The 144,179-nt window shown below is 41.3% G+C and overlaps 1 protein-coding gene across 1 annotated transcript; it reads left to right on the forward strand.

Annotated features, from left to right (window-relative positions):
• The first annotated feature begins 15,771 nt into the window (after positions 1-15,771).
• Positions 15,772-75,616, forward strand: UBL3 (ubiquitin like 3). Its single transcript, XM_055138392.1, has 5 exons — positions 15,772-15,912; positions 63,870-63,978; positions 67,901-67,987; positions 72,094-72,171; positions 72,678-75,616. Exons 1-5 carry the CDS (start codon positions 15,886-15,888, stop codon positions 72,728-72,730), a joined length of 354 nt encoding a protein of 117 aa, XP_054994367.1. The 5' UTR covers positions 15,772-15,885; the 3' UTR covers positions 72,731-75,616.
• The last annotated feature ends 68,563 nt before the right edge of the window (positions 75,617-144,179 follow it).

A 144,179-nucleotide genomic window follows, 5' to 3' on the forward strand; every position in this document is an offset into this window, starting at 1 on the left:
AGGAAGGAACGAAGCCATGATGGTTGGTCTCACTTGCAGTTTATTCCAATCTTCTCTCTATACACTCTCCCCGACCTATACACTTTGCGCCCTCTATACACTTTCCGCCTCTATCCACTTTCCCCCCTCACCTCCTCTCCGAACCCCCTTTTATTGATCATGGCCCTTCCAAAGGGCGCAATACATTGACGTCACTAAAGGCACCAAAAGATCTTACAGGAAGAATGTTGAGGCAACATAATTCTCTTGTATCTGCAGGCCGTTAATCTAGGCCCCCCGGAAAGAAGATACAAAACCAAAACGGAAGCCTTCTTTGGGCTGAAAGCACTCGGATTTACATCCCAAAGACCAGGCTGGGCTGCAGCCTGGAATCTACAAAGTCAAATCATGCCTGGCTAGCACCTTAGATCTGTGGGTCAAAGATCAGCTAGGTTTCTGTGACAAAAGGTTTCTGTGACAAAACTCCAGAAGGCAGCTGGAAAAGGGGAAATATTCCAACACTCCCCCTCCCCCCATCTCTTCCTCCTCTTCCTCCTTCTCCTCCTTCTTCTTTCCTCATTTTCCTTTTCATCTTTTGAATTTAGGAGTCACACTTAGTCAGTACTTGGTGGCTAGTCCTGGCAGGCTTGGGCAACCATGTGGTGACCAGGATCAAACCTGGGGCTCCTGCATGCCTAGCATGCACTTCAATCCTTTGAGCTCTCTGGTGATGGTTCCTTCTTTTCATACATGTCTCAAATGTCATCTTTTCTATGACCTTCTCTAACCATATGCCCTAGTGCTGGCCCTGCCTTCTGCCCTGCGCATTTTATTACCCTTATTTATTTTCTTTAAAGACTCATGTCTGCCTAAAATTATCCTGAATATTTATTTGTTTACTTTTTGGATTTATTAGTTGTCATCTCAACTAAAAACACAACCTGCCTGGGAGCTAAACCTTGTCTGTCCTGTTTGAGGACACCGCAGCAGCTGACAACAGGCAAAAATCAGATTATATACCTGCCCAGGCTACATCACTCCAGAAATACTCCAATATATTCTCCTTGGGCCATGGGAGGCTAAAGTATGATGGAGTTCTGTAGATGTTCATGTACTATTTCTGAGTGGACATTTAATATCAAAAGATGAGTAGTAGTTACCCAAATGATGCAGAGAGAAGGTACACAGGTCAGAGGAACTGATCACTCGATGGCAGAGATGCCCAAAATAATTTACTGAGGGGTTGGAGCAATAACACAGCAGGTAGGGCATTTGTCTTGCACGTGGCCGATCCGGGTTCAATTCCCAGCAACCCACATGGTCCCCAAGTACTGCCAGGAGTAATTCCTGAGTGCAGAGCCAGGAGTAATCCATGTGCACCTCCGGGTGTGACCCACAAAAGCAAAACAAGCAAACAAACAAAATAATTTATTGAATTCTTGTGCTTGCAAGTACAACCAAAGAATTAATGGGTGAATACCAAATAAAATATTAAGAAGGGGTTGGGAGAGAGAGAAAGAAAAACAGAGAGAGAGAGAGAGAGAGAGAGAGAGAGAGAGCAAACACCGAGGAAGGAAAAGAATGAAGGTAATTAGGGTAATATTTTAAAGCAGAGACCAAAAGTATAGTGACAAAAATGAAACAGTGACTCTTGAGTAAATCAAAGCTGAGTCCAAGCCCCAGTACCAGTGTTTCTGAGCTGTGTGATTGATCTCTAAAGGCACCGCTCACTCTACTATAAGGATGAATGTTTCCAGGTTAATTCACCTGGTACTAGGCACCTAGATTCTAAGATCAACTCAATGGTTCCCAGAAGGGAGCAGTGATAGTGTGGGTGAATTAGGTAAAGAGTGCCAATAGTGAAAGGTGAGCTAGATTTCTGTGTATTTTTAATGCAATATGCACAGATATTGATCTATAATAACAAACGCACATACAATTTATGTAAAGTTGTAATATTATGCTGCTTCCAAAAAATGGAATATCAAGGTTTTCAGTGAGGTATTTGAAACTATTGGAATGAAGGAAGTATCGAGATAAGAAGGGACATAAAGACGAGCCTTTGATATTTTTTTTAACTCTGCCAGAAGATTTTAGTGTGTAGCCAAGCTTAAAAAGCACTGCAGCAGGAAATAGGTGAGATATTAAACTTAGATGGGAACACTCCATATTTGTAGAGTTTATAAATTTCTTTTGCATACATTATCATTTGGGCCTCATCTCCACTTGATTCTAAGCATACACTTTACTGCTGAGCCTGATCTCTGGTCTCTGCATATATTATCTTACTAAATGTTTGCAATCGTTCTTGGAGTTAAGAAGTATGCCAAGGTATAGAAAGAGTGGCCAAAATCAATACTAGGAACCAGGTAGCATGCAGAAATGAGTGAAGAAGATGGAGTAAGAGTTAAGAGGGGTCGGAAAATTCAGGAATAGTGGGATAGTAGAATATTATGTAATTTTTCTCTTTGTTTTCTTTTGTTTGTTTATGATGCCAGAAATGGAAACCAGGGTTTCACACATGCAAAGTAGGTGCTCCACTGCTGAGCTGAGTTCCCAATCCTGTGTGTGGTTCTGTTAGAGAGAATGATAGTATTTCTAGAATATTTTAGCACTGTACTCAATGCTTTACAAACTCTATTTCACATGGCCTTCAGGACAACCCTATGAAGAAGATACTTTTACCAACCCTATTTTACAGCAGAGATGCTCACATTTCCCAGGTTAAATAAACTTCTCCACAATGCTATGAGTGGCAGAGTTGGAATCTAATAGCATGAGCCATGACTCCAGCCCCATCCAAGATGGAGGGAGTGGTCAGCTGCATCAAGGACTTGAGGTGGAGGTGGAAGATGACCAAACCTGAAATGTGCTTGTGGTATTTGGCCAGTAAACATCTTATGCTGCAAAGTCGAAGTGAAGGACTCAGAAATGCAAGAAGGATGCATGCTGCAATGAAGTGGAAAGGAGGCCCATGTGAAGAGTGTGAGTGTGTGTGTGTGTGTGTGTGTGTGTGTGTGTGTGTGTGTGTGTCCCATAGCTCCAGCAGGCACCTCACAGTATGCCTCAATTCCCATCGAGCTGAAATTGGAGGGACAACCTATGCTACCCCAGACTTGTAAAAAAATAGACATTAAGAGAGAGGCCAAACAACACAGGAGTTTGAGTTTGAGAAGAGCTCTGAGAAATGAGTCAGTGCCTGTTGCTGCTTTTTAAGATGGAAGAAATTTGAGCTCAGTGCCATGTGATGAGAAGTTTGCAATGGGCTCTTTCCCCACCCACTTATCAACAGGTACCTACTTCTCAAACTTTCTGATTTGAACTGCAACTTTTGTGGCCACCCAAAATGAGGCCAGGGAGAGGGAGAGCTGGAGATGGAAGAGAAAGAAATGTTGTTTGCAGAAACAAGGTTCTTGAGGTAGATGAGGTCCCTGAGCCACAACAGGGTCTTAGGATGGGTGGAGGTTTATCCTGCCCAGGACAATGATAAGGTGGGTGAAATGTGGGTGCTGCAGGATTAGGGACTGGGCAGGTTTCTAGGTTGGTTTCTTGAAGTAAGAGGCCCAGAGATCACAGTTTAAGGTTCAAATTCCTTATTGGATTTGCTGGACACTATTAGTCTCCAGACAGCCTATTCTTGGGTAGGGTCCCATTGGTCTCGATGAAAAAACATAGCCATTGTGGATAGAGTGGAATAGAACATGATCAAGTAAGTGGAAGCAGATGAAAATCTGGCTTTGTCATGTGACTACCATATCTGAAAGTGTTAATATAGCATAAAAATAGTGTGACAAATCCATATAACTATCTCTCAAAGGGCCTATCTCTGGATCCTATTTCACGATGACGATTATAATAGTAGTTTATTGTTAAAAGCTTTGCAATGCCTACAAAGTTCTGTTCTAAATGTGTATAAGTATGTGTGTGTGTTTGTGTGTGTGTGTACATATTTGGTTTTGTGCCACACCTCACAGAGCTAAGAAGCTAGTACTGGCTCAGTGACCATTGAAAATATAGTGCAGTGCCAAGGATGGATCCTGGGACTTCAGTATTCTGAGCATGCACTCCAGCCTGTCGAGCTATTTCCACAGCCCCCGAAGGTCTGCATTTTATATCATCACCTAAATATACTCCCTTTTCTACTTGCATGACTCCAATTTTTATTTTTAATGGATAAGAAAATTGAGTAATTCACCTATGTTTTTACATCCATAAATGGCACAGTTAGGCTCTCTAAATCCAGGACTCATATTCATTACCAATGTATTCTATGACCCTCCCTGCCTCCTACCCCCTTGCCCCTCCCCAACACACACACAACTTTCACTATAGTAACTTCATTTAAGGTTTTTTTTCTGGTTTCTTATTTTTAAGATGTTTATTCCCTATCCCCTTTCATGGGACTGTTGCTGAAGACACTGTCAAGCTTGCCATGATTGGGATCACACACGCACACCTGGTTGTGTGGTGCTCATGCAGATTCAGCTGCGGTATTCACTAGCAGTTGCACATCAGGTTCTGGCTCTGACCCAATCGGACCCAGCTCACCCAGTCTGTATTCCAATAGTTGCTGGCACATCTGCCACCAAAGGTTGAGGTCCTCATTGAGGCCCACATGTTATGGTGGTGGAACTTGTCTTAGGTCACGGTGGCACTCTCACACACACTCACCAGAACCTGTACTTCTTGGCCATGTCCCTAACAGATTTGTTCAGTTACAGTACTTCCTTGGGGTCTAAGATTGCATTGCTGGTGCATTGCTTGTGGCACCAAGGACTATAAGTAGGAGGGCTGCCAGGCTCCAAATGGTTGAGCTCCACAATTGTACTTGATCATTAGGACTCCAGGGATTTGAGTCGTGACCATCACTCGCAAGGCAGGTGTGTCAAACCACTGCACTGGTCCTGCAAGCTTGTTATAGGTTCATTTTTAGGTTTATTATTTGGATTGTGACTTGAGTCAAAAATTGTAATCATGGGGCCAGAGTAAGAGTAGTATGGGTAGGGCATTTGTCTTGCTCATGGTCAACCTGAGTTCGATCCCCAGCATTCCATGTGGTTTCCTGAGAACCACCTGAATTGTTCACCTCAGAAGTAACTCCTGAGTGCAGAGCCAAGAATAACCTCTGAGCATCACCAGGTGTTGCCCAAACCCCCACCTGCTTCCTCCCCACCACCAAAAAAAAAAACACAACGAAAACAAAACCAAGCAAGCAAACAAAAAAAGTTATTATGATTAGGGACCCAAGAGAAAATACAGAGATTAAGGGGCTTGCCTTGCATGAGGCTTGTCCTTGTTTAATCCCAAGCACCAGTAGGAGTGATCTTCAATTACAGAGCTGTCGGGGAGGGGGAATGGATCTCCAAGCACCACCAGGTGTGACTCAAAAGCCTAAAAATAAATGGCAATCTGCCCTGAAGGGTCCTAAAATGCTGAACTAGGTGGTCCAGCAGATCAGGACACTGGTTCTTGGATTGCCAATACCCCCTGAGACACACCAGGTCCCTCTGTGAATGAAGCATCATCAGCATTTGGGAGGAGGTACATGATAGTTGGATTATTCAGTTTAGGAACCATGGTGATGAAATTCAACCACATGGCCAGTTGCTTAAGAGGACTGACTCAAGCACAAGATCAGTGATGACAGAGGCTACTCTCTAGTACCAGCATCCTCCAATTGTGGGGCCCTCCCCACCAATATGATGCATTGGCAGCCTTCAAGAGCAAATGCAAGGCATTGGAGACATCTCTTCTTGATTAGTTAATCTCTCCTTTTCAATAGGAATGTAAGTGTGCATTGATAGACAATGTCACCATCTCTTCAGGAAATAGAAAGACATAAGCTGAACCATGTGGAACAACTATGGATCAACCAATCCAAAGGGGGTAACCCTTGTATCCAAAAAATGACTCTGATAGGGGTTAGAGAACTAGCAGAAGTGATAGAGCACCTGCCTAGCATATACAAATCCCTAAGTTCTATTCCTCTGGTGGTGCTGGCTGTGGTCCTTGATAAAAAATAGGGCAAAAAAACAAACAGAATTTATACTTCATTCTTGGTGTTAAGAAGAGTTCTCTTGATTACACTAATGGTGATATGGGGGAAATGTAATAATATATGATTTTAATTTTTATTAGTTTTGGCATTAAATTTTTTCCATTGACTATCCTACATAGGTGATAAATTTTTTTCCTTTTTTGTGGGGGGGGCGCAAATCCAGTGGTAGTCAGGGGTTATTCCTGGCTCTGCACTCAAGGATTACCCCTGGCATTGCTTGGGTTACCTTATGGTACCTTATGGTTGGCCACATGCAAGGCAAGGCCCAACCTACTATATTATCTCTCTGGTCCCTGGTGACACAATTTCTGTGACAGTGAAAAACAAAAAATACTGCTGAGTTTTATATTAACTAGGCAATACATTTTATACTTACTTGGATAATATGAATAACAGAAAATTATATAATAATTCAACAATTACATAATGCCACTAGGAATTGTTCTGTCTTTGTTACTTGGAACATACCGGAGGAAACTCATTCTCTCGGTTTATTTCAAAATACAGAGAAAATGTGGCTGCTTCTCAAGAAGTTTTTACTTCCTCATTTGTTGTAAAAGAAAGAAGAAGATGATATGATCTCAAAATTCCCTTCCAGCTGTATTGTTTGGTGATACAGTTGTGTGGGCACAGAGAGGTGAACTCAGGAAAGATACGTGGAGCATAAGCAAGAGAACAACACAAGTATTGCTTTGCTGGTGTCCTGTAAATTCTTACACTGCCCAACATACAAATTGTATGTTTGCCAACAACAGCTGAAAATGTGTCACCATTAAATATGTAATTCTTGTTTTTTTTTTCCCAAAAGTTAACTCCAGTCATTGCACAAAAATTGTTTTTCTTTCTCTTGGCTTATTTTCTAAGTCATGGGAGAGCAGTTCAGTTGAGCCTTGAATATCATCTCTGTGCTAATAAGACACATCTCTAGTCCTGAAAAGAACATTAAAATCTAATCCTTGACATTACAGAATCACAGGCTGGGAAGGGGATTTAAAAACTTCATCTCTTCCATGCACATTGAATAAAGTTTTTTGGATACTATTTAGTCATTCTCTTAAGCCCTATAGACACAAAGTCCGTGGTCCTTAGGAGTGTACTGATTGTTGGAGAAATGGTATAAATGATATAAAAGTAGATATATGTAACTGAAGAGATAAATAACAGAACTGAAGAGATGGTACCAAACTAAGGCTTTTGTCTAGAATGTAGCCAAGCCCTAGCTCTGCATATGATCCCCCTGTGCCTTGCCAGGAACAAGCCCTGAGCTCCAAGCCAAGAGGAAGCCCTGAGTACTGCTAGGTATGCCCACTTGCCCCAACACCAAAGACAAATTAAATTAAAAATATAAGAATAAAAAAACAACAAGCTGCCAACCTATAGCTAAATTGAATGTGGCCTACCCCACTCACAAGTGGTGGCCAAGGGGCTGTATTATGCCAGAAAATTATTTACAAATAAGAAAATATTTTCTGAATATTATTAGATTTATATTTGTTCTCAAATGACCTCTTAAAATCCAGGACCATGACAGTGATTAGAGCCTGATAACATACTCCAGGGGAGTGGGACTTAGAGAGTGGGTGATTGTGTCTGTCCCCCAGCTCTTGCAAGAGAGATAATGAATGCCTCCCATCCAGGGACCTCTCCTGAGTCCCTCATGACACCATGCTCACTGTTTCTGCAGGCTCCGGATCCTTCCTTCATAAATGTTTACTTACTTCTTACACTTAAGGAAAGCCTCCATCTGATAGAAGTTATCAAAATGCAAAATGAACAACTGTGGAGCAGAGTTTTTATTTTTAACCTAATAAGCTAGCATACACAGGCAGGCACAACACCAAAATGTCTAAATACAAGGGTTTTCCTCTCAGGCTGGAGTGTGTGTGTGTGTGTGTGTGTGTGTGTGTGTGTGTGTGTGTGTGTGTGTGTGTGTGTGTGTGTGTGTGCGTTACTGGAGCCGTGCTTCAAGAGCAAACAGTTGCTTTTACTTGGATTGTATCTTTACTACGAGAGAGACGACAAGATTATCCTAGAGAGGTCCAGAACTCAAGTGACCACAGAACCCTGAGACTGTGTCAAAGGAGGGTGTATATCATATAAATATGTGAATACACCTCTAGATGGGCTGAAGACTTGGGAGTAAGGGCAGTCGAATTGGTATTCTTATCCATGGGTCGCATTCTAAGCAAGTAAGGCCATTTGGAAAATAACTTGGCTGTCCAGTTCAAGAGCCCAGGGAACATTCAGAGACTTTGACTTGGTGGTAAATTATTTTGAACTCTTGTCTAAATTAGTCATTCAGAATGCAGCAAGATTAATAAACATACAGAACAATTGCAAGCAATCTATATGTCCTCCAAGTAGACAGTTATTGTGGAAGTTAGAGTACTTGACTGCAATGTAATGGTCTACAACTTTAAAAATAAAAATAAATTTTATTTGAATTTTTCATTTAGTATTGATATGAAGAATATCCGGGGCCCCTTGGAGGGGGTGGGTTGAGTTTCCCTCCCTGCCCCGAGCAGAGCCCCCCACAGCCGAGGACCTCCAGAACCCAGACACAGCCACGCTCAACGCCCCTCTCTACATGTTCGGACGAGCCTCCTCACGCATGAAGGAACCGGCAGAGGAACTCAGGTGTGCTGAGATCTCCTAGGGCTGAGATCTCCAAGCCTGCTCAGATCGAGACTGGGCCTCTTCTGCCCAGATCCCCCATTTTCCAGTAGGTAGGAAACTGCCCCCAGTGCCATGTAATCCCACCAGCAGCCATCATCCAGAGACTATAAGACCAAGCTCCCAGAAGCACAGCCCCAAAGACATCTTATAGCCTAATTCTCCCCTTCGGAGAACCTGTAAAGCTACCAAGAGTTTCCTGCTCTTACGGCAGAGCCTGGCAAGCTCCTCATGGCGTATTCATATGCCAAAACCAGTAACAATGATGGGTCTCATTCCCTGACCCTGAAAGAGTGTCCATGCGGCACCATTGGGAAGAACGAGTAGAGAGAGGCTTCTAAAATCTCAGGGCTAGGACGAATGGAGACATTACTGAGACTGCTCGAGAAAATTGACGATCAATGGTTTGATGATGATAATGATGATGATTGATATGAAGAAGGTATGTCACACCATAAATATGAAATCATGTATACAAAACACCTGGAAGAAAATCCACCTTAAAAATGATTATTGTTCTAATTCTCAACTCTCTGATACTGATGTTACTCTTCATTTTAAAAATAAGAGAGAAAACACACAGTCTTGACAATATATTGACATGCAACAGAATGAAAAAATGTCCCCTTTCGTTTGCTAAAACTCTGTGGCATGTGAAGGAGAAGGTATCAAACTAGCATCCAGAGAAACAGCCCTATTTTCTAATCTGCAAAATGAAGACCTGGTGTTCCTTGTCTCCAAGACCTTTTAAGGGTTTTTAAATTATGTGAGTTCAAAGATCCCATATGACAACTAATCCTAAGCTTACACACAAAAGGCACTATGGGAGTTCTGAGTGTTGTTTTTTTTTTATCTAAAAAACAAACATTTTTATGACACTCCCCAGTTTAAAATCTTTAGAGGCTCTCACTTGATTTCAGAGTTAGTCCAGCCTGTTTAGCCTGAACTGCAAATTCCTTGGTAATTGGCCTCCATTTCTCTCTTTCCCCAATCCCCATTACCCCCACCCATGCCCTTGCTCCCAGGTAGACATCTGAGCTTCAGCCACCACCTTTCCCTCGACCTCACCTGTGTCTAGGTTTGCCGTGTGTCTTCTCTTCCTGAACACCTTTCGTGTTCTCTTGCCAATCACCTGATTCAAATACTGATACCTTGAGACAGTGTTGACTTTATCTCCTAATGTACTTTTAGAGTACCTGGTGTTTTTTCCTAATGTGGTATTTATCAGGTCATCATAGGGTATTTTAATTTTTCCCTTACTTGTGAGTCTCTCCTGAGATTCTGAGCAGGAAAGGAAAGTCTTAAGATAAAGAGACTTGAACTGCTTCAGAGAAGTCACTGTTTTGGTTACTCAGTGAATGCAACAGGGTGGGAGAGTTGAGAGCAATAGGAGATGATTTATTCCTTAAATCATCCTTACCCATGGGTCCTTTTTATAAACCACACTATCTCTAAATTATCACTTTTCTCATAAGGGGAACTTGACTGGGAAAAAGGAAGGGAGCAGGATTTGGCCTTGATGGTGTTTTCTTTCTTTTCTTTTTCTTTTTTTTCAAATTATCCCTTTACATTTTACATAAACACTGAAATTTACAAAGTTGTTCATGATGATTTGTTACAGGTACTCAACATTCCAACACCAATTCCATCACCATTACACCTTCCCTCCACCATTGTCTTCAATTTTCCCAACCAACTATTATGCCTTGACCTCATAGCAGGCCCTTAATAATTGATTATATATTGCTTGTTTTCAATAATTTGCTAATAGAATGATAAAAAATGTTTCCTTAGAAGAAGATTAGTGAAGATTGTATCTCACCATGAAGTTATTAAGTCCTTGTTTAAGATATTACTACGATGTTGTTACAGGGTAAGCCTTCTATGTTTATATTTTGTTCATCGAGATTGGTTGCCTTCTACATTACTGGATGGTATTTCTTGACCATGGTGGCACAGGAGAATTGCTTGAGTGAGCTTTGAAAAATGCTTGTCTGGTCTAGCGCTGGAGAGTCTTATCTGGCTGATATGTGGGTAGGGCTCAAACACCTGCTTTTTGAAATGGCTCCTTTTTACTTTGGTGGGAATCAAGTTGAGAATGTCTGACTAGGCAAGCAGAGGATTAAAGAGGCTGGTTATATTTATAGAGTGAGTATTTAGGAGCTCCTCAGGAATAAAAATAGGTTAACTAGCATGTCCTATCTACTCCCTGAAGGGGTTGGACACAATTTACATCCCCAAATCCTTCAGAGCACCATTCTCAAATCTGTAAGTACACATACATTGATTCTGCTTCAGCAGGAGTAAAGAATAGAGGAGGAAAGTTCACTACAAACTAGTCAGAAATGTATTCCTAGTTCTGGGGGCTGAAGTGGTAGTACAGCAGGTAAAGCATTTGCTTTGCACGCAGTTGACCCAGGTTTGATCCCCAGCATCCCATATGGTCCCCCAAGCACCATCAGGAGTAATTACTGAGTACAGATCCAGGAGTAAGTCTTGAGTATCACTGGTGTGACCTCCCCTCCCCTCCCCATCCCCACATCCCAAAAAGAAGACAGAAAATCTGTATTTCTGGATTCAAAAGAGAGACTATAGATGATTTCAGTAAAGAGTCAGCACTTATTGAAATCCTTTCTATGTTAGGGTCTTCACATCAGTGTTAGGGAGTTTTACATGGATTCTTTCTTGAAAAAGAAGTATAGACATGGATTAGAGAGAGTGCAGGGATTGAGGTACTTGCATGAGGCTGACCTGGGTTCAAACTTAGACACCACATATGGTCCCCTGAGCTCCACCAAAAGTGGTCCCTGAACAAAGAACCAGGAATAAGCCTTGAGCACCAACATGTATGGACCAAGAACAATAATAACAAAAAAAAAATTCCTCACCCCCATGAGCACTTGCATTGGGAGATATTTTTTAGAGGCTATGGATGTCATAGCTATTTTGTTGTTGTTTGTTCTGGGGTCATACCTGGCAATGCTTGGGGCTTACTCCTGGGTCTGTTCTCAAGGATTACTCCTGATGGTGCTAAGGGGACTATATGCAACACAGGGGTCAAACTCAGGTTGACCATGTGCAAGGCAGGTGTCTTAACCCCTCTATACATTACTATTTGCTGTCAGATACCCCTACCATTGTAGGGAGCCAGAGCACATTGCGCATGCGTGGCGGCCATGACAGAATGACCTCATATGGGGTGATTGGCGAGAGCCAATAGATGAGTGCCACGTCAGAGGCGGGGCAACCAGGCTATATATAAGGACTGCCGTTACCCGGGTTGGGGTTCTCTCTCTTTTTGTCAGTTAACTGAATAAACGGCTGCAGAAGGATCCTCAACCCGTGTCGTCTCACTCTTTGCTGGCGAAGGGAAATCGCGACACGGGCGACGAACATACCATAATGACAAAAATCACCCATTCGAAAAGAGTGATCCCTTTGGTTCCTCATAAGCTGTTCTTATGGAACTCAGCACTCACAGATTCTTAGAGTGAACCTTAGAGATTTAGTCCAACCTTATCAGATAAAAAAAGGAGTCTCAGCCAGGCAAAGTGTCTTGGACAGAATTACACAGCTAATTCACAACTGGGTCAACTTTTGTGATTTCCTATGAAATTACTTTCCTAGCAGAGAAATGCTGCATCACTCACTTCCTTCAAATAAATTCTGGAGACAGATTCCCACCATCAAGCTGTTTCTCTTCCTCACTATGTCCAAAGGGCCCTTTTCTCTAACTTCCCATCAGACCTGTCTGAGTTGGAAGCAGAAAATAGAGTGTAGAAAAATTTTATCCATGTCTGATGGAGTACCCTATGTCTCATGTCTGTTAGGGAAATTATGAAGAGTTTTATCACAAATCATGTCTCAGCCCCTCTTAGAGGAATGACTAGAAACACCGTTTCAGATGACTTGAGCTTTTGAAGAGGTCATCTTTTGTCATGGTGGCAGGGGTATTGGGCAGCAATTGTGATGAGTCAGCCTGTCAGGGTCTGGAACTGGAGTGGGAATTACACCCCAGACTGTGCAACTATTGGAAATCAGTAGGAAGAGTAAGTTGATGCTTGTGCTAGTTCTACTGTCTTCTGGTTTTTGTCTTTCTACTTCTAGTAGCATTTAGACCCAGCAGAGCCTTGGTCAGGCCAGTCATTAGATAAAATTTGGGCTTAGAGACTAATTATGGAGTGTCTTCAAAATTGATTTCAAGATTCCTTATGAACTCAATCAAAGCCTTTTCAACAGTTCTCATGACCTAGAGAATTATGAAGAATGAGCAACTGAATACCAGAAGGCCAGAAAAGCCATGTAGTCAACTCAAGAAATATCTAGACAAAATGTAAAAGTTTTAATCAAAGTGAAAGTAAAGCGAAATTTATCAGTTACACAGGTGGGGGGGGCTAGGGTTGTGGGGGGGGCTAGGGTTGTGGGGGGGGCTAGGGATGTGGGGGACGGGGTGGAGCTATACTGTGATTCTTGGTGATGGAATATGTGCACTGGTGAAGGGATGGATGTTCGAGCATTGTATAACTGAGACTTAAACCTGAAAACTTTGTAACTTTCCACATGGTGACTCAATTAAAAAAAAAGTAAAAGTTTAATCACAATGAGACTTGGATTTCTATTTCTTTCAATTCTTTGTCTTCTTGGAGAATTTGGCCTAGTCTCCTCTCTGCTTACCACCCTAACTCATCACACAATGATGTAGTAGTTGGAAATTCCCCAACCAGGCTACTCAAGAGGCAGGTATTCTAAATGTCCTGTGAGTTTTCATTCTGATGAGACAAACCTGACTGCAGAGATTGCTGTGCTTGATGACAGGTTTCCCGACAATGAATTCCCTGAGGACAGTGCTCAGATTATTCATTTTTACACTCCCCATGCCGAGTAGAATGCCTGCCACATTTGTTTGCGGATGAATGAGAAGTAACATTTCACATCGAGTGATGCATTACTGTTTACAAAGTGATTTATTTCTCATGCATGAACTCATCCTCAGAGAGGGCCCCTATTTTACCCCTGGAGGGTGACAAGACTGTTTTACAGATGAGGTCATAGAGCTGTAGGTTGGAGAGGTAGCTCTGACACTTTATACAGCTGTCAAATTGAGACTGACCATCCTAAAATACTCAACTAAAGCAATGAGAGAGATATGGAGAGCAATTTGGATTTATGGGTTTGGCTTTTCGTTCATAAATCTGGGGCAGACATATTCTCCACTGAAGCTCTCATCTCAGTACAGATAGTTCCCAATTTATGATAGCGTGGCTTTTTTTGACTTTGTGTGAGTCAAAATTCAATAGAAACAGCAGTAGGCTAAGCAGTAGCAGTGAGCCATAGATCTCTGTTAGCATTTTTGACAAGCAATTTTGATGTATGGAGAGCTTATTAGGATATATTTCTGGGAAGTCCAGGAAGCTCTGCAATGTCATTATTTTATATCTGCTAATCAGTGCAGATGTGTAGGTTTCCAATTTAAATTTGAGTTTGATATGGAGGGACTAGTCTGATAGTATCATGACTCCTCGTCGAGTAGCTATTTCCTGATATAGATTTGGCATGACGCACAATGGTATCTCAGACAGCTTTTGGTCATTTCGATTAACTAGATTGTAGCTTTATGGCTCTGGGTCTTCCAGAAACACATGTTCAAACATTTCCCCTCTGCCGCCTCCGCCCCCTCCTTAATGAGATCCTTGTTCCTGTTGAACTTCTACGACCTTATTGGAAATCAATGATTGCTTCTGATCTTCCAAACGCGATGTTGAGGAGACCAAGCTGAAATCACTAAATAAAATGCTTTGAGAATTCAGGATGTGGAGCGCGTGCTGTCATGAAAATGAATGCTTCTGCTCGGAGGGAAATCATATTTTAACTCCGCGTGTCCAGTGTGCACGAGGGAATTTCTCTGTGCAGAACGCTTTTTCGCAAACGACTTCCCAGGATCACACTGCGCTCCGGGTAGCAGGTATCACCGTACTCCTAGGGCGCCTGCTGGGAGAAAGCAAGCTTCCTTCCCTAGCAACGGTTGCCGGGGGCAGGGGGGCGTGACTTCCGTGACGGACGGGCACGCGCCCAAGGCGGCCCGCCCCCGCCCCCGCGTGGACTACACTTCCCAACATGCTCCAGGGTGGTCTCCGCGGTGACGCACTGGGTGTCCGCGGAGGGGGAGGGCGGTGGCTCCGGGTGGTGGAGGTGGTGGGGGTGCGGGGGGTGCTGTTCTCCCGTGTCCCCGACTCGCGCTCGGGCAGTCGCCGCCGCCGCCGCCGCGCCGCCGCCATGTTGGCTTGAGGGGCGATGACAGGAGGCGGCTGCGGCCTGAGGGACTGAAAAGTGCCGGAGGACGAGGGGAGACGCCGCTCGGAGACGAAACCCGGAGGGGGAGGACCCCGGCTTCTTCCGGGGACCCCGCGAAGTCGGAGTCGCGGGGAGCCCGCGAGGCCGGGAAGAGGCGGAGGCGAGAGAGCAGCGCCGCGGAGCCCGAGACGATGCGCCCCGAGAGCCGCCGCCGCCGCCCGCTGGCGCCCGCGGCCTGAGCCCCCGACGGGCCGAGTGGCGGGGCCCGGGGGCGGGGGGCGTCTCCGCCGCGGCCTCTCGCTTCGCCGCCCGACTCGTTCCATGCCCTTGAGCGCGGGTCTCGCCGGCCCCCGGCGGTAGCCGAGTCGCCGCCACTCGGCGCTCACGCGTCCATGTGTCGCCACATAGTTATCTATGTACAGGCGCGGCGGGGCATTTTCTTCCTGCTTGCGGAGGACTTGACTCGGGAGCAAGCGTGAATCACTGGCGAAGGAGGAAGGCGGATTTAACCCCCTCCCACCCCACTCCATGTCCGTGTGTCACTCGGCTCGGTCCACCTGGCGCGGCCGGTCCTGGGGCTGCTGCTGCTGCTGCTGCTGACGACGACGGCGACGACGACGACGGGGGCTGCTGCTGCTGCCGCCGCCCCGGGACTTCCCTCCGGCCCCGGCCACACTCGCCGCGCGGGCATCGCTCCTCTCCGCCCCGGCCGGCGCCCCCGCTCCCGGACAACTTCTTTTGTGGAAAGGCACAGACGCAATCAAGATCGTTACGGTTGATTTCTGTGGCTTAAAGACTTCTCCTTTTTGGTTCCATCTTTTTTCATCTTTTTTCTTTTTTTTTTTTCTCCACGTAAACATTTGGGTGTAATATCAAACGACAAGATGTCCAGTAATGTCCCGGCGGATATGGTAAGTGACGGCTAAGTGTTGGCCTTCTGATTGCATTGTGGTTTCCAGTGGTATCTCATCAGAAAGGATGCGGCTTTTTGTTTTTATTATTATTATTATTATTATTATTATTATTTTGCGGCTGATGTGGCGGGGGTGGGGGTGGGGGTAAAGGCTTGCTGCGGCACCGTGGGAAAAGGCTCGGAGCTGGGCGGTTTGCAGAAGTTGGAGGTGTGGGTCCCTCCTTTTAGAAAGTGCGGCTTGAACTAGGGCTCTGCTGCTCTCTGCTCTGTGCTCTTGGGAGCGTTTGGAGACCGTGCAGAAAGCGGCGAGCACGCGAGCCTGCAGCCGAGAGAAATCTCTCCCTCGTTGAACACTTGTCCCTGAAAGCTCTGGGCAACGTGGGTGCCGGTGGGCAGAGCTGAGGACGGCGTCCGCGACAGGCACCGGGGGAGACCGGAAAGCGGGGACCTTGCTCGCCGGCACTGACATCATTCATGCAATTAGACACAAACTTGGTATTCACCAGACGAGGAACGTAGTCTACCCTGTCAGGGCTTCCAGAATTTGCTGCGAGCTTTTTCAGAAGTCTGGATGAACAAGTTATGGCCAAAGAAATCTTAAGATGAGATAGATAGACAGACAGACAGACCAGGACTTCCCCCCCCCCCCCAGCTGTTTAGCACTGTTACATCATTGGGTTTTTCAAAACTCATAAAACACATTTTTTGAGTCTTGATCCTTGCGTGTTGAGCCCTTGAGACAAAATGCAGACTTGTTTGTTGACGTTCCTATTTTTGTTTGTTAAAGATTGTGAATCTGTTAACAATCACAAACTTGCAGTGCTGGGTGGTGGGTTGGGTGAGTGAACAAGGACACTTTACAGTCCTAGAGATTGCAACTCACAGGGAGATGCATAATTGTATTTACGAAAAAATACCGAAGTTAAAATGTTGTCATGCTCACTTACCTTAGCATTTGAGTGTCTTTTGTAGTCGAGGGAGAAACAAAATTGAACTTTAATGATTACACTTTAAAATGTCATGTTTCTGTGAACGCAGACCTCAGGTAGAGACTTTTTAAAAATAAAATTTAAATGGCTCTGAATTTGGACCTTGGTTTAAAGAGGTTTGACTCCGGTTTGAGTTCTCATTGCATTTGCTATTTAAATGCCAAGGAACCCCTCAAGGTTTTCTCTCCTATAGTGCAGGTCCACCTTACATTCTCCTTCTTGCCTCAAAACTCCTACTTTGTCCTTTCAGTTTTCCTTCCTGATGTGCCCAGGAGAACGGTCTCCTGCTACTTATGGATGGCTAGACACATTTTCCTCTACACTGCTCTGAAAGGTGCCTGGAGAGATTCTTTGGGAGCTGGAAAATGCTATTTCCCTCCTTTGTGGGCTCATCACCTCCAGCAAAGATTTGCTCTCTAAAGCCTCCATTTTATCTCATCATGCACACTGCAAGATATGTTTACCCTACGTCTTGTTTATTCTGTCACAAAAGTTACAGTGAATGAGGTTTGTGTCGTTAAATAAACAGTGCTGCTACTTTCTTTAGGCCACATGGATAAAGAAAAACTGGAATGTGCTTAGTATTGGTAACATATAGAAATGATTTGGGGAATATTGTTTCCAAGCCAGAGAGAGAAGGCTTGGAAGCTAATGTTCAGATCAGAGAACTGGGAGCAGTTGCAAGGCTTTATTAACAGCCTCAATGATAAAATACAACTGTTTTTGCTGCAGACTGTACTTTAAGGCCTTGATGATTCTTGGTGCTTTGAGATCCTTGATTAAAGGTGATATGCAAGGGCAAAGCAGTATTATGTAATAAACATATAATGCCTGATGATGCTTTTTCAGAGTGTGTCAAAGGTACAGTTTAGATTAGATTATTCTGAGTATTTTTATGTCTCACTTTCTAACTGTTCAACTTGATGTAAATCATGAGGTGTTTTTTCCCCTTTGAGTAGAAAAAGCCTTAAACAACCTTCATTTGCTGTTACTTACATTGCATTCTTGTTTAAGAAGTGCCTTATTGATTAGCACTTAGAAATCCCAACTCTTTGAAATATAATGTAGTAAATATTAGTTAGAGGTTGTCGATAACTCCTTCATATATGTAAATTTTTTGTCAGTAATTGACCATTTACATTTTCATTTATGACTTAAAGTGGGAACAGTTTTACCACTCTTTAAATTTTGAAAAACCTCAATCTTCCACTACCTCTTTCTACAGGTCAGCTTTTCCCTTGCAGCCTAATGGTAAATTGGTCAGGATACATACAGTTTTGGAAGAAGTATGAATATATATTTTTGCTAGGTGGAGTGAAATTTTCAAGTTTCAAGATGTTGACAGTATGTGCTACTTAGAAGCACATGTTAAGTTTTTTCACATGCTTATGGTTTTTGTCAGTCATATAGGAAAATCCTGTTTGGAGATAAGGTAGGGCTTTGAAATTATAATTTCTGTCATATTTTTAATAGAGATAATTTACTTTTCAGCTACAGTAATTACTAAATCAATCAATGCTTTTGGTAATGTCTAGTAGTTGTGATTGTGATTCACTTTTTAAAGTAGGTATTTTTGCTTTTTGTTTTGCTTTGTGTAAATATAACTCACATTTTGTTTTTAAACATTTAATTTTTGTGCTTACCTGGAAGAGTATTTCTGATTCAGAATGAACAGGGAGTGGAACCTCTAGGGAACAAATTTATTTTATTCTTAAAGAAGCAATACTTTTCCAATTCAGGTTATGTAGACATGACTTGGAAATTTTAAAAACTGTACATACACAAAACAGTTGCTTTTTTTTTGCTAAGTAATTTGAGTTTAGATTATAATTTACTAGCAATCAAGTGCTCTCTTATTTGTGAAAAATGAAAATATCTGAAAAGACTGTCACCTTAACACATTGTATTTAAGTAAACTCATTGTTATTCTCTCAGCCATATCATATGTTAATGGGTAAGGATGCTCAGAAAATGTTTATTTCTGTTTGTATTAAGGCCTAAGGCTGAGCAGTTAAGGAGGTCATTTTATTTTCTGAATGGGGAAAGTCATCAAGAAGTAAATTATTATATTTATATAAGTATTACATGTAACATTTAGCTACTACTTCAAGTTTTGGAGTCAAGTTTTACATTATGATATCATAAAATTGAAAATTCAAGAAATCTTGGTAGTTTGAGAATAATATAGCAGTTTCGGTGTTTCAAATTAGATTATCAAGCAGTTAAAGAAATACCTTTTTTTTTTTAACTATTAATGTAGGAGTAACAGATATTACAGTTTTTAGTATTAGGATTGAATGAGATCATTTGAGTTTTTTCAGTGGTTGATAAATACTTTTATTGTAAGGTTCTATCTCTTCCATTTGTGGAAGAAATATGGAGCCCTCTGGTGGACAGGAAACTGCTGAAACGAATTTTCATTAAAAGTGAACTTTTATCATTTTTCTAAATTAAAATAAAGATCACAGATAATGTAGAGTGAAACTTACACAGGACATTTCAGTCAAGCACAAAGTCCATAGACAAGAAAAATTAATTTTGAAAGGGAAAAAAAAGCGTTTTGAGATCTAGTGCCCCCAGTTGTCTCATATAAAACTTCTTTTTCTTTCTCTTGCTAAGGCTGTTATTCAGGTCTCACATTGAGGTTTTATGAAGCTAAAGGGTAGGTTAGTACTATTTACATATATAAAGATGTGACTTAACAAACAGCTTGATAAATGCCATATTTTGGATGGAATGTTTCTCTAAATTATTTTACTGAAGTGTGTCTTCTGTTGTTTTGAGTTAGGTATTTTTATTAAGACAAGTGATAAATGATTCTTCCTCAGCTTTGAATACCCTTTCTTTCTCACTCTGAATTCTAAGTTAGAATCATGTCCCTCTTCTGTAAAAATAGGATTTTGTTCACTATAGCCCTAGCCTATAATGATCTTTCCTTCCTGTGACTCATTTTCTGTCAGTGTATTTGACATACTTATACAATGTCAAATATGAGTGTGCGTCATATTTATTATATCAAGCATAGTTTCTAAAAGAGATTAGACATAAAAAAGCTTAGGTGATTGTCTTGACTCAGGAAGCTTCATTCTGTTGCTTAGGGGAAGATTAAAATATTGTCACGTACTGTCCTTATGCTGTGTTAAGTAGGAAGTTTCTGATATCTGTTTTTATTACTGTCTTGAATATGAAAAATAAGGCTAGAATTTATGTTAAGTGAGTGGATTTGCTACTAGCTTTCATACTCCGGAACAGTGAATGTATTTTAGGAGATTCAATCTCTATGTTAGAGATTGAATTTGGGGGCTGCCACAGAATTGAGATGCCCTCCCACTGGCCCAGAAACCCTGCACTCATATATACTTCTTATAGTAAAACTCTTTAGGAGTTCCTCTCATTCTGGGGCAAAAATAATTGAAAGTAACCATAGAATTCATGTTAGCTGGAAACCCTGGGTAATAAGTGTTTTCTCGAATTGGTAACCTTTTCTGAATTCTGGAAGGCTGTATATGGAATGAACAATTTTAGATGGCTGTTCTGTTTATGTAAGTATAGTACACATGATTTAAATTATATTGGGGATATTGATTGAATATTGATTCAGTTTAATGATTATTAATCATCATTGGTCATTGATCATTGATGGTAATGTAGCGTAATTCCCTATACTACCAGTATAAATACCCTTAGAATCTATGATTGTATATAGGATTGTATATATCCTATATAGGATCAATAATTTACAAAATGAAATTAGATGACACAAGTCAGTTGAGATAAGGGAACAAAATTATTAGAACTTCTATTTGTGCATTCTTTATATTTTTTGGCCATGCCAGTGATTGAACTTGGGTTTTTATGCATGCTACCCATGTTCTCTACCACCTGAAGCTATCTCCCCAGTTCCCAAGCTCTGTTGGTATATTTGTGCCCCCAAAAGGAGGGAAGACCCGCATTTTTATAGTACTGTATAGGTTGATTCTGAGGGTCTTTTAGGTTTACATTCAGCTGGTGAGTGTATTTTTATGAGAAAAGCCGTGTCTGAAAGGTAGAGACACACAGCAGTACTAGATATGTCTGTTTTTTTTGCAGTTTGTCTGTTATAGCATTGTAGCAGTGTCGCCCTGTTGTTCATCGATTTGCTCAAGCGGGCACCAGTAACGTCTCATTGTGAGACTTGTTGTTACTGTTTTTGGCATATCGAATACACCACGGGTAGCTTACCAGGTTCTACCGTGTGGGTGGGATACTCTTGGTAGCTTGTTGGGCTCTCCTAGAAGGATGGAGGAATTGAACCAGGGTTGGCCGCGTGCAGGGCAAATGCCCTACCTGATGTGCTGGCGCTCCAGTCCTTGTCTGTTACAATGTAATAATATGATTATATTTTTAAAATACTTTGTAAGACTTTGTATAGAGATGGGGAGCTATGAAAAGAGTTGTAGAACTATAAGCTAAATGACACATTATTTTATGAAAATTAAGAATTCTAGATGCTAATCTTTTCTATGATGACAAGAAGCTCCCATATTTTGAGACAACAAATACAAGTTTTCTCTTAAGGACAAAATTAACCCTCTAAACAATAAATGGGAAAGTATCTACTTTTTTAGAAGAAACTAATGTTATGGGAAAAACACTCTGAAAACATGTTTAGGCCTATTTCTATTGAAAAATTTCCATATGGAGAATTTCACTGAACTTTATGTCTCTAATTTTAAAAAGCAACATTTTACTGAGTCTGAAAAATTTAATTCATTAGGAAACATTTAGTAACGTCTACATCAAATAACTTTTAATAAAAGGCTTTTTCTTTTTATATTTCATGATCGAATGAGAATGCTTTAGCAAACCAGTGAGTGACATCCTTTCCTACATGATGGATTTAAAATGCATCTTGTGTGCTAGGTTTTCAGTTATGACTGCACTTAAAGCCAAGATTAAAATGTAATGAACTTCACAGATTTAAAGCCAAGAATTTTAGCATCAAAAGGCATATTCAGTAATAGTGCTTTCATTGAATACGTGTATGCTAATTATATTTTGGGTGGTTATCAGATAAAAACTATTGCAAATAGTTGATAGTTATGACAATAGCAAGAATAATTCTTTAAATTAATTTCTCTTTTTAGCAGTTTTATAGTATTAAAATATATAACAAATACACATAAATTGCAGGTATGTGCACAGGTACTTTATGATTGGACTGTCAGTTAAAAATTTTACTGCTAGTAGAAAAAATTGGGCAGCCATTAGTCACTGGACAAGATAATTTCAGATTTCTGAGCCTTATTAGTTTAAATTCTTGCGTTTGAGATACATGGTTTTTTTCCTGTCATTTTTTTTTTCCCCTGGTGGTTAGTCCATAGCATACTCTTTAGGATTCTGACTAATTTGCTATGGGTATGGAAAGTAGGTTTCCAAATATTATTAGGACAGACAAATGGTGCCCAAATATTCTCTTTTATTCTGGTTGCTTAGAGCTCTGTTGACTTGAGGCACTTATTTTCTGCCACTTATTAGTATTATAGAGGGGCATGAAGATTCTGGATAATGAAGAGCTAGGTAGTATATTTAAAAGATTAAAAAGTTACATTTATGGTGGGAAGGGATGCTCGAGCTCTGTGGTCAAAGCACCTGCCTGAGTGGTCATAGGTGTGGTCCCTGGCACTGCCTGAGTGCACGGAATATGATCTGGGATAACCTGTGAACATTTTGTGAACACGTAGGTCAGCCTCACAGCCAAATGTGCAAAGACAGCAACCAAGCAGCCTGTGGGCCCTGTGGCAGGATGGCGAGCATGTGTGTGCATATGACAACTGCAGTGTGTGATTCCAGTGAGCTGGAGTGTAGACCCTGAGTACAGGCTTACAGTGACGCATGCAAACCTTGGGGAGTCTCACTGTCTAGTGTGAGCACCTTAGCTATGTATGTGCCCCTCCCCCACACACAGAGCAACAAAGGGAAGGGAAGAGGACTTTTTTTTTTCTTTTTGGGTCACACCCAGCGATGCTCAGGCATTACTCCTGGCTTTGCACTCAAGAATTACTCCTGGTGGTGCTCGGGGGGACCATATCAGAATCAAACCCGGGTCGGCTGCGTGCAAGGCAAATGCCCTACCCGCTGTGCTATCACTCCAGCCTCTTAAAACGAATTTAGAAGCTGTTTTGTGTGTGTGTGTGCTTGGTATTATTACCAGGCAGATATGTGGAATTTTACATGATTTACTTCATTCTTCTTGTGACCTGGGATAGTGAGTCTCTGGACAAAGAAACTGATACTGCCCACCAGGTACAGATCCCTGGGGTGCATCTGGAGTGAAACTGGAGCTGTTTATGGAGTTGCTGCAACAAGCACATACCTAAACAATCATTGGGTTCCCAGTAAGAGGGAGCCGGCTGTGCTGAAGGATTGTAATGAGAGGCTAGGGAAAGGGGGTCTAATCTAGTGAAGGGATCAGTATTGGGTGTTAACAGTTTCTGTTTAGGAAGCAGGAAAAATGAAGGGGCCTGGAGAAGTGAGCTATAGGAAAGATGTCCTTAAAAAAAAGGGACGAAGTCATTTTTTATGAAGTATGTGCCTTGGGAGAAGCTTTGTTAACTTACTGGTTCTATCTATATATTTAAAAGACATTTTAGAGTGAAACTCAAAACTGATTTTCATTTTCTCACATTGTAAATTCTGAAGAGCTTTGGAATGTGTTTGAGGTCCTGTATCACTGTCATCCCATTGCTTATCGATTTGCTTGAGCAGGCACCAGTAATGTCTCCATTGTGAGACTTGTTAGTATTTTTGGCATAGCGAATACGCCACGGGTAGCTTGCCAGGCTCTGCCGTGCAGGCAAGATACTCGGTAGCTTGCTGTGCTCTCGGAGAGGGGCGGAGGAATCGAACCCGGGTCTGCCGCGTGCAAGGCTATAACAGGCAAACGCCTACCTGCTGCGCTATCGCTCCAGCCCTGTAGTTGGTAAAAAGTAGAGCTGGGAGAGGAAGTTAGATCTGATGGCTATAGTGATAAACACACTGAGCCCTCCTACCCCCAAATACCTAAGCAGACATTACTAATCCCTCAGGCACATTTTCTGCAGATTTCTTTTGCACCTACTTAATCTAGTCACTGCTGATTGGTTTTAACGAGCTTGGTAAAGATAACACCTGTTCTATATATATTTGCAAAACACTGTGTAACCTCTGGGTTGCAATGATTTTAATGAAAGTGGATTGCCTTTTTTAAAAAAGAAATTTCTTTTTGGAGCTATATTTGGTGATGCTCAGGGCTTACTCTTGGTTCTGTGTTCAGGGACCACTCCTGGCAGGGCTTGGGGACCATATATATATATGTGTTTGACCAGGATCAACTCAGGTCAGCAATTTGCAAAGCAAGCACATTACCTGCTCTACTATCTCCTGGCTCCCAATGTATTTTAATTCTAACATTAAAAGGAGTTTTCTTTAAACTTGTTGGGTCTTTGAATCCTAAAAGTATTACATAATAGAATATTTTCCTCTAAACAATTTTCTGAATGTAAAGCTATTATTGTTTTATATATCTTAAATTTTGCCTTATGTATTTAGAGGACAAGTTATTGAGTGAAAATAAATTCATGATGTATCTTTTTGTTAGATTAATGCTTTTATTATCTTTATCGCTAGTAATATTTTGTGTTTTAACAGCTACATACTTTTTTGGATTGTGATGGTTTGCTTTGGCTTCTTTCCCATCCTTTTTTCCTAGACCTAACTTTTGTCCTCATACTTAAGATGACATATCTTACTGGGCTCACATTCCTGTTTCGTGCTCTGTGATCACTCCTGGTAGTCTTCAGGGAATGAGCAGTACAGGGGATTGAACCAGTTTGGCCACATGCAAGGCTGAAATAATTCTCCGTGTTATCTTTCTGGCCCTGAATCTTTTAAAGCATTAAATAGTTATTTTGTTCTTGCATTGAATTTGATCATCTGTGTTTTTCAATTAATGCACTTTCTGCTGTATTTAATAGGGTTTGAATTCACTGCTTTGCTTTTTTTTCTACTTGGATCTTAAATCCTTTATAACTTCTTCCTGTTTCTTTTTTCCTTTTTATTAATCAAACAATTTTTATTCCAGATTTTCTTTTTCAGTGTTAGTTTTAAATTCTTTTTATTATCTTTTTTGTTGAGGGCTCTAAAGATTATATTATACCCTTTGAATTATCTGAGTTATTTGAATCTGTCATGAGTTACTACCTTTGCCACTTGCAGGCAACTGAAAAGGTTGTATAATACTTTAGTCCTATTTACCTCTTTCTCTTTGACTTTTTTTGGTAGTGTTTGGACCACACCTAGTTTTGTTCAGAGACTACTTCCTGCTTGTTATGGGGCTGCCCTTAACATCCCTGCTTCTTTTATTTAAAACCCGAATACATCTTTGTTGTTGAGATGATAGTAATCACAGTTGTAGTAGAATTAATGTTATTAAAATAACTGTTTTTCATTTTAGTTTGCCTTCACATTTACCTTTTCTTCTGGAAGTCATTTGTTCCTGTTTTACTGCATTTGTCTTGAGTAATTTTTCTTTTTACCTAAGGAACTGTTATTATTTTACTTTCAGTGCAGTCTTCAAGAATTGAATGCTTTGTTTTTGTTTACCTGAAAATGTATTTATTTGACCTTTTTATAAAGGGATCTTTAACACTTTAGAGTTCTTTTAGAATCCTGGCTCCCATTGTTTCTGTGAGTCAGCTTTTGTTCTTACTGTTGCTCCTTTGAAGTGAATGTATTTTCTGTTAGTTGTTTTTTTTTTTTTAAGACTATTTTCTTTGTTTTTGCTCTTCAGCGATTTTACTTTTGTGTTTTTATGTGGTGGCTTTAATTGTAATTATTCTGCATGGAGGCTATGGAACTGGCATTTTAAATATTGTTTCTATCCACTTCTCTCCTGTCTTTCTGGGTCTGTAGTTACATAACTGTATGTTAAGTCATTTCAGAGTTTCTCTTCTCCCCCTAGCTCCCCTCCCCACCATATCAATTTGGAAATTCTTTACTGATCTACCTTCAGGCTCACTTATATCTTCTCTATACAGTATCAGGTATAACCTAATTGTTGCTTTGGTTTTTGTGTTTTCAGTTCTAAGATGTACATAGTCTGAAGTTGTCATGATGTTTTCATCTGTTTCCTTGAGTATATTAATTATGGTTCCAATGTCCTGGCTCATGACGTGGCTCACCCGTGGGCCTATTTTGTTGTCTGGTTTTGGGTTGTTTGATCTTTCCTTCTAAATGGCTTGTGATATTTTATTAACATTCTGGTGAAAACTTGGAGAATTTGAATGTTGTGATTTTTATCCAGAGAGACAATGTTCTCTGGCAGGCAGAAGAACATTGATCACATTAATTCACCAGTGAGTGATATGCCATGAGGCTGAATCAGGGCAATCAGGAAATCCAGATAACTACACTTCTAGCCCATAGTCCTTTTCTAAGTTCAAAGTTTGGAGTATTTACTTATCAAGCTGTTTTTTTCTAGACAGATTTGTGAGGCTGATGAAGATTCTGCCAATCTTTTTTAAAAACTTGATTATAGCATTATTTTTACCAGATTCAGTCCATTTCAGTCCATGTTGTTTATGATTCCATTTATTTTTGGAGGACAAAGGAAAATAGAGCAGAATATTAGTTTGGCTTTTTGAGATTTCTTTTTGTCTGAAACCTTACTTCCTACTGCCTTGGTTGAAGTGATTTACTACAATTTTGATCTTCTCTGACCAGTGAGAAGATAAAACTTTCTGCTTGGCCTTTCTACAGTGTCCTTCTAATTGGCAAATACCCACAAATTGGAAAATAGAAATTTCAGTGTTATTTCTGTTTCTATGGGCTCTTCACACCTAATGACTTTCTTTTTTAGTTGCTCTCTCAGTGCTTTCAAATAACTGTTGTTCTTATAAGTTTAATTTCACTTTTATAGTTTTCTGTGTGAAATTTGGTCTGATATTGTTGTTCCTTCATAGTTTCACCTAAATGTCCTTTCTTTTGTCTTTCTCCCTTCCACCCTTCACCCCCTCCTGTTTTGTGCTTTGGGAGAGCCAATCCTTTCTCCTAACAGTGGCTAAATATAACTAAAATTAATTTAGTTCTTAACTTTGTTACTTGCCATAGTACCATCAGCCTAGCAGTTGCTTAACGGAGAACATCTAGAAGTCATTGTGAATTCTTCTTTTCCCTGATCACCCAAATCTAATCTGTTTCAAAATATATCTGAATCGCATCTCCTTTTCAAAGTTTCTATTCTACTACCCTGTTGTAAGCACCATCTCTTCTGAACCACCGCATTAGTCTTAACTAATTGTACTTCCATTCACTTTTTGTGGTAATAGATTTTCAAAAAATAGCTTGAGTGGTCTTGATGAGATATAAATTGGATTATTTTCTCTTTGAAAAACAAAACTTAAGGGGCTAGAGTGATAGCACAGCGGGTAGGGTGTTTGCCTTGCACATGGCCACCCCGGGTTTGATTTCCAGCATCCCATATGAACCCCTGAGCATCGCTGGGTGTTACCCAAAGAGGAAAAAAAAAAAGACACTTCCGTAGCTTTCTGTTGAGGAATAAGTTTCCGTAGGATAAAATTACAAATCTTTACCTTCTGAGTTCTGCATGATCTGGCTCCTGCCTATCTCTGTAATGTTATCTCATTTAATTTACTCTTCAGTTAAACTGGGTTCCATTGAGTTTTGCAAACATGCCTCGAACTCTTTCCTGAAGCTAAGAAACACTTAGCAATGTCTTTCCTCTACCCTTTGACATAGGTACCATCTTCTTGACTCTTGTGTCCTTAGATCATTCTTTGGATCACATCCAACAGCTACTTCCCTCTCATCGTTTGTGTTTCAGGGGTTCCACTGTAGCTCTTGTCTCACTTTCATTTCATTTAGTTCCCCAGTAGGCCATATATTATTTGAGGATTGGAAAATACTGTTCATTTGCTCTTCTAGCCAGTATCTAGTATGCTTTGAATAGTATGGCATGTTCTTTGTAAATATGTATGGATTAAGGAAGCAAATGATTTTATAGACACTATACCAAGCTTATTACTTGTACCAGACTTGACCCTGAAAAATAAACAAACAGAACAAGCCTACAAAGAAGCTGTTTTATCGGTGAGGTGGGCGAGGGGTTTCCTGAAGCTTAGCCAGCCAGGGTGGACTTTCTTGTATTCCGAGAGTTTTTTTTACTCTCCTAATATTTTGGTCATCCTTCATCCTTCTTACATTATATCAATCTTGCACCTTATATCCTTTTTGGTTTGGTTTTGAGGCCACACCTCTTGGTGCTCAGACCATTCTAAACTGCTCTGGGGACAATGCAATCAGTGTTGGAAAACAAACCCAGGCTTCTGAGTTATTTTCATGATCCTGAACCATAAAGCTAATTAATTGTGATTATATTGATACTCTGATATTTCACTGTTAGTTTTGTGCCTTTGCTTAACATTTATTAATAGTCAAAATGTCAGAAATGAGATTAGCAATCTATAATGGAGTTGAGAAAGTGTTAACTGGACTTAAATATTTGAAGTTGTGAAATTGTGATGTGGTCATCAAATATTTTAAGCGATTTTTTTGAGCTACAGATTCTCATTATTATGACTATAAATATAGCACTGTAGCGCGGTAGCACTGTTGCCCCGTTGTTCATCAATTTGCTTGAGCGGACACCAGTAATGTCTCCATTGTGAGACTTGTCAATGTTTTTGGCATATCGAATATGCCATGGGTAGTTTGCCAGGCTCTGCCGTGCGGAAGGGATACTCTCGGTAGCTTGCCATGGCTCTCTGAGAGGGATGGAGGAATGAACCTAGGTCAGCCACATGCAAGGCAAATGCCCTATCTGCAGTGCTATCGTTCCGGTCCAGAGATAATTTTATATCAGTACTTATTAGGCTACATGTAATAATACTATCCTTTTTATCTCTGAATTTCAGTGTGTGGAGGATCACAACCTATGGTGCTGTGGGCTACTTCCAGCACAGTGCTTGGGACACCATAAGGAATTGGGTCTCAAACCCAGCACTTCTGCATGTTAGACTTGTGCTCTAGTGCTTTGAGTCATCATTCTGACTCCTGCTTCTTTGCTTTTATTTATTTATTTTTGGTTCGAGGCCAGACATAGTGGTGCTCAGACCATACTTTATTTTTTTTTTTTTAATTTTTATTAAATCACCATGTGGAAAGTTAAAAGTTCTCAGGTTTATACGTCAGTTATACAATATTCAAACACCCATCCCTTCACCAGTGCCCATATTCCACCACCAGAAACCCCAGTATACCCTCCGCCCCCACCCCCTACCCCCTACTGTATAACTAATGAATTTCACTTCATTTTTTCTTTACCTTGATTACATTCCATAATTCAACACAAAACTCACTATAGTTGACATAACTCTCTCTCTCTCTCTCTCTTTCTCTCTCTCTCTCTCTCTCTCTCTCTCTCTCTCTCTCTCTCTCTCTCTCTCTCTCTTTTTCTTTTTCCCCCTCATCCCCCTTCCTGCGCCTCATAGTATGGTGTACTCCACGCCGCGTCGGCCAGCGTGGGGCTTTTGCTTAGTTCACAGTCCAGAGGTGGCTGCTACATTAAAAACCTTCAATATTTCAACAAAAACTTACTGTTATTATTTGGAGTTTCCCCCCCAAGTCAGACCTGTTCAAATGGAACCGTTTCACACTGCTGACAATTATAAATGTTAAGTCACGCGGACGCAGCAGTGTCCGCGCGGTTTTGGATTTCTGTATAAAGTCCAGGGAAAATTCTGCCAGAAATTATATAGCTCAGCTCACAGTCCCAGTGCATTGCTGTAAGAAGTCTCTGAGTTCAAAGTCTTTAGGCGCAGAGGGTCCGATTCGCGCTCAGCGGCTCCGGATTTATCTGGGCCGAGGGCGTGCCGGTTACGCCCCCTACCCCTGAGTTCCTGGGAGCCCCAAAAGTAAAATCCGAATACCTGTGGGTTTGGAGTCACAGAAGATGGCGCCTGCCACATGGGTGCCGCCAGCCCCCCGCTTTCCGTGCAGGAAGACAGGGTGGGGAGGAAAAAAAAATCCACCCCCGGCAGCACAGAGTTGTAGCCCAGTTTGGTGTCCCAGTGCATTGCTATCGGATGCTGCGCTGGATGCCCGAATGTGTTACATCTTTGGAATCAAAGTCTTTAGGCGCAGAGGGTCCCTCAGACCATACTTTTATCTCTATGCTCAGGGCTCACTTCTGGTGGCATTTGGGTAACAACATGCAGTGCTTGGGATTGAACTGCGGTTGACCGCATATGACCCAAGCACCTTAACCTCTGCACTATCTCTCCAGCCCTCTTTGCATTTTTAAGTTCAATTATTTAAAGTGCATTTGTTGAGTACATCCCACAAGCTAGGAATTTTCTAGACTGGTATATAGTATACAGTAAAACTTGACAAATTCCTCCCCTGATGAAGGTTACATTTAAGTAGCAGAAAGACATTAGATAGAATGCATAAGTAAAATGTATATCACATTAGGTGTTGCTAAGTACTAGAAAGAAAATTAAGGCAGAAAGGGGGTGGGCAGGGAAAAGAGTATACCTGTATTATTCAACTTTAACTAGTATAAGCAGGGAAAAGATCTCTAAGGTGTTGACATTTATGCAAAGATTTGAATGAAGTAAAAGGGGAACAGACCATTCAGATACCCTAGGGAATCATATTCTAGGCAGAGGGAATATTGCCTCATGAGTTCTTGATTTCTTTTCAGTATTATTCACTGCTTTTACTGCCAGTCCTTCTTTTAAATTTTAATGTTTCCCAGCAGTGCCCTAGAACACCATATCCACACCTCGGGGTGCTTTGGGGTCCCTGTGGTGCCACAGATCAGACTTATATGTCCTTGTGCATTTCTGCACCTCTGACCTCTGAGCTATCTTCCTGGTCCTTGTATATTTTATTTTTTAATTGATTTTGTTTGTTTTGAGGGAACCTTGCCAACATTGCTAGGGGCTGCTTTTGGTGAAGCAAGAGAGATCATGGGATACTGGGTATTGAACTTGGGTCCCTTTCCTGCACTCCTCTGTGAGCTATCTCCCTGACCCTCAGTTTCCTTTTTTTAAGGAGAGGAGCCTTAAAAAACATAATACTATCAGGGCTGGAGCGATAGTATAGCGGGTAGGGCGTTTGCCTTGCACGCGGCCAACCTGGGTTTGAGTCCCAGCATCCCATATGGTCCCCTGAGCACCATCAGGAATAATTCCTGAGTGCAGAGCCAGGAGTAACCCCTGTGCATCAACGGGTGTGACCCAAAAAGCAAAAACAAAAAACAGAACAGAACAAAAAAAGCATACTACCATCAACCAGGTCTTCATTCTCCATTTATGTACTTACCTACTCTTTTGCCTTTGCACTTTCCACAGGTTTTATCTTTTGAAAATACAGATCTCGTCATCTGATTCTTTGATCTAATAATGGCTGTGTCTCTTGCAGGCCAATGTGATAGACCATTAGTTCATTCAACTCCTTGGGTGGTGGCATTAAGTTTCTCTCTCCATAGTTAGGCTGCAATTCAGTTGCATCTCCCACAGCTGCCCCCTTGTATGTACCTTAGGTTGGATTTATCATAAACCATCTGCTTCACCACTACTCTCCCTTTTTCTTTTCCCTTAGTGTTGGGCAGCACCTGGTGGTGCCCATAGCCTGCTCCAGCTGGTTTGATGCTCAGAGGCTTCTCCTGCGGTGTTGTTTGGGAGACCATGCAATGCTGAACACTCAGGCCTCCTGCATGCAAGAAATGCTCTCAGCCTATTGAGCCCCCCTACTCCTTATTATTAACATGCATGCTGCTCACTTTCTGCCTTAGCCATTGTTTTTTTGTAGCGAAGAACACTTCTCTGTGCTCTATTTGCATCTGAGACCTTTCACTACTTCCATCTTAGCTGTCATGTGCTTTGTCAGCTTATGTATAACAACATACTTGGTTGTATAGTTCTATACCAAAACTGACCATTAAGACAGAGCCAACCCATAGGGGAAAATTGACAGGGTGACCTTTTTCTTCAAGGTTTGTCAGCAGCATAAAGCACAAAGTCCAGAGGGTCAGAGCTATATTAAACCCCTTTTAGGTCTCAGCATCTGCGCCCATAGACTCCTGGACGTTGGTGAGTGTCAGCATTACTTGCTGTATTATCATGACAGCAATTGAACAAGGCAGGTTTACTGAAAAACTAGGTTGCGTTGGCATTTTGGCTTCTTGATCATTGGCCCACATCTATGGCTCTCATAAGTGTTATTACCTCTGCTCTTGCACTTGTAAGTTTTTATGTTTCCTACACTTTTTGTTCTTTGAGGATAGAGAGATACTTTACTTAGCTTCCTGTATCCCATTACTCTTAGCAAAGTGCTTATTACTCAGAGAAAATTCAACAAATGATTTGCCCAGCTTTGTTCAATATGGAACTTCCTGCAGTGATTCAAATATTCTTTATCTGTACTGTAGCTGCTAGTTAGCATGACGTTGAGCACTTGCATGATGATTAGCGTGATTGAGGAACATACATTTTTATTTAATTTAAATTAAATAGATATAAATAACTATTGGAGATTGTACAAGTATAGTTTGCATATTTACCTCAGGACAAAAACAATCTGAGATACATACACACACACACACACACACACACGAATGTGTATATCTACGTATGTTTGTATTTTAAATGGTCAGATTACTAATCTCTTAGTTTTCCTTTTTCTGTTTTCCCAGTGTTAGCATTTATTTTTGCTGCTGTTTTATAACGTATACTATCTGTAGCCTTTTCTTCAGCTTCGCAGATTTTAATATACATGACCTAGACATAATCAGGTTTATAGAATTCTCTTTAAAATCAGCATATCTTTAGTTGTCTTTGACCTTTTATTAATTCCTATAAAGAATGTGATATTATTGATCTAGAATGAAGAGGGCTAATATATTAATATATTTATATATTAATGTAGGTATACTACTTTTAAAAGAACATAAGATTATATTCATTCACCAAGAGAGAAGGAACAATCCCTATATACTTAGGGAGGGAATTTTAAAAAGTGAGCAAAGGAACAGAGTTAAAGGAAAATTAAAAAATTTGATTATCATTGAAAGCCTTTCAGAGAGAAACCCAAGGAGGAATGGTGGTGGGCAAGAGCAAATATTATAGAGAGGTGAAGAAGGTGAGGAGTAACAGTTGTTTTTTTTTTAATTTGGTGAAGGTTGTATGACTCTTAACTCTTCTTCTTTTTTTTTTTTTTTTAACTCATTGTGTGGCTGGAGCAATAGCACAGCGGGTAGGGCGTTTGCCTTGCATGCTGCTGACCCGGGTTCGATTCCTCCGTCCCTCTCAGAGAACCTGGCAAGCTACTGAGAGTATCTCGCCCGCACGGGAGAGCCTGGCAAGCTACCGTGGCGTATTTGATATGCCAAAAACAGTAACAAGTCTCACAATGGAGACATTACTGTTCCCTGCTCCAGCAAATCGATGAGCAACGGGATGACAATGACAGTGACAGTGTGAAATATTTTAGTGTGTTGTAACTACAGAATGTTTTTGTTAAAATTCTCAGTTTACTTATATATTGGCATTGGAGGGTTCAATATGTACAATTTTTTAAAAAAATCATTAACAATTTTTCAATTTCTGTGTCCACAGTTGCCTTTTCTTAACCCTTTCTGTTTGTCAAAATGTTTAGCTCTGTTACCATAGATAATCCAGACAAACGTTAATGGTACTTCTATTTTGCTATGAAATTGATTCTTTTTAATCTTGCATAAGTGAATGTCTCATTAGATAGTAGAATTTTGGTTCATTAATAACCATTCAGTTTATGCTTTGAAGCAGGGTTTACTGGAAACATTTTTTTCTATTAAGCCTTCCATACACAGAAAAGTCAGTGTTATCTAAAAATAGTACTTCTGGCAAGAGAAAGGTGCATGCCTTGCATGTATAAGATTAGTTTGAATCACGTGGTTCCTCGAGCGTTGCCAGGTGCAGCCCTAAAGACCCCTCAAGACCACAGGAGTTGCCTGGGTAATCCCCAGCTTTGCAGGGCCCTCACTTTGACCTGTGGGCCTGGTGGGCTGAGAATTGCCAGGAGCGACCCTTGGGAGATCCTCCTGCCCCCAATTCCCCATAGAAAATTAGGACAGCTTTCCTCACAGAGATGCTGTCCGACACCCAGCTGTCACAGGAAGCAAGCAAATAGCTTTTTCATTTCTCAGGGTATTCTCTACTTTACTACTTTGGGTCTTTGGACAGGCAGCCAGAAAAAACAAACAAGAGAAACTGGGAAAACATTTCCCCGAAGTATCTTTATTCGGAAGCAGTGTGGGTTCACTCTTAGGTTGCAGATAGTACAGAGTGCCGATGTAAGCTTCCTAGTATTTTTATTTTCAGTTTATGCCATCACATGATTCATTTCTAAAGTCTTATTTCTCAATTAGAGTGGCTCTATACATAGTGAAGTTCTTCCTGGAGTAGTTCCAGTGGCTGGTCCAGATCAACAGAAGACAGAATAGTCTATTGTGAAACTGTCAAAGCCTCAGGTCTGAAGAACGAATGTTATCATTACCTGGACAGGGCACCAGAGATTATCACATGGGAGATGTCTCCACCTAGGAACATCAGATACTGCAAAGGCACAAGAGCAGTAGTACCTACTTCTACATTATTCGAAAACAAGTTTTTCATTTTATGTCTGTATTCCTCATTCCCCTGATCCTGAAAGAGCCCCCAATATGCGATCGGGCTACACTAGCATGTGACGAATGGAGATGTTACTGGCATCCGCTTGAGCAAATCGATGAACAAAGGATGACATAATACAGTGATACAGTGATGTCTGTATGTGTTCATATAGTACTATTTTTAGCTAAAGAGTAGCTTTCCTAATTTTGTCACCTTGTTTTGTTACTGTGTAATATTAAACAAAGAAAGGTAAGCCTTACCACCAGTAAGGCTAGACCCAGGGGACACCCACCTTCACCACTGCCCCTAGCTCCACAGGGCATAACTCCTATACAATTTCTAATTAAAAGGAAAGCCAGTCATGTGGTATCAGTAGGTTAGTGATTGCCTCCTAGCAATCAGTAAAATGAAACTTACCTTCCATAGTAAAGCAAATGAATGGGGTTTACCCTTTCTATGATCTCTTAATAGACTTGTACAGTGTTTTCTAAAGGAAAATGTTTATCTGGCGTATCTTCTTATTTTGCCCTTTCTTCTCTGTATTGTTTATTTTATGTATTTGCATCTAAAAACTTTTTTTTGGGTTAGTGTATTCTAATTTTGTTATTAGAAAAGCAGTAACTATGTAAAAACACTTTCAAACATGTAATACCATTTATGAAGTTCTGTTATATAGATACAAATGTTGTTAATGATTATTTCTCTGTTCTCTAGACAAGGGTTTCCTAAACCTTTCCCATGAGGTACCCCTTTTTCTCCTGAGAAATGAAACCCAGGTGAATGCTTCTAGAAACATCTCAGATTCATCTGGTATTTGGTTTTGAATTATTTTTTTTGTAGTTGTCTTTTCAGAAATCTTTGTTGCAAAAATTTTTGCAACCCATATGTTTAAGAAGTAGACTTTAGATTTTGGATGTGTGTACCTTTCAAACATGTTTTGTGTGTTGATTCAACCGGAAATGATTCATCTTGAAATGTTATGATTTTAGGGGGTCTAAAGATCAAATTTAACAATTTATATTTAAGTAGGTTTATATTCACTTCTAAGAAAATCTTTAAGTCTTTGATTTTTTTTTTTATCCCCAAAGAGTAAAATCTACTTAAAATCCTATCTGTACAGTATTTTCTTTTTAAAATTCAGCCTTCTTTCTAGTTGGTAATGACTAATAGAGGGAGGCACCAGTGACTAGAAACACTTTTCTAATTTTGATTCAGTAATTTATTGAAATTGCTAAAATTCAGTTATTACTAAATTATTAAAAACCAAAAGCTCACACTTCAATTCAGTAGAATCAAAAGGAGGACTTTCAGTTTTTTTATATTTGCAAATTTAATGAAAGCTTAGTCTATTCTTTTAGAAGCACCCACTCTTTAATAAAGCCTTTTCTGCAATTAGTATTTTGATATATCCTGTATCTAGTTTTGTAAATGCATGATTTATAAGTATATATGTACATATGGTTATTAGAGGGTAACATTTATATATATCTATAGTACACTTTCTTCAAAAAGAATCTTAAACTTAAATTTTTATAGCTTATTCCCTAGTCTACTTGTAAGATCTAAAAAAAAATCACTAAATTATGATTTCAAACTCTCACATTGTTTTTACTGTCCAGAACTACACATATATGTAAAGGTTTTTAGCTTGGATCTGTTGTCTTTTTACGTTTATAAGCTGTTTTGTCTATTTTGATTATTATTATTTTTTTTGCTTTTTGGGTCACACCCAGAGATGCACAGGGGTTACTCCTGGCTCTGCACTCAGGAATCACCCCTGGCGGTGCTCAGGGGACCATATGGGATGCTGGGAATCGAACCCGGGTCGGCCGCGTGCAAGGCAAACGCCCTACCCGCTGTGCTATCACTCCAGCCCCTGTTTTGTCTATTTTGTATCTTCTAGCAGGCAACATATTATAGTGATTGTCTTTGTTAATCATACCAAAATAATAACATTATTCTTCTGTAGTTCTGCATGAGAGCAGATTTCTACATGTTCTCATGGAAGTCATTTAACAAAGGGCTATAAAAGACCCACTGTGATCAGGTGACAACTGCTCATAAAAAAATCCTTAATTTTATCTAAATTCTTTGAGAACCACTATTTGTTGATGATTCTGTTTTGGGAATTCTGTGCAATCAAATAATTTAGATTATGGATTTTTTTAAAACAGTAATACAATACCATAAACCAAAAGAAAGTTTACAGAAAGTTAGCCAGTATTTTTTGGTGACTTTGCATTAAAGAAGCATAAAGCCTGCCCACAAAGGTTTTCATTCACATACTGAACTATGCTATCTGTGGAATAGTATTCAATAGGTGTATATTCACAAATAAAGGATACACTATAGAAAATGGTAGCAGATTTAACCAAAGTAGTTATCAACAATGTTTTTTTGGAAAGAAATCTTAAGATACCAGGTAAAATTCATTATCTGCAAAACAATAATAGAGTTAGATCAACTAATAAACCTTTGCAAAATAGCTTTCTGAGCAATTTGGTTGCTCAAGAACAATGTTACTCTGAACTGACATAGTACAGCTGTGAACAGTAAGCACATAGTTTACTCCTAATAGTGTATAAGCTTTGCTTAGTCATCAGGAAGGCATCTTAGTTTCCTCTAAATTTAGTGCAATAACATTGCTCAAATTTTAGGTCTTCGTAATAAGGATCTTTGAAAAGATACTGTGTTAATAAGCCACTTTGTAACTTGTAGTTTTCAATATTACTATCACTATCATCCCGTTGATCCTTGGTTTGCTTGAGTGGGCCCAGTAACATCTCCATTCGTCCTAGCCCTGAGATTTTAGGAGTCTCTCTTTACTCCTCCTTCCCAATGGTACCGCATTAGAGGCTCTTTCAGGGTCAGGAGAATGAGACCCATCATTGTTACTGTATTTGGCATATGAATATGCCACAGGGAGCTTGCCAGGCTCTCCCGTGCGGGCAGGAATGGGACACTCTTAGTAGGTTGCCAGGTTCTCCGAGAGGGAGAACTAGGCTATAAGAACTAGGCTATAACTAGTTTGGTTTTATAGTCTCTGGATGTTGGCTGATGGTGGGATTACATGGCGCCAGGGGCAGTTTCTGGGTGTGACCACCTAGCTACTGGAAAATGAGGGATCTGGGCGGAGGAAGCCCAGTCCTGATGCAAGCTGGCTTGGACTCAGCCCTGGGTCCCACACACCTGGGTTCCTCAGCCGGTTTCTTCATATGTGAGGTTTGTCCGAATGTGTGGAAAGGGTCCTTGAGCATGGCTGTGGCTGGGTTCCGGAGGTCTTCGGCTGCTTGGGCTCTGCTTGGGGCAGGGAGTTTTCAATATATAAGTACAATTTGTGTTTGTGGGGTTTTTTTTTTGCGGGGGAAGGGGCACACCCAGCTGTGCTCAGAGCTTATTTCTGGCTTGGTGCTCAGGGGTCACTTCTGGGGGGCTCCGGGGACCATATGTAATAGTGTTGGGGATTGAACCTATATCAGCTACATACAGGTCAAGAGCTTTACCCACTGTACTGTCTCTCTGGCCCCTGTAATTACAATTTAGCTTAGTATGTTGAGTGCCCAGGTGGGCACTTTTGTAAAGGTTTGGCATGTATTTACTCAATAAAACTTATCCAGCAGTTTCATAGGTGAGTAAATAGAAAGGTATTTGTGCCTTATTGTACCAGTTACTGGTGGAATCAGAATTCAAACTTGCTCAGTTTCTAGAGCCTATTTATTGTTCACAATGTAATATCTCAGGAATTCTTTAATGATACACACAATTCATTTTGGAGTTTGATGCTACATCCAACAGTGCTCTGGGATTATTCCTGCCTCTCTGCTTGGGGTCACTCCCAGTGGTGCTCTTAACCATGTAGTGCGGGGGATTGAACCTGGACCTCCTACATGCAAAGATGTGTTCAGTGCGCTGATCTATCTCTCTAACTCTAAAATAGACTGTATTCTTGAATATTATGTACGTTAGAAATGAGAGTTAGTTGTATATGCCTGTGGTATGAGTAGTACAAAAAGACAGCTTTCGAATAACAAATGATAGCAAATAAGCCAAAATGATATGTTTACCATTTCTATTATGATCATAAACTAACATGTTGAGTTGAGCAATGTCCATAGTTCAAAGTTATTTATCTCAAGACATTGAGATAAATTGGGATTTCTTTTCATTTTAGTTTTGTTTTCAGTCTTTTGAGTGGAAAGAACAAAAGAAAAGGGAAAATAACAAGAAAAAATTGAATATACTGTTTTTAGTAGCCAATTCCATTTCAAATACAGGAATCATAAATGTAAAGTAAATTCTAGAACAATAAAAATCTGGGAGTGGTCCAAATCTAGAACCATTCTTTGTCACTTTAAAATGTCTAAGCACCTCTCAGTGAGATTCTGCTAATCTCTGGTGTCTCTTTTTCACAGTGTCATTAGAGAACTAAAAAAGATGTTAAAACACCATATTTTGTGGTACCATAAGTTGAGACATTGTTAGGATTTTCCAAACCCCATAAAATCATTTTGTTAAGATTATTTTCAGAAGGGTTATGGCAGAAGTTGGGGGGAAGGGAGTATTGCCCTTGAGTTTTTCGTTGTAATAATGGTCTTGGATTTTTTTAAATAAGCTTTTAACATTGTAAAAAAAAGTATCCTTTCTGGTGTAAAGAAAAACATATTTGAAAAGTACTTATAAAAGTAAATTTACATAATTTGCAGTGCTTTTGGAGTTTAGTTCATTATTATAAGTAAATAGTAATTATCCAGAATTGGTTACAGACAGTGTAACTGCTTTTAAAATTATGTTCTAATTCCATGAATAGATATGTTAGTTTTGGGTTTTTTTTTTTTTTTCAAACTACTAAAGTACTGTTAACAGCCTACTTGGTTTATTGGACTGGGCTGAATCTTGCGTTTACAAGGGACTTTTATTTATTTATTTTTAAACCTCTATAACCGTTCTTTTGTCCTGGACTTATGTTATGGAAATATACTGCCAGAAAGCAATTTCACTTGGCATTCTTATCCAAGTTACTTTTACTGCCTGGTTCTCCCCTTATGTTCCAAAGCTTTATAGTTTGACACAATTCTTTTGGATTATAGCATTGATCATCACCTAGGTGGTTTTGTAAACATTTTAAGCTTTATGAAAAGAAGCAAGTTTATATAGAATTGGAGAGTATAACAATGGTATAACCATACTAAAAATCATATAATGTGCCTACCATAGCTGCACTTCAGGATTACCAACTCATGGTCATTTCTTTTATCAGGAGTATATGTTCCACATACTCCTGAGTATGTGTGTGGAAGAATGGGGTGAGGGGATGCTTAAGAGTCACTCCTGCTGTCTGGGCTTCCTCCTACGGGTGCTGGACATTGAACCCACATCCCAGCCCTTGGAACTGTCTCCCTGAAACTTATCCTGGATTATTTTAAAGCAAATTGCAAATATCTTGCTACAAATAATAGTTGAGATGTATATATCATATATGTATATGAGATGAAAACTGATTTTTATTTGTTTTCCTTTATTGCTCTTTTCCTTCTCTTGGTTAGCTGTCTGGAGCTTGCAGACATGTCTGCAGCTTGGGGGAATCCAGTGAATTCCCTTGGGCACCCTACACTTGCTTGTCAGTGTGAGGGAATACCCAGTTCTCTTCAGCCAACACACAACTCAAAAGTCGAAGATCAGATACCCATTCAGTAGCAAACTATTTTTGAAAGGTTAAAAAGGTTTCCCAGCGTTTAGAAATCATTTTTAAATATAGAAGTATACTTAAGGTATACTGACCTTAATTTGGGAAATCATTAGGTTCCTGTCTTCCTTTTTTATTGGGAGGAAAGGAAGAAAATAAATAGCATTTTGTTTCTGGTCAAGTGACCTAAGCAGTTGTTCTCTTTTTCCTTTGCAGTAGCATAAATTAGTAGTTATTTTAATAATTGATGTTAAGTGTCTCTGGATTCCTGTGGTTTGAAGACTTTACAGATACTATTAACTTTCTCTTCCTGACTGGAGAGGATGTGTGTGATAGTATCCTTTTTCTCTTAGTCAGTCTAAATTTAGATTTTTTGACCATGAATTGTAAAACGAGCTAGAAATTAAGTGATTGTTTTCTTGTTTTTCAGTTTTTTCTTTGCCTTTTCTTCCTTCCCAACCTCCTTTTCTTGTGTTTCCTTTCCTTTTTTTTTTCTTCCTTAACTTCCTTTTCTCATTCCATGATACAGTTAAGGGTAAATAGTTAAAAATAAGCATTTGCAAGAAGCAGTTCAGGCAGGATGAAGTTACTGTCCTATAATATTTGTGCTAAATAAAGCAAACATTTAAAGCATTTTATGAATCAGATTTAATTTGGAAGCATTTCCTTATGTTTGGGTATCATTTACCCAGCAACGTGCTCTCCCATCCAAAAACTCCTGGCCCAGAGCTGGGTGGCTTGAGTAGGCTGGAGTTTGACCTGCCCTGTAAGCCCCAGCTTCCATATGGTGTACACACATGTATCTGTGAATTTGTAGTTTAGTACCACTTTTAACATACTTGATCTTCTGCTTACTGAAATCTTTTGTGTTTTGTTTTGGCATCTGTGATTACTTTCTGTTTTACAGGATGGCTTCCAGACTAACATTTAGAAAACTCAAAAACTTCTAGAAAACTCTGGCCTTTGCATTTAAACTTCTATTTATGGCCTTTTCCAGTTCTTGCTCCTCTCATTCCCATCACTATAAGTAGCTTTTACTGTCTTGCCTTGTACTATCCCTGCCTTCCTGGGTAGAACAGAGATGAAAGCAGTGAATTAAACACAAGAGCCAGTCTGGATAGCTTACAAATTTTTTTTAGAGTCAGGGTTTCTGCTGGCTCTACAGATCTTCCACAAAGGAGGCAGAATAGAAATGGAAGATTAGTTATTATAGAATAATTTTTTCAACGCTATCGTACTGAGCTATATGACCAGTCACCTTTTGTTGTATCGGCATCTGAAACGTAGAGGAAAGTGCTTGCCTATTCTAGAATGACGAAAGTAGAGTAGACGAATTCAAGTTACTGCACATGTGGGGGCTGGAGCTATAGCACAGCGGGTAGGGCGTTTGCGGGTAGGCCGACCCGGGTTCGAATCCCAGCATCCCATATGGTCCCCTGAGCACCGCCAGGAGTAATTCCTGAGTGTAGAACCAGGAGTAACCCCTGTGCATCGCCGGGTGTGACCCAAAAAGCAAAAAAAATATCAAATTACTGCACATGATTTTAAAGATACAATGGTTTAACATTATGTACTAGAGTTGTTAGTACAGTGCTTAGGGATTAAGAGGTAATAGCATAGTAGTGTTGTATAATTTTTGTCTTTTTTGGGGGGGTTGTTGCATGTCCCCAAGATAACTTGTATTCCACACCCTAAATCAAGATCAAATATAACACAATGGCAAATAACTCCATATTACCTACTATATGTCTTTACAGTAGTTTCTGCTCCTTAGAGTTTAGGCAAGACCTATTAATTAAAGGACAACAAAGGTTTCCAGTAGGAAAAATAATCACATCAATTTTCTTGACTAAATTAATCAATTTTACTCCTATATGATTTCCAGAGTTCAAAACTAAAGGCATACCTGCTCCTAATTTTAGTTATAATTCAAAGTATTATCTCAGCCTATTGCAAAAGATAAGTTCTCTTACTAGCCACAACTCACTTATGGTGAAAACTCTTACTATTTGATTGATTTCAGAAGAAAGCCCACCCAAAGTCTGTGATTCTATTCCATAATTTGATTTCTTCAGTTACTACAATATTTTTGGTTTTGGTTCTTTAGCAACACCTAGCAGTACGCAGGGGTTGACTCAGTTCTCTGTGGTCTCCTGGCACTGCACTGCGGGGGGAGCATGTGGTGCTGGGGCTTGAACCCAGGCCTCCTGCATGCAAAGTGTGTACTTCAGCCCGTTGCGCTCTCTGGCTCCAGTCACCACAATGGTTTAACCAGGGGAGGAAGTGCTCTAGTTCATTCAAAGTTGATATCTGATTGATTAGATGTTGGAGCATGCTAAGCTTCTCTGCATTAGAAATGTGTAGATGATTTTATCTTCCAGTGTATTGGGTTGGTCCCAAAAGATAAAATTAAGACAATTCTTCCAGTGACTGCTCTCAGCCTTTGCAAGAAAAAAACCAGTTGTTTGCCTAAATATGGGATTCATCTGGTAATACAGGGATAGAACCTTCAGTGTAATTCAGGAAGCGTAACTGTGAGAATTTCTGCAAACTACCACAGCCACTGCCTGAATTGTTTCTTTTGTGGTCAAGAAGGTAGTGCTAACTCAGGGACTACATGACTTTCCGAAGACTGAGAATAAAATGAGGATGTTTTTAGTTTTGTTGTGAGTTATACATATCACTGTATCACTGTAATCCCGTTGATCATAGATTTGCTTGAGCGGGTGCCAGTAACATCTCCTCTCGTCCTAGCCCTGAGATTTTAGCAGCCTCTCTTTACTCGTTCTTCCCAGCAGCGCCGCAATGGAGGCTCTTTAAGGTGAGGGGAATGAGACCCATCATTGTTATTGTAGTTGGCATATCGAATACACCATGGAGAGCTTGCCAGGCTCTGCCGTGCGGGCAGGATGCTCTTGGTACCTTGCCAGGTTCTCTAAGGGGGAGAACTAGGCTATAAGAGGTCATTTCCAGGAGCGTTGTTTTATAGTCTCTGGATCTTGGCCATTGATGGGATTACATGGCGCCGGGGGACAGTTTGTGGGAGTTATACATATAACTTAGCCTTTTTGCTCTCCCAAATTTATATGTCCTGAGAAATTTCTAACTTGATAAAGTTGTTCTTTGTTATTCTTGATCTGTGGCAGATTGGTAATTTATGACAGATACACAGTATGTTTTTATAAATCTTTAACATCCAATCTAGAGAGCCTTAGAAGTTGGAGGCAAATATAGTATAGGAGGTATCTTCCTCCATCCACTTCCCTCTTGCCTACTTCCTCAATAAAAATCACAGTGTAGGAAGCCCTCTCTCTGGGTGCTGTTCCAGAGCCTCATGTCCGTATTGCTTCTGACACAGAAGTGTAGCTGCAGTGAGGTCACTCTGGAATGATATTTCAGTTGCTGCTTTGTTTTTGCCAGGGGTAGACCAGCACCTGTGCCTTCGAAGTAGTAATATATTTTTAAAATATTTGCTCAGCATTTATGTAATAGAATAAGATAAATTTTTTTCATAATGTTTCTACATAGAAACAAACATCATATTAATCCATTTTTACTGGCTGAAGCATGTTTGATTCTTAAAAAATAGACAAAATATTTCCCAAGTTTTGGCAGTTTAATTCATGCTTTTTCCTTAAAGGGCATTTAAATGCTAGATGATAAAATTTATTAACCCCTATTCTGTTAAATTTTGGAGCTTGAGCTGCTTGCAGCCATATATATTAAGTATTTTCCAGTGTTGATCTTGGTATTTTATAGCTCTGAAATGTGAATAATGAGTCCCTGTGCTTTGATTGGACCTTGGTGAGAATAGAGGGTATGTATATCCTGTTCCTGGGACCTACTGAAGTACTTCAAAAGAGTAAATGTTCAGTTATCTTTTGACAGGTTCTTGAATTGCTTGTATGGGACCTGGCTCTTCTGTTCCCTGCTCTCCTCTCCTTAGCCTAAGGAATCCATTTTCATGCTCCAAAGACTACAGTAATTCCATAACATCACATTATGTCCTATGTGGTAGAGTGGAAAGGCAAAAGACAGTACTTTATTTGAGAAGGAACCCTCTCTCTCCCTCAATACTTTAAGTTAATTTGACTTACAGACAGTATGAATTCAAGTAAGGTATATTATATCGTTAAATTGAATTCAGATAATCTAAACCACATGTAGAAAACCAGCTTTTATATGAAACCTGCATGCATTTCTGTTGCGTAAACATTCATGTGGTCAGAGGCGCCGAGACAAGGAACACGGAAGAAATGTGTTTCATGGAAAGCCAAGGTTCTCTCTGACTCTTTGACAAAGGTAGAGAGCCCCATGATCTCCTTTAATTGATCATGGTACCTCTAAAGGGTGCAATACAGTGATGTCACCAAAGGCATCAAAAGAAGTTACAGGAAGAACATTGAGGCAATAGAATATGCATTATTTCCTTGCATCTGCAGGCCAGGAATTTTGGTCTCAGGAAAGAAGATACAAAACCAAAACATTTCTTGGGCAACAAGCATTTGGATTTACATCCCAAAGACAAGGTTAGGCTGCCACCTGAAATCTACACTTCAAATACAAACTGGGCCCACACTTGAAATCTATATCCCAAAGACTAGGCTGGGTCAGAGCCCTGAATCTACAAATGTCAAAGACCAGGCCTAGCTAGCACTTGAGATCTGCATGTCAAAGACCAACCAGGCTTCTGTGAAAAAAGGAAAACTGCCTCTTTCAATATACTGAAATTATTTTTTGAAGGCAGCTTGAAGAGGGAAAGTACAGTCTGTACTGTCTGTAGTACAGTCTACGGGGGCTCACCCTGGTAGCTCAGTCCATCTCCAACACATTTCCACTGAATGTATTAGTCATTAAATATTTAGAGATTATGTGCAAAGTATATTATAGATTATGTGGACAAGAGTGGAATTATTCTAGATTATTAGCTATTGATGAGCTACAAATCCAAATCTTAATTTTACTAGTAGCAGTATTTAAAATAGTGAACTATTTGTTTTTTCTTTAAACCTTCTTTTGGTCTCCATGACTCTTGTATTGTTGCTATCTTCAATAGTTATTTCCTTCACCCACTGTTTGCTTTGTGCATTTCCTCTCTTTTTTACTTTGGTTTATTTATTTGTGGTGTCAAGAATGGAACCCAGTGCCTCACACGTTTAAGGCAAATACTTTACCTGAGCCACAACCCTGCCCTCACTCTGTTCTTTTTCTTTATTTTTTCTTTTCTTTTCTCTTCTTTTTTTTTTCTTCTTTTTTTAGTGTAAGCCTCCGGACTCAGCAGGCATTTCATCTTGCTTTCTCATACTGTGGACAACAGTCAGAGTGAATTTATTTATTTATTTATTTTTTAAATTTCATTGTATTACCGTGAGATAGTTACAGGCTTTCATGTTTGGATTACAATCACACAAAGATCAAACACCTATCCCTCCACCAGTGTACATTCCCCACCACCAATATCCCCTGTATACCCCCGTTTTCCCACCCTCCCCCTGCCTCCATGGCAGACAATATTCCCCATACTCTCTTTCTACTTTTGAGCATTATGGCCTGCAGCACAGACACTGAGAGGTCATCATGTTTGGTCCATTATCTACTTTCGGCATGCTTCTCCCATCCCGACTTATTTTTCCAGCCATCATTTTCTCAGTGATCCCTTCTCTTATTCCATTTGCCTTCTCTCCTCCGCTCATGAAGCAGTCTTCCAGCTATGGGGCAATCCTCCTGGCCCTTGTATCTACTGTCCTTGAGTGTCAGCCTCATGTGATGTTAGTCTATATTCCACAAATGAGTGCAGTCCTTCTATGTCGGTCCCTCGCTTTCTGACTCATTTCACTTAATGTGATACTTTCCATGTCTATCCATTTGTAAGCAAATTTCATGACTTCATCTCTCCTAACAGCTGCATAGTATTTCATTGTGTAGATGTACAAAGTTTCTTTAACCAGTCATCTGTTTTAGGGCACTCGGGTTGTTTCCAGATTTTGTGAACAGTGCTGCAATGAATATATAGGTACAGATGTCATTTCTACTGTGCTTTTTTGCATCCTCAGGATATATTCTCAGAAGTGGTATTGCAGGGTCATATGGAAGCTTAATTTCTAGTTTTTGAAAGACTGTCCATATTGTTTTCCAGAAAGGCTGGACCAGTTGGCATTCCCACCAACAGTGAAAGAGTATCCCTTTTCCCCCACATCTACACCAGCACTGGTTTTTTTTGTTCTTTTGAATGTGTGCCAGTCAGTCAAAGTGAATTTAAATGTAATTTGAATCGTTTATTTCCCTGCTTAATATTGTTTTGCCCCTGTCTCTCCTTAACATTTTATAATAGTTTCACAAACTTCTTCCCAGGTTATATGAAATCCTGCCTCTCATTGCTTATTGGTCTCAATTGTATCACTCTTTTCACTTACTAGTCTTTATCCTCAAATGGCTTGCTTCTTTTGTTTCTCACCGTTTGTCTCATAGGTGCTTTTCCTACTACTGTCTTGAATGTTCTGCTCTCTACTGCTTTGTATTTGACTTCTGTTTTTTGTTCTCAGTGCAAGTAACATCTCAAGATCTTGGTAGAGTTGCTCAATAGAGTCTGGTTGTTTCCTTTATAGCATTTTCCCACATCTTATTTTTTGTTGTTTCTTGTACCTAGTATGCCCATAGTCACTGTCACTGTCATCCCGTTGCTCATCGATTTGTTCAAGTGGGCACCAGTAACATCTCTCATTGTGAGACTTACTGTTACTGTTTTTTGCATATCCAATACACCACGGGTAGCTTGCCAGACTCTGCCGTGCAGGCGCGATTCTCTCGGTAGCTTGCCAGGCTCTCTGAGAGGGGCAGAGGAATCAAACCCGGGTCGGCTGCGTGCAAGACGAACACCCTACCTGCTGTGCTATCGCTCCAGCATGTGGCTGGAGGTGTTCTCCTTGCACGCAGCCGACCCGGGTTTGATTCCCTGCATCCCATATGGTCCCCTGAGCACCGCCAGGAGTAATTCCTGAGTACATGCCCATAGTAGTGCTCAAAAAATTATTCTCCAAGTGTTTGATAAATGCTCTGAGTTCTTTTTTTATAGCAGCCATACATAGCCAGTGGTGCTCAGAGGAATGGGGTCTGAAGCTATTCCCTGCAGTGCTCAAACGCTACCAGGGCCATGCCAGTGATACGCAAGGGCAAGCACATTCCTGTACTGTTACTCTTGCCTCCCCATCATGGGTTCTTATATTATTATAATATTATTATATTATTATGAGAAAAATAATTATTTTTCTTTTTGGGTCATACCCAGCGATGCACAGGGCTTAGTCCTGGCTCTGCACTGAGGAATTACCCTTGCCGGTGCTCGGGGGACATATGGGATGCTGGGAATCGAACCTGGGTTGGCCGTGTGCAAGGCAAACGCCCTACCCACTGTGCTATTGCTCCAGCCCCTTCTCATGGTTTTTGAATGTACATGTATGTTTGGATGTGTTAAGTATACATAGAGCAAATAAGCAATCCATGGGGCCTTTTAATCAACTAAATAGAAAGTTAATTTGCTAGCTGTATATTAAATCTTTAACATTTAAGGCATTCCAAAAGATTTTGTTCGTCTAGAATAGATTATTAGTTAAAGCTGCCCACACAGTGACTTTTCCCCTTAGCTAACAAGTTTTCAAACGTGTGTCCTAAACATCTAATACCTTTTAGAAGTATTTCCTCTAAAAACTGCCAGTGCTTGTTAATGTGTTATATGCCTACATCAAACTATTTATAAAGTAGATCATTGATTATGTAATTCTGCATATACTGATTAAAAGGGCTATAGATAATTCTTGATAAAATTTGAAAAATATTTTGATAACATAAGTCATTCATATCATTCCAACTCAAAGTCCCCAGTGTAAATTTTTGTTTCATTTCTTTCTAATGTTATATGTAATTGTTAAAGTAAGTAGAATCAGTGTTAGTATCTCTTCAAAATTGTATTTTTTCCAGAACTGTCTGTTCTATTTCAGTGTCCTTATGGCTGTCTTTATGCCATACTCCATTATTTTGATTACTGTAGCTTTATTGTAGTAACTTTTGAAATCAGAAAGTGTAAGTCCTCCTGTCTTTATTTCTTTTTAATCAAAAACCTTTGTTTTGATGTTCTTTGATTTTCTGTATGAATTTTAAAATATATTTTTCTGTTTTTGAATAAAATACAATTGGGATTTTGATGGTGCTTGCATAGGATTTATAGAGTGCTTTTTCAACTTACTTGTCTTTAAGTTTGTGACATTTTTGTTCCTTTATTGAGTTTTTAATTTTTTCAGCAGTTTTTTTTATCATTTTAATTATCGAAGTATTTTCATCTATGTGGATGTTACTTTCTTACTTTTATTTATTGTGAATAGATTTTTTTGGTAATTTTTTAAGATAATTTATTGTTAGTGAGTAGGAATGAAATTAATTTTATGTGTTGACCAGAAACTGGATTTTAAAATAAACCCTTGTATGAACCAGGACAATGGTACTAGAATTAAGGAGCTTGACTCGCACATGACTGACTCCTGTTTGATCCCTGGTACTGTATATGATTCCCTGAGCTCTGCCAGGAATGATCCCAGAGCACAGAGCCCGGCAGATAGTCTTGAGCACCCCCTGGTGCTAACACCACCTGTGCCCCCCTCCAAAAAAAGAAAACCTCCACAAAAACAAATAAATCTTTGTTAAAACCCTGTTGACCAACCAGATTTTGTTTATTATTATTATTATTTTTTTTTGCTGAATCACTGTGAGATGCAGTTACAAAACTTTCATGTTTGAGTTTCAGTCATACAATGATCAAACACCCATTCCTCCACCAGTGCACATTTTCCATCACCAATGTCCCCAGTACCACTCCCCCACACTCCATCCCTCCCCCTGCCTCTATGGCAGATAATTATTTATTTTGGTATGGGACTGCACCCAGTGGGCTAAGGGGATACACTGGGTATTGTGCTCAGGGATTGCTCCTGTTAGTGCTCTGGGGACCACTCTATGCCAGGATCAAACAAAACATGCACTCAGTCCACTGAATTTTCTCTCTAGCCCTGAAACTGCATTTTAAAACCTTAAACCTTTGGATATTTCTTTAGTCATCCCTTTCTATCCCCCATCCCCCCAGGCTAATTTTAGAAAATTATGTTCTCAGTCCATTGATTCTGCCATTATATAAAATTATTTCATTATTTGGACTTTTTCTTTCAGTAGCTATGGTTGTCACAAACTTTGCCCTTTGAGGTTTGGACTTTTTTTTTATAACAGGCAAAAGTTATTTAATATAAGTCTATAATAAATGATAGTAAGCTGCTTAATAGTGTTCTAATCTTAACAAAAAGTCAAATGTGAATTATAAAATAACAAAGGCAGGTTTGTCTTTGTATATGTGTATAGGAGGTAAGCAGGTAGTGGAAAAATGTGTTTTAAACTATTTGAAAATACTTCCAGAATGTAAATTTTTATTTCCCCCACAGTGTGTATGTCCCCAAAATAACATTCCTCTGCATGTTGAAGGTTCTGTTTTCTGCTACAGACTCATAGTTTTTTATAGTCTTTGTATATGTATGGGAGGTAAAGAAAAGAAATATGATAGTGTATTGAGTGTTGTGGTAGTATTTTGAGTGTAGATACCATTACAACATGTTTATTTAAGCACATGTATCTTCACTTAGTCTTATTTTCAAAAGACTTGAATTATCCTTTGTTGTTGACTAGTTTAAAGCATAAAGTTATTCTATTGCCCGAGTTTTCTCTGAGTTGTTTTGGTTCAACAAGTTAAAACATTAAGGCCAGCAGTTCTCAGCCAAGGTAATCTTGTCCCCAGAGAAAAGTTACCATTTTCTGGGAATGTTTTACTGCCATGACTTGGGGGGTGAGGTGCCACTGGCTTCCAGTGAGAAGTGATTAAGGGTGTAATACACATCCAATAATTCACAAAACACCTCCTTTGTGACAATGGATTGCCTGGCCTAAAGTACCAAAGTGGTAAGGTGGAGAAATCTTAGTGTAAAAACCATGGGCTCAAGAGACAGAGCCTTTTCAGTCTTCCATCTTCAAGGTAATCGCAACTGGAAAATAAAGATAATAATACCTACTGTCATTGTTGAAGTATAGATTGTGGCACATGGTAAACAGACAGTAAATGGTGTAGTTCTTATTGTTATTACCACCAGCAGCAGTAGCAAACAAGTTAAAAATTACTACAGTGATAAAGTTTGATACTCAATTTACAGCGTCTGGTAGTTTGGGATCTTTGCTAAATTCTCTTGCTCAGGAAATGGTACAGGTCTATTTTGTGTCATAGCTGTGATACGGCATAGTAAGACCACATAGAAGTTTTTGCTTTTCACATATTTTCTAACTGTACATGCTAAAATTTTCTTACTGAGTTTTCAAATTATTGTAATAACATTGGTTTAATATTGAAAATTTTGTTAGAAAGATTACAAATAGTCTTTGGTGTAAGGGTTGTTGTAAAGGTAAAGGTTGGTGTAAGTAAACATCTAGATGGTAGCTGCTATTTTAGCCAGTCATTTCTTCACTAGTTGCTATGGCTTCTTAGAGACTGCATCAGTGATCATAGTGATCGTGGTATTTTCTTCTGCTATCTAATGGCCCCCTGATGACTTTATTGACGCACTTCAGGGAGAATGATCAGCTAATTCAGTATTTGTACTATCTTCATTAAAGAATTTAATAATGTCCTGCAAATACTCTGAAAAAAACTCACTAAATTATGAAAAGTAGAAGAAATACTGGCACAGAAGCAATAGAAGGCATTATGATTCTTGTCCTTGAGAAGTTTACAGGATAGTTGAGGGGATGTAACTTACTCACATGCTTAATTCTCAAAGGATTTATAGACCTAGATGAGTGGGAAACTGTGTATATAAGGTAGGAAATAATTGAGCAGGGTTAGAAGACAACAAATCAAGGACACCAGTTTATTTGAGTGAAGCCATTATTCTTTGCATATAAGTATGAAGCAAATAACAATTGAAGGTCTTAGCATTTACAATTGTTTGTATTTATTTTATTTGATTCTGCACTACTATGAAAGGTAAATTAACCATTATGTAAAGTGCCTCTCTAATGCACATAGGTAATATATCAATGTAAATAAAAGTATAGCTATGAAAATTTCAAACCATTTTAGGGAATGTCTGTGGGATTAAAGTGGTATTCCTCTCTAGTGCAGTGTGGTCCATAAACATAAATATAATTGGAGGCCTTAAAGAGGATTCGTCTTACTCTTCAAGTAACCACATCTTGTAGAGATGGCATACTTCTTTAAATCTTAATATTCTGTCTGTATTGTTCAAACATATTTTACTGATGACTAAGTCTTTTCCTTTTCTGTGAGAATTATGTCTCTTTTACAAGATCACAAAGCCTCTGGCACATACTTTCTTCTTTCGTTTGACCTGAAATAAACAAAGACAGGTCAATTTAGCATACTGGTACTAAATATGGAGAGTAATAAAAGAACATTAAGAATTATTTTTTATAAAGCCTGTTCAGTAATGCTTTCACAAGAAAACTCAAGCTGTGAACAATTTATAAATATATTTACTGTTTGTTCCATGACACAATGATAGAAATATCTGTAAAGAAAGGATACTTAGAAACCATGCTTCCTTCCTTCCTTCCTTCCTTCCTTCCTTCCTTCCTTCCTTCCTTCCTTCCTTCCTTCCTTCCTTCCTCCCTCCCTCCCCCCTCCCTTCCTCCTCCCTCCCTCCCTCCCCCTCACCCCCCCCACCCAGTGGTGTTCAAGAGCTACTCTTGGTGCTGTTCTTGAGGTGCTGGGGATTTAACAAAGCATGCACTCTAGCCATTTGAGCTTGCCCCCTGATTCCAAACTGTGATTTCTTTAAGTACTTACTGCCCTCAAATATGTATATATGAGCGTCTTATTTCTTTAATATGAAAGCTTTGGTGGGAATAATTGCCAAATTTAGAACAGTACTTAATGAAAAGCCCAGGGGAGTTGTAAGTAATGCTTCTCAGTAAAGTGTCTTCCTTGTTATGACCTGAATTTAGATCATCAGAAACCCTAAACTAAAGCATTCACTGGGACCCTGAGTGAGAGTACAGCAGCTAGGGCTCTTATCGTGCATGTGGCTGACCCAGGTTTGATCCCCAGCATACCATATGGTTCCCTAAGCCATTTGAATGCAGAGCCAGGAGTAACCCCTGAGTACTGCTGGGTTTGGTCCCCCACAAGCATTAATTTATCACCTAAAATAATTGAGATCTGAAAAAAGATACGAGATTTTTTTTTTCTTTTTGGGTCACACCCAGCGATGCAGGGGTTACTCCTGGCTTTGCACTCAGGAATTACTCCTGGCAGTGCTTGAGGGACCATATGGGATGCCGGGGATCTAACCCAGGTCGGCCGCGTGCAAGGCAAACACCCTACCCACTGTGCTATCGCTCCGGCCCCGATACGAGATATTTTAAAAAGATGCATATTCCACCTAACTCAATGTTTTTGGATTTAGGGGGAAAATACCATGAACTCGATCTGAATGCACAGCACAGTTACTTCATTTGTACATTACTAAAACACTTGAACCTAGAGCTCAAGTTTCCACATACAGTTGTTCACATTGTCTGCCCCAGATTGGGGGTAACATCTTTCATTATTTCTTAGGGAGGTTTACTTTTTTTTTTTTGCTGTGATTGACTGTAAAGGTAGTGGTTTGGGTCAAATTTTTATGACTGTCAAGTGTCTGAAGAGCATGATATGGGCTTGAGGCAGCTGCGAGGGCCTATCTCTGAGCTGTGCAGTCATTCAGTTTATCTATCCGTTCAGTGCAAGGGCCTAAGGATGCCATGTGTCTTGGGTCCTATAATGCCAGGAATATTTGGGCCCCCCTAACAGTGCTGGGGAGGGGGTGTCTCTAGTGCCACACCTAGAAATCTCCTGGGCTGCACCTGGCAATGCTTAGAGAGACCATATGGTTCTGGGAATAGAATCTGGCTGGGTTGGGGTGCTTGCATGTATTATCTCCTAGCCCATAAATTTTACTTAGTGTAAGTTTAGTCTTTCTCAGTTTTCCTAGAAATGGATAGTGAAGTCAACTGATAGTGAATTTAGCTAGATAAAACTGATAGTGTGAACTGATAATGAATTTAGCTAGATTCATATTCAATGAAATTTCAGTTCTTGGTGCTGGAGCAATAGTACAGTGGGTAGGGCGTTTATCATGCACACAGCCAACCCAGGTTTAGTCCCTAGCACCCTATATGGTCCCCTATGCTCAGTACTGCTGGGTTTGGAGGGGAGGGATGGAGAGAGGAGAGATAGAAAAGGCTAGGAAGGAGAGGGGAAGGGAGAGAAGGAGGCAGGGAACAGAGGGAAGGGGAGGCAGGGGGAGGGGAGAGCAAGAGGGAGGGAGAGGGATTCTTAAAAATTAAAATATAATTCGCATAGTATAAAATGTCGATACTTTAAAGTATCTAGTTCATTGTTTTTTTTTTTAAACTGGATTGTATTATTCATGGGTTGATAAGTGTTGTGACTAAGATTCACAACCAACTCTAGAAGAAGAGATTCCAAGTTCTCTAAATTTGTCTTCATTAGACTTTGTAGAGCAGGACTACTGTGAATAATGAGAATCAGTCACAACTAGGAGCAGATTTTCTGGATCATGTGATAACTCCTATACTGGACCTGCCACACTCCTCCAGAGCAGCTGCATCATTTTACGTTTCCACCGACAGTTTTTTAGGAGTCCAGTTTCACTACATCTTTGGCAACAGCTGTTACACTTTTCATAATAGCCATCTAGTAGCTTTAAAGTGGTATCTCACTGTGGTTTTGATTTTTAGTTTTCTGATGACTGCCTAAATGATGCAGAGCATCTCCTCATTTACTTCTACTTCTAAATATGTAATTAAGTTGATTTTGCTTGTGATTTTTAGGATAAGCACTTAATTTTGTTTATATTACTGTAAGATTTATAAAACTTTAAGGTTGGTAATTTTTATTCAGTTTATAATCTAAGTAATTGAACACCACTTGGATAAGAAATATATTTGGACAGATTTATAAGTGAAAACAAGTTAAGAAGATTTTTAAAACTAAGATTAAGTTTTTGATTTGTGACTTGTATAAAGCCAAATGCTAATTTTTCAGAAACTGAAGTAAACTTTTAAATAGTATTTTCTGTGCACACAAAACTATCCTTGGAAGAAAAGCTACCCTAAGAATTCTAAACAAGCAACCCATATCTAAATTTAGCCTTTATCACATAGCTTAATTTTTAATCATCTGTTATTTCTGTCAAATCTAATGTTTTCTTCCTTTGGAGTGGATTTTTTCTGTTTTAATTGATTGTCTATTATAAGATTTTTATATCAAAAATTATTTTTCTACCATGGTAGAAAAAAAAACTCTTTAAAATAGTTTACTTTAAAAAAAATGCCACTATTCCAAACAATTAAAAAAAATTTACCTTAGTATGGATTTTACATCTGACTGGAAACTTTCACTTTATAAAGACCTTCTGGTTTTAGTTTAATTTGCTCTTAGAGTACTCTTGGGTCAAATTTGTTTGCTTAGAAGAGGTGTGATTTCAATATCTGTGTGGTTCAGTAGCCAAAATATATAAATACCTTGTGTTCATTGATGGATAGATAAAATATAGTGTTTATGTGTGTATAGCTAATAGAAGTACACACACATACACACAGATACAATGGAATTTCAGTTAGCCAAAGAAGGCCGAAATGTTGATTATTTTTGACAAGATGAATGGAACTTGAGAGCGTCAAGTGAAGTGAGTCAGAGAAAGGAAGCTACTTTTGGTATCACATGTGTGGAGTGAAAAAAACTGATAGATATAAAGAACAGATTAGCGACTGCCAGAGATGAGGATTGGGGGTGGTGGGCAATATGGGAAAAGGGGATCAGAAGATAGATGATTTCCAGTGTTAAAATAAGTTTTAAAATCATTTTTAGTAGACCTCTAATTACTCTGAAATCAAGTTGCAAATGAAGAGGCATTGTCCCTAATTAGAGTGCTAATACAGTAGAATTTTCTATCCTTGTATCCATTGCTGTTCCACCCAGGAAGAAAAAAATTGGAGCTGTTAGGCTCACTTATCTTTTTGTCACAAGCAAGATTGCCTTTGACACACCCACTGCCACATAGTGCTGTTCTAAGCAGCCAGGAGCATTGATTGGGTTCTGTGGGGTCAGAGTCCACACCTCACCCTTTGTCCTTAAGTCAAAGATTCTCTTTCATGAGTAAACTCCCTCACTTGTTTGTCCACCTAGTTTGAATTACTGCTGAACTTTTTCTCCATTCTCTAGTTCACTCAGCTTTTTCCCAGGCTAGCTCTCGCCTTGCCATTAGCTGACTGACTTAGGGTCCTTCAGCCACTGCCAGGAGTGAGCTCTGAGTGAGAGAACTAGGAATAGTCAATGAGTACCAACAGGTGTGGCGTCAAATCCCAATTCCCCCCACCTCGACAGAAGAGTAAAAAATACTCTGATTTGGATACTTCAGGCCATTGGACCTTTAGTAGAATATTTAGTCCTGACTTTAATTTCCTAACCTGTATACATGGGTCTAATAGCAACTTTCCCCTGGCATTGCTGTGAAACTTAAATAAATGAGTTGGTAAATGTAAATCATATACTTGTTTATGTTTGTAACTATGGATAGTGTTACTATTTTTCTTTGCATTTTAGGTATATTTTAGTTATTTTTAGACAGGGATTTCCTGGAAAATACCATGCATATGTATGTGTAGCTTTTTTCTCTATAGAAGATGCAATCCAGGTTACAATGGGTTCACATAAAAGCATCAGGATATAAAGTTTTTAAACTAAAATTGGTTGAAATCCAAATTAGTATTTGTGAGATTGAAGCCAATTATACCAGAGCTGCTCATCTAAGAATTAAGGCCTCCGACACATAAAAGATTATATATATGTTCTTTGAGCAGCAGCATGTAATCTGCTCATAGTAATCTTTGCTGTTTATAGATATTCCATCTTTCACTGTTAGTTATTTACTTTTTTTCAAAGAAAAAAAAAGAGTTTTTTGTTCTTTGCTTTCACTGTTTCTTGGTAAAATTGTCCACATCTGGTGGTGCTAGGGTCCTACACGTATTGGTCAGGGGCTTGCTTTCAGCAGTATTTGGAGCATCCTTCGGTAGTGGGATTGAACCTGGACCCCACAGCACAGCATGCAAACTAACTCTCTTTCTCCCCTAGAATTTTTCCTTTTAGTAATAATTTGGACGTGTGTGTGTGTGTGTGTGTGTGTGTTTATTTCTTCATTTCTTTCTCCTCTTTGAAGCCTTCTGTTGCCAAAAATTTGCTTTCAATACTGTTTTGAATAGAGTTTTGAATAATGCTTTCATTACACTGTTGGATATGTGTTCTTTAACAACTCTAGTTTATGACGGGTAAGGTTTTTTTATTTTTAAGTGTATAGTAAGATGCAAAAGACTCTGCGTCGCTCTCTTCCAGGAGCTTGGTCTTGTAGTCTCTGGATATTGGTCGTTGGTGGGATTACACGGTGCCGGGGGAAGTTTGTGGTGTGGCTGCCAAGCTACTGGAAAATGGGGGATCTGGGTGGAGAAGGCCCATTCCCAAGCCACAGCCATGCTCAAGGCCACTCTCCACACGTTCGGATGAGCCTCATGCATGAAGGGACCGGCAGAGGAACCCAGGTGTGCGGGACCTGGGGCTGAGATCTCCAAGCCTGCTCAGATTGGGACAGGGCCTTCTCCACCCAGACCCCCCATTTTCCAGTAGCTTGGGAGCCAAACCCACAAACTGCCCCCCAGCGCCATGTAATTCTACCAACGGCCAACATCCAGAGACTATAAGACAAAGCTCCCGACATCTAATAGCCTTGTTCTCCCTCTTGGAGAACCTGACAAGCTACCAAGAGTCTATTGCCCCCACGGGAGAGCCTTGCAAGCTCCCATGGCGTATTCATATCTCAAATACAGTAAAAGATATATACATACCTCTTGGAGAGCCTGGAAAGCTACTGAGAGTATCCCGTCCGCATGGCCGAGCCTGACAAGCTCCCCATGGCATATTTGATATGCCAAAAACAGTGACAGTAGGTCTCATTCCCCTGACCCTGAAAGAGTCTCCAGTCATTGGGAAAGATGAGTAAGGAGAGGCTGCTAAAATCTCAGGGCTGAGTGTAATAGAGACATTACTGGTGCCCACTCGAGTAAATCGACCAACAACAGGATGACAGTGATACAGTCATATAGTAAGATGCACTTAATTCATGAATATGCTAACATTCTTGACTTAGTGTATACTGGCTACATGGTATAGACTTATGCTGTATTTTACCAAATTATGTTTATTATTATGCATGGATATTGTTGCATTTATCATATCTGCCTGCTACATTCCGTGCTTGTTACTAATAGCTCTGCTGCTGAGTAATTTGTGATACCAATCTTAAGTAAACTCATAAATTATTTATTAGGTCATTAAGCCTTAATCAATAATAATTAATAAAACCCAGTTGTATTGAAGTGTAAGAACTCAGGAGTGTGCCAGAGTCACTCATTTAGAAATGAGAACCTCGGGATTAGGAGCATGTGAGGTCATAACTATCTGGGACATCACTGAGTGACAGTATCACTAGTCACAGTTTGATGCAAATTGTCTGCAAGCTGAATAGGACTGTAAAGCACAGGCAGTGAGAAACAATCCTTTTTTCATAGACTGACCGAATGTCTTCTTCCTAAGTAGGAGAGCTTGCTATCACTTTTGAATGTGTTGACTGACAGACATATTGTAAAGATTTGTAAATGTCATCGTCATTTTTTTTTTCTCTTCAGGGCAACTTTCTCTTCTGTTGTTATAACTTGATATAGAGATTGTATCCCATGTTAGTTTAGCATGCAGTCCCAATTAGTTACATTGTATTCCACATAAAAATAATGAATCATGGGGCTGGAGTGATAGCACAGCTGGTAGGGCATTTGCTTTCCATGCTACCGACCCGGGTTCAATTCCCAGCATCTTATGTGGTCCCCCAAGCACCTCCAGGAGTAATTCCTGAGTGCAGAGCTTGGAGTAACCCCTTGCATTGCCGGGTATGACCCAAAAAAGAAAAAAAAAGAGTCTGTTTCACCTGTGTATGACAGTAAAAACAAAAAAACCTGGCTTTTTCCAGTATGGAGAAACTTATTTTCACTTGAACTCATATCCTCACTTTCTCTCCTCTCATAAGTTTCTTTCAATGTAAACAATTTTGTTTTACTAAAAAACAAAAATATGAACATACTCTTTTCTTTCTTTGTTTAAAAATTTGTTTGGGGACCACTTCAGCTGTGCTCATGGGTTTCTCCTGGCTTTGCACTCAGGGATCACTCTTGACAGGCTTGGGAGACCATATTGGATGCAGGGATCGAACCAGGGTCAGCCACGTGCAAGACAAGCACCCTACCTGTTATACTCTTTCTAGACAATTGTTTGTATATCCACTCTGGTTAACTTTAGGTGTCCTGTTTTATGTAAGGCCAATATTTTAGGAATATTGACCATTATCTGGTATATTACTTAATCACCTTTCAGTATATTTTTCAGGCATAGTGGTTGATGTTAACTGTATGAATTAATTAAAAATTGTTTTCTGGGCCAGAGTGCTCAACACTTGCCTTGCGTTCATTCAGCCTTGTTTCCAGCCCCAGCCACACACACATGCTTTCTCTTTCTCTCTCTCTCTCTCTCTCTCCCACACACACTTACAGTATCTTTTAGAAAAGAACCCAGAAGATAAATTGATATTGATATTTTAATAAAATTCATTTTCCCTTTTGATATAGAAGGATATAATTGGAAAACAAATCACAAAAGTACCACATCTCCAGAAATGTTCTGTAGTCACATTAAAAAACTGCTTGACATTAGTTAGCAGCTTCTAAAAGAAAGAAAAGTATTAAGAAATTTCAAAATAGATTTTTTTTTTAACTTTCAGGTTTATTGGATTGAAAAAGTTCATACAAAAACTGTATCTAGCTGCAGTGAATGATATAAGATGTCCTTACAGTTCATTGTAGAGATTGAGATCCTTTTCAGAGTACAAGAGGAGCACTGTGCATCATAATAGTGAGACAAACACAGATCAGAATGGCTCCAGGCAAGCATGGACACATGGTGTGTAACCCTACTCTGAGCTTGTGATGGAGTAGCAGTTCTGAGGGAGGAACAAGAAGTGTATGGCAGAGGAATGGTATGGACTTCAAACAAAGTGTTAGCATGGAATGAGAGGAATCAGGAACTCGCTTTGTCACATGTAATTGACACAGGATTTGTAATGAATATATCAATTTGGTTGAAGTAGAAATTGGGCAGGAAAATCATAATCATTATGATTGAGAATTATGATTAAGAATTCATTGAGAAATCTGTTTTAGGTTTGTTTTTTTGTTTTTTTGGGTTTTTTTGGTTTGTTTGTTTGTTTTTGCTTTTTGGGTCACACCCGATGATGTACAGGGGTCACTCCTAGCTCTGCACTCAGGAATTACCCCTGGCGGTGCTCAGGGGATCATATGGGATGCTGGGAATCTAACCCGGGTCAGCCGTGTGCAAGGCAAACGCCCTACCCACTGTGCTATCGCTCCAGCCCCTCACTGAGAAATCTGAATAGTGATCTGAAGAAGTTATTTAACTTCAGTGCCCAGTTACTATCTGCCGCTTGGTTGAGAGTACCTATTTCATCAGGTTATACCATACCATGCAAAAGTACTGTGTTGCACTTACAAATGGCCAGTGAATTTGAGCTGTATATAATACCCTGACTAATTTTTAGATTATTGAAAATGTTTGGCAGTGAACAGTGGACTTGGGGATTAGAAGGAAGTAGATAGAATGTCAAAGAATACAATAACTGAGTAAGGGAAAAAATCAGTATAGGATAGATTGCACGATGACCGAAGTTTAATTTCGTTCAGCTAACATAAATAAGTCGGGAGGGCTACCTGTTATTTAGAAGAAATAGATGAAGTTCAAACCTACTTATTCTATAAGGACATCAGGCTGTCCAGTTAGAAATGCTGGTAAAGAAACGGAAGGGATGCCCCTTGGACAGTAAGTTTGGTGATGTTCTAGATGACAGTTGAAGCTGGTGTGGATGAGATGTACAAATACAGAATGCTTGGGAAAGATTACTGAGGAAACCTTGGATAAGAGGAAGCAAACTAAGAGAGTATCAAAGGATCCGAGAAACAGGAACAGTGTTCCACTAAGTATGTTTCACCTAACACTTGATATATGCAGGAGCATCAATTCATATGGGTATGAAAATTGTAATACTTGAAGTGTTTAAGTTTTGTTCACTGTAAGAATTCTTTGCTTTTCATCAGGCCAATCTCAATATACCTTATTTGTGACTACATAATGTGTAGCACTATCGTTCCATTGTTTGTCGATTTGCTCGTGAGGGCACCAGTAATGTCTCCATTGTGAGACATGTTGTAACTGTTTCTGGCGTATCGAATACGCCTCGGGTAGCTTGTCAGGCTCTGCCGTGCAGGCAGGATACTCTCTATAGCTTGCCGGGCTCTCTGAGAGGGACAGAGGAATTGAACCTGGGTTGGCCGCATACAAGGCAAATGCCCTACCCGCTGTGCTGTCACTCCAGTCCACATAATATGTAATTTAGTAAATTCATAAACAAGAATTCAGGTGCATTTTCTTAAAGGTTAGAATCTTTGTATGGCTGCCTTATATAACCTTATCACAAATAAGACTGTGACTACAGAATGGAATTGGAATGATTCCCTGGTTTCTCCAATTCTGTTTTGAAATTTTTCCTACTCATTTTCTTTTTTAAAAATTAGTTTAGTTTTTATCATCCATAATTCTTAGGTTCTCAGGGCATTTATATATGCCATTTCCTCTTAAGTATATGTAATCCAAAGAGAGTCTGTGAGGTGGAGGGATAGTACAGTGGGTAGAGCATTTGCCTTGCACACGGCCAACCTGGGTTCAATCCCCATCACCCCATATGGTCCCCCCCAAGCACCACCAGCCAGAAGCTAACTCCTGAGCATTGCCAGGTGTAGCCCCCCCAAAAAAAACAAAGCAGAGAGTGTGGGGGTCAGGATGGGGGAGTCTGGGGCACTGATTATTCCAGGCCAAGGGAACAACCTGTATAAAGGTTTTGTGGCATGTAAGAACTTGGCAGTTGTAAGGAATTGGAAGCAGATACTTAGGGTTGAAGCTAAGTGCAGGTAAGATGGGTCGATGATAATGGAGCCTAATGATCAAAGCCCTGAAGCCATGAAGACCACAGGAAGGAATTTGCTGGTATTACCAGTTTTCCTGGAAAGCAGCCAGTAGTGTCTTGTTATTAGTGTAAATCTCAGTTTACTCACTCACCAACGTTTCTAAATTCATTCCCACAACTCTAGAATGGGGATTGTAGCAACTGCTACAGAGATGGGTCTATGGAGCAACAAAATATCATAAATATATTTAACCATACAATTAAATGGATTGCAAATGGCCAGCGGTTGTACTTCTTTCTTTACTGTAGCAAACCTTACTCTGGAATCTCAAACTCACAGGCTCTTCTTTCTCTTATCTTAAAATTTTATTTAGTAAATATTTCCTGAGAACCTATTGTATACCAGAAATGTTAACACTTCCTCAAGGATTCCGTATTTTTTTCATAATCCAGTCACCAAGCATAGTAGTGTCTGTTTCAAAAAATGTTTGAATGACTGAATGACTAAAAGAGCATTTGTAAAATATATGAGCATTTATAAAATATATATAATTACTTTTTTAATACTGTAAATGTTTGAATGATTTGTTTTAAAGCAGTTATGTGTAATAAAATGGATACTTTTTCTCCCCCATTACAGGGGTCATTTACATCCAGTTAACAAAAGTTTAAAGCATGCCATTTACACTAGAAAAGAAAATACTCCTGATCTGCCTACAAATTCATACACTAGTTTAAAATAAGACTGATAGGTTTAGATATGTTTTTTTCCTACATAAGTAGGTATTCAATATATTTTTCAAGCATCTTAAAAATACAGATAAAAAATTAAGTAGAGACATCTTAATACTATATGCTTTAAGTAATTTGAGTGCTTGTTTAAAAAACAGAACTCTTTAGAGATAATTGTAGACTCATATGCAGTTGTAAGAAGTATTACTGAAAATCCCAAACACCTTTCACCTAGTTTTCCCTAATGGTAGCAACTTACGTAACCACTGGATAATATCACAACAGGAAGTTAACACTGATAAAATCCCACACACTTCATCCAGAGCTCTCCAGTTTTATGTGTTTATGCGCACACAAGTGCTGTGTTCTCTGCAATTTTAATGCATAGAAGATGCATGAAACCACTTCCTCAGTAACATAGAGAATATTTCTGTGAGGTGTACCCTGTGTGTTTCCCTTTATAAATTTACCCCACTCCCTTCTAAATTCCTGACTGCCACTGATCTTTTCTCCATCTCATATTTCTGACATTACAAGAATGATATATAAGTGGAATCTTGTAACTTTTGAATATTAATGTTTTAAAAGCAATTTACAAATAAATTGATACAGATTTATATATAGATAGATATTTATATGTGGATAGATATATAGAGAGATATAAAGAGATACAGATTTCTATATCAATATAGGTACATAGATACGGGTTTCTATGTAGATAGAGATTTCTGTCTTTTGTCAATTTAGGAATATAAATCTAATATATTTCCAATTTTTTAAATTATTTTGCTGCAATAGGTTTACACAGAAGAGGAATTTGTGTTCTTTGTCTATTTATCTCCAAAGAAAATAAATAATCATGCAATTGGGATTAAAGTTATAACTATTCTTGTTTCTGCCATTAGCATAGTAAAGTTTTTAAATTGTAGTTTTCGATTTGCTTGTATAGACTTGAATAATATAAGATAAATTATAATTTATTGATTTTGTTCCCCTAAGAAGTTGATTATCAGTTAAGTATTATTTTGTTTAGTTATGAGTTCTGCATGCTTGCTACTTTCATAAGTTTATAAGTGAGAAATATGCATTCTTTAGTACTGAATGATAGCCTGTAAGTGTCTAATTCTGAACACTATTGAAAGAGTTAAATTTAAAAACAATGAATTTTTATTTTTCCTTTGTTCCTATAGAAACTATATTTGCCCACCACATACACTTATATTAAATAAGAGGAAATAAAACATACACTACCCATTTTTATAAAAACGTTACAGAATTTAAATCCATAACTTTCAGTAAGCCTTAAAATGGTAGTGGTAATTTAAACTTGTGAAATAAAATATCTGAGTTATATATTCAGTTTAAATTTTTCAAGATGGGCTGGATAGATAGTGCTGAGCTTAAAGCATTTGCCCGACTGCAGCCAACCTGGGCTCAGTCCCTGGTACCACATATATAGTCCCTCAAGCTCCACCAGGAGTGATCCCTGAGCACAGAGCCAGGCTTAAGCCCTGAGCACCATCAGAAACAAAACAAACAAATAAACGCTCCAAAGAACAAAATAAAAATTTAAATGTCAAGATTTTTATTTTTTAAAAAATCGTTTTGTTTTGTTTTTTTTCCAGATAAATTTACGCCTCATCTTGGTAAGCGGAAAAACAAAAGAATTCCTCTTTTCACCTAATGATTCAGCTTCGGACATTGCAAAGCATGTGTATGACAATTGGCCCATGGGTGAGTGGTGTTTTTCTCTCAAAAGTGAAAAGTGTTAATTCTTTATGCCTTGCCTGTTTTATAAGCATTTTGAAAATGTTAGAAATTAAAAAGCAAAGAGGGCCAGAGAGATGGTACAATGAATAAACATTTGCTTTCCTTGCACAAGACTGAAGTGGGTTCGATCCTGACACTACATATGGTGTCAGAACCCGGAGTAGCCCTGAGCACCAACAAGTACAGCCCCCAAACCAAAAATGCTGTTAAATAAACAAGTTACTGAAGATATCATACTTAAAGGAATCCCTATGTAAGCTTTCTTAGGTTTTGCTTTTGGGCTAACTGCCAGATGGTAAAGGAGCTTTTGAGTATGCAAATGCCCAAAAAAGGTTATTTTGCCTAATAACTATTCTCATCTAAATTGAAAAACTGCATTTTAAAATCACAAGAGCTAGAGCGGTAGTGCAGCAAGTATGGTGTTTACCTTGCATGTGGCTGACACAAGTTTGATCCCCTGAACCCTATATGTTCCCCTAAGCAAAACCAAGAGTGATCCCTAAGTGCAGAGCCAGGTGTAATACCCTGAGCATTTCCAAGTGTGGCCCCCAAACAAACAAACCAATTCTCCTGTAAAATAGAACTACAGAGTTAGAACAATAGTACAGCAAATAGGGCAGTTGCCGTCTGTACATCCCCAATCCATGTTCGATCCCTGGTACCTCATATTGTCCCCCAAGCATGCCAGAAGTGATGCCAGAGCACAGACCTAGGAGGAAGCCCTTAGCACTGCTAGGTGTGGCCCAAAAAACCAAAGGGAAAAATACTACAGAACAGCTTACATGCATACTTTCATATCTATAAATCTATGCCAAGATACAAAGTACAGGAAAGAAAAACTTAATGGGTTATACAGTTATAATAAATTCTCTTTTGCCTACCTTATTCATAACCTATTTAAAACTGAATTTGACACACAGTTTATTTCTAGTTTATATCAATGTTGGATTATTATAAGATCAAGAAGTTCTAGGGGCTAGAGAAATAGCACAGAAGGTAGGCATTTGCCTTGCATGCAGCCAACCCGAATTTGATTCCCAGCATCCCATATGGTCTCCTGAGCACCACCAGGAGTAATTCCTGAGTGCAAAGCCAGGAGTAACCCCTGTGCATCGCCGGGTGTGACCCAAAAAGCAAAAAAAAAAAAAAAAATTCTAAAATTGGATTTCTCTTTTTCTTCTTTTTTTTGGGCAGGGAGTGCCGCTCGAAAGGGGGAAGGGGATGTTAGGCATGGAGGTGCTCAGGGCTACCCCTAGTTCAGTACTCGGGTTGTTCCAGTGTTGTTTAGGTGGGTGTAGGGAGGGATAGAGGTCCATATAGTACTGGAGATCAAACCCAGGCTTTCTGCATGTGTAAAATGCTTTCCGCCCATTGAGCTGTTTCTCTAACCCTGTTCTTTTAATTTCAAGCCAGTGTCTGATAGATAAAATTGGGAAAGAAGGGCAATAAATACAGTAATCCTTCCTCTCTGCTTTTTTACTTCCTGTCTTGCTTCCCTAAAGTGAGCCTAATTTCAGTTCTTCCTTTGAACTTTTCTTAAGTCTGGATGATTTCACTTCATTTTACTAGCCAAAGCATTTTGAGTTTATAAGGGACAAGAGTTGTATCAGCAAAGAATACAGTGTCCACAAAAGGGATTCATAAACTGGTGTTTCTCAACGAGAAGTAATATATAGTAACCTTTTAGAGGGATAAAAAGTCTTGTGCATTTCCTATTGCTGATAAAAATTATTTTTGGTTTTATAAGTAGACATAAAAGCCAGTTAAAACTGTAAACTCAGACATTTATTATGAACCTAAAACATATCTATGAAGAATATGCAGTAAGGCTCTAAAACTAAGAGTCCAGATCAACGGCATTAATATGCCTGATGAGTTGTTGTTCTTACTGTGCTACTGCTTACCTTATGAATACAGCATTGTTGACTTTAGCACGCCTGTGCTTACAAGGATCTGGTGATCTACAGTCACCACAAAACCTCCATTTATACAGTGCATTTATACAGTGCATTTATACAGTGCACCAAATTTCATTCAGCTTTCACTTAGCAAGATTGAATTACTAAGGTATTATGCTCTTTCTAGTTAGCTTCTTAACAATTAAAGAACTATTGCTTGGGCCTAAGACAATCACAAGCCTAAATCCAAATGTGGCACTAAAATTCCAGTGCTAGCTCAGTAAGGTGATTATTTGAATAATTTAGATTAGTGTTTCCTAAAGTGGAAGGGAAGATGGAAGGCATCGCTCTCCCCAACTTCAAACTATACTACAAAGCTGTAGTAATTAAAATAGTGTGGTACCTAAAGAAGGACAGACTTTTAAGATCAATGAAATAGAATTGAAAACCGGAGACAGATCCTAAGGTATATGGACAGGTAATATTAGATAAAGGAGAAAAAAGTATGAAGTGGAGCAAGAAAAGCCTCTTCAGCAAGTGGTGCTGAGAAAACTGGTTGGCCTTACGCAAAAAAGAACAACTTAGGCTCATCATGCACAGAAATCAAATCAAAATGAATTAAAAACCTTGATATCCCGTCTCTGTAAGTTGCATTGAGGAAAACATAGGCAGAATTCTCCATGACACTGAAACTAGAGGCATCTTTGAGGAGTCAATATCATTGGCCAAGCAAAAAGAAGCAAAGATGAACAAATGGAACTACATTATATTGGGAAGCTTCTGCCCTTCAAAAGAAGCAATGAACAGAATAAAATACAAAGACATCCCATATATTGGGAGTAAATATTAACCTACCATTCATCTGATAAAGGGTTAATTAGATTTTTTATTAGTAGCAATCAATCTCTTAATCAGGAAATAAACTAGAATTGAGACATGATGCCGCCACACAGGCAGAGGGAGAGTGGGAGGGGGGTATTTGGGCGTTTGGTGGTGGATCAAATATGAAAATTTGTAACTGTATTTCACAGTGATTCAGTAAAAAATAAAAAAAAAATTGAGACATGATGAAGGAATTCTCAAATTTTCATCAAAGTCAGAATTTAAATTGTTAAATCTACCAGGTAGTAATAAAATGTAATCAGGCTTGAGCCCAGAGGGTATGGTGTTTGCTTTGGACGCATCTGAGCTGGTTTTGAATCCCAGTACCCTATATGGTCCTCCAAGCTCCACCAGGTGTGATCCCTGAGCACAGAGCCAGGAAGCCCAGAGCACTCTCAGGTGTGGACTCCAAAATTAAAACAAAAAGTAGTAATCACATGTTCTGTGAACACTAGAGCCCTAACACCAGTGCTCTGTGCTTTGCTCCTCTCACATAGGTTAACTGCTGAAATGAAGTGCTTGCTTGATCTCTCATTTCTCCATTTAGTTTTCTGATTTTCTTTTGTACTGACCTAACTTTGCTCTTATTTCTCAATTTTTTTTATGTGAATTCATATTTTGTCTCTGTGACATTTACCTGTTTGCTTCAAAAAGACAATGAAAGGGCTGGAGCAATAGCTAAGCAGGTAGGGCATTTGCCTTGCACGCAGCCAACCCGGGTTTGATTCCCAGCATCCCATACGGTCCCCCGAGCACCACCAGGAGTAACTCCTTTGTGCAGAGCCAGGAGTAACCCCTGTGCATCGCCAAGTGTGACCCAAAAAGAAGAAGAAAAAGACAGTGAAGTAATAAATCAACATTGTCCAAAAGTAAACAATGGTTTTGTTGTTGTGGTTATTCCACTCTTTTTGATTCTGTTTTCCAATTTATTGAGGTCTCCTTCTTTATATCAATATATTCTTTTAGTTCTAAAGTATCTTCCAGTGTATCTCTCTGATTTGGATCTGAATGTTTAGACCAATGCAAATACATTTAGACCAATACAGAAATACAATGATTTGTGTTTTGAAAGAAGCCTAACAAGTTCACTGATTGATTCTTTTCAGACTGGGAAGAAGAGCAAGTCAGCAGTCCTAGTATTCTGCGACTTATTTATCAAGGGCGATTTCTACATGGAAATGTCACATTAGGAGGTAATAAGTCACCATTGAACATTATTTATTTAAATCCCAGTTATGTGACTTTACTAAAGTTTTATTGTTTTAAACTCAGTATGAGTTCTGGTTTTGATTTTTAATGTCTTTACATTTTATATCCTGTTTAATTTTAGCACTGATGTAAGTTTATTGCCTTGTGAAATAAGCTCTTTCATTACTATAGATAGGAATTAGGAACTGTTCTTTCACAAGTGTTATTTTATTGTATTTCTGCATATTATCATTTAGGTATAATGTTTTAAAGTTAAAACTTTTTGGTAATTGATTTTTCAGTCACAATAATGAAAGAGTGTTTTTAGTTTGATAAAATAGCCAGTCATGCAAGAATAAAAGTAGATGATTAACATTAGAGTGACAGTAAAGTGTGGTAATAGCTGATTGTCCAAATCATATCCAAGTTCCACTGCCCACTAGCTATGATTGATTTGTACCCAGTGTTGTTTTATCATTTAAAATGGGGCAACAACAATGCATATCTCAAAGGTTAAAAGGTTAGGTTGGTTTATTCAAGGCACTTAGAACAATGCTTGGCACACAGTAAACACCTTAATTATTGGCTGTGATGGCTCCTTAAAGTGATTGAAGAAAAATGACTCAGTAGTGCCTCCTAATGGGGGGTAGTTTTCTACCATCAGCAATTTTATTTTGTTTTTATTGTTTTTCAAATATAGTCAAATAATAGGAAATTCATAGGCAAATTAACTTACTTTTAACACATCTTTTGTTTAGATGTCTGTTTTACTCTAAATCTGACAATAACGTCTTTCATTTGTTTTTTCATCAAAGGTATATTTTTATGTATTCATTCAGTGTTTATTTCTAATGTACCAGTTCTGTGCTTAATAATTGGAGTCACAGTATCAACCAAGATAGGATCTCTTTCTTCAGGGCATTTCATACATTATCTAAGAAAAATGTACAGTTCACCCTTCAAATACTGTGCAGTTGGCAGAGTTAAAGTGGTATCTTAATAGTGGTAGGATTGAATTCTCTGCATAGACATGTCCAGAGCCATGTCCTAACTGCCACAAAGTCCACTATCCCTTGCAGCAGTGCTACAAGGGCAGAGAGCAGCAAGAGTCAGTAGACCTGACCCTCAGAAAGTTTATTCTCACCTTACTAACACAGAACCAATCTGTAGAGAGTGCAGTTTAGAATTCTGTGGGGCTGGAGTGATAACACACATAGGGCATTTGCCTTGCTGACCCGGGTTCCATTCCCAGCTCCCATATGGCTCCCCTAGCACCACCAGGAGTAATTCCTGAGTGCAGAGCCAGGAGTAACCCCTGAGCATTGCTGAGTATGGCCCAAAAAGCAAAAAATAAATTAGTAAATAAAATAATTTTGTAAGCCACAAGAGATTATATTTCCAGTAAAATCTCAAGTATTACAGGCAGCATAGTAGCTTGTGGGATGGAACTCCAGGAAAGATTTAACCAGTTAGTGTCAAAGTCGGACATAAAGCTCTTGTACTTCACTGCAATGGACCAGTGTGGCTCTAGATAGTTTTATTTAGAAATGGTGATATTCTTGGAAAGTATCAAAGAGAATAAGTCATTGTTGGGATAGACCTTCACTGATGCTAAAATTATGAAACCGTCAGATCATTTTCATGTCTTTCTTAGAATAAAGCAAAGATACCCCAGAAGGGTTACAAGCTGTCATTTAAAATGTTTTTGAGTGTTCTATTCTCTTTTTTAGCCCCTTGTGTGGTTTACATGGACTATTTCAGAATTTTAATTTCGGAATGGACTATTAGCCCCTTGATTTTATTATGAAGGATAGGTCCATGTTTTAATCTTTCATCGTGATTTTTTTTTTTTGCCTCAGATAAGCTCTATGAAAGTATTGATCAGTAAATGTTGATGGGATGTAATCTGTTGACAAATGAACCTGGACGCTCCATTCCCCTTTGGGTATTGATCTATATGAGAAATTTTCTGCCAACCTAATATCTTTCTCTTATAGACTTTTAATATCTTTCTCTATGATTTCATTTTAAAGATCATGGAATTTATGTTAGAAATCAAACATTAATTCATTTCCACTCAGGTATAAATATTTCACCAGTTGTGTGTTTTTTTTTCCAGTTTTCTTGAGTAATTAGCAATTTGGGTTATTTTTGTCATTCCATGAAATCTTTTATTCTATAGAATTTGTCCATTATTTCAAAAGAAAAATAAATTATGCTTTTGTGATTTTAGACAAATAGCATAAGATTACCAGACATTTCAAGTAATTTTAGCTGGGTGTTTAATAAAGGATAGTAGCATTCACATATTTGGGGGCTTTTAAATCGCATTTATTTTCTTTTTAGTCATCCCCAGAATTCTTGAATGTAATAATAAAGGAGGCAGATACAAAGTGATAATGACTATCTTCAAATACTTGGCTAGTTTGGAGAAGGCGTACATTTGCTCTATATGACTTGGTATTCTGCAGAGCACTGTGAATTAGACTTACTACAAACAATGGAAAACCAAAAGCAGACAGTTATCTATCCAATATAAAAGGAATACTTAACAGGTGAAATTAGCAAATAGCAGAGGTGAGATTTTTACTCTGGTCTAGCTTACTAAGGTTAGGAAGATGGTATGAAGGTGATAAGCAGCTGGACATAGGTCCATGTTAATTCAGTTGAATGCAGTGAATTTTTAAATGCTACAAAGTCTTACTTGAAGTTAAATAATGCCTAAGAGATTATCCTAGGACATTAAATAATGCCCAGGAGATAATCAGTATGTCCTCTCTTTTCATCATTGTATATCTTTTTGAGCCCTTATGCTGCATTTGAACTTTAGAAGTTAAAAGAAGAGACTAAAAACAGTTGGCCAACTTTAGATATGATACTCACCTGGACATGAAATAATCAAATTCAAGATTTTAGGACTCTTTTCATCTGCATGTAAACCATAACCTATGGGACAAGATTTAAAACATGTCAGCCCTTTGCTTGTACTTGAGAAGTAGCCCTTTGAGTCTCTAGAAAGTTAAGAGTGTGGGATGTCATGACTGAAACATCAGCATCATGAAAATAACTCTGGAAGTCAGAATCTCAGCTGTTTCTAATTTTATGCACATAGTAAAAGGGGTTTACCATGAAATCTGATATTTGTGTTTGTTCCAGTAAAAATTCATGAATGTATAAACTTTATGAGCCTCTGGAGTATTTCAGAGGAAAGTTTTTCACTACTTATGAGTGAGAAAACCTTTAAATGATGTAACTGGAAAACAGTATTGCTAATAATGCCAAGAAAGGGTGTTGTTTTTTTTTTATAGCAGCATTTTATTTAAAAAAAATTATTTTCTAATTGAAGACTATATGGTTAAGAATAAGTGTTTTAAAATGTTTGTCATTCCTTTCTTTTGGCATTATAGATTATAGTTGTCTATTCAGTGAAGTAGATATATTAGGTGACTGACATTATTATTAGGTATATAAATAAATGTTTGTTAATCTAAACTTTACCCTGTAGCACTGTTGTCCCATTGTTCATCAGTTTGCTCGAGCAGGCACCAGTAACATCTCCATTGTGAGACTTGTTGTTACTGTTTTTGGCATATCGAATACACCATGGGGAGCTTGCCAGGCTGTGCTGTGTAGTGGGATACTCTTCGTAGCTTGCCAGGCTCTCCGAAAGAGACAGAGGAATCGAACCTGGGTTGGCCGCAGGCAAGCAAACGCCCTACCTGCTGTACTGTCGCTCCAGTCCAAACCTTTACCCTAATGTGGGATAATTATGCTTAAGATTTTCTTTTTTTTTTAATTCCTTCTTTCTTTTCTTCAAGAATATCTTTAATTTTAATCAGTTGTGTATGTTCCCTTGCCCCGTAAATAATATGGAAATGTGCAGACTAATGGCCCTAATGGGAAGGAATAAGTTCTCAGCTATATAAAAGTTGCTTCTGATCATATTAGCCTTTGTTTGAGATGTTGTAAGAGATGTTGTATCCAGTAGGAAGTTAAATCTATTGAGGAAGTCTCACGTTAGTAGTCATTTAAAAATCATTACGATTCTGGTTATAGTTATTTTAGTCCATCAGAATATTTGTTAATAAATTGCCTTTTACTTTTCACGCAGCATTAAAACTTCCTTTTGGTAAAACAACAGTGATGCATCTGGTGGCCAGAGAGACATTGCCAGAGCCAAACTCACAAGGTGAGCATCCACGAGAATGGTCACTTAAACCTCTCCACTCACAACCCCCGTTTGCCCCAGGAAATTTTCACACAGCTGTACAGACATATAAATTAGGCAGACAGATCAATCGTTATTGATAATAGCATCATAACTTTCCTTTTAAATGACCACACTTGGTTATGAAACCCCGTGTGGCTTGCAACTCAACAGTTTCAGAAGCTAGGCATCAGAGACGTTTCTCCCTCAGACTTCAAATGCAGCCATTCTGAAGTGACTCAGTTTTTCTTGGCCATTCCGGGAGAAAGGAAGTTTTCATGGATTATGAAAAGAGCTTATTAAATAACCAGGCAAACTTGAAATGGGCTAGAATTTTCCAAAGAAAATGTAGTCTCTCTTTTTTTTTTTTAATTTAAAAACATACGAACATTCAATTTTGAAAAGCCTATTGCTTATATACTTGGGTGCCCCCTTAATTTGAGCTTTAAAAATAAATAATAAATAAACACGGCTTCTCTTTCTTGTAGGTCAGAGAAATCGTGAAAAGACTGGCGAGAGTAACTGCTGTGTGATCCTGTAAGGCTGTCTGCTGAGTGTGGTGCAGTTGTAGTCTTTGTCTTTCATGCTGCTGAGACAGAAGGGACCCAACACTGCTTCAAAAACCCTTCGGAAGAGTCTGCTGGGAACTCATGGAATGGAACTACCGCATAAACACTGTCTTCATTTCTCATGAAAATAGAAAGAACCAAGAACATTTTTCACTAAGATTTTTCTGTTTCTAGTTTTTTCGTTGATGTTCAGCAATGTTAGAATATATTGGTTTGTGAATGCAGTCAATCTCCAGGGGAAAAGTTAACAAGTTGCCATTCATTGGAGAAATTTCGCTGCCACAAAAGTTTCCATCACCAGAACTAACAAATCAGATGTTCCAAATTACAGTTTTCACTAAAACGATTGGCATTATTTTCTTCATCAGCAGAATTTATTATTTAGTTTATGGCAACTAGGAATATTCATATACAGTCCACACTGGAAGACACTCAACAGTTAATGAAGTTAAGCTTGTGGGCCAGCTGAGATGGAAAATGGAAAAGTTACTAAAATGTTGGGTGAATTCTACCAAAGTCAGCCGTGGCAGCTGCACTGGCACAGAATAACTAAACTGAGTGTGACTATTTTCACTGCAACAAATGAAAAAAAACAAAATGTGCCTGTTGTTTAAAGCACTCAGTCGAGGGCTGATGAGATGAATTGTTTTTCCTTTAACTTGTGCACTCTTGAGTCAGACAGTAACTGAGTGCTTGTTCACACAGCACAAAAAGGGGCGAGTGTGTTTCCTAGCCTTAATGTGGGAGGGGGAAATTCCAATCACTCATAGACTTTCATCATTGTGCAAAGTAGTAGAAAACCTCATTTACTCCTTAGTTTTATGTATTGCAATATTAGCAAGCTGAAGTTTTCCATGATTATTGCTCATCTGTAATTGTGTCCAGTATCTTACTCATTAGAGAGTTCAGATGAATTCTTAAATTTAAAAAATTCTTCATAGTACTAATTTTGTTTCTCTGTGTAGTTTGCATTTGATATTAGTGCTTGCAATTGTATTAAAATTGAAAGGTAATTTTTAAGGCATACATGGATAAGGATGCCATGTTTTTGTTTTATACCAATAATTTAAAAATTGATATGCTAAAAAACAATTTGCACAGTACTAAAGCATGACTAGTTTCATCTAAATCTGTAAAAATATAAAAGATTTTATATTTTTTCACTGGGAAGAAATTCTTCCTGGATGAAATTACAAATATGTGTAGAATATATTTAATAAAAAACTTATAAAATACCGAAATATAGAACATAAATATAGATTGGCGTGTAGTATATAGAACAGTATTCCATATACATAACTTTAGCCTTTTTAAAAAAAGAAATTGCAGGCTGACATTAAGTTCTGTAACTTAGTAAGTGTCCACAGCCCTTACAAACATTAAATGTAAATTGTTTCAAATGGTCAGCTCTGTTTGAAAGTGAATCAGGTTATTTCATTTATGTTACTGCTTTGATGAACAGGCTTTATATGCAGTAGACCTACAGAAATATTGTTCATACTGATCAGAATTAAATTTGTATAGAGCAGAGTTTTAAAATGAATGTAAATAGCACTAAACAGTTTCTTTCTGTAACCTGTACTTGTAGATTCTTTCTGTAAAACTAAATTAAAAATTATAGTGCATTTCAGTGGTAATTTTAAAGGTCTTGATTAGGTCAATAATTGTTTAAGGTCTGTCTCATCCATGTTAAATTGTTTTCTGCTTTTATTTCTGAATCTTTTTAAATCCATGTAACTCTTTATGCTGTTGTTGGTTTGGAGCGTGTTCCCAGTGTGTCTCTGATATCTCATCTGGCTAATGTGTGCAAGTCACAACATTGGGTAGACTTGTGTAGTCTTTGTAATCACTAAAATGTCATACTCACAGGATGTTCAATATTTATATGCTTTGTTGGCTAGCTCAAATGTGAATTCCGTTACAATTTACTAAAGACAAAATTTAGTAGTTCCTCAATTGGGTAATTAAGCCATTCATGGCTCTCTTTTTTATAAAGCAAACTACTTTAATTCTTTGTAATACCTGTTTTCATTCTAACTACTCTTTCTGTTTTCTCAGAGTTAAAGACTATCAATTAACTATCAGTTAATTGTGATTGATGGTTAAGAATTTCCTTGATTGGTTTTCAGTATATTTTTCTGTGTTCCCAGATTATAAATTTCCCTTTCACAAAACCTCATTTTAGAGTTTTCAAAAAGGACAAACTGGTTGACTAATAAGATTGAATGATATCACACAATACCTAATACCACTGTTGTGCAAAATGAAAAATAGAATAAAGGTTAACAGTAAAATTATTTACTGAAAGCACCAAAAATTTAGATGCCTTAATAGTACATACATGAAAATACTATCCCTTTTAAAATAGTTCCCTGGACTGCCTGGAGGTCAGAATTTGGTTGCTTTTTTTCTAAGGCTACTACTGGAGATCCTCTGCCAAAATTAATAGCTCCCCAGTCCAAAGGTGAATGCCACATAGATCCAATAATGTAAATATAAATAATGTCCGAATGTAGGGCCTGTGACCCTGCTGAATATCCAACTCAGATATTTTAACGTAAATTGCCCTAGACCTTGTTAACTATTCTGGACAAAGCAGAAGCTGTCATCATTATTAATACCTTCAGCATGTCTCATTGATCTGAATTATTTGCTTTTTCCTGAAGATAAGTTGTATCTTATCATGAGAAATATAGTACCTAACATCATTCATACTAAATGAGGTTTTCTCTTAACCAACACTTGCCCTTAGTTTTATGTCATCTTGACCAATGTTCTAGTAATTTCTGTTAGCTGATTGTGGTAAACAATGTTTAATGTGAAAAGAAATTAAAACTTTCTTCATCTGTTGTAGAATATTTTCCTTCTTTCAGATAACCTCTATTGATTAATTTGGGGATGTTGTTTTTCTCCTTTTTTTTTTGTTTGTTTTACTAAAGTAAAATCTGCATCATTCAAGTCATTATTTTTCTGTAATTTTCTAAAATCAAAGAAAACTGGTCATCCAAAATCATGTGCCTTCATACCATCTTCATTGGTCGCTGCTGCAGGCGAATCTTCTGTTTTCTCCCATTGCCATTTTTCAGTGTAGTCACCTGGTGATGACTGGAGTGGAGAGGGCTTGAAAAAGGAGCAGCTAAGCTATGATTATGGTGGAAATGACACCCCAGACTGCTGCTATTATGTAGGCAGATTTGTCCTGGCATTGGCATGTGGGCCTTATAGACATGGCTGGCATAGGACTGGCTGGCTCATTACACCCCCACCCCCTGGACTGGACCGGGTGCTGTGGCCAGGGTGGCTTCAGAAGGACTCGTCATCGAAATCATGAAATGTCTAATCTTTAGTTAAGCTCAAACCAGTCCTAGATTCTAAAGACATTTCATTTATTCTTTTGTGGTTTTTAACAATGATGTCAAGTGTTTGCCTGTTAGTGCAAGTGTTTATGTTCTGCCTCTTTTTTCAAAATAACAACTTTCAAAAAGTGCAGTGTCAGTTCTTGGGAAAGGGGAATGTCAATTCGCTCCCATGATTCAATGAATAAAAGAAGAATTGGGTCAACAAACACGTAAATCCTAAAATGGCTCTGAAAGTGATTTAAGAGCTTCGGGCAAAGAACCTGGTTTCAGGGGACTGATAGCACAGCGGATAGAGTATTTGCCTTGCATGCAGCCAACCCAGGTTCGATTCCCAGCATCCATATGGTCCCCCAAGCACCTCCAGGAGTAATTCCTGAGGACAGAGCCAGGAGTAACCCCTGTGCATCACCAGGTGACCAAAAAGCAAAAAAGGAATCTGATTTCAAAGTATAATTATTACATATTTAAGCATGATCCAGTATCTGGTTTTTATTTTCTACAAATACTCCTTGAACCTTATTATGGAGTAAGAAATGGTGGAGGGTGTGGGGATGCAGCTTGACTCTGTAATACGTGAAAGAGTCTGGACAGATAGTGACTGGCCACACAGTGACAAGGTTCTAGTCAGGCTGCTTTTAATTGCTCGGACAGTCCCCATCATCATCAGATTGAGGAATTTGTTCAGTTCTGTTTTCCAGAGGTGGTTTTGCAAATATTCTGGATCCTGACTCCTTTGCCACATGGTTTTATCCATGGGATAGGGGTGAGATTTGGGGGGGGGGGTCAGTTAATTTAAGGGTTAATTGGGTCTTGTTAGTGTGCTAATTCTCACTTTCTCAGAAGCATTTAAAAATATAAGACTTGACACAGTACCATTTTGCTGGTGCTGTCATTCCTCAGACTTTAGAATACCTGGGTTTGGTTGTGAGGGCTGATTTCAAGGTGGGTGACTGAACAGATCACTTCATCTTTGCCTTTTAGGTTTGTTCATTCATAGAATAAGAAGAAAACTTGCCTGGGTGGTGGTGTGGGAGAGGGGGACTTAACTTACATAATATTTACGAGCACTGATTTGCTCCGTAGCTTTGTTCCACAGGTTCGGGTTCAGATAGGCATGCTGGCATGCCTCAGGACTTGCCTTTCAGGATTCTAGAACTCATACTCTTAAGTTTGCCCTCTGCTGCTTCAGGGGGCTCCATAAACACAAGCCAGGCAGAGACCCATACCCTCATTCTGCCTCTTGTCACACCCACGCTCAGTCCACCAAGGGCCCAGCCAGCTGCCCCAACATCCTCACATACCCCGCAGCCAGCCCCTGTCCTGATTCTTTCCACACACCTTTCCCCATCCCAAAGCCTCTGCTCTCCACAACCCAGGATCTAGTTGAGCCCTCATCTTGCATCAGCCTCTCCGAAAGTTCATTTTTGGGTCCAAATTCCCCAGAGCTGAAGGTGCTCTCAAGAAATACTGTTTTTGAAAGTTGCTATTGTTGACTGCATGACAGGCACTGTTCTGTGGCACAAATCTGGCTCTATTTACAGGAGATAAGAGCGGCCCAGGGAAGGCAATTTTTAAATATAGAATAAATATGGAAGGTTTAATTCCCCTGAAATTAGTAATGACTTCTTTTTTTCATCCATAATATAGGGCCAAAGAAATAATAAAGCAGGTAGGGCACTTGCCTTGCACTTGGCTGACCCAGGTTCTACCCAGGCACTTTATAGGATCCCTTGAGCACCACCAGGAGTGATCCCTAGTGTGAAGTCATCCACACAAGTGAGTCCTGAGCACCAGGTGTAGCCCAAATGCCATATAATAATAATAATATAATGTAGGTAATTGTTTTCTTTTAAAACACATTTGTACATTGGAGAATGTGCCATGACTACAGAGAAGTATGAGGAAAATAATCCCTTTATCCTAATTATAGGTGAGTTCTAGTTTTCTTTGTTAGTACATTACATTAGACTATATTTAGAGTTTCATGCTTAACATATGCATAACTCTGAATATTATTTATTTTACTTGGGGGCTATAGCCAGTGATGCTTGTGGCTTACTCCTAGTTCTGTGCTGAGGAACTGATCAATCCTAGTGGTGCCCAGGGAACCATATATGTGCCGAAGACCAAACTAGGGTTGGTTGTATGCAAGGCAAGCCCTCTAGGCACTGTAATCTCTCTGCCCTGGATATTAACTTTTTAAGCATTATTTTATAGACATAATTTTCACTTATGCATTTAATATCTGTTGTAGTACTGTAATATTGTCATTGATTTGCTCGAGCGGGCACCAGTAACATCTCCATTGTGAGACTTGTTGCTGTTTTTGGCCTATCGAATATGCCACGGGGAGCTTGCCAGGCTCCGCCGTGCGGGCAAGATACTCTCGGTAGCTTGCCGGGTTCTCTGAGAGGGACAGAGGAATCAAACCCTGGTTGGCCAGGTGCAAGGCAAACACCCTACCCGCTGTGCTATCGCTCCAGTACTTTAATATCCTTTAATATCTTTAATATGCTTTAATATGTATTAAATATCTATTAAAGGTTAAAATTACAATGTAATGATGGCATTAATCCTCCCCCAAAGTGGTTAAAATGATAGTAACAAGTGCTGGCAAGGATTTGAGGCAACTGAAGTGTTCATTCCTACTGAGAATTCCACATAACCCCCCAGACAACTGAATTCCAATTAGAACAACCTTTTACACAACTTACTTGGCATCTACCCATACTAAATTCCACTTCTGGATAAATATCCAACAAAAAAGGAAGGGTCTAAAGGTATGGACAAGAGTCTTTGTAGCTATTTGACAAATTAGGAGCAAACCAAATACTCATTCACAATAGATTTTTTTCTTTTTGGGTCACACCTGGCAATGCAAAGGGGTTAACTCCTGGCTCATGCACTCAGGAATTACGCCTGGCGGTGCTCAGGGGACCATATGGGATGCTGGGAATTGAATCCGGGTCTGCCGCGTGCAAGACAAATGCCGTGCCTGCTGTACTATCACTCCAGCCCCAATGCATAGATATTTTGTGTATTCATACAATGAGGAATTAAAATGTAGCATAAAATAGCAAACTACTGTACATGCATCAACAATATTGAGGAAAGAAGCTAGACTTAATGTATACTCCCTCTGAGCTCATTCAAACATAGTTCACAAATAGGTAAAACTAGCCTGTGATCTTAAGGCCAGTGTAATTGTCACCCAATGTCAGGGACACTTCAGCAGAACAACATGTGGGTCTTTTGGGTGATGAGAATGTTCTAGCTCTTGAAATGACAGGTGGCTGCATGGAAGGATACACAAAAAATGAACTCAGCACAAATCTGGTATATATTTTATGCAAGTATTTTTTAAGTTTTTTAAAATTTTACTCAAAAATTGTAATTCACAAAGTTATCTGATAGATGATTTTAGACACAAAATGTTTTAGCACCAATCCCACCACCAGTATCAACTTCCCTCCAGCCCCAAATCAGTGTTCCCAAGTTCCCTACCACTCCCCCAGCCTGCTACCTCGACAGACACTTTTTAAATTTTGACCATTACATGGCCCTGTACATCCAGGAAATTTTTCTGCCTTTCCTGCCTACCTGCGTTTTCCATTCTTTACCTAATGATCAACTGACTCTTAGGGTCAGAACAGTAATATAGCAGGGAAGGTACTTGCCTTGCACACAAGTTTGATCCCTAGCACCCATATGGTCCCCTGAGCACCACTAGGAGCAATCCTTGGTTTCAGAGCCAGGAGTGAGCCCTTAGCATTGCCAGGTGTGACAAATTCACCCTCAAAAAACAAACAAAAAAAAAACCAAAAAAATCCTAACCCAACAAAGACATAAACACAATCCCATATTTGGAGGTATATTATTATTTTTGTCACAAGCTCTGTGCTCTGTGATTTTTGAGCAAATCATTTAAACTCAAATCTCTTGTCTATTTAAAAGGCATAGAATGCTAATCCCACTTCTTTTATTAAAAGAATAAACAATAATCTTTTTGGGGAAATGATAATATGGGAAAAATTTTATCTTTGTATTTGTTCATATGCAATGAATTGGCAAATTGGCAAATTTACCTGAATTGGCAAAAAAGTAATGGGTTGACATGGCAAAGATGACAAAGACAAAATCTATAGCTCTGTGATCTGTATAAATATCAAGAGTCATTGTAGCAAATTACTTGGTGGCTTAAAAATATAACTGGGGGGAGGCACTGAAGACAGAGGATAGGGCACCTGCCTTGCACATGGTGCTGGGTTCAATCTCCAGCAACCCATGTAGTCTTTGGAGCCATGCCAAGAGTGACCCCTGAGCTCAGGGCCAGGAGTAAGCCCTGAACACCGCCAGCAAAAAAAAATGCAACTGGGAGCCAGAGAGATAGCACAGGATTACATAAAGCACTTGTCTTACATGCTGCCGACTGGGTCCCAGAGGACTGTCAGGTCACTACTGAACACGGAGCCAGGAATAGCCCCTGAGCACTCCTATGTGAGGGCCCAACTGCCACCTCCCCAAACCCAAAAGCAAAAACAATACAAATTCATTGTCTTACAACTCTTCTGGCCAAATACCGCTGGACTGAAATCTAGGTATTAGTATGATTGCATTTCTTTCTAGAGGATCTAAGAAAGGCTCATTTCATTCCTACAGTTCCCACTTCCTGGAGACTGCTTGCATTCCCTGGTTCATGGCCTCTTTCTCCATCTTCTAAGCCAGGAATGGCAGACTGAGTCCTTTTCATACTGATTCACTCCCATGCACTTCTCCTCCATGTGCTTATATTATGGTCACTCAGCTCAGATAGGATACTCAGAAACTTTTCCTGTTTCAAGGTCAGCTGAGTAGCCATCTTAATCCTGTTGCCATCTCAGAGGACCTACTTACAGTTTCCAGGGATAAGGACCATTTTGAGGAACCATTTTTCTGCCTGCGGTCATATTGCAATGATCATGTTGCAATTAATTCAAAACTTATGGTGATCTTATGACGAAAAAGCAAGGAAATTTTATTATTTAACATCGATGGGCCCCAGCTAGACAATTATCTGAAATTGCAGTTCAGAGCACTTTTTATAGGAAAAGTCCTGGAAACATAGCACACTTGTGAGACAAAGAAAAGAGCAAAAGAATGGAGCTTTTTGATATTGTGATACATTGAGGCAGAAAGGGCACAATTCAGGGCTTAGAAGGGGCCCTTATTGCTAGGAATCTTTGTGGTGGGTACATTCTGTTCTAAGTTCTATGTTGTCTTCTATCAACTGTTTCTGCGGCCCTTCATTCCTCTTGCCTATGTCAACAGTTGGGTCTGGCTCTTCAATTCTGAAACAAACGCTCAGCTTTAAGTATAAGCTATCCATTTTTTGCCCAGTTCCCTGAATGGGTCACTCAGGGGACTGGCATCTCAAAGCCCTGGTTACCTGTGCTTAGTTACCTAACTTTCACACTTCAGCAATAGTTACCTGTGCTTAGTTACCTAACTTTCCCACTTTTCAGCATCAAGAATAGACAAAACAAGAGGAGTACATGGAGAACAAAGAGGCAACATAACTCTTACATATCAGTAAGAATAAATTTAGCAGTCTTAATGTTTATGAAAATAAAAATAGGTCCTGACCTTCTTCCTGCTTCTCTGAAGACTGGTCACTGGAAAAAACTTGAATGAGAGGCATACCTACTTTCAACCCTGACTCCACCACCAACCAGCCAGTTAAAGTTAAGTAGAGCTGTCCAGCTTCCTCTCAATGAAAAATGAGGAAGATGAAGTCTGTTTCCCCAAGCTGCTGGGAACACGGAGTTTATAGCACACCCAGAATACTTAGCACTTGCCATATGCTCAGTAACTTCCCCAAATCTAGGCATCTTTTCACTAAGCACTTCCTCCCAGGAAAGCAAAGCAAGGTTTTTCTCAGTAGGTTTTCCCCCACATTCGTCAACCTCTATTTTATTCCACACACATATAGCCCAAAAACATCCCTTATGCCATATGTGTTATTCCCTCTCTTGAGCTTCCAGTTCTTTTTGTATTTGAATGAGAATGTAACTCATCTTCTTCCTTTACCTAGTTCAAAAACAAATGAAACTGACCTTTCAAATTGTTGGAAGGAAAGATCACACTTCGAACTTCTCCTGCCCACTCGTCTTCCTTTTCTTTAATCAAAACACAGATGTCGATATCTATCCACTGGAAAGAACTTTCTTCTCCAGCACCCTTTATCTAGGGGACACACAGAGAAATTGTTCCACTGAACGTTGTTGTCAGCCACCAGTTATAGGAAAGAGTTCTTCAAAGAAGTGTGTGGTGGACTATTCCACGCTGAAATTTGCTCACCTTATGTTCTTTTCCTCACCTTTCCCCAGCTTTTCTGAACTCTGTTGTAGAATAGAGTTTCTCAGAATAATATTTCAAGGTAAGGCTAGTACCAAGACACATGGCTTCCCACCATTTTTGAGGTGCTTTCCTGCTCATCTCTATGCCGAGGTGTCGGGGTCTGAGGATGCCCTGTGTATTCCACAAGCATCTCACTCTCCCTCCCAGGGCACTAGGCTGGGTTTCCCTGAGCATCATTCCCCTGCCTCAGCCTCACACTAGACCAGAAAACACTATAGATGTGAGCTTAGGTTGATGGTTCATTATATTTCCATTTGAGTTGGTTATAGAGTGCCCTGATGTTCCAGGTACGAAGACTGTTTGGGAAGAGATTAACACCGAAATCGGTGAAGTGGATCAATCATAGCGATTGATGTGTGGGTGTTGGGGAAAAAAAGGTGAGGAAATATCACTTGAAGATTGGGGAAAACAAAAGGATTAAACTTCTCTTAGGGTTCTTTCATTTGCAGGATGGGGTGAGGTTGGAAACATATCCCATGATACTAAGGGCTTACTTCTGGCTCTGGTCTCAGACGTCACTCTAGATGGGGCTCAGGGAATCGTAGGCAATGCCTGAGATCAAACCAAGTTGGCCGTGTGCAAGGCAAGTGCCCTCCTCACTGTACTATCTCTCTGTCCCCCAAAGATTTCTTTTTGGGGGGTGAATTTTGAACCGGGACACTAGCATCTTTGCTGCCTTTGAGCAAGAAAGGAAACCATCTCTTCTGTGGCTCAGCTCATGGTCCTTTCCCACTAGATCTGTGCCATCTGCCTTCCTATGGCTCCATATTCCTGCTACAGATCCTCCTCCATAGATGCCAGAGTCAAGTTTTTTTAAAATAAATTTCTATATTTCTTTACTACTCTATTTCTTATCTGAGTCTATGTCTTTTATACCATTCTATTTTTTTATTAACTCGCCATGAAATACACATGAAGGTGATTCACCGTGAAATAGCATGAATCACCATTCTATTTTTTTATTGCAGTTACAAAAATTGTTCATGAGCCATTCTATTTTTTATATTCTATTTTATTCTATTACTATTCTAAACAGCACATTCTACGGGTGCCATTTCTTCAGAGAACTCTCATTCACTACACAACTGATAATTCTCCAGAAATGTGAGACTCAGCTATGTGGGTGCCAGGAACCCCATCATACCACCTGAGGACCTTACACCAGGAATTTCAGCAAAATACCTGAAGATCTCACACCTTAATGGCTACTCACTTCACTCTTCCTTGTTTGCAGAGTTAGTGGTTTTTTTTTTTTTTAACTGGGCCAGACCCCATGCATGCAATCTGTTAGCTTTGCTGCAGAGTCTCACCCCAGCCTATTTCCTAAGTTTCTTAATTTTGTTTCCCCATTCCTATAAGCTTTAAACCCTAATAGTTCTGCATATGAGAATTGCCTTGGGTGCCTTAAATTCTCTGGCATTAATAAGAGAGCTGTGCTATTAGCATACGTGCAATCCTCATCTGTCATTGTTTTCCAAAGCATTATTGAGTGTCACCTCCTTTCTAAGTACTAGGTAAGTCACTAGGGATTCTGAGTCAAATGAAGTGATCCTTGATTGCAAAAGAAAGATTCATAATCTAGTGGAGAATTTATAAACTTGGGGCTAAAGAGATAATACAGTGGGTAGAGCTTTTTACCTTGCACACAATTGACCCAGGATCAATCCCCAGAAAGAATCCCATATAGTCTCCTAAGTACTACCAGGGATCATTCCTGAGTACAGAGCCAGGAGTAACCCCTGAGCATTGCTGGGTTTGGCTCTCCCTGCAAAGGTGAAAAAAACCTTTGTAAATGTTCAGCTCTAAGGAGTCTGGTGGATATGATGATGTATGCTGTGGGTTAGTATGAAATCACTGCAGGCAAGAACATTAATCCAGTTGGGAGGACCCATTCAGGTTGGAAGATGCGAACTGAAAGTAGACTATAGACCGAAACAATGACCACTCAATATCTCTATTGCAAACTACAACACCCAAAAGGAGAGAGAACAAAAGGGAATGCCCTGCCGCAGAGGCAGGGTGGGGTGGTAAGGGATGGGGTGGGGGTGGCGAGAGGGATACTGGGAACATTGGTGGAGGTGAATGGGCACTGGTGGAGGGATGGGTAAACGACCACTGTATGAGTGAAATGCAAACACAAAAGTTCATAAGTTTGTAACTGTACATCGCAGTGATTCTCTAATAATAATAAAAAAAGAACATTAATCCAGTTAGGGAATTCAGGACCGGCTTTCGAAAGATGATACCAAGTGGAATTCATCAAAACAAAGAGTAATTGTACCCCGTATACATAACATTATTCACAATACCCCGAAGGTGGAAACTGCTTACCAACCAGTGAATAGATAAGCAATATGTGACATACACATATGATGGGATTCAGTCTCAAAAGTAAAGGAACTCATAACACAGGTGAGAATGTGGAGGAACTTCTATGGTCTTATGTTTAGTGAAATAAGTGGACACAAAATACTGCTTGACATGCTTTGAATGGGCAAGTTAATAGAGACAGAAAGAGCTGAAGGTGATCAGGGACTGAAGGGAGTGGACATGGGGAGTAGGAGTTCCTGGGTGCAGAGTGTGAGTTGGTAATGAGATGAGTCTGGAGCTGGATGTTGTGATAACTCACAACTCTAGGCGCCTAGATGATACTCCTCAAACTGGAATGCTCCTCAAACATTACCCACAGGGGTCAGAGACAGAGATCAAAGGGATGAAACATGCTTGGCATGCAAGAGACCTGGATTTGATCCTGAACACCTCCTGGTCCCTCAGATACCCCTAGCAGGGATCCCTGAGAAAGGAAAAGCATAAAATGCTACGAGATAGCACAGGCTTAATAGTGCAGGCTAACTCGGACCAGCACCCAGCACCATGAGGTTCTTGAACACCACTGAGGTTCCCAACACCACCAGCATGGCCCAGGTCATTCCTGGCACTGCAGAGCCCGAACAACATGTCACCCTGGGCCCTGGCATTGAACCATTGATCTGGTTGACCAAAAATCACTGGCAGAGCTTTGGAATTCCTGAGCACCACTTGAGAACCACCCAATCCCAAGTGCATACATGAGACCCCCCATTCCTGATTCTTGTACCTCTGGAATTCTAGTGTTGATGAAGTTCCTCCTGCACAGGGCACTCGGGAAGGTTTGGAATCACAATTTTCCCCTAACATGTGGATCCTTGGCATGAAGCCCTGCTGGAAGGGTCTGGGGCAGGGGCAGAGGCTCCTGGTCTGGAGCATCCGTCCCTGGCCTGCAGGAAGTTCCCCCTTCATGACCCAGGTCTCTGCTCTCCCAGCCACTGGGTTTGCAGTGGGATCGAGGGAGTCTGGGAAGTGAAGGTGTCCCCCGACACCCCTCATCCACTGAGTTATCAGATACATGGTGTCCTTCCTGCTCTACCAACCACCCCTGGCTTCTACCTTCATAACTCAGAATGATATACACCTAACTTTTAATTTTATTTTGGAGAGTTTTGAAGCCACACCTGGGAGTGCTCAGGGCTTGTCCCTGATTCTGCTCAGGGATCACTCCTCGAGGGCCTCACATGTGGGGTTAGAGGATGAATCTCACTTGACTGGATGCATTCTTATTCCACTTGCTTTGAACTGTTGAAGCATTGGTCCTTTTTACTGGAAAATGCACACATATACACACACACACACACACACACACTACACACTACACACACTCACAGATCCATATCACTTAGGAGGCTATGCTAGCTTGTTCATTTTCTTTGGCATCTGCTTCTAGTAACTGCCACTTAATCTCCTCTCACTGCCCACTCTCCTTTGGACACCCCTGTCACCCCGGACACACCGCCTTGACACCTGTTTTCCAAAGGAAGCAGATTAGACAGTTCCTGAATGGTAGGGGATATTGGACATCATTATATTGATCCCGTAATTACATAAGATCTCTGCAGCTGATTTTTCTGAAAGCTTCTCGATCTTGATGAATTGCTTTGACCTACTTATCAGATGGGAGCCCAGCAATCTGTTCCTGGTTGCCTGGAAACTCTCAGCTGTTTTAGACCCATTCCCTGCAACGAGCCTTAGCCTACTTTTCTGTTTATTATCTACACAGCCGTTCGGCCTTTATATAACCCCTGTTGAGAATGTGGAAAAACATAGGTTTGACAATCAGACAGATGTGCTTCGGATCCCAGGCCTACCATAAGCTACTTAAATGATCGTGGGCATAGAATTAAATTTCTCTAGACACCAACTTTCCTGTGTGAACATAGAGATGAAAAACTTTGAGCGAATTTTGTCGTTGTTAAGCTTCGATGAGCTAATGCCTGAACAGAACCAAATGTGTGGCAAATGCTCAAAAGATGTGAACATGCTTTTCTTTCTGTCCTTTATTTTTCTTATCATTCTTTGGGCCTCCAAAGTGGTGTTCAGGGAGTCCTTTCTGCAGCCACTTCCAGTGATTCTCAACCAACCAGGTCAGTGTTTTGTTGGTAAGGCCCATGGAGTTGGTGCCAGGGTCCACCAAGTAACCTCTGAAGTGCTCAGTATAGAATCTAGATGCCAGGAATAGAATCCATGTCTGGTCCATGCCTAGCCCTAAAACTATCTCCTTGGCCCTCTTTATGTTTTATTTATTTATCTGTAACTGGCTGTGATCAATTAATTGTAAACACCAGTGCACTCGGACCAGCCTGGACTAGAGCGATAGCACAGCAGGTAGGGTGTTTTCCTTGCACATGGCCGACCCGGGTTCGATTCCTCCATCCCTCTCGAGAGCTCAGCAAGCTACTGAGAGTATCCCACCTGCATGGCAGAGCCTGACAAACTCCCCGTGGTGTATTTAATATGCCAAACACTGTAACAACAAGTCTCACAATGGAGATGTTACTGGTGCCCGCTTGAGCAAATTGAACAACGGGACAACAGTGCTACAGTGCTACATTTATTTATTGATTTACTTAGTTAGTTAGTTCTTGTGTCACACTTGGCAGTGCTCAGAGCTTACTCCTGCTTCTATGCTCAGGGATTACTCCTAGCAGGGGTCGGGGGACCATATGTGGTGCTGGGGATCAAACCCAGGTCAGCCACAGACAAGGCAAGGGCCCTATCCTCTGTACTATCTCTCTGAGCCCTTTTTACTTTTCTAATAAAAGAAGTAAAATCTCTGTGTGTGTTTTTTTCCAAAATTTCTGTGCCTATGGATGAACAGAGAGGAAAATTATACCCTGGGAACAAAGAAGTAAATATGCAAAGGGAGGTGGGATGTGGGGGTGTGAGCCATGGTTTCAAGGCACAGGGATCATGTGTAGCTGTAACTTGAAGACCCCGAGTCTTTGGCAAATGCAAACAGTGCATGAGTCTCATGTGCGAACATGTTCTCTGGTCTCACTTCCCCCAAACTGGCGTGGGTACCCCCACGTCCACTTCTCCGTTATGTAAGTGGTTGAGAATGAATAGTGTCCAGGCATGTCGACCAATGGAAGAGCCAGAAGAAGCATCACAGTGCGCCTTGTCCCCAGGGCCGGAAACAGATGCTGAAATGATGAAATATGTTTCTGCAAACATGTGTATGCAGCTCAGCCTGAGGCTCTTCATTGGGAAGCTCATTTCTTCTAACTAGAGCTCATGGTTTTATAGGCATGTTTTGTATGAAGTGGTCACAAATGACAACTTCAGTGACACTGCCCAAAAAGATCTTTGACTTATCAGAAGTCAGAGAAGACCCTGTTGATGCAATGCAAGGAACAGGACTTACATCTGTCATTGAAGAGCTTCCCCAGTTCTGTCAGTAGGAGACAGCAAAAGGGACAACTATTCAGTCAGTATTTATAGGAATAGGCAGAGATGCCTGCTTCTGGGTAGCAGTTTTATTTCATTTTATTTATTTTTTTGTGGTTGCTGTTCTTGGTTTTTGGGTCACCTGCTCAGGGGTTATTTATTCCCAGCTATGCATCCAGAAAAAACCCCAACAGTGCTTGGGGGCCATATGGGATGCTGGGAATTGAATCTGGGTCCAGCACATGCAAGGCAAACACCCTATCCATTATACTATCTCCCAAGCCCCAGAGTGGCCATTTTACCAGAGCTCTTTCTCACTATTATCAAACCCACTGTACCTGTTTCCTAGAGCTGTCCTAATAAAGCACCATTAGCTATGTCTCTTGAGCACAGAAATGCATAATAATAGTACTGGAGACTGTAAGTCTAAGATCAAGGTATTGGCAGGCATGTTTCTTTCTCAGGCTGTTCGGGAGAAGTTGCCCCATGCCTCCCTCTTAGTTCCTGGTGGCTTCTGAGTATCTCAAATGCTCCCATGATGAAACAGCACACCCTAATACCTACTTTCCTGTTTAATGGTGCCCCTACTGGGTCCAAACCTTCTTTTTTCCACCATATTGGACTAGGAGCCAGCATCTTGAGTGTGGCTTGGGCTTAGTTCATTGCATCTCTAATGGCTGCATCCAAATAAGCTCTCATTTTGAGTAACTAATAGGATAGTAGTAAAACATTTGGATTTGTGGGGAACACAGCTCAATCCATGACATCTATCCTCTGACAAACCTCTGCTGGATGCCAAAAGAGAAAAATGCCTTAAAACACAGCCAGAACCACTCACAATCCAGGGTGGCTTATGAGCTGGAGGATTCAGCTGCCAGAGGAGCAGGACAAAGGGATGAGGGGACTCGCCTTTGGGGAACAGGATAAATTCCACTGGAGTATTAGGGCGGGAACCTTAGCCTTTTAATTTCGCCCAATAGAGGTGAGAGAAATTCCAGTTTTCTGAGGTTTTGTTTGCCAGAACCCATTTTCAAAGTTACCTTTGGAATTGATTTTTTCATTAATATTTCATTTATTTTATTAAAGCCAAATTATTTACAAAGTCATTCATAATTGGGTTTTAGACATACTATGTCCCAGCACCAATCCCACCACCAGTGTCTTCTTCCTTCCTCCAGTGTTCCCTAGGCTACTCCCACTTACCCGTCATCTCCAAGCTGCCAACTTTTGATTGATTGATTGATTCATTGATTAATATTTTGGGTCACACCCGGCAATACATAGTGGTTACTCCTGGCTCTGCACTCAGGAATTACCCCTGGCGGTGCTCAGGGGACCATATGGGATGTTGGGAATCAAACCGAGGTTGGCCATGTGCAAGGCAAACACCCTACCCGCTGTGCTATTTCTCCAGCCCTCTAGGCTGCCAACTTGACAGACACCTTTTAAAGTTTGGTTGTTGAAGTTTTGGATCTCTTGTTTTCAGTGTTGTTGACTCTGTGATTTGTATATTTAGCTCTACCACTCCTTTACACTACAATGTTCTCATTAAGAATTCAGTGTAGGTACAAATAAAAATGCCTATTCTAAAAAAATTAAAGAAAAATGCTAATTGTTTTCATCTTTTTTAGAATAAATATTTGGTGAGCAAATACAACCGAGAGACAACAGAAAAATCACTTTGCCCTGGAATTTTCCTTAAAAAAAGAAACACTGCAGTTACTCAGGATGATTCAAAAATAGCTTCTAAGCTTCTTGAGAGAATTGGGCATTACTCTATGCCCACAGATTTGACGATCGGGAATGCAATAAATACTTTTCAAAGTCATTTTGAGATACTCTCTAACCTAATTTTAGAGTAAAAGCTTACAGCTGTTGCTGAGACCAATGTGTGAGTGAGCATAAGCAGTTGGATCTAGAACATTCCTAAAGTTTCAAATAATCAAGAGGACAAGAACTTTAAATTGTTCAAGAAACATATTAAATTAAGTCTGCTGTCAGTGTTCTAAGGTTCGTGAAACTTGTTCTTTAAATGTGGTTTAGTAAAGTTACCTTGTGTTTATTAAAGGCAGCATTAGATCTCACAAAATTAGGCAAAACAAGAAGATAACGTTTCAGTTGACTTGTGTCCCCCATCACCTGAATTCATGTTGAAGCCCTTGATGCTCAAAATGTGACTGCGTTTGGAGAGAGGGTCTTCAAAGGGGTGGTCACATCTGAAAATGAAGTTTGTGCTACCCAGTCTGGTTACGTCCTTATGAAGAGGAGGTAGCCACATGGTGAGCATGAGAAGCACGCAGCTGAGGAGAGGGCTACCTGGTTGGAAGGAGGAGCCTCTGAGACTCTGAGGCCAAGGAGAGGAGCCTCAGAAGCAGCCATCCTGCCCACACTTGACCAGAAAATAATAAATAATGAGCTTGAGATCATTATCTATCTTAACAATTTCCATGTTCTAAACTATTGCTCTTACTCTAAACTAATTCCAGCATTTGCTAGTAAGTCTTTTTTAAATTAGTTCTTTAGGCCTTGCTGATAATTTAAATAGTCTTTTCTTTAAACTTGTATAGGGTCTAGGAATGGTCACATCCACTCAGGTAAATGATAAGGGATAAGATTGGTTACCTCCACTCGGATAAATGATCAAGTGCCTGAAAATTGCAGAACTAACCATAATCTCTCATTTTTACAGAGCCATATGCCTTAATTTCCTGATTTCAAAAAAAAATCCATAGAACAATGCACTTTTCCCAAGTAGAATTTAGACTTAAACGGATTTCTGTTTTATTGTTAGTGCTTAATTGATTGAAATGTAAATTGAATATTGTGAATGATGCTTGGTGACTATTTGCATTTTATTGTAACTTTGTATGGTTTCAAATCACTTTGAATTAAAATCAGCCCTCAAAATAGACATAATTTTTTTAGGTATTGGGTGATATACCAGATGTGACAGCCTTTTCGACTTGTCATTACCCCTGGGTTAAAATAAGGGTTTTACAGCATTTTCTTCTATTTCCAAACAATTTCACTTTGATATGGTCATGCACCTTTATCAATTATTATTTGTACACTCTACCAAGTCAATTTAGCAGCAAATATCTTTTATTCTACAATAAAAGCAAACACAGTAATCTGAAAGGATTTGAGCTGATTAAAAATTCCAAAGCTTTTATTGAAAAATTTATTTGATTCAACAATATACAAAATGTCCTAATGCAAATTAAAAACTAAAGTACCTACTTACGAGGTACTTATTTATTTATGAGATTGTAGAGTACACAACTTTTACTAAATATGGTGATCATTCAGAGGTAATTCTTTCCAGCATTTATGACATCAATCATAGTCAAAACTGTGTTCTGAATACTGAAAGCTTTGTTTTCAGTTCTCATCAACATTCCTCAGTCCTCCCTCTAAGTTCTACCATGAGCCATGATAGATGCAGAATCTACCATAAAGTACAATTGAGAACCATCTTGGAGTAAGTGTTGGAGCAAGGAAATAGCATTAACATTAATAGCAGGAGTGTTTATTTCCCAAATACTCTTTATGGGGGGGAGGGCATTGGAGGTCAAACCTGGCAATGTTTGTGGGTTACTCCTGGCTCTACACTTAGGAATCACTCTTGCAAAGCTCAGGGAAACTTATGGGATGCTGCTTGCTGGGTTGGGATCATGCAAGACAAATACTCTACGTGCTATACCATCACTCCAGCCTATATTTTCCCAATTATAAAATAAACCATCTGCAATTAAAAATTTAGAATAATTTTAATAATTACAGTAATTACAATATGAAAAAATCTGCACCAGTGTTCTCAGACTAGGTTCTCTCTCCAAGTATTGTTGGAAGCAGGAGTGAGGAAGAGAATTCCCTCTCCACTTTATAGTCACCTAGGAACATGCCACAGAACACAGGCGCTTCTGTACCTGCAATGACTGTGGGACTGCACCTCACTCTTTGCAGTCCGCAACTTGGTTGTGAAGTCCCACCAGTTCCAATACAACACACAGCCACTTTGTTCAGCTCTTTTTCGTTTTTTACCCTTCTCCTTTTTCTTTAGTGTTTTCTTTTTCTAATTGAATAACCTTGAGATTACATAGTTAGAAAGTTGTTCATGATTGAGTTTCAGTCATACAATGTTCCAACACCCATCCTTCACCTGTGTACATTTCCCACCACCAATTTCCCCAGTTTCCCTCCTGCCAACCCCCCCACCCCAGCCTGCCTCTATGGTAGGCTCTCCTCCCCTCCCCTCCCCTCCCCCCCTCCCCTCCCCTCCGCCTCCCCTCCCCTCCCCTCCCCTCCCCTCCTCTCCTCTCCTCTTCTCTTCTCTTCTCTTCTCTTCTCTTCTCTTCTCTTCTCTTCTCTTCTCTTCTCTTCTCTTCTCTTCTCTTCTCTTCTCTTCTCTTCTCTTCTCTTCTCTTCTCTTCTCTTCTCTTCTCTTCTCTTCTCTTCTCTTCTCTTCTCTTCTCTTCTCTTCTCTTCTCTTCTCTTCTCTTCTCTTCTCTTCTCTTCTCTTCTCTTCTCCTCTCTCACTCTCATAATCACCCTCTCTCTTTCCTTCTGAGCATTATGGTTTGTTACTGAAAGGTTTTCATGTATAACCTTTTACCTTCTTTCAGTACTCAGTTCTTGTCCAGAGTGATTATTTCCAACTATCATTGTCATAGTGGTCCCTTCTCTATCCTAACTGCCCTCCCCACCCTCACCAGTTGTGGCAAGCACCCACATATGGGCCAGTCCTTCCAGATTTTCTTTGTAGTGCCCTTGGATATTAGTCTCATACTATGTATTTTTATATCCCAGAGATGAGTGCAATCAATCTATGTCTATCCTCCTCCTTTTTATTCATTTCACTCAACATGATATTATCTATGTCCATTCATTTATTTGCAAATTTCATAACTTCATTTTTCCTGGCAGCTGTGTAGTATTCCATTGTGTAGACGTACCATAGTTTCTTTATCCAATCATCTGTTCTCAGGCACTCATGTTGTTTCCAGATTCTTGCTATCATGAATAGTACTGCAGTGAACATAGAAATGCAGATGGCATTTCTGCTGTATATTTGGGCCCCAGGAATATATACCCAAAAGCGATATTCCTGGGTTGCGTGGAAGCTCAATTTCTAGTTTTTCAAGGAATGCCCATATTGTTTTCCCAAAGGCTGTATCAGTCAGCATTCTCACCAACAATGAATGCCAGCTCTTTTCTCCTCAAAAAGTTGGAGCTTCCTGCAAAATTTTTTGTGCACAAGCAGTTTCTGTTGGCTCTGGCCATGAGGAAGAGAAGCAGAGCAGAAAGGGCTCCTGTCAGCATGGCATGTGCTCAGTTCTGCTTTTCACTCATAGGCTGTTGGATCTTGGGGGCAAATACTAATCCTCCTTTATACCTAATGTTCTCAGTAGTGAAATAGCCTCAGGTTACTACAGTGACTAAAAGTCTAAGTTCCCCTCTCTGGGAAGGCCCATTCGCTTCTTCCTGGAGGAGTGACCACAGCCTATATCAGCCACACATCCCCATCAAGATCAGTGCATAAGGGATATGAATATCTTCACTGAATCTTGTCATTAACATGAAACATTATATAATGAATGAGGCTCCTTGGTGACTCATCAACCTTTTCTCTGACCACTGTGGGCAGCTGGCAAGGGTAGCCATGGCAGGACTAGAACAGAAACAACAGTGTAAGCATATAAAACTCTTTCTCTCTTTCTTTTTTTGGTTTATTTTGGGGCCACACCTGGCAGTACTCAGGGCTTACTCCTGGCTCTGAGTTTAGGAATTACTCCTGGCAGGGCACAGAGTACTGGGGATTGAGTCCAAGTCAGTCAAGTGCGAGGCAAATTCCCTACCCACTGTCCTATCTCTATGGTTCGATAAATATATTTAGATTTTAAAAATGAAGTATTAATTAATATGATTATTTTCATGAGTGACAATTATCAAATGACAAACCATGAAACCACAATAAACCAAATTACAACTTTAAAGATCACTGTAAATAATGATTTAACACTGCAAACATTAGACAAATCATAAATGTTTTACAAATAACAAGAAAAGCATTTGCCATTATTCTGTTTTATCATTCAAACATAAATTTATTCAATAAGCTCATTTAAAATAAAGTGTCTGCAAAAGTAAAAGTTATACAATGAAGATGATTAACTCATAAGTAATTAAAATTAAACAAGATTCTTTGATCATTATTTCAGAAATCAATCTTAAAATAAAAGAAGGCTGAGGCTGAGGATATGCTCAAAGGGCTGAAACATGCTTTGCACATTAAAGTTCCAGGTTCAACCCCTGGCACTTCATGGTCCCTGAGCACAGAGCCAGGAGAAGCATCCATATACCACCACTCACTCTCTCTCTCTCTTTTTCTTTCTCTTTCTCTTTCTCCCTCTCTCATATACTCACACACACACACACACACACACACACACACACACACACACCAAAGAATTTAAATAGGTGTCATTTTTCAGTGAATGCACTTTTGCTGGAAATTTTGCAGCTACTAAAAATGCTTCTTTTCACCTCACGCTAGTTAAAAACAAAGTGTGAGGAGACTGCCATAAGCTACTCTAAAAATATACTTAGACTTCATCCTTAAATAATTTTATCTCCTTCTTGACAACTTGGAAGAAGTTTTCCTCAATAATGTTTTGTATTTATGGGGGGAGGATGTGCTCAGAGATTAAAGGTTTTTATCGATGGCAGATTGTGGTTATGCTTCAAGAATGGCTTCTGAGTTTTTCTGCCATATCACATTCAGAGATTCTAGCAGTTTCCATATTAATCTCAAAGACACTCTGCTTCTATTCTTCTTAGTTTGAAAATATTTGAATTAATGTAGGAAATAGTCTTGCCATAGAAATTTTTCTCCTTTAATGTCTTCTAAAAGAAAGTAGCTTTTGTTCTATTTGATAATTAATGCAGCGTAGAATTCTCTGAGTATATCTTCCGACATTACATGATTCTGTTCCAGATTATTTAAATATTGCCCCAAGAATAGTTTCACCATCAAAAATAACTACAGTTCCATAGCCTAAATTAGACATACTATTCGTTTGTGAAGATGTTATTCTTGTGCATCATTTAAAGGCATTCCTTAAACACATGTTCCCTGCCAAGTATTCTACTAATCACTAAAGATAAACAGAAAATATGACAGATGTATTTTCCATGTCTCTGTGGAACTGAGGTCTAAAGTGCAATACAATAAGCAATTAAGCAAATAAAAAATTGTAAATACTGGTATAGTGACTCAGACCTGGTGCAGAAAATAATCAGGGGAGGTGCTTTTGAGATGGTGACAGTCACACTGACATGAATAATACCCAGAAAAAGGATAACCAACTAAAAAGTAAAGGAAAGCAGAAGACCCAGGCATAATGAAGAGGCCTGAAGCAAGAAAGCACTTCTTGTGTTCTGAGAAGATGGGGACAGCTTTGCCATGGGTGCAGAATGAGAGAGCTGATGATGAGCACGGATGAGGTGGTAAAGTTACAAGGAGCTGCTATGGGCAGAGCCTAATGGACCCATAGAAAAACATGGATAAGGTAATGGACTTTATCTTTAGGGTTTCCTTTATTATCCTTGAAGGGTTTTCGTTAGGGCTCTAACTCAATCTGCCTTTCAGAAAAATCATTGTAGGAGGAAAGAGAGCAAACAGTGAGACCAGTCAAAAGATGAATTGATTAACTAAGAGAAAAGCAACAATTGCTTTGACCAAATGATTTTGATGGAGATGAAAAAAGGAAATTATTTACATTATATGCAATACATCCAGTAGATCTTGCTATTGGTATAGAAGAGATGTAGAAAGAAAAGCAAAGATCTCTGCAAGAGACCCTGCTAAGCAGGAGCATCAGAGATTGAAGTTGCCTCTTCTTGAGCTCTGAAAGAAGATACAAGTTGGACTGAGAGGAGCATCTAGGATCCCATTTTCAGAGATTAAGTTTATAAGGCCAGGGAACCATGACAAAGGAAATTGTAATAAGTGTTCCTACTTAGAGAGCACAGATAGAGTCTGGATTGAGGACGAGGACCTGGGCTGGAGACAATCTACATCTAGGGGCAAGAGGAAGGAAAATGAATAAAAGACAAGTCAGTCAGGAGGAAATCAAGGATGCCGGACAGCATACAGGCTGACAGCCAATGTTTTGAGAAATTTCCAGGTGGTCGACAGAGCAACCTGAGACCCAAATAGTTCATTGCATTGGCAGCATGGAGCTAGAGTGCATCCTACCATTCACAATGCCCATTAGAGGTGGAAATGTATGGGCTGTGGCTGGGAGCTGGGTTGAGCTGCCGAGGAAGCCTTTGTGGGCAGTTTTTTCCCCCTATTTTCCAAGCAGAAGCGTCCGGGACAGAACTCCATACCACAGAGGAAGTCGACAATTATTTCTCCTGTTAACAACTCTCGACTTCATTTCCTAGAGAGAGTTCTTCAAGGGCTCAAGTTTCATTCTCCAGCTTTACCACCACCTTCCTCATAACTGATTGGGTGCAGGGAACCCCATGCTATGGCCTCTGTGATAAACATCTGCTAATTTTGTTGTTCCCTACTTCCCTATCTCTTCCTCCACAGACCTCACTAGCTCAATCAGGGTTTCTGTCATTTTCAACCCAGAGAAGCTGACTAATGCACACACTCCCTGTAAGACCAATATTTCTTGGCTTTTTCACTTGATCAGCCAGGATGCAGTACATGAAAACAGTCTGAGAAACATTGAAGGAGAGGAAATCAAGGAGACCTTGTATGGATGCAATTGCTCTCACCACATTTTGATTTTTCAAATTTTATTTTGTCAGACTAACCATATTATGGGAAATTGCCGATGGAAGAAAATTGATTTTTCAAAGCAGGGCAGTGCTTTAGGAAGCGATTACATGGTTTTTGTTAAAATTGTAAGGTAGCCTTATTTTGTACATGCCCTCTGTAATGGCCTGGAGGGGAAATGATGTCTAATAAATGAAAGAAAAGAAATTAATTCATTAAAGATAGGATCCTTCAACATGAAGATTTCAGGTCTTACAAAACTGAAGGGTAGAAATTGGATGTCAGGAACAGGAGGAAATAAGCAAAAATTTTAAAGTTTCATCATATTCAACTGATTCTCATATTACCTGTCAGTTAAAATTTTATTTTTGGAACATATATATTTTCACCTTGCAGAAAATCTTTAAAACTACAGACTGAGGGGCTGGAGCAATAGCACAGCAGGTAGGGCATTTGCCTTGCACACAGCCGACCCGGGTTCGATTCCCAGCATCCCACATGGTTTGGTTCCCCAAGCACCACCAGGAGTGATTTCTGAGTGCATGAGCCAGGAGTAACCCCTGTGCATCGCCAGGTGTGACCCAAAAACAAAAACAATAAAACTACAGGCTGAGTGACCAGAGACACAGTACAGGAGATAAGGCACTTGCCTTGCAAGCCAGATTCAATTCTAGTACCCCATATAGTCCCCCGAAGAAAATAAGGCTACCCCTCAAAAAAACACCAAAGATATTAACAAGCTGCAGAGATGCCTTTGGATCTTGGGCCAGACTGAGTCTCATCCGGGGCACCCTAGAAAGGGTAGGTGAGCACACCACCTGCCCAAATAAGGCCCAGAAGCCAAAAACTTCCACACTCCACAATCACTGCTATGCTCAAGGAATGACACCACTGCTCCAGATGAACCTGATCCATAAATTGATCTGTTGAAAAACTCAGGTATGCAGGGTTTGTGACCAAAATCTTCAGACTCTCACAAAGTCAGGGGTGGACTACTTGCCCCCATCTCCCTGCTCTTCCAGGATCCTGGCAGTTACACCCATGAACTGCCTCTGGTGCCATATAAGCTCATTAACTGGCCATGATGCAAAGACATAAATAAATCCTGAAGGAGATCAACAGGCTGCAGAGATGCTTCGATACCCAAAAATCTCCATCCAGTTAAAAAATTAACCCCAGCTATATCACTTGATTCAAAATTTTATAATTTCTGGATCTTGCAGCTATGAATCTCAAACTCTACAGCATGGATATACCAGGAGTAGCACACCACAATGGATGGGATGTAAAATAGAAGGCAACCAATCTTGATTAAGAAAATATTAGCACATAAGGCTTAACCTGTAACAACATGTAGTAATCTCTTATACAAAAGCTTAATGGCTCCAAGGTGAGATATAATAATCTTCACACACTTTCTTCTAAGGAAAGCTTTTCTGATCATTTTAGTGCATTATTCATAACAAGCAATATAAAATAAATTATTGATAGCTTGCTACTGGGGCAAGCTTGAGTGGTGGTTGGGAAAATTCGAAATAAAGGTGGTGAGAAGGTGTAATGGTGATGGGATTGGTTTTGGAATATTGAATGTAACAAATCATCATGAATAACTTTATAAAAATTAATAATTAAAATTTTTTTAAAATAGTAGGAATAATCTGTGTGGGCAGGGATGGGTGAAAAAGGAACTCTCATCCACCGCTGTTGGGAATGTTGCCTGGTACAACCCCTGTTGGAAACAGTATGAAGAGTTCTCAGTAAACTTAAAACTGAACTTCCATAGGACCCAGTAATTCCACTTTGGGGCATTTAACCCGGGTCATAAAATACTCTCTCTAAAGGACATACACACCATAACTTATTACTAAAATCAGAACAATAGTTAAGATATGGAATCAACCTAGGTGTCCAACAACACCTAGGTTGAATGGATTATGAAAACATGGTATATATACACAGTGGAACACTGCAGCTGCAAGGAATGATGAAATCATGCAATTTACTGCAATATGCTTGGAACTAGAATAAATCATGCTGAGTGAAGTAAGCCAGAAGAAGAAAGACAAACACAAGATTATCTCACTTATCTGTGGCATAGAGAATACTGGATGAGGAATTGTATTATAATAAAGGGGGGAGGGTGCCTAGATCACCCTTAACTCCAGTGTTTAGAGAAGGACAGAGAAAGAAAGAATTCAAATGGGAAGGCTGTAGATATTGAGAAGTAATGGGTGAACAGGCATCAGCACTTCAATTATATTGGCGATATGGGTGAAGGGTATCGCCGTGTACCCAAAACACAGACTCAAAAACACTGAAAACATGAGATCTAAGCTGCGACTACTGAAACTTTGTAATGTATTTTCCAGGTTGACAAGCGGGAATGGGGTGGGCAATAGGGTGGGGAGTGAATACAGGGGGAACTTGACATTGGTGGTAGGATTGGTGTTGAAATATCATAGCACCTTAGCACTGTCATTGTCACCCCATTGTTCATTGATTTGCTCGAGCGGGCACCAGTAACGTCTCCATCGTGAGACTTGTGGTTACTGTTTTTGGCATATCAAATACGCTATGGGTAGCTTGCCAGGCTCTGCCGTGAAGGCGGGATATTCTTGGTAGCTTGCCAGGCTCTCCAAGAGGGACGAAGGACTCGAACCCGAGACATCCACATGCAAGGCAAACGCCCTACCTGCTGTGCTACCACTCCATAGCCAAATATCAACGATCAATAACTTTGTAAATCAGAGTTCTTTAAGAAAAAGAAAAAAGGTAAAAGAGAGGTAAAGAACAAACAAAAAAGGTAAAAGAGGTCTATCTTTAAGGCATGTATTGGCATGGGGATAGCAAAGGCTGCAGTGTATCTCAGTATTCACTTAACCTTTTTTTTTTTTGCTTTTTGGGTCACACTCAGTGATGCACTGGGGTCACTCCTGGCTCTGCACTCAGGAATTACCCCTGGCGGTGCTCAGGGTACCATGTGGGATGCTGGGAATCGAACCTGGGTTGCCGTGTGCAAGGCAAACTCCCTACCTGCTGTGCTATCACTCCAGCCCCCTAGCCTTTTCTTAATATACCTTAATTTATTGATTGGCCACCACTCATTTCAAAGCCTACCCTGAGTAAGGAAGGTTACCCAAATACACTTGCGCCAATAAAATATAAGTGTCATGTCTGACTTCCATAAAATATCCCCAAAAGAAAGAGTATGTCCTTCCTCATACTTTATTCCTTTTTCTTCGCAGAAATCTGGTCATGAAGGTTGGAGCCTAAGGAGTCATCTGAACTGTTACAGATACCTCTATTCTTCAGCTCTGGAAAAATATCTGTTTCCAAGACATAAAAGTCATTTTTCCAAGAAAGTTTACGCTAGGCAGAACTTCTGGTCACAAGGGAGGCAGCACAGGCTCCATGACAGGCATCTGATGAGAGTTGTTCTTTTTTTTTTTTTTTGGTGTGGGTTTTATTTTTTGGGGATTTTGGTGCCAAAGATCAGACCCAGTGCTTCTTACATGCAAGCATGTTGCTCTAAGCCTGAGCCACATTAATTTCTCTTGAATGATGCTCAAAACCTCTTTCCAATCTGACAACCTCTTTGTTCTTTGCTTGGAGACTCCACACCAGGCTTCAGAACTGCACACAGCACACGGGTCTGCTCAAGGCTAATGGGGGTCTGCTATGTACAAGGCGCTACAGATAACACCTGCCTGGGCCAGCAGCCAGAGCTGGAGGAGTTGCTCATCACCAACAACTGGTCTGACCACCCCAGGAGGTCCTGAAGCAGACAGGTTGCTAAATACTGCACAAGCAACAGGGCTAGGGATTCCCCTGGGGGGGGACGTGGGGGTGGGGGGAGCTGGCATTTGTAATCAAGCAGCCTAATTAGCTTACCAGGAAGAAGCTGTAAGTCGGAAATCATTTTTCTACAATGAACAAATGGGACTCCCCCCACCTTGTCCTGTCCCCATCCTATCTCAGAACCACAAGGCGAAAGTCTAATGTTGAGAGTGACAAACCAACAAAATAGAAGACACTTCCCAGAACCACCCTTAGAGAATTTCAGCTGCTGAGATTTTGAGGTTTTCTGTTACCTGTATCTGAACCCAAAGAGTCATGGAAGCAAAGTCGCACTGAAAGCCCCTGAATTTATAACCCAGTTTCCAGGGAGAGAGTATGATGAAAGAGACGGTGTGTTAGGCGAGAGGAGTCGATGAGGCATGTTACGGAACTCAAACCTGCATCAGCCACTTTAGAGTGGCCACATCCACAAGAGACCCAAAGGAGCAGGCAGAGGGTCAGGGAGCCTTCGAATCATGTATCATGGGCTTGGAAAGAGGAGAGTGTTTCAGAAAGGAAGGAGTGAACCAAGTTGACACCATAGATGTGAGAGCCTGTGAGCTAAGTTCAGTTCAGGAGGATTTGAGGAGAGGCTAGCCTTTGTCCGCCCCCACCCACCCCCAAAATATTCCCATAGAGCAGCATTTCTCCATCTTTTTCTGATCACTGTCCCATCTCACCTTGTTTCCTTCCTGTACCCCTCCCCCATGCTACCAATTGGCTCCCTTGTACTCTGCTCCCCATTGAGGCAATTTTTGCCTGAGGCCCCCTGGTAATGCCTTAGGGGCCCACCAAAGGCCATATGGCCCCTAGTTGAGAAATGCTATTCTAGTAGACTTCAGAAGAGAACTATTGTGGTTATCAAGTCATGATCATGAAAAAACATTCTTAAAAATGCTCACAGATATTCTTTAGCCACCATCTTCCCTGAGATTGTCCTAGATGCATTACAATAGGACTTAGCCTTGCAATAAAAAAACAAAAAATTTACATATGGGGGAAACGTGAATATCACTTTCCCTCCTCAACTTGAGATTCTCCTGTCCAGCCTACTGCCTTCATTCACCCCTTCAACAGAGCCTCCTGCTCTGGCCTCTCCCTCGTCCTGACCCTAAGCTTCTCATTTTTTCAGTGGAGGGAGGAGTTGGGGCCACACCCTGCAATGCTCAGGGGTAATTCCTGGATCTACCTACACTCAGCAACTAATCCGAAGAGTGCTCGGGGGCCATATGGGATGCTGGGGATCAAACCCAGGTCAGCTGCATACAAGGCAAATTCCCTACATGCTGTACTATCACTCTGGCCCTTGATTCTTCTCTTTCACTGGTTGTAGGGTTATACCTGATGTGCTCCAGAGGCCATGTAATAGCAGGATATAAACCCAGGCCCTCCCACATGCTGGTTTTTCCTCTGCCACCTGAACCACAGTCCAACCCCTTCTCATCACTTTTTTTTAATTTAATTTAGTTTTTAATTTAATTATCATGAGTTGCAAAGTTGTTCTCAATTGGGTTTCAGTCATACAATGTTCCAACACACAGCCCTTCACCAGGGTGGATGTACATGTCCCACCACCCCACCCCCAGCCTGACTCTATGGAAGGCAATTATTCTCTATGTCTCTGTCTCTCTGTCTCTGTCTCTGTCTCTCTCTGCCCCCTCCCCCCCCAACCTTCTGGCATTATAGTTTTTAGTACAAGTATTGAAATGTTATCGTGTATATATTCCTTTACCTACTTTCAGCACTAAGTTCTTGTCTATAGAGTGATAATTCCCAACTATCATTGTCTTAGTGGCCTCTTCTCTGTCCTAACTCCCATCCCCATCCCTCCCATTTGTGACAAGCTTCCAAACATGTACTAGTCCTCCTGACCCTTGTTTCTACTCTGGACTGAATTCAAGAGGAACAACATAAGAATCTTAGGAGTCCCAGAAGGACATAAAGGCAGCCCCAATGAGAAAGTAACAGTCAAAGACATCATGGCTGAAAAGTTCCCAGAGCTGGAAAATGCAGACATCCCAATCCAAGAACCCCAAATGGTACCACCTAAAAGAGATCCTAATAAAAAGACTTTCATCGCTTTCTTATTAGCTTCACCTTCCTTCTCAGAATTCTTTCAGAAATTTCCATGCATTGTGTTCCAAGGCTTAAATGTCTTAATCAGATGTGCGCCTCATTCAAAACACTGATTTTTCCCACTAGCCTCACACACAAACTGTTACCCATGACTAAAAATACACAAAAATCTCACATAGACACCTCTCCTTTGTGCAGTCAGCCTTGGAGCAGTGAAGGAAAATCAAATGGCTTTTTTCAAACACTACGTTCTATCTACATCTATAAGAGCATCTGTATCTCTACGATTGTTTGGGCATCTCGGTTACAATAGTATTTATATTTTCAGTGGTGATGTCTAGTTATCGCATCACAATCAAAGTGTTCACCACCATCTTTAAAAGGTTTTTAAAATCATTATAGTTTAGGTTGTACATTTATAATAGTGCTGCTTTTAAGATTTGGGGATATACAGTCTTGCCACCTCATTCATCCCCTCCAAAGTGCCCAGAACCGTCCACCAATGCCCTTGTATTCCTTCCACCTCCTCATTCGTGCCCCTCACCCACCCCCAGTCTATTCTCAATTATTTTGCAAGGCTGTGCTCAGGGTCTGATATCAAGTGATATTACCTAGACCCTTATCTTATTCTCTATCCACCCAGTGAGTGAGATTATCTTGTCTTTGTCCTTCTCCCACTGGCTTATTTTATTTAACATGATACCTCCTGGTTCCAGCCAAGTTGCAGTGAATTGCATGATTTCATCTTTTCTTACAGCTACAGAATATCCCGTAGTGTATATTATACCAGAACTCTATATAAGACACAAATTTCTTCTGTGCTAGGAGACACAGTAACAGATAGCCAGTGCAGAAATCAGCGCCAGGAACAAATGCTGACATTAAACAACATGACCTTATTGCTAGTTCTTGGGTGTCCATCACTGACACTGGTGACAACTGTACCCCAGTCACACCCTATCAAAATCCAGGGTATCCTCCCTGGCAGGGCTATCCATGAGCCCAGTCCTCTTCTAGAACCATGACACAGAAATAGTTGTCTCTTTGCCACTAACGTTTGAGGTGATTTATTACATCCAATGGTCATATATTGAACTGTGGCCCCATTCAATACAGCTTAGAATTATTAAAGCCAGTAATAAAAGAAGGAACCAGGACACATATTGATACCATATGCCAAGAAGCAAAGTTATCAATTTTATTTTTTTGGTTTTGGGTAATAAATGATTTATCTGCAAATGGCTTAAATTAGGGTGTTGGCACACAATTTGTGTGTTTGGGTTTAATTTTTTTTAAGACTTGGACCCAGTCCAGAGAAATTCAGGTCAACAGTGTGTGGGTGGGTATCAGGGTTGGTTGGTTTGCTTCCCCCTTTGTCTTGTTCTCTGGGTTTGGGGTTTTGAGGTCACACCTAGTGGTGCTCGGGGGCAGCATTGTAATGAGGGTCACTTTCAGCAGTGCCCTGCGGGAAGATGTGCCAGGATTGACCAGGGGCTGTGTGCTAGGCAAGCACCATACCCCTGTGCTATCTCTCCAGCCCCTTAAACTCCACCTATTTTTTTATAATTAAAAAATTATATTCAGGATTAGCCAGCTGGACTGTTTAGATGATGCCAGTTTTGTTGGCAATATCCAAGGCATCAGAGTCAGGTGCCAGCCGAACATATGCCTTCTTCTCTCCATCAGGTATCATCAGGGTGTTGACCTTAGCCATGTCAATGTCACAGAGCTTCTTCACAGCCTGTTTCAGCTGGTGCTTGTTGGCCTTAACCTCCACAATGAACACAGTGCGTTGTTATCTTCTGTTTTCATGGCTGACTCAGAGGTCAGAGGGAGCTTGATGTAATAAAACACAATTGAGATTTACCTCTAGGCATGCATCCCAAAGGGGCTGGTCTGGCATCACGGAGGTGCTGGTGGAGTGAGGGACTTTTTCCACGGCCTGCCTCCTGCGTTGGTCCCGTCACCACTCAGGATGGACACTGGGAGTACTGAGTGGGCAGGCAGGTCCTGAGGGGCCCACAGCTCTGCTGCCTCAGTTCATTCTACAGGGAATGTTGAGGCTGGATCCACACTCCCTCAAGGTGGGACTCTATGGTGTCTGGAGAAGTTTCTACATTGGCTGACAGGCCAGCGCAGGCCACAGGCAGAAGCCTGCTGGGACAGAAGGCCCACTTCAGGTGGCAGGAAGCACCCCATTTCTCTAAGAGTCCAGGCTCATTCAGTAGAAAGCTCCAGATTTCAAGGCTGTGTGCCATTGAGGTTCCTTTCCTTAGCCCTCCAGTGGATCCCAAACATCACACCTCTGGGTCTGCTGGTCTCCCCAACCCACCAGCAAGTGGTGACTTCCCTGCTCTGACCCAGGCAGTGGTAGCTCAGCCTTCCTGGCCAGAGGGGTCTCCCGGCCTTTTGCCCATATGACACAAAGAGCCGCCAAGTGACCGGAGAAAACCAGCTCTACCTGTCCCCCAGGCCTCTTCCCCTGTCCCCAACCGCCCCCCCTTCCCACTCTGGTGACACCTGGCTGGCCTCAGGGGGCCCTGATCCTGGCAGATGTGAATACGGGAGCAGCCACACCCAGAGTAAAAGGTTGCACTGTCCCACCCACCACCCACCTTCTCTGAAAGGAGTGTGCTCTGCAGGAGGGTTTTAAATGGGCTGTCACATGTCTTCAGCATTCACAGGGAAGCCAGCCAAGCACCCTAACCAACATCCAGGCCCCTCATCTGTCCTAGAGTCTGGGACCCACACGTCCCAGCTTCCCTGAACGTCAGCTCTGCTCCTTCTATTTCTGAATCCTGGATAGGCCCCCTCACCTCTCTGGACACTTCTGGAGCATGGACACTAGGCGAGCACTTTATAGGATGTTGGCAAGAACCTGAAGAATGAGTGTGAGGAGAGAAAGCACTTGGCACTGCGCCCAGCAACTCACAAAAGCTTGGAAATATGGGGGGTGTGGACAGCATCGTGGGTGGGGCCACAGATCACAGGGGCAAGCTGACCAATTCCTCTTGCTCTCTTGTCCCCACCCTGCTTCAGAGAAAGTGGTGCTTGCTCCCCTCCACGGTCCTGGACTTCATCCCAGACCCTTCCTTACCGGAGACTTCAGGTTCAGGTTCCTTGGGAAATGCCAGTTTCCCCTCATCCTGCAGAAACCAGCACAGGAGAGTGGAACCTCTCTGGGTGTCAGTGAACAAGGCTCTGCTAATCTTTGGGACATGGGCTCAGAGCTCGCGCTCCCCCATGCCCACGACCTTCAAGGGTGGTGCCCCTCCAGGAAGGTGGGGAACAGCCTCTCTTCAGCATGGCATCCACACCACTGCCCTCAGCTGTGCTGGAGTCTGTCTCCAGAGGCCACTGCTCACGCAGCGTTGTCATGGAGTTACTGGATGCCTGGCCTGTCGGGAAGACACAGCAGTTTGCTCCCCCACCCAGACCCGGCTGCTCAGTTCCTGAGGGGCCCAGGGCGGGGGTGGGGCTAGGGGGCTGAACTGCCCTTCCACAGACTCTTAAACAGCAAATGGATTGAAAGTTACCAAAGAAATGGTGATGGTTTTTCATCATTATATTTACATACATGAACAAAGCAACCTCTGAGCACAGAACCAGGAATAATCCCTGAGTACTGAGTGTGACCCAAAATAAATTAAAAAAAAAAGACTTTATAAAATAATGACTTATGTTTTGATCACTTGGATAATTCTAGTTTTCTTTCTGTCCAATTCCGATCCCACCATCCCTCCACCAATGACCCCGGGTTCCCTCCCACCTTGATCGTCACATTTTTGAGATGAATGACTGTAGTTTGGAGCCTGTGATTTCAGTCATGTGGGCTCTAGTGCTTTTAGCTCTACAGAGGTACCTGCCCCAGCTCCCTGTGTCATCTCCAGATCTCTTTTTGCTTTCCTCTGCTTTTCTCATTCTTCTTCCCCATAATCTAAGACCAAGGGTTTTCTCACATTTCCTACTTTCCTTTCCTTATCTCATAATTCTACAGATCACAGATTAGTGAGAACATTCAGCCTTTGTCCTCCTTCAGACTTATTTCACATAACATCATATTTTCAAGTTCCACGAAGGTGCAGCGAATTGCATGACTTCATCATTCTTTGTGGTGGTTGCACAGTATTCTACTGTGTGTATATATATATATACACCACAACTTCATTATCTACTTTTCTTTGAATGAAGAAATAATTCCTATAAACTTTAAGTGTAGGGCCAGACAGAGTTGGCCTCGCATGAGACCAACTCCAGTTTGTTCCCTGGTCCCTTGAACAAAGCAACCTCTGAGCACAGAACCAGAAATAATCCCTGAGTACTGAGTGTGACCCAAAATAAATTTTAAAAAAGACTTTATAAAATAATGATTTGTATGTGTTGATTACTTGGATAATTCTAATTTTCTTTCTGATGTATTTACTCTTATATGTACCATGATTGGCCTGTTATCTAGGGTACTCAAAGCAGTGTTGAGGGAGCAGAGGCCACTCAGAGGCCGCTCTGTCCACTGTGTAGGGTTGGAGGGTCATGACGGTGCTGGTGGTGTGGAGCTGCTCAGGCCAACAGGGCTATGACCTGGGGTGCTTGGGGACCCTGGGGGTCTGGGGATTAAACTATGGGCCTCTCCCATGCCAGGCCTGCTCTCTGTCCCTGAGCTGTCTCTGTACAACAGCTGTCCTACTTCACAGTTGAGAGGACTGAGCACTGAATCCCCTTCTGAGTTTTGGCTGAGTCTCTTGGCCCATATGCTTCACGGGCCAGAAAGAATTCTGCGTATGGATCTCAGCCACAAAACAGGTGGGGAAGTGAAGAATAGCAGAAAATAATCACAAATAAGAGGTATGGCCAATAAAGTTCAGGTCACTGGGGTTCCCCATCCCTTTAGTCCCACTAATATATCCTTTATTTTCAATTTTCTTTTGTTAATGGTTTTTCATAATACCATATATTCTGTTTTCCTATACAGACTTTCAGAACCTCTCTCCTGTGAATATGATGAGTGTTTTTTTTAATAACTTTTCCTCCCTTCTCAACCCTGAATTCATTACGACAGGGTGGAAATAAGATTGAGTGTTTGAAATTGTAATTTCATATAACTTTAACTACAAAGTCAGAAGCAAGTACTGTCACTAAAGCATCATTTGGATATGCATTAGATGGCTTCTGTGTGTCTCTGCCAAAGGATCAGAGAAAGATGAGTGAGATATTCACCCCCAGATTCCTGTCTCTCCCCACAGCTTCACTCCCAACCTTGGTTCTCTAGCTCCAGTGAGCTGTTTTCAGAGTCAAAGGCTCTAGGACTTGGGCAACAAACAGAGGGAAAAGCATGAGAAATCTTGCTGCTGAGGCCATCTGAATGGCCATATGAAATACCAGACTGTGGTTATCAATTTACAAGGTGTGTCTACATCCAATCTTCATGCTGTGCGCTAATGTAGATTCTCAATAAAGCAAGGGGGTTGGGAAACTGGGCATAGGAAATACCAAGGCTATACAGAAGCCTGTTAAAGAGCTGGGAGCTGTGGTACCATGGACACTTCAGGCAGGGTCAGTAAGTACACACATAATTGGAACCACCTCTCAGTATACAGAAGTGTGAAAAGGACCAACGGCAAGAAATCTAATAAAATGGTTATTGTTGGGGCTAGAGAGATAGTATAGCAGGTGAGGCGCTTGCTTTGCATGCAGCTGACCTGGGTTTGATCTCAGCTTCCCATAAGGTCCCTCAAGCACCACCAGGAATGATCCCTGGACTGGCTGTGGCCCCCAAACCTAGCAACAACAAAAGGTCATTGTCATACTCAAAGGATAGCACAAAGACTTATTCTTGTATGTGGGAAGTCAGTCTCAAATAATACTGTCAGGGACTCTAAGCACCACGAGTGTGACACCCTAACAACCCTTGCCCCCTCTCTCTCTCTCTCTCTCTCTCTCTCTCTCTCTCTCACACACACACACACACACACACACACACACACACACATAGAGTCATTGTTGAGATGTTTAAGGATGATGAAAATGCTCTGGAATTAGATCATAGTAAAGTTTCACAAATCTATTGGTATATAGAAACAACATACTTTAAAGACATACTTTCAAGGTATTGGTTTTGTGGTATATGAATCATAGCTCAGTTTTAAAAAATGAATTGCCCACCCCCAGCAGGGGAATCAACCCTTATGGTCTGGAAGAAATTGGCTTCTGAATGCATCGTGATCATGGTAAGAAAGTCTTTGAGGAAGAATTAACTCATTAAGTCAAAAGAGGACCATGGCAAGGACATGAGAGAAGCCAGTGTTCTGGGGCTGGTGTGAAACAGCAAGCGCTAGGAAGGCAGGAGGGCGCATTGGAGGCTCGCCTTGGAGACGGCTGTCCTCAGCTCCCCCAGACACCTCTCCAAGCTAAGTGAGGGGCCTGACAATGGGGACAGAAATCACAGACGGGCGGGATGCAAGAGGAGATGAACTGTCTTGGGGAGACAGAATCATTGATTAGGAGGAGACAGGGTGGAAGGCATTAGTCTCAGACAGACAGACAACTTGTGTGGGAGCTGTCGTCTCTGACAGGACAGAGTCCAGTGCGCTGCTTCTCTCTTTCCCAGCAAAGCCTGCTCCGTGAGAGAAGCCAGTGTTCCCAAAGGGCAAGATAAGAACACAGCCCCCAGGGGCCCGCGGCCACAGTCCAGCAGAAAGAACATTTGCCTTGTACGTGGGAATTGGGTTTGATCCCCAGAATCCCATGTGGTCCCCAATTACGACCAGGAATAATGTCATAATGCCTGAGTGCGGAGCCAGGAGTAATCCCTGAACACCACCAGATGTGCCCTCCCCACTCCCCAAAAGAAAGAAACCCCAAAAGAACCCCCAAATTCAAAGTTAATTTAAAAAAGAAAACAGATCCCTAGAGAAAGTATCTCACCAGGCTTCTTTATCCACCTCTCTGATCATAAGGTTATTTTCATTGTTTTCAGAGTAGATGCAATTTTGGTGTTAAAAATGAATATTTAGTGCCAGAGCGTTAATATAGCAGGGAAGGCATTTGCCTTTCATGCACTTGATACCAGTTCCATGCCTGGCACTTCATAGGGTCCCCCAAGCCCTGCCAGGAGTGACACTTGAGCACAGAGTCATGAGTAAGTTCTGAGACCTGCTGTATGTGATAGAAAAACAAGAAAGCAATTAATATTCCATTTTTTATTAATCCTAAAACTTACATTTTTCTCAAACTTTTAAGCAATATATTCTAAAATTCAGATTTTTTTCTCAAACTTTCAAGCTTAATAGATACTTTACTTATCAATAAATTTTAATTCATTTAGTCATTGCTAAAAGGACTGAATATTCCACATTATGTTTATAATCATAGATATATTTAATTTCTGTCTAATAAAGAGGGCTTTTCCCAAATACTTGAATAATGTTTGCAAAATGATTAAGTCAACCCTTCCACATGGGGAAATTAGCTTCTCTTAAACAGGGGCTGCCGGGGCTGGAATGATAGCACAGCGGGTAGGGCATTTGCCTTGCACGTGGCTGACCTGGGTTCGAGTCCCAGCATCCCATAGGGTCCCCTGAGCACCGCCAGGAGTAATTCCTGAGTGCAGAACCAGGAATAACCCCTGTGCATTGCCAGGTGTGACCCAAAAAGCAGAAAAAAAACTCTGTAACAGGCAGCCCCCAGATGAGGCAGCTCAGGAGAGGAAGGGCAGAGGGAGGCAGTGACCCTCATATGCAGCAGGAAAGGTTGACGATGTGGCACAAATATGCCCACCAGAAAGTGCCAACTCTGGCCCATCATTAGGCCTGACCTCCAGCAGGAAGATGAGCACTGTGAGCTTCTTGTGTCTGGCCCCCATGTAAAGTCTGTGTCACCTCTCTCCCCCTCTGTTCAGACTCCACTCAACACCCAAGATAAGATCATCCCTTGGTACTTGACCCCCAGATCCCTGGGAATGGGCCTTCTTGTCTAAATGTTCCAGATGTCCAAATTGTTTCCATGCATGCATGCATCCCTGAAAGGAAGGAATTTGGAAGTTCCCTGGTGCTGGTCTTCAGCAATACTCACTAATTAATGAACCGCAAGTTAAGCCCAGGGCTGGGTCCCAGTGGTCCCAGGGAAAGCATATCAGTGTATCACATGGTGTTAGGCAGTGACTTGTTAGTCAAAGCTTCGACTCTGGAGAAGTCAGTTGTCATTCGTGAGATTTCATTCTCCAGAAATACTGGATTCACATCCACATATTGATCCCAAAGGCTCTGACACCAAAATTTAAATAACACCCAACACTTTATTAACAAATACAGTCAATGACTTCAGAGTATTGACTCTTACTCTTAATCAGTTCATTGCAGTGATTTATCAGGCTGAATTTCATCATAAAAATTTGTTGGCTAATTTTTTTAACTGAATCACTGTGAGATACGCAGTAACAAAGTTGTTCAAGATAGGTTTCCTTCATATAATGTTCCAACACCACCTGTCCCTTCACCTGTGTATGTTTCCCACCACCAGTGTCCCCAGTTTCCTGTCCTCTCCCTCCCACCTGCCTCTACGGCAGTCACTCTTCTCTCTATCCCTTCTTTCTCTCACTCCTTTCTCTTTCTCACTTTTGCTCTTTCTTTCACACTCTCTTGCTCTCTCTTTCTCTCTGTCTCTCTCTTACTCTATCCCACTCTTATTCTCTCACTCTCTCTCTCTCATTCTCTCTCCTTTTAGGGATTATGGGACTAAAATATTTTGACAACACTCTCAAGCCCCAAGCAGAGGCTCAGTGGCATGCACGTGTCAGGACAGTGCTCAGAATTTGGTGGATGAACAGACCCCTAGCTAGCTCAGTTTCAGAGACACTGTGTTTGATGCTGGTCACAAACACAACAGAGCTGGTGACAGCGATGCCTCATACTGCTGAGGACGGGTCAGAACACGGGAAACCCACGGAGCCAGGACATCTGCAGCCTTACCTAACAGACTGCAGGGATTATATGTGCCTTCCTGTTGATGAATGATTGCTCATTTAATATGTGTCAGCATTTGATTTGAATATAACTTTCATTAAAACACAATACAACTCAACAGAAACAATCTCATTTTTTTAAAAATGTGCAGAGATATGACTAGATCTCCCTCTGAAGAAAGCACACAGGTGGTTAAACAGGCACATGAAAGGTGTTCATGGTCTCTTATCATGAGGGAAATGCAAATCAAAGCAAGCTGTCAGCCCATAGCTGTGGGAATGACTAACTAGTGCAAGAAAGACAAGAAACAGTAAGTGTTGCCGAAGCTGTGGAGAAAGGAGAACAGATGTGCACCGTTGGTGGGATGTAAATGGATATAGCCATCATGGAGAAACAGTCTGGAAATTTCTCAAAATTCTAAGGCTAGAAATACTACTTAATATTATTAACCCTCTTCTGGGGGTACTAATTGAAAAATATTAAAATGCTAACTCAAATATATATATACATATATATGCACATATGTGTGCATGTGTGTGTGTGTGTGTATCCCCAGGTACACTGAAGCATTATTCACCATAGCCAAGAGCCCTGTGACAAATAAGTGGATAAAGAAGATGTGACAGATAAATAATAAATGAACAATGAAATATTACTCATTTATAAAAGAGAATAAATGCTTCCATTTGTAACAACGTGGATGAGTATAGAGGGTATCTTAGAAAAATAAGACAAACGGGGAAATAGAAATATGATGTGGTTTCACTCATGAAGATACAGAAGCAAAATTAATGAATAAGTGTAGCAAAACAGAACCACTCAGACTGTAAGAGCAAAATGGCAGTTACCAAAGAGAAAGGGAGAAGGGATGGGGTGGTCAGACAAAAAGGAGTCAGTGTGGGGTGGATGGAAACTGGGTCTTCAAAGGAAAACATCACGTCTATGATGGCAACTGCTGTATCCTGAAACTCAGATAATTCTGTCAATTCTGCCAACTGATGTTGCTGAAATTTAGAAGTGGGGAAAGTAATGGGGAAGCAGAGTCCTGAGGGGAGCAAACCGTCTTCCTGAGTCGTCTGGACATAGCCCAGAGTCTGTCCTCTGTGGGCATTTCTGAGCCGTGTGTGTGTGGCGGGGGGAGGGCAATTAAGAGGATTCTGAGTTCCAAAACCATGGCAGGAAAGTGCACAGGATTCTTTGCATTATCGTGAGGCCCCGGATGCATCTCTCTAAGGGCGCTATTTTCTGGCTTGCATTAGGCTCCTCTGTAAATAAAGCAGAGTTCTGTCGGATCTGAAATCTCTTTGAGGTTAAATTGCCTTCAAAGAATAGTCACTTGGGGCTCCAGAAAAACAGGAACTGGCTCCAAAACTCAGCTTCTGTTCTGTCTTCTACTCAGTAGTAAACAGCAAGGCTTCAGAGCCTATAAATTAAGCAGCACATCATAGGGCGTGGGGCAGTTTTACATACTTTCTCATTTATCCTTCAAAAAACACCTTGAACAAGAGTTGCAAGTGTCACCATTATGCTCTGAGAAATTGGAGAGCTGAACAAAAAGCTAAAGAAGTAACAGCTTGTGTGAAAAGCAGAAAGCCAAACCTCAAACTAAGTCTCCAATGCACAAGGTTTTGGTGTTTTGCTTGTTTGTTTGGTTTTTTTTTAGTTTTGGGTTCTTTTGTTTCTTTGGTTTTTGTTTGCTTGTTTGTTTTCTGGGCCACATCCCACAGTGTTCAGGGATCACTCCTGGCAGAGTTCCGGGGACCAACTGCAATGCTAGGGATCAAGCACCTTACCCACTATGCTATATCTTTGGCCCCTGATGCCCACTTCTAACCCAGAATTTGATTGCGCCTGATGCTAATGCATTTGTCAATGGCTCCCATAATCTCTGTCCCCTCCGTGAGAACTTGCTACCCTGACTAGTCCATCAGTCAGAAGAAAGCACAGCGAGCCAGAGAGCACTGGGACTGGATGACATTCCTGAAGGAAGACGAATCGGTTCCAAGTCGCAGGGAAGCGTTTGGATTCCAGCTCACTGAGCTCTTTATTCTCTGGCAGAACAGCTGGGAGGTCAGGGGGCTGCCGCTGCTGTGGACAGATGGTTAAGGCACAATAGCTCCGGTCCAGAGCCAGCATGGATGTCTTCTCCCTGCCAGCTTGCAGCTAGCACGTCAACCAATTAGTCACACTTAATTTGATTGTTATTCAGGGATCTGGCAAGAACTGCAGCCTACTTTATTCTGGATGAAATGTCAGACCAGAAGTCCGGAAGCCTGGAATCCTGACAGGGCTCATTTGATGGCTTCATCCTGGGTGCTCACAGCCCTGCTTCCCCTGGCAGCTCTGCTCTGGCCACAGGGAGACAGACATAGCAGCAGCAGCCACGCTGGCTCCCTGAGCTCAGGCTGCCACTGGTGCCCAAGGAGGAGGCCTGCCCACTGTCCACAGTATCGGGAAGGGCATCCTGTAATTCCATGGCACTTCAGGGCAACAGCTCAATGACAGTATAAATGTGATTGCTGATGAAACATGTCTTACTACTCACCCTGCATTGTCTTTTGCCACTGGGTGTGGGGTGAAGAGACCAGAGATGAATGAAAATTGGTGTCTGCTTGCTGTGGATGTACCACCTGGTGGGGTGGGTGTGGCAACAAGGCAGAAACCTTTCTGGGAGTTTTAAGGTGCAAGGATCTGAGAACAAAGAGATGTAGGCACAAGAAACAGGGGATACTGCTTCTGTCTGGGTGGGTGGCAGGGAGTGGCAGGGTTCTGGGAGAGGCTGTATGGTAGATCTAGTCCCTGAGGGGGAAAAATAAGCCTAGAATCCCCCTGGGGCTCTGAACCACGTTCCCAACCTGTGGGGGCAGAACTGTCTTTCTGACTGCTTTCTTTTCAATGACAAAAGCCTGAAAATGTGCTGCCCCAGCCTTGGAGTTGATGTTCTTGAGACTGAGGTGTCCTCAGTGGTGAAAGCCATGGCAGCGGCCAGTGCCGAGTCCCTCGGCTCTCACCGGAGACCAGGAGTTTCCCACGTGGTCTCACTTTTGATCAGAATCCCTGAGGTCTAAAGCTGTTTTGCTAACCCAGACACCGGCTGGGTATCAGGAGAGAGGGCTGGGCCATGAGCTCACACTTCCCCAAACCTCCCTTCACAGTGCCGGCTCCAGGTGGCCTGGCCAGCAGGCAGGAGGCAACCCCTCCTGCTTTGCTAAGAAGTCAGCCTTTGCCTGCAAGGGTGACCTGTGAGGCAGCAGAGCTGACTGCTCTGCTCACTGGGGCCCGGGAGTGGTTCCGAAGGCAGAAGACCCAGCACTGTAGGGGCCCTGAGCACTGCCAGGTGTAACTCCTGAGCATGGGAGTAGCCTAAACACACAAACAACCTGAAGTGGGGCCCGAGAGGTAGTACAGTGGATAGGGCACGTGCCTTGCAACTGGCCAATCCAGGTTTGATCCCTGGAACCCCATCTGCCCACAAGCACTGCCGGGAGTGATTCCTGAGCACAGAGCCAGAAGTAAGGCCTGAGTACTGTAGGGAGTGGCCCCAAAACTAAAAACCAACAATAAAGAAACCAAAACAAGAAAGAGAGAAATTGCTCACTGAAGATTCACGAATCACGAATCACGAAATCCTGTTAATTGTCGATTTCTCGAGCAGGCTCAGTAACCTCTCATTCATTCTTTCCCTGAGATCTTAGAAGTCTCTCTCAACTTGGCCCTCCCAACAATGTTGCACTGGAGGCTCTTTCAGGGGGGTCAGGGGAATGAGATCCAGCTTGTTACCGGATTTAGCATATGAATACACCATGGGAAGCTTGCAAGGCTGTCCCATGGGGGCAGGAAACTCTCAGAAGCTTGCCAGTTTCTCCCAGAGGGAGAAGCAGGCTACAAGATATCAAGCAGCCACAAAGCAGCTGCGTGCTTCTGGGAGCTCGCTTTTAAGTCTCTGGATGTTGGCCGTTGATGAGATTACACACACCTGAGTTCCTCTACCGGTACCTTCATGCGTGAGGCCTGTCCGAACGTGTGGAGAAGGGCCTCGAGTATGGCTGCAGCTAGGTTCCCGTGGTCTTCGGCCACCGGGAGCTCTGCTCAGGGTAGGGAGGGAAGCTGGAGCCCATCCCCTTCGAGGGACCCTGAGGAAGGCAGCCAGGCATGCGGGCAAGAGACTCTCTGCCACTGGAGATTCATTTATCAATAAACATCTGTCTTCATGCCTTTTCATTGGTTTGTTTTGGTTGGGGGCCACACCAGCAGTGCTCAGGGCTTACTCCTGGCTCTACACCTAGGGACCACTCCTACTGGGGCCCAAGGGATCAAACCCAGGTCAGCCGCATGCAAGGCAAGTGCTCTACCTGTTGTAACATCTCTTCAGCTAGATCACCTTTACCTCAAACCTCTGGACTAGAGATTTCTCTGGGGTGAGTGGGGTCAGGCTGAACTGGGCTTCTCTGGCACCAGAACTGGCTCTTGAGATCACCCTGAGGGGCACCCTAAGGTGCTCACCAGCTTCCCCCCTCAACTGAGAACCCTTTGCTGGAATCTCTGTGGTTCTCTGGCCCCATGGCACCAGGGAGCCAGGGGCACTCTGGACATACAGCTCTGGGTCAGAGCACAGCTGGAAATCCTGCAAGGACTCAGGCAGGTGCAGCCTCAGCACTTGGAGCTGTGTCTGCCTTGCCTGCTGCCTGTTCTGCGCCCCCCCCCCCCCCGCCACATTCCAGCTCCGGTCCCCCACCCCTGCAGTTCCCTGCGCATTTGGTTTGGAGATTCTGCATCTCAGCCAGAGCCAGGAGGTCTTTGGGTGCGCTCAAATGGCTTGAGAGTTCTGCTGGTGGTGACCAAGACAGCGGAGCCCTCACACTCCCCCAGGGGCCTGTGCATCTCATCCCCTTGGAGTCTACCAAGCCGGGATTAAGGAGTTGCTGTTGAATCAGGGGGAAATCCAACCTGCCAGTCTGGGCCAGACTGTGAGCCTATGTGAGACATTGGCTGTTCTCACCAATGGTTAAGATGTTTTCTCCACTGCTGGAAAATTAATCCTCTTCTGGACTTTTTCTCCCTGATGACTGAATTTGGGGAATTTTGCCAAGAATCAGAAAAGTTCCTGTGGAATTCTTCTAGAATTTCCAGGGTCTGTGAATCCTACAGCTGGCTTGAAGCCTACTTTAATTCCTTCTAATGCAAAAAAAGAAAAAAAGGAAAAAGAACGTATGGGAGCATCTGGCCTGGAAATGGATGAAATCTGTCTCTGGTGTAATTGGTTCGGAAAGGACTAGAAGATAAATTAAGGCTGCTGGGTATACGTAGAAGAAAGGGTGGCAGAAGGGGAGCCAGATGGATGAGCTCAGACAGAAAACACACACAAACAAAAGCTGCTGGGATACCGGAAGAGTATTTGCATCTGGGGTCCAGAACTGGGATGGATGGGGGGGTTCCCAAATCTATATGCCAGGGTCCAAAGTGAGGGGACCTCAGGACACTGCCTGTGTCTGAGAGCAGAAACCAAAGTCAACCTCCTCAGGTTTTTCTGGCCAGGCAGCCCAAATCAGCCCCACTTGAGACCACAAAACAGGAACAAATCTGAGGAAAGGCTGCAGTTCTGTTGGGTTTAGGCTCCAGCCCGATGCAAGAATTGGAGCAGAGTCCGAGGTTAAGGGAAGGGACTGCCCTCACCCTCCCCTCCCTTCGCTGTCTTACAAGGGGTTGCAGTGCTCACATAGTGCAAAGTACAGAGATGACACACTTTTTGAGGCTGCTGAGATCCCAACAGCCATGCCATGGGATCCCTCTCTACGAGGCAGCTAGTGCTGGAGATTAAACTTGACCACTGAGCCTCAAAGGTCTCAGGGGTGACTGCTAGATCACTAAGAATTTCCTGTGTGCCTGGTCACATTCCAAGGCATCTTGCTTATGCTTTGTTTGCCATCCCAGCAGTGGGTACCCGAACATCTTGTATCTGGTGGCTGTCACTGTGTGGTCAATGATAGTGAGGCTTATGTGGCTTATGTGTGGTGAGGAAGCACCAACTTGGTGCCACCATAATGCAGTGAGAAGGGAAGCCTGGGTCGACCACACAAGCACTCTTGCTGAACCACATCTCCCGCTTGCTTGCCAGGGGAGCTTGGGAGATGCTCTTGTCAAACAGGCCTGCTTCTCTCTCTACCTGACAGATTCTTGCCATCAGGAAATAAAGCATTTCCATTTGCTCACAAATACTTGCAAGCATATTCTCTGCATATCAGAAAGGCTGGGAGAGACAGGCGTGGCGAGAGAGGACACGGGGCCAGACGCGAGAAGCAGCAGGAGGATAAATGATGCTGCTGCCCTTTTCAAAGCTGCAGCGTCTGCTCTGCCCTGCCAGGCATGCCTGGACCCCTTCCGTGGCCCACGGTTCATGCTTCTTTGCACTTGTGTTACAACAGTTTTGCTTTCGGCATCTGCCGGCTTGCACAGTCTGTACCCCTTGCCGTCAGACTTCATGCTTCCCGAATGAGAAATAAAACTGCCGGTTCTCATCTCTTTGGGGGAAATGAGTCTTATTTCTCCCATAAATCATCGGCGGGCTGCAGCTGTAAACAGAACATTAGCAACTCGGGAAGCAAATTAACTCCGGGTTTTCTGGTGAGGCCCAAGGTTGCTGAGGGTGATGCAGTTGTTTTGACTTCAGACAGGCTAGCTTCAGCCTCTGGCTTGATCACACTGGTGCCTCTTGGTTTGCCTGGAACAGCTCCAGGTCATGGGGGTAACTTGCTAACCCTTGTACTTACAAGTGTCCAGGTTTGGCTAATAAATTATGAGGTCACTTTAATTAAAGTGCAAGTAAGATCAGCAGCAAATGTTTGTTCTATGAAGGAAATAAAACACTAAGGATCACATATATGAGTCCAATAACAAAAATTACTCAGAATAGGCAAATCTAGAGAGAGAGGAAGTAGATTCATGGTTGCCTGGGGCTGGGGGGGGGCACTTGGGAAGGACAGAGCATGACTATGAACAGGTTAAGCATCCTTTTGGGGTGGGCGTGAGGAAAACATTCTAAAATTGATCGTGACACTATTTGCAAGATTCTATGAACGTATTAAAAACTATTGACCCTGTATGCCTGAAATGAAAGATTTTCTCTATTAAATTAAAATTCTTCTATAATAAATAATAATTCTACTATATTAAAACAAAGTTTTTTAAAAATTAAACCACAGAAATAGCAGAAGGGGAAAAACTGGGAGCACTCAGCAGTCATGCCACGCCGAGGGCTGGGCTGTGCTTGCGCTTGTTGGCCTCTGGAGGGCGCCTGGAACACAATTCCTGCACGTTCACAAGGCCAGTTGGAGTCTCCGTGTTCATGTCCGTGTTCGCTGCTGAGCATCAAGCTTCGGGGGTCCCCATGGAGGGGTCGGCGTGGGAGAGGGCCAAGGCTGCCTTGCAGGCTGTGGCCAGGGCGGGAAGGGCGCAGAGGATTCTCATGGGAACTTCCTTGCCCTCAATCTTGTCCACTGCAGGTTGGTCCGTCTAGGTGGGGCAGAGGCAAGAGAGGAGTTGCAGGGTGAGGCTGAGGACTGTAGGAGGTGCTCCCGAGTTAATTCTGCATGTGCCACGGAGTCAGCTTGGGGTGAGACCCCAGCACGGAAGCCCCACGAAGCAAAGGGCAGCCACTGATAGGCAGACCGCCCACCCCCACCCCCCCAACCCCCATCCAGGTTTTTGGGAAGAGATTGTGGGATCTATAATGAACCAAATTCCTCCATCTACCCACACTGGGATCCTCATTCAAGGGATGGGAGTTGAACTCGAAACCTGTGGAAGAGCAACCGTTCACTTGTATTTTCTTTTTAGGAATGTTTATTGAGTTACAGTGATTTACAAAGTTGCTCATAATCGAGTTGTTTCAGGAGTACAATATTCCAGCACCAATACCACCACCAATGTCCCCTTCCATCACCAACATCCCCAGGTTTCCTCTCACCCACCCCACTCCCAACTTGCTCCCTTGACAGGCATATAATAAATGTATTTCATATTACTTGGACCAATAAAACTTAAAGGAACTGCAAATAGGATTAGGAGAAGATAAATCAGTAAAAGTCAATTCGTGATGGTTCATTGCTGTATGTTTTTAACCTTTCTTGATCTAGTAGAGGACAACCATATGCATCATTAATGAGAGCCATACTCAATGCCACATGATTGGAAGTTTCTCCTGCTCTTTTTGTAAACTTTGCTTTTTATGGGGTTACACCTGACTGTGCTCAGGGTTTACTCCTGACTCGGCACTCAGGAATTTCTCCTGGGGGTGCTCAGGGATCATTTGGGGTGCTGGGGATGGAACCTGGGTCAGCCATGTGTGGGGCAAATTCCCTTCCGCTATCTTATCACTTAGGCCCCTCCTGTTTTTTTAATGCTTCTTGAAAAACTGGTTTCAAGGTTCTTAACTCCGTGGAAAGGAAACTGGTTCCTTTCCATGGAGCTTTGTATAATTCTAAGAGCCAAAAGACTAAAGGATATAGTACAAAAAAACTCATAGAGATGAACAACTCACCCGAGAATACTCTATCCAGCTAGATTATCACTAATAATAATTTGAAGGAACTATACAGAGGCTACTTGTACATTTTATGTCGACAACCCCTAGAGCCTGGGTTGGCAGTAAACAGAGGTTTGGGGATGGAAGGGTGGATGGAAGGGGCCAGATGGACAACACAGCCAGACTTTAGATGAGCAGAAAAAAACTCTGGGGGGTACCAAAACTTACCAATAGAGGGCGCTACATGCCCAGGAGTACAATACTTGATCCACAGAGGGTGACCAGCTATTGCAAAACTCAGGCAAAGATGGGCTATTGAAAGATGAGAACTGCGGCAGGCACTGAACCTCAAATCCACACACTCTGGGCAGCCCAAAGTCATTCCCGTCCTCCTTCCCTGGGCATTTCCTCAATGTTACAAAAGGAAAACCATGGGTGGGTTGAGGGCAGGGTACATGTTGGTTTTGATCATTTTCTATCCCCAAGGACCCAGCACAGTGCCTGGCACAAACATCACACAAATGGAATGGTGGATAAGTGAAACTAGAGGATTTGGGTCCTAGGCTGGGTGCTCCTGGCCATGCCTGGGAAACTGGTTACACAGAAATCCCTATAAACCAGGCAGTGGGGTCTGTACTGGCTGGTTTTCCCATGGGATAGAGCTGAGCCCTGGTAAGACACCAGGAACCTACGTTAACTCCCCAAGGAGAATATTTGTGGGAGATATATCACTAATCCCTATTCATTCCCAACTAGCTGAAAACACAAAATATGAACAGAGCAAAGCTCTCAGACAAAGAACGGGTACCATGACACAGGTGTCAGGAAGCATCCCCACCACCCTGGAAATTAGAGGGGCTGAGCTGACACTCTTAGACTCAGCGGTGAACCCAAGAGTAAACAAAATAGGGCAGAATCTGTCTGCCGCTGGAATTTCAGTGTCTCATCACACTTCTTTTCCGTTCTTCCTTGCCTACACACCTTTTCTGCTTTAATGTGAGGCCTTGTGTCCCCTCTTGATAAGATCAAGGAAATATGCAGTGGGTGGTGAGAAATTGTTGGGATCATGCCACAAAATGGGTCCTTGGCTTCAGAGCTAGAGTCATAGCTGACACCCACACCACCCAGGCAACCGTATCTTATGATAGTGGTGGGACAGGGGGCGGGGGTGGAGGGCTGCTAAGGACAAATTTCCCCTGCACCCACAAAATTAGAAGCTGCTAAGGAATGCAAGTTCCCACGGGCTCATTCTCTGGAGAAGATGGTTTGTTGATGAATGAATTGATGAGAAGAAGGAACTGACAGTTGTCTTTTTTCTTGTGGGAGTAGAGTTCTGTTGAACAATATAGTTGTTGAAAGCACTCATGACTTCTTGTTTTAAATTCTACTGGGACAAGTATAAAATAACATAACATGAGACTGACACCCAAGGACAGTACATACAAGGGCCAGGAAGATTCTTCCATAGTTGGAAGCCTGTCTCATGAGCAGGGGGGAGATGGCAGCTGGAATAGAGAAGGGATCACTAAGAAAATGTGTTTGGAAGAATCGGTTGGGATGGGAGATGTGTGCTGAAAGTAGATAATGGACCAAACATGATGACCTCTCAGTATCTGTGTTGCAAGCCATAATGCCCCAAAGTAGAGAGAGAGTATGGGGAATATTGTCTGCCATGGAGGCAGGGGGTCTAGTCAGCTTGGCTAGACCAGGAGGATGTGCCACGACGGGGGGGGGGGGCGGGGCGGGTATACTGGGGATATTGGTGGTGGGGAATGTGCACTGGTGGAGGGATGGGTGTTTGATCATTGTGTGATTATAATTCAAACATGACAGCTTGTAACTATCTCAGGGTGATTCAATAAAAAATGAATTAAGACAATCCACAGAGAAGCGGCAGGCATTCTGGTGAGCAACGCGGCCCGGACAATGCTCCGGACCCGAATCGGGGCCAGCAACACCGGGGGGCCGGAAGGAGGAGGTGCCGCCAGCACACCTTCTCCGGATGGAACCCCGGCGACACTGGGCAGCAACTAACACGGCTCCAGGATTCGGGACTGGGACAGATCTAAAACTTTTCTAAAACCTGAAAACATACAATGTTTGAATGGAAAACTAATTATCAAATGCCTGCTTATTAGGGTTATCTTGTTTGGGGATATAACTCCCACAACAATAGTGAGTTTTGTGTTGAAATATGGAACGTAATCAAGGTGAAGAGAAAATAAAGTGAGGTTCATCAGTTATACAGTTGGGATGGGGGGCGGGGGGTATACCGGGGATTTTGGTGGTGGAATATGGGCACTGGTGAAGGGATGGTGTTTGAATACGGTATAACTGAGACATAAACCTGAGAACGCTGTAACTTTCCACATGGTGATAAAATTTTAAAAAACTAAAGATTTAACAAAAAAAAATAATGAATTAAAAATAAATAAAAATAATAAATTCTCCTGGGACAAAGTCCATGGACTCTTAGAATTTTAGAGCCAAAAGGGGCAAACGGAAAACTTCAAAGTCTCTCATACAAAGATAGAGAAATCCCAAGACTGGTGGCTAATAACAAACACACACACACACACACACACACACACACACACACACAGAGCTATGTCTCTCTTCCTCTCATTCTCACATATACACAATACCTCTCACCTATTCACGCACATTATCTCAGTTTTTCTGACACAAACACTCTCAAGCTCACATGATCTCACACACACTCTTTCACACACTCACCATCTTCTCTTTGATGCACAAACCCGTAGACATACAGAAAAGGGGGTAACATTGGAGGGAGAGTCCGCCTGTGCACCAGGCCAGCTTTACACAGGTTGCCATTTTGTGCCCAGCTGTCAGCTTGGGCAGGAGGATGTGCCACGACAGCCCCCAGCAGCCAATACCATCTGAGGCCCGAGATTGTCAAGGCCTGTGTCTCCCTCTCTCCGCCCCAACTCGGAAACCATTTTCACATAGAACTAGGAAAATCCAAACAAAACAGCTGGGATTATCCCTTTGCAGAACTTGCTTTGAAGAATTGTTGGTGAACATATGAGCAAAAAGAAACCTGAATCACTCAAACTCACAGTGACTCAGCAAGGAACGGTGGCCATGGGATTGTCCCAATGAGGCCCTGAGAGAAGGCTGGCGGCCTTGAAGGACTTTGTCGGTATTTCACAAAGTGGAGTTCCACCTCCAGGGGGCGCTGGCACAACTCGAGGGTAAACCCAATTGGCCTGGAGGCATTTTCTGTCTGTTTGCTTAAAGAAAATCCATTTCTAATACGAATGGCCAAAAGGCACATGAAAAAGTGCTCTGCATCACTAATCATCAGAGAGATGCAGATCAAAACAACCATGAGATACCACCTCACACCACAGAGACTAGCACACATCCAAAAGAACAAAAGCAACCGCTGTTGGAGAGGATGTGGGGAGAAAGGGACCCTTCTTCACTGCTGGTGGGAATGCCGACTGGTTCAGCCCTTCTGGAAAACAATTTGGACGACTCTCAAAAAATTAGATATTGAATTCCCATTTGACCCAGCAATACCACTGCTGGGAATATATCCCAGAGAGGCAAAAAAGTACAATCGAAACAACATCTGCACATGTATGTTCATCGCAGCACTGTTTACAATAGCCAGAATCTGGAAAAAACCCGAATGCCCCAGAACGGATGACTGGTTGAGGAAACTTTGGTACATCTATACAATGGAATACTATGCAGCTGTTAGAAAAAAGGAGGTCAAGAATTTTGTAGTTAAGTGGATGGGCATGGAAAGTTTCATGCTGAGTGAAATGAGTCAGAAAGAGAGAGACAGACATAGAAAGTTTGCACTCATCTATGGTATATAGAATAACAGAGTGGGAGACTAACACCCAAGAACTGTAGAAATAAGTACCAGGAGGTTGACTCCATGGCTTCGAGGCTGGCCTCACGTTCCGGGGAAAGGTCAACTCAGAGAAGCGATCACCAACTACATTGTAGTCGAAGGCCATGTGGGGGAAGGGAGTTGCGGGCTGAATGAGGGCTAGAGACTGAGCACAGCGGCCACTCAACACCTTTATTGCAAACCACAACAGCTAATTAGAGAGAGAAAACAGAAGGGAATGCCTTGCCACAGTGGCAGGGTGGGGTGGGGGGGAGATGGGATTGGGGAGGGTGGGAGGGACACTGGGTTTACGGGTGGTGGAGAATGGGCACTGGTGAAGGGATGGGTTCCCGAACTTTGTATGAGGGAAGTATAAGCACAAAAGTGTATAAATCTGTAACTGTACCCTCACGGTGATTCTCTAATTAAAAATAAATAAATTTAAAAAAAAAAAAAGAAAATCCATTTCTAGGATGGGATGGGAGATGCTGTAAATTTTTCTTTTTCCTGAAAAGCAAATTTTCCCCCTACGTTCCATATACATTTGGGAACCTCTAGAATCCCAGAGACGGGGACACAAAGTCACCAGTGGGTGGGTGTTGGGTGCTCCAGGATGGGAGGCTGGGAGGATGGGAGGGAGGCTGCCCTCAGAGTCAGGCTGGAAGGTGGGGCTCAGGTGCCTGAGCGGGGGACCTGCCCAAGCCCCCAGTGTAGGCTGACATGCCCTGGGGCTCTGGTCTCAGAGGGAGAAAGCTGGGGCGGGGGGAGGGGACTGCCGTTCTTGGTTACATTTCTCATTGTAAAAAGGTAACCCCTCAACTCTGGGTGAAGGGGGAGAGAGAGATTAGGAAATTGAGTGCTGAGACAAGGCACTACCTACCATTGATGACTGGCACCATGGCAATTTACTTTTGTTTTGTGGGTACACCCAAAAATTCTTAGGGTCTACTCCAAGCTTGGTGCTCAGGGGACTATGAGGAGCCAGAGTTCAGACCTGAACCTCCCATGTGCAAAGCCTCACTTGGCCCTTTGAGCCGTCTCTGCAGCCCCAACCAGAGCAAGGGGAAAGCCACGGAATACTCTCTTCCCATTCTCTGGAGGACTGGAGTCCAAAGCCCAGGTGTCTGCGGACTGCCATCCTGAGAGGCTCCAGGGAGAGTCCTGTCATCCCACCCTCAGTCCTGGCGGCTCCAGGCACCTCTGGGTTTGGTAGTGCAGCCCTGACCCCGTCTTTACACCCCTGTCATCTCTGCCCCTTACCCATTCTGTGCCTTCATTTCCCTTGGTGACTTTCTCCTGGTCACCTGCCACGAGATTTAAAAGCCACACTAAATTCAAGAAGATATTTATCTCAAGACCCTGGACTTGATCACTTCTACCAAGACCCATTTTCCAAATAAGATCACATGCCAGGGCCCTAGGGTGGGTTGTACTTAGGCTTGTCCATAGGGGTGCAGTTCAACACCCCCAAACAGCCACATATACACATATAGATGTACATCAGTGGCCCAGGGGTACACACGGTCTCAGCCAGCCCTCAGGACCATCAGGGAGCAAGCCACTTTCTTCAAGGACAGCCCCGACTGTCTCCCTTGCTCTGTCCAGTTCCCTCACTGGGTCTGAGGGAAGAGCCCAGCCAGCTAAATGCTCCTCCGCCTCAGAACCGTGTCCCTGAACACAAGGCACAAAAGCAGAGATCTCTGGGGAATTTTCCTTCTGCTACTATCTCTGCAACAATCTAGGAAAAAAATTCTAGTGGGGCAAAGAGAGAGTAAATACAGCAGTGAAGGTATTTGCCTTGCACACTGCCAACCTGGATTTGACCTCTGGCACCCCATTGGGACCCTAAGTACTACCAGGAGTGATTCCTTGAGTGTAAAGCCAGGAATAAATCCTGAGCATTATCAGGTGTGTCCCCGTCTCCCCCATAAAATAAAATAAAATATAAAATCAACAAAAAAAGAAAATCTAGAAGGACCAGAGAGATAGTAGAGAAGGGAAGACACTTGCCTTACACAGAGCCAACCTGGGTTCCATTCCTGGTTGAACATACGGTACCGCATATGGACCCCTGAGCACTCAGGAGTGATACCTGAGCAAAGAGCTAGGTAAAAGTCCTGAGCACCCCCCGGTGCTCCACCCTCCCATTGAACACACACACATACATGCACACACATGTATACACAGAGACACACATGCATACATACACATACATGTACATGCACAGACACACACAGACATCTAGAGAAATTTAAAAATGCTTAGGAATGAAGTCAAGAAGAGGCCCCATTAAACTGGTTCATCAGAACTATAATTTCTTCATCTTCTCTCCCTTGCCTGCAGGGGAATAACATAATGAGGGTTTGGCCTCACCCTGCCAATATTCCCTTTCACTACTGCTTTGGCTCTCGGCCCTGACAGTGCAGGGCCGGCCACTCCTGCTGGGACAGGCCCAGCCTCGGGGCAGCTGCTGGGCCCAGGGCATAGCCCCCCAAGAGTACTTGCACGAGCTCCGTGGGGATCAGGGAGGCTGGCTAGAGAGTGGCAGTGGACCGAGAGAAGCAGCTGCCTCCTGCACATGGCTGTGAGGTCCGAAATCAGACTGGTTAGAAGCCTGTGAGCATGGACAGTCCTTAGCCTCTGAGATTCCTTCCCAGAGAAGCGGCCGGTGGTCGAGACTGTGAGCTTCTGGGTAGACTGCTCACCCTTACAAGCCTGGCTCACGGGGTCTGGTCAAACTTTGGTGATGGGAGTTGTTATGATTGAGAAGGAGAGGGACTGGCTAAGGAAATAGGACATGAATCAGTCACCTCCACCCACAAATCCTTCCACTTTCTAACCTGTTTGTCATTTTGATGTTTGTTTCAGTTGTTCAGAGATGCCTGGAGCATCCCCTTGATGATCTCGCTAATAGAAAAGACAGTTTGGTTTCCTAGAGCTCGGCGCCTGGAGGAAGGGATTTGTCCAGCAAAGCTGTTAGGAGAGTTTGTGTTAGGCCTTCTGGACAGTGTGCTCTCCCGCCAGGCCCTCGGCACAGGGACGCAGGGTCTCCTTGCCCATAGAGCCAGTGTGGTGGGGGAATGGGAACGTTAGCCAGCAGACCTTGCAGAGGGAGCTGTGCCCCCAGCCCAGGAAAGAGACACCCAAAGGTCTCCCTCCAGGAGGCCCTGATGACCTCAGCTCGGCACGGCCCAGCACACAGCACACGTGTCCACCCTTGCCTCTGAAGGCACGTGTGACCTCAGGATGCAGTAATATCAGGAGGCAGTGACCTCAGGAGGCAGTGGCTTCTTACCTTCCACCCAGTGCTGTCTGAATCCACCGCAACCTCCTCAGCCCTCCCTCCCCACCCCTGCTTTTCTTTCTTCAGGCTCGCACGTTATTCCCACCTGCAACCTGACTGTGCCTCCCACCCCAAGAGTCTTCCCGGGGCCTTTCAAATCAATCCCCACTTCATCACACTCTGACTCAGTTTCCTCCCGTGGTGATGGCAGTTGTTCTGATTAAGAGGAAGGAGAGAGACCGGCCCCTTTCTCTGAGCCCTCAAAGCTCAGGGCTAAGGGCTGGAAATAGAATAGTGAATCAGTCACCCCCACCCACCACGCTCCCACTGTCTGACCTATTTGTAGTTTGCTTTCTAACCTCCTGTGCCCATCTGCATGTTAACTTGTCTTTGCTTTACAAGTCCCCAAGTTTATTGTTTGTCTCCTTCAAGGAAAGGGACAAGGTGCTGCATCCGAGTATCAGGGCCACACTGTCCATTTCCTCAAGCACAGAGTGGGGAGGAAGAAGGGCTTAGGTTAAGCCTCCTGGGAGTGAATACTGCTTGCAGCTAAAGGAGGAACAGGGGAAACGCTCAAGGGTAGGAGCCTGTGAGCACAAATAGCGGATATCAGGGTTTAGCAAGTTACAACTACAATTCCTCCCACCCCTATCTAAATTTTATTTTACTAAAGCACCGTGACTTATATAAAGTTAATCATAGTTGAGTTTTAGACATACAATGTCCCAGCACCGATCCCACACCCAGTGTCAATGTCCCTCCACCAGTGTCCCCTCTTTGACCCCATCCAGCCCCACCCTGCCATCTCCACAGGTACCGTTTTGTTTGGTTATTTAAGTTTGGGCCTCATGACTTCAGTGTGGTTTGGATCTTTAGCTCTACCGTGTCTTAATACCACTGGTACACTTCGCCCCTGGTGCTTTTCATCTGTCTCTTCCTTCCAATCCTGTCCCACTCATTGTCTTTCCTTCTTCTCCCTGTACTTTGGGGCCAAGGGCTGGCTCTGGTGAGATTGAAAGCCACTGAGAGTTGAGAGGAGAAAAGAGAGGCCGGTGCCCACAGCGTCTGGGTGGCTGAGAGGCAGGAAACAGCCATGATCAAGGAGCAGCCCTGAGACCTGGAGTGCCCCCAGGCCCACCCCGCCCACCCCATGCTGGAGCAGGCCTGGCTGCAGGAAATGAGTCAGAGGCACCCGGGGCCATGGGCTGGGCACACCTCTGAAGGGAGCCCTCACTCCAGCTGCAAGCCCTGACTCTCACTGACAGCGCAGCGGGGTTATTAATAACCACCCGCCTGAGAGCCAGTGAATGAGTTGGTGCAAAGGGATGGGAGCACGCAAGCTCTTCCAGCCGGGATGTGCAGTTTTGTGGACACAATGCCTGTGCCTGTCCCCTCCTCAGGAGCCTCCATCTCCATGCTCAGCAGCCAGCTGTCCCCTGCTTTTCCCAAGAGGCAGGCGGAGGGTTCTCCTAAGGATTAGCCAGTCAATCTTCCCAGAGATCTCTGCACACACACAATACACCAAAGATTCCTAGAAGAGTGGCACTGTGCTTTGATTTTACATGACTATTCTTTTTGAAACTTGGAAAGCCTGACTGATGATGGAGTGGATTGTCTACAGTCGACTTTAACTGCTTCCTTTGTCTGGTTCCAGCCACTCAGAAGGCGAAGTCTGTGCTCATGATCTTAACATTATTTACTCATGTGTTGTGACCCAAATCTTTTCTTTCATTCTTATTTTACCCCCCTTGGCTATTAAGGGGAAGGTTCTCTTAATGTGCTACAGGACATATCTTTTTTCATATATACAGCATATGTATACATGTATATATATAGATGTCTGAAAATCTTCCTAATCTCTAGCTTACTCATTCATCTTCTCAACAGAGATTTCAACAAAACATTTTAATTCTATGAAGTTGGATTTATTGATGTTTTAGTCTATAGCTAGTACACTCTGGGTCTTAGCTAATTAATGTTGCCTTTACTAAGTTCACAAAGATAATTTCCATGCTTATATCCAGGAACTTTATAGATTTGACTCTTACATTTAGGTCTTATATTCATCCAGAATTTTGGAGTAAGGTGTGAGATAGGGTTAAGATAGGGGGCAAGAAGAAAATTGGACCAATCTCCACCTATCACCATGTACAAAAGTCAGATCAAAATGGATTAAAGACCTCAAGATAAGACCAGAATCCAAAAGGTACATTGAAGACAAGGTTGGCAAAAACGCTCCATGACATTGAAGTCAATGGTATCTTCAAAGATGACACGCCACTGGCCAAGCAAGTGAAAACAGAGATAAAAAATGGGACTATTTTAAACTAAGGAGCTTCTGCACCTCAAAAGAAACAGTGACCAAAGTACAAAGACAGTCTACAGAATGGGAAAGGATATTCACCCAATACCCATCCAATAAGGGGTTGATATCAAGGATATACAAGGCACTGGTTGAACTCCACAAGAAGAAAACTGCCTACCCGATCAAAAAATGGGGTGATGAAATGAACAGAAACTTTCTCAAAGAAAAAATCCGAATAGCTCAGAGGCACATGAGAAAATTCTCTATGTCACTAATCATCAGGGAGATGCAGATCAAAACAACAATGAAATATCATCTCACACCACAAAAATTGGCCCACATCCCAAAAAACAAAAGCAACCGGTGTTGGCATAGATGTGGGTGGGAATGCCAACTGGTTCAAGCCCTTTTGGCAAACAATATGGATGATTCTCAAAAAATTAGAAATTGAGCTCCCATTTGACCCAGCAATACCACTCCTGGGAATATATCCCGTAGAGACAAAAAAGTATAGTAAAAATGACATCTGCACTTGTATGTTCATTGCAGCACTGTTTACAATAGCCAAAATCTGGGAAAAAAGCCCGGAGTGCCCAAAAACAGATGAATGGTTAAAGAAACTTTGGTACATCTACACAATGGAATACTATGCAGCTGTTATAAAAGATGAAGTCATGAAATTTGCATATAAGTGGATCAACATGGAAAGTATCATGTTGAGTGAAATGAGTCAGAAAGAAAGAGACAGACATAGAAAGATCTCACTCATCTGTGGAATATAAAGTAGCAGAATGGCATACTAACACCCAAGAGTAGTAGAGATAAGAACCAGGAGGTCTGCCTCACAGCTTGGAAACTGGCCTCACATGCTGGGGGAAAAGGCAGCTGAGATAGAGAAGGGAACACCTAGTAGAGAATGTTGGGAGGACCTACTCAGGTTGAAAACTGCGTGCCAAAAGTAGACTATAGACCGAACATGACTGCCACTCAATATCTCTATTGCAAACTACAACATCCTACAAGAGAGAGAACAAAAGGCAATGCCCTGCTGCAGAGGCAGGGTGGGGTGGGGGTGGTGGGAGGGATACTGGGAACATTGGCAGAGGATAATGGGACTGGTGGAGGGTTGTAAACGAAATGCAATCATGAAAGTTCGTAAGTTTGTACCTGTACCTCACAGTGATTCATTAAAAAAAAAAAAAACTTCTAAAAAAAGAAGGAAACTGGAGATATTGGCAATAGGAAATGTATACTGGTGAAGGGACAGGTGTTGGAACATTGTATGACTTAAACCCAATCATGAACAACTTTGTAACTATGATTCAACTAAAAAAAATTTAAAGATTTATTTTTTTTCTGTATGGTTACTCAGAGCTACTTCCTTTGCTGAAATGCTTCAGTAGCTAAATTGAATACAACCCAAGTTCATAACAGTGGATCTATTATGGGCTCTGTTTCATTCCACTGATGTCCAGATATAATCTTTTACCCATACTGTGTCTTGACTATTGTATATTCACAGTTACCCTGGAAATTCAAGAAGTACATTAACTAGGCCACATCAGAAACTCTATTATTTACACTCCCAGCAGCAAAATCTGAAGGTTTCAGTTTCTCTACATCTTCTCCAACACTTCTTCTTTTTCTGTCTGTGTAAATATGTATATGATTATATATACACTTAAATAACTATGTAACTCTCTTCCTATTGGGTGTGTATTTATATTTCATGTAATTTTAGTAGTTTGGGTGGCAGCAAAACAGTTTTTATTGAAAGAAATATTACTGAAAGAAATGAGAAGAGAGAAAGAGGAATATGTGTCCAAGAGAGAGTACAAGTTTCTCCAGTGGGGAAAAAGCAGGAAGGGAGCCAGTGGAGGAGGGGGTTCTAAGGGAGAAAGAAATGAGTGTTCCAGAGAGAAGATGAGCTTGGAAGAAAAAACCTATAATTTGGATTTTCGTTTGGTTAATGACTAATGATTTCTTTTACAGACTTACCAGTAATTTGTGTATCTCTTTTGGGAAAAATGTCTGTTCGTATTCTTTGCATATCTTTAAAATAGTCTTTTTTTGTCAATTAGTAGCAGTTATTTTTCTTTTCTTCTAGGTCCTAGCAGATTTATGATTTGAAAGATTTTCTTTCATTATCATACCTTTTAGTAGCACAACTTTCCTAAATAATTCCCTTTAAAGCACAACATTATTTTATATTTTAATGAAAACCAACTAGTATATTTTTCTCTGGTTACTTATAGTTTGGGTGTCATTTCAAAGAAGCCATGACCTTACCCAAAATCACAAAGATTCACACTTAAAAGTTTTATGCTTTAAGAGCCAGATAGATAATATGTTGGGTAGAGTCATGGGGTCAGAGAGGTAGTACAGCGGGTAGGGCAATTGCCTTGCACATTGCTGACCTGAGTTCCACCCCCAGCATCTCATATGGTCCTTTCTGCCATTGCCAGGAGTAATCCCTGAGCATAGGACCAAGAGTAAGCCTTAAGCACTGCCGGGCATATCCCCTTCTCCCCACCCCCTACTCCACCACCCAAAAAAACTCAAATAAGCAAGTTTTGAAGTTTTAGATTTCACGTGGTAAGTCTTTGAGCCACTTGCATCAATTTCTATATAGATATGAGGGGTGGTCCAATTTACTCTTTTGCAAGCAGCTATCCTGCTGTCATCCCTTTGTCATATATTATTGGAAGAAAGATCTATTCTTTAGAATGTCTTTATTTTAGGGGCCTGGGTGATGGGAGTTGATCTCACCTGGGCTCAGGGATCACTCCTGATGGTGCTCAGGGGGCCATATGCTATATCAGAGATTGAACCCAGGAGGATTTCCTGTCAGGCAAGCGCCTTATCTGCTGTACTAACTCTCCATTGTCCAAAACAGAATAGTCTTAACATGCTTGTCTACTGTCAACTGGCTCTGTGTGTAGGTTTATTTCTGGGTGCTCCATTCTACTCTACATATTTTATGTCTATCCTTATGATAGTATTACACCATCTTAATTACTGCAGCTTTTTGACAAATTTTGAAAATTAAAAATGTGGATTCTCTGAATTTGATCTTTCTTTTAAGCCAAAAGATTCTTTTGGCTATTCAGAGTCACTTGCATTTTCATATGATTTTAGAATGAACTTTTCCATTTGGGGTTGATATATAGCCTACCTTTGTTAATAATATATGCACTTGGAAATTGTATGTATATATATATATATCAAGTGTTGTGATAAAATAAACAGAGTTCAGTTAAATTGATATATAGCATTAGTCAGGTCTTTCCTATCTTCCCTTATTTTACTATGTAATTATTACACATTATTGATAGTTATATTACATAATCATGGCTATATTTTGACTGTAATTGCGGATTTGTCTATTTAGCTGTCAAATTTTGCTTCATTAAATTTGAAATTCTAAATTTATACACAGTAAAGTTTGTCATGTATTCTTGATAAGTTGTACTGTTTATCATTTTGACATATATTTCCTATGTCTTATAAAATTCTTTGTTTTAAGCTTTTCTTCATTAACCTAGACACTCCAGCTTTCATATGATGTGTGTTTATATAGTACACATCCTCCTATAATTTTACTTTTAGACTGTTTGTGTCTACATATATTTATGAGAATAGGTCTCATAAATAGCATAAAGCACCATTGGTATTAATTTGTATTCAGTCTATTAATAGCGTTTAATTGAAGTATTTAATACATTTAAATTTAAACAATCATTAAGAGCTTTCTATTTAAGCCTAATATCTTTCCATTTTCTGCTGTTGATTCCCTTTAATGTCATTTCATATATCTTTTTTACCTTTAATGATTTTTTAATTTCTTGAGTATTTTTTAATATTCGGTCTTTTCTTCTCTTATTGGCTTTTTAATGAAACCTCTTTGTTTTATTCTATTCATTTATTTATAAAGGATTCATTGAATAATTGATTTTTCCATTAGAAATTAGTTATTCAAATTGCACACCAGGAGCTAAAGATATATTACAGCAGATTGAGCATTTGCCTTGCATGCAGCTGATCTGGGATCAATTCCTGGCACCTCAGATGATCTCCAGAGGCCCACCAAGAGTGATCCTGAGGGAAAGTTGACCACTGCTGGGTGTGGCCCTAAAACAAAAAAAAATTTAAATCTCACATCAGGCTTATAATCTTTTTTTTTTCTTTTCAGGTCATACCCAGCAATGCACAGGGGTTACTCCAGGCTCATGCACTCAGGAATTACTCCTGGCAGTGCTCAAAGGACCACATAGGATGCTAGGAATCAAACCTAGGTCGGCTACGTACAAGGCAAATGTCCTACCCGCAATAGAACAGCAGGTAGGAAGTTTGTTTTATATGCAGCAGACCCTGTTTCGATCCCCGGCAACCCACATGGTCTTCAAGCAGCTCCAGGAGTAATTCCTGAGTGCAGAGACCAGAATAAGCCCTTTGACATGTTTGGATCAAAATAAATAAATAAATAAATAAAATTTAGAAGTCCATAGTAAGATGATAAGATAAAATGTGATATTGTCATGCATCACTTAATGGGAAATCATCCTGAAAATGATGACATCTTTAAACATCGTAGAATGGACTTGCACAAATCTGGATGCCAAAGCTTACCATACCCCTAGCCTATATATATGAACCATCTTGGTACATTCAGTCCACTATTGACTAAAACATCATTATGTTATATGAGTGTAGACACTCAAGAGAATTTGATTTAGCCTTAAAACGGAATGAAAGTAACACGAGACTGACACCCAAGGACAGTAGATTTAAGGTCGAAGAAGATTGCTCCATAGTTGGAAGTCTGCTTTATAACTGGGGAAGGGGAGAGGAGAAGACAGCTGGGATAGAGAAGGGATCACTAAGAAAATGGTGGTTGGAGGAATCAGTCTGGATGGGAGATGTGTGCTGAAAGTAGATAAAGGACCAAACATGATAATCTCTCAGTATCTGCATTGCAAACCATAATTCCCAAAAGTAGAAAGAGAGTATGGGGAATATTGTCTGCCATGGAGGCAGGGGGAGGGTGGGAAAGGGGGGAGGTATACTGGGGATATTGGTGGTGGGGAATGTGCACTGGTGGAGGGATGGGTGTTTGATCATTGTGTGATTGTAGCTCAAACATAAAAGCTTGTAACTATATCTCACGTTGATTCAATAAAAAATGAATGAAAGTTTGATACATAATACAAAAGTTTGTGTGTGTGCTTGTGTCTTTTGGGCCATACTCAGCTGCGAATGAAATATTAATAAAGGGGTTGAAGAAGTAGAATGCAGGAAGTAAGGCACGTGCCTGACATGAAGCTGACCTCTGTTCAATCCCTGGTAACATGTGGTCCCCCAAGCATATTACCAGGTGCAACCCTGGGGGCCCTAGCACTGCAGGGTGACCCAGATAACACCAGCACCTCACAGCCTGAGCAATGCCACAACCTAAGCCCTCTTATGGAGCTTCCACATCTGTGGCCATGGCACTGAAATGCTGGGTCAGGCATCACCACCAAAGCCCAGGGCTTCCTGAGATCTACTTGGGGGTTTCCCCCGAGTTCCCCCACCTTCTTTCATGATTTTTGTACTTCTCTTTGGGGATGGGGAGCTCATAAATGACAATGCTTATGAGTCAGCCACTTACAAGCAAACACTGTCTCTTTGACTCTGGTTCTTGTCATTCTTTATATCTTTAATTTTGCAGACTCAACCCTGAGGTTATTCCACTTCCCCCAGAGCTAATTGCCCATAGAACTGCTCATCCATCTATTCATCGAGGCCTGGTAGAATAATCAAGTTTATGCAAGCTCCTAGCAGAAAACCTGGTAGAGACAGACCATCTGGTCCTAATGGTCAGTGCCAGGGGGAGTCTGGAAACGGACTTCAGGTGAAGTGGTTTTCATTTTCTTTTCTTTCTATAAGCATTTTCTTTTTTTTTTTCCTTTTTGGGTCACACCCAGCGATGCTCAGGGGTTACTCCTGGCTCTGCACTTAGGAATTACTCCTGGTGGTGCTTGGGGAACCATATGAGATGCTGGGAATTGAACCTGGGTCGACTGCGTGCAAGGCAAACATCGTACCCTCTATGCTGTTGCTCCAGCCCCTATAAGCATTTTTTTAATCTTCTACTTTATAATTATCAAGAACAAGATTCCTCCTTGTCTCTAAAATAAACCCATGCACATTTCTACTTTTAAATCTGTATCTTTTGAAACAACAAATACAGTGAAAAACTTTTCATTGTAGAGTAATTTTTGTTTTCCAGTAAACTTACAAATATAGCTTCTTTATATCTTCCACATTTCCACTAATAGTAACATCCTTTAAAGTTGTCGAAACTCAGAAGCCGTCATCAGTACAATGCAATCCACTAAACCACAGACGTGGATTTCATCCTGTTTTTCCGCTAATGCTGTTTGTTGTGCAGGATCGTATCCGGGACCCCACAGTGCCCTTAATCACCTTCTTCTTGGACTCCTCCAGTGTCTGCTGTTTATCAGACTTCCTGCCCTTCTTTATCAGGACCTTCAAGATGTGGGTTTGTCTATTTTCTCATGACTAAAGTTAGAGGGTTTAGGAAAACTTGCCTAGAGATGAAGTGCAGCTAGCTAGGAGCTTGGTGGAGGCATTGCCCACCCTTCACCACCCCGCACACTACCGACTACTCCTAGAACAGAAATAGGGACTTTTGTGGGGACCCTCACATTACTCACAAACCCAGTGCTCTGCACTTACCAACTAGGAAGGAAAGGGTGAAACCCGGAGCTGGGATCAGTCCAGAGCACCATTGGTGTGTCCCCTAAAACCCCAAAGGAAAAGCTAAGCTTCCCTCCTTGAGCAGTGTGTCAGAGGAATACCTGGAGAGGAACCAGACTAAACCAGCCCACGCCTCCAGCCCGATGCTGAACCCTTCCTCTCATGTTAACACCAGTCACCCCTGTGGAGATGTAACATCCAAGAGAACATGTCTTAGCTGAGCACGAAGCCCTCCAGGGCCTCCGCACACAGCAGGGAGAGGCGAGTGAGGCTCTGCCAGGAGAGAGCCAGGCCAGAATAGCTCACCGCTTAATAGACAGTTCTTCCCACCATCCTGTGCCCAGAGGCCTGTTTTATAGAACAAGGCTACAAACCTCCCTAAGCCATACTAATACTTACACAAAATCCTTGTCCTGTGACTAAGTAACTAAATTCCCCAGGATTCTAAAATTCTCTCTGCCCTCAGGGTTCTGAGCATCTTCAAGGGCTTCCAGCTCCCCTGCCCCTGAAGGTCTGTAATCAAGGACTTGACTCAGAGCTGATGTGCACACAATAGGACGATCAGGCTGCCTGTTGCTACTGGCCTGAGGTAGGCAACAATTTCAGCACAAGGGTTTCAGCGAATTTAATAAGGTTTTTCCACCTGGTTTACAAAAGACAATAGCACTTTCTTCATTGGAATGTTTCAGATACTCATGAGGTTCCTGGACCGGATAGCTACAGTTAAGAGATTATTATCATGGTGTTTCATGGGAGAAGGCAGCTGTAAAAAATAGACCTAAAACAATGTAATTAATATAATAAAAAGAGAATGTAAAAGAGACTGAAAATCCAGAGCAAGGGTTCCTAATGTGTCCAGAAAGGAAGTAGGATCTTGAAGGCCTATGAAGAAGGCGCAATCCTCAGACTGGTTCTGTGGGCAGTACCTGGAAAGAGAGAGCCAGGCTGAGCCCCGAGCCCTTGCCACACACACACTGGCACTAGACAATCGGAGCCTGCATGTTAACTAGCTTGAGGGAAGAAGACTCTATTACACAGCACAGACTGAGGGTTGTGGGTGGCCTTGTGTATTTGCTCAAGTTTCTCCAGGGGACAGTTGCTGGGTCAGAGAACAGGCAGTTCTGCCATGTCACTGGCTACATCATTGTTTTCTGAAAGGCTCAGATCTGTGTTCACTCCTGACAGGAAAGTGTAACAGTTCCCTTTTCTTCACATCATCCCCCACTACTCAATGCTCTCATGGTGAAAGCTTTTTCTTGTTTTAGTTTTAGTTTGTTTTTTTTTTTCCCAATTTGGTGAGAATGGATATTGTGTGTTCACACACATTTTCTTAATTACTAGTGAAGTTGAACATGTGACCTCCATTCCCACCCCACACGCCTGCAAAAAATAACCTACATGTCTCAAAGGGGAAAGGTCCTGCAGGAATATTGGATGTCTCCACTCCATCCCCCTACCCACTATCACTGCCTTCAGCCTGACACATCTTCCTCCTTGTATTTTCTATTGTTTCTGTGATAAACCCATAAACTTGTAATAAAACCACAGACTTCCGAGCTTACATGATGGTGAATAATGTGCTTATTGTCTCCTAATTCTGGAGCTCAGAAGTCAGATGGACCCCCCTAGGTAAAAAAATCAAGGTATCAATAGAATCGCACTCGTTTTAAAGACTGCTGGGTAGAATCTGTTTTGTTTTTGTTTTGTTTTTCCTTTTCACCTTCTAGAGAAATGCATTCCTTGGCTCCTGACCCCTTCCACTATCTTCAAAACCAGCTCTGGCCTACTGCCCCTCTCTCACTCTGTTTTCTTGCTCACACTTCATTCTCCTTAATTCCTTAGGAAAACCTCTGTGACAGTCATCCACCTAGTTAAAGAGCATAATCTTCCCTCTCTTGACTTCCCTCTCTTAACTTTCATGCCATCAAATCTGCTAACCCCTTTTGTCAAGGGAGGTAACATTCCTATGATCCAAGGATTAGGATAAGGACTTGTTTGCGGGCACCTTGCATTCTGCCTACCACGCTCTTGGATCAATGCTTTTTAAACAAGAAGCTGTGACTCATTAGTGATTCATAGACTCTTCTTTGTTGTATGGGACCAGAATTTTTCAAGTGACATCAAAGTACTCTGCTTCTAGTAAGGTTAAGTACTGCTTTAGTGAGTAAGGTTTAGGATTGTTTTATGGATTTGGGAGTGTGTTTGTAAATGTCTGAAACCAGGAAACATTGGTTCCAGAAAAAAAAATACAGTTCTTACTGTGTTAATATTTTTTAAAAGGAAAGGAAGAAATTATGGGACCATTATAATAATCTCTAACATATTATAGAACTATTATACTAGCTACTGTAATTGCTCTTTCTGCCCCCGAGACTTCCCATCGATCCTCTATACTGTGCACAAAAAACATTCATTCCACTTATGTAGCTCTAATGGCTAGCCATTGAGCTAGATACTCCCAGCTTCCAACTCCGGACCCATCACCTGCTTCCTTAGCCTCAGCTGATCTTCACTAAATGTATCAACTAGTCTACATCTTTTTTTCCATTTTGATTGAGCAATGAGAGAAAAAGTCTGAGGTTGAAAGAGAGAAATGTAGAATACTTTCCCTTTAACTTCTTTTCTGCCAAGCAAGGCAAGCTTCAGGCAAGTTGCACAGATCCCAGTGCCCTGAAAGCCTGATATTTTTGTTTGTTTTGCTTTGTTTTGTTTTGTTTGTCTTGGGGGACCACATCTTCAGAAGAAGAGGAGAAAAACAAGGTGTGAAAAACAAAAACTGAAGAGATTCTAAGCTTTTTCTCCTCCAACTGCAGGAGTAAAGGCAACATAGAATAATGGGTATTTCTGAAGGGAAATAGCAAAAGACTGGAAAGCTTATTTAAAGAAAAATAGCAAAAATTGTCCCAAACCTGGGAGAGAGACTCAAAACACAGATTTTGGAAGCTAACATAACACTTGGATATTTAAAAGCAAAGAGAAGCACATTAAGACATATAGTCACGAAGCTCAAGTGTTTGAGAAAAAGGCTTACTCTTCGAGCCCATGTTCTCCTTAACCACATATCTCACTTGCTTGTCTACATGTTTCTTTGCTTTGTTGTGTCTATTTCCACTTTGGAGAAGCCTGAGTTCTCTCTTAAGCATGTAATTCTCCTTTTCTCTTTCCTCATATCTTTCTAAATAAGTTTCAATAAAGATTTTCTTGCTTTACAAAGCTGTGCAGAGAAGCGATAAAGGAAGACCTCAAAAAGAGAAGAGCAGCAGTGTTGGCCGATGTGGCAGAAGCCAGGAATAGTATTCGCAATGCCTGCCTGTCCTTCGCCAACTATAAGACCAAGATGACTGCCCTCCAATATCCTGATAGATCTATCACATCTTCCAGAAGGGCAATGGAGAGGATTATTCATGACTTCTACACAGATCTCTTCGATAACCATGTCCACCTGCCCACATACAAAATTCCGCAGGATGGATATGTCGTTCCAAAGTCCTCCCTTCTGAAATCCGACATGCCAGTAAAGACGCGTACAACACCCAGTCCAGACAAGGTCAGACCTGAACACCTGAAGAATCTGCTGTGAGTACTCATCAATACACTGGCTCGGCTCTTCACATGCAACCTGTCCGAATGCAAGATTCCATCCCAGTGGAAAACATTCTGTTGTACAAGAAGAGAGACATCCACAACTTTGGCAACTATCACCCAATCTTCCTGTTGTCTGTCATCAACAAGCTGTTCACTCGAGTCATCCTGAATAGAGTAGGCAGAACACTAGATGAAGGACAATGATGCAAGCAAGCCAGGTTCCAAAAAGGATTCAGTATGACTGACCATATCCACACAGTGAGCAAGCATGAATGAAGATGTTACTGGCACCCGCTCAAGCAAATCAAAGATCAATGGGATGACAAGTGACAAGTGACAAGTGACAAAAAAACAATTGAAAAGAGTTTGTGATATAGAAAGAATATTGAAACAGAAGGGAAGTGAATTATAAAGCATCTCTTATCAGACTTTCATCAGCCTTCTCAGCAAATTCTGCCAACCAGGAAAGACTGATCACAAGCTCTAAACACTCAAAGGGGAAAAAAAATCCTCCAGCCAAGAATATTTTATCCTGCAAGACTTTCATTCAGATATGAGAGAGAGAAATAAAGACCTTTATAAAATAAGAACAAAGTATGAAGAAATCTGTCATCCTAGATTTCCCATAATATATTGATCAAAGATATAATGTTATATAGATAGCATCTATCTACATAAAAGAAAGCCCTTGAAGAAGGAAGCAGCCAACCAGAATACTAAAGACATCTGGCAGTATCAGTAAGCCTTAACATATCAATAATCACCTTTAATGTTAGTGGGCTTAAATCACCAAACAAAAGGCCAGATGGATTAAAATAGAAGTCCAATTATATGCTATTTACAAGAAACTCATTTAAGCTTAAAGATAAACATAGACTTACAGCATTGGAACCGGATATCCAATCTAATGAAAAACATAACAATAGGAACTATTATACTTATGTAACACTAAATAATCTTCCAGGTAAAAAAAGTATAGTAAGAAACAAATAGATATTATATAATGATAAAGGGATCAATACAAAAAAGTTAGAAAAATTATTAATATTCACCCAACATACTTACAAAGCAAATAGTAAGAAACCAAATTAGAAAGATTTACAGCAGCACAGTGAGATAGTTGGGATCTTCATGCCCCACTTACAGCATTGGACATATCATCCAGCCAGAAAATCATCAAAGAAACCATAGGATCTGATAAGATTTAATAGAGTATTTCCTCTCTACCAAACACTAAAATACATAATCTTTTCAAGCATGCATATAACAAATCTCAAGAACAGATCACATGTTGGGACACAATCCAAGTTTTAATAACTTTATGAAAATTGAAAGATAATCAAGAATATTTTCAGATCTCAGTAGTATGAAATGAGGAATAAACTAAAAGAAGAATTAGGGAAACCACAAATATGTGGCGAATAAATAATATCCTACTTAGGAAGTGTTGCATCAATAAGAAAACCAAAAGTGAAAAAAATAAGTGGAACCAAAGGGAACTGAAGCAGGAAAAAAAGTCCTATAGAATTTGGACTGATCAGAACCTATGGAACAGAGCAAAAGCAATGTTAAGAGTTCAAGTTCATAGCTAGTGACACAAGACTACTTGTAAAATGAGAAGATCACAAGTCAAAAAAAAAAGTCTAATCTTTTAGAAATTAGAAACAGGAGAAAAAGTGAAAAAGACAAGTTATAAGATGTGAGTAAATAGAAGTTCATATAGTAAAGATCAAAAAGACCATCCTAAAGATCAATCCAAAATCTGACTCTTTGAAAATATGATCAAGATAAGCAACCCTTTAGCCATACTCGAACAAAAGAGAAAACACAAAGATAAAAATGAGAAACAAAAGAGGATAGTTACAACGGGGTGGGGTTGGGACAAGAGAAGTGGGGACTTTGGGACAAAGAGGACAAATGCATTTTGGAAATAGAACTGGACTCAGAGTGATGAACTTAAAGCAGCTGAAGCCCATGTTAGTTTTCAGTGATGCAGCCCTGAAACATATATAATATAAACCAATATTACTTCAATAAAATAAACGACAAAATTTCAAAATAGAATGAGACAACATTCAGAGTTTAGGCTGAAATTGCAGCCCATTCTACATACTATGAATGATATCACAAAGCAGTGGTTGACACTTCCAGCCCAAGAATCATAAAGCAACTCATTTTACCGTGACCAGTTATGCCAGAATAGATTCTGAGGCACAAGGTGCTGCCAAACAGCCTCAGAATGAATAAAATTCACATCACAGGTTCTATTCTAAGGCCATGAGTCCCTGCAGAGCTCTGTCAGTGAGCATGAAGGAGTCATTTGGGTAAAAGAAACGGAGAGGCAGTGCGCTCAGGATGAAACCTCATACAACTGAAACTGAAGAGCTAAAAATAGGTGCTAAGAAACCTCTCTGTCAAGAATAATAAATCACAAAGCCGGTTTTATGCTCAGGATGTTTGAAAGGACTTTTCTTTTTCTCTGCTGTGATCTGTTTTAAGCAGGGAGGAAATCCTTTAGAGTTTGGGAATACAGGGATTTAGAATTTGGATGAAGGAGGATTCTGCAATACTCATTCTCATTCAGTGAGGTGAAGGAAAGCGTTGTGGAGTATACTCAACAGTGCTCAGTGATTATTCTTGGATCTGTGGTCAAAAACAACTCCTGGAGGTGTTTGGGAGCCATATATAAGGTGTTTGAGCTCTAACTGAGATCACGTGTATGCAAGGCTGGCCCCCTCATCTCACTCACAAAACAATTTTTTTTAGTGAAATTGAAGTAGAGAGAGTAACCAAAGCCTGTAGCTAAGAGTTATCTCTTCTGATATTCTTGGAGCCTGATTCTGGGGGCTGCCAGTCCTTGAGTGGGGGAGCTGGGCTTAGCAAAGCATGCATACCTCCTCCCCACCCTGACAGCTAACCCGTGCTTCCATGAAACAACTGTTGTAACATTATTGTTTAGAATCAAAGACATACCAAATAGAGACTATTGGTGATGGAGCTGGGAAGGGAAAGCATAAGAAGATGGGATGCAATAAAAATACTGAATGCCCTGAACAAACATCAGGACCTTTTAGCACCTGTATCGCAAACCATAATGCGCAAAAGTGAAAGGAAAGAGAGAGATCAAGAGGAAAAGTGTCTCCCATAGAGGAAGGCTGGGGGTGGGGGCTGGGGTGTTGGGGGATGGTGGTAGGGAAACGGGGCGGGGGGGACATTGTGGTGGGAAATGTACACTGGTGGAGGGATGGGTGCTGGATCATTGTATGACTGAAACCCAATTATGAATTGCTTTGTAATAGTCTATCTCATGGACATAAAATTTTAAAAAATTATTTAAAAAGTACTGTGGCATTCAGGCCCAGTTCAATCAGCTTCATCAATAGCTGAATAAATAACAGTAATCCTTTATTAAAAAAAAAAGAAGATGGGATGAAGAAAATGGTTCTTAATGAAATGATGTGATCCCCAATTTATGGGCTGGAGGTCTGACCTCCAAAGTGGTTGTATGTGAAGATAAATCTCTTAAAGAGATAATTAAGGCCAAAGAAAGTAATTAGGGATTGTCTTAGAATAGATGTCCTTGTGAGAAAAGATAACGGGTTCCCACTGGGAGGAGTTACAGAAGAGGACACAGGGGGAAGACAGCCGTGTGCAAGCCAAGGAGAGAGGCCTCAGAGCCAGCCCCTGAACAGACCAGGGCCTCCTGAACTTTGAGGAATAGGTTAAGTAACACCCCATCTGTGGTATTTTGGCAATGGTGACCTGGCAAAATGAAAGCCAAAGTAACATCAGCTAAACACCTACTAGAAGGAAAGCACTGAGACAACAGAAGCCGCTCACAGAACCCTTGCAACAGCCCTGCCAAGTCAGCAAAAGTAGAGAAAACAAAGTCTTGGGAATCAGCAGCTTGCGCAA

Source organism: Sorex araneus, chromosome 1 (assembly GCF_027595985.1).
Source record: "Sorex araneus isolate mSorAra2 chromosome 1, mSorAra2.pri, whole genome shotgun sequence".
In the NCBI taxonomy this organism is placed as follows: Eukaryota; Metazoa; Chordata; class Mammalia; order Eulipotyphla; family Soricidae; genus Sorex; species Sorex araneus.

Coding starts and splice junctions, on each gene's coding strand:
- UBL3 (XM_055138392.1), top strand. CDS start 15,886: ATGTCCAGTAATGTCCCGGCGGATATG. Junction 67,988..72,093: donor TGGAAATGTCACATTAGGAG/GTAATAAGTCAC, acceptor CTTTTCACGCAG/CATTAAAACTTCCTTTTGGT. Junction 72,172..72,677: donor GCCAGAGCCAAACTCACAAG/GTGAGCATCCAC, acceptor TCTTTCTTGTAG/GTCAGAGAAATCGTGAAAAG.